We start from the raw sequence: 144,179 nt of genomic DNA on the forward strand, positions 1-144,179 counted from the left end.
TTAAAAGAACAGAAATTTATTATCTCGCAGTTATGAAGTCCAGAGGTCTGCAATTAAGGTGTCAGCAGAGCCATTTTTCTTCTGAAACCTGTAAGGAAGAATCTTTCTTGCCTCTTCCTAGCTTCTGGTGGTGGCCTTCAATTCTTGGTATTTTGGGGCTTGCAACTGCTTCATTCTAGCCTCTGCTTTCATCATCATATGACACTCTCCTTATGAATCTGTATATTCTCATGGCCATCTTCCCTTCTTATAAGGACAAAACTCTGATAATTAACCAAAGCCTTATCAGCATATGAGGATCATTTATTCAAGAGAAATGACTGAATATCAGAACAAACGGTGAAGTGTGTCATGTTTTAACTTGTAATATTCCCATCCCCCTTACTCAATTCCACAGTAGCCTTGAAAACCATCAGCTTCACAACTACAGTAGCCATGAAAACCAGAAGCCTAGCAGCCACTAGGTGGCAAAATGGGTTTGAAAGTCCCCAAAACTCTAATCCTGGAGAATTGCCATATTTAACATGGCTGGCCACTATTTGGAAATTCTAAGTCACAAATCTTATACACATTAACTAATTGAGAGCTCACTAGGTGTGAGTAGCAATTTCCCTGCAGCATTTGTTGTAATCAATTGGAAGAAATTAATTAACATTGCACCTGTCTGAGACAGGGATAACAACTGGGGAAAACACGAGACTGGCCAAAAAACTTAAGGAAGAAAGCAGAGGAGTGAGATACCCATAGGGTGCTCTGAAAACCTCCAACATATTCCTGCAAATTTAGAAGGCCGTGCATATGTACAGGGCTTTGTACATGCCCAGGAAATATCTCAGAAAGCACTTATCTCTCATCTCCAGCTGGTTATGAGGCTCTGCACAAACAGAAAGTAAAGACTAAGTCAGGCTTGTACATTGTCAGGGTGTGCACAAAGAACTTGACTGAGACTGGGAGACTTCCTAGTGCAAGGAACTAAGAAGATCTCTATATGATCTTCAGATGACATTTATGGTAATGAAGCAGAGGCTTCACTGGCCAAACAATACAAATGATATATATTTTAGTGAATTAGTTTAGTTTACAAAAGTCAAAAAACAAACAACAGCAGTGACAAAAACAACAAACAGCAATGATGATACATCCTGTGATATTTGACTACCATACTTGTCACATTATATTATTTAAAATTTCCAGTTTCAAAACAAAGAAAACATCCAGACATGTGAAGATAAAAGAAAAGATGCCTCATATATTGGAAAAAAAATTGTCAATAGACACTCTCCCAGAAGGAGCTCATGTGTTAGATTTACTAGACAAAGACTTAAAAGAACCAAATATAATTCTGGAGTTGAAAAGTACAATAACTGAAATAAAAAATTCACTGGAGGTACTCAGCTGCAGAAGGTACTCAGTGCTAGCAGAAGAATTAATTACCAAGCTTGAAGATTGGTCAATTGAAACTATCCAGTCAGAGGAAGAGAAAGAAAAAGAAGGAAGAAAAATGATTAAAACCTCTGAGATCTGTGGAAAACCATCAACCATACCAAAATTCACATAATATAATTCACAGAAAGTGAGGAGAGGGATAAAGGGGCAGAAGGAATATTTGAAGAAATAATGATTTAAAACTTCCCAAATTTTATTAAGAACATTAATTTATATATCCAAGGAGCTTAACAAACGAAGTATGATACATTTAAAGAGATACACCTATATTATTCATAATCAAACTCTTGAAAGACAAAGGCAAAGAGAGATTTTCAAAAGCAACACTAGAGAAATTACTCAGCATGTACAGGGAGTCATAAATGAGATTATCAGCTGATTTCATTTAAGAAACCAGAGAGGCCAGAATACAGTGAGATGACATATTCAATGTGCTGAAAGAAAAAAGATTATCAACAAATACCCAGTCTTTATAAGAAACAGAGCTGGGATAATTGGGTGTCCTCATATAGAAGAATATGTTTGGACCCAAACTTCATATCATATATGAGATTAATTAAAATTTAGTCATATGCCTAAAAGTAGGAACTAAAACTATAAAACTCTTTGAAGAAAATGGAGAAGTAAATGTTTGTGACATTGATTGCTTAATTGATTCTTAGAAATAACAGTGAAAGCACAAGCAGAAAAGAATTTGATGTCATCAAAATTAATAATATTTTTGCATCAAATGATACTTTTACGAAAATAAAGACAACCAGTATAATGGGAAAAATAAGTGTCATTTATCAGTTGTATAATATCAGAAATATTTATATTATCAGATCTGATATCTCTTATAATATTATATCAGATATATTTATGATATCAGATATATTTATCAGGTATGTATCAAACATCTGATAAAGAACTGATATCCAGTATACATCTAGAATTCTCACAATTCACAATCAGAAGACAGAACACCTGATTTTTAAAGTGGTCGAGGATTTGAAGAAATACTCAAGTGGCCAAGAAGCACTGGAAAAGATGCTCAACATCATTAGTTATCAGGAAAATGAAAAATCAAATCCATATAAGACACTCTTCCCACTAGGATGGTTAAAATTAAAAAGAAAAGACAAATACAAGTTTTGTCAAGGATGTGGAAAATTGGAACCATTGTACATTGGGAGCAAAATTGTAAAATGGTGCAACCACTTTAAAAACAGTTGGCACTTTCTTACGATGTTGAACGTAAATTTACAATATGACCCAAAATTCCACTGCCAGGTATATAAACAAGAGGATTTAAAACTTAAGTCTAAACAAAAACTTGTACACTAAGTATGTAGCAACATTATTCATAACACAGGCACACTTTGTCTATTAGAGCCTCACTTTATTGCACTTCACAGATACTGCATTTTTTAAAAATTGAAGGTTGTGGCAACCCTGCCTCAAGCAAGTCTATGGGTGCCATTTTTCCAACAGCGTTTGCTCACTTCATGTCTCTGTGTCACATTTTGGTAATTCTTGAAATAATCTCAAACTTAGCCATTGTAAATATATTTGTTATGGAGATCTGTGATCAGTGATCTTTAATGTTACTATTGTTACTGGGTTTTGTTTTGTTTTGTATTTTTAATTACACTATATACAATTTTTTAGACATAATGCTATTGCACACTTAAAATACTATAGCATTGTTTAAGCATAACTTTTTTTTTTTAATAGTTTTTATTTATTTATTTTTATTTTTGGTTGCGTTGAGTCTTCGTTTCTGTGCGAGGGCTTTCTCTAGTTGTGGCAAGTGGGGACCACTCTTAACTGCGGTGCGCGGGCCTCTCGCTATTGCGGCCTCTCTTGTTGCGGAGCACAGGCTCCAGACGCGCAGGCTCAGTAATTGTGGCTCATGGGCCTAGTTGCTCCGCAGCATGTGGGATCTTCCCAAACCAGGGCTTGAACCCGTGTCCCCTGCATTGGCAGGCAGATTCTCAGCCACTGCGCCACCAGGGAAGCCCTAAGCATAACTTTTAAATGCACTAGGAAACCAAAAAAGATGTGTGTGACTCACTTTATTGTGATATTTGCTTTATTGTGGTGGTCTGGAACTGAACCTGCAATGTCTCTGAGGTATGCCTGTGTCCAGCAGAAACAGTCCAAATACCCAACAACAGATGAATGGATAACCAAATTGTGTATATCAATAAATGGAAAAGTGTTCAGCAATAAAAAGGAATGAAGTACTGATAACTGCTATAACATGGACAAATTTTGAAAGCATTATAAGGAAAAGAATTCAGTTACAAAAAACTTACATATTGAGTAAAGATTTACATGAAATTAAATTGAAATTTATATGACGGGTCAAGAATAGGCAAATCCATAATAACAGAAAGCAGATCAGCTGTTGCCAGGGGCTAGAGGCAGAGGGCAATGAGGAGTGACTACAAAGATATACAGGATTTCTTTGTGGGGTTATCGAAATGTTCTGAAATTAGAGAGTGGGGATGGTTGCACAACTCTATCAATAAAGTAAAAATAACTGACTCATAAACTTTAAAGTTGAATTTTATGGCATGTGAGTTATATCTCAATCTGCTCTTTAAGTAAGAAAACTTATGAATGTCATAATGTATTATCATAAACAGAAATATATGAATATATATTTTTATAGAAAAATAACTAACACTAAGTCATTCAAATTTGTACATCTAACTTTGCATTTACATGTATATTTATATATTGAAAATTTGTATTCAATGAATAAGGGTCATTTTATCTTGTATATTTATTTATAGAGAGTTTGATTTCCTCTAGAAATTGCTATTTATTATAAAACTGTATTGGTTATATACATGACTAGCATAAAAAACTGTTCTTATATCTTTAAAATTCCTGTTATAACATTGACTTACAACATTATCCACTCAAAGGAAGTAGAAGAATGTTGAATTAAAATGAAGCTGAGTATTGAGAGCTTTGGAAAATGTCAAGTTGTTTTGAAGTAATAAGTCTTTCACTAATATTATTCTATTCACTACACTGCTATGGAGCTTAGTAAAGTCACTGATGCTTTCCAACTTAAAATAGGTACATAGGCATGTAGGTAGGTAGGTAGATAGATACATAGGGATTTGTCTCTTAGTTATGTAGTTTAAAGAAACTTTTTTCTATATATCTATACCTTTTCCCTATCACAGTCTCTACACACACACACACGTGTGTTTGTGTGTGTGTGTATATATATATATATATATATATATGTAAAATTGTTGAACCTATTATTTACAGAGACCTTTGTTTTATTAGTTCTACGTTCTGTGTGAACTCTAAAAGTAAAGAGGATATTGTATGTAAGAAAGCTTAATATTCATAAAAATCCAAGCATTTGTCAGATAAAACAAATCTGGACTTAGGTAAGCAAAGATTTTATTCAAAATTGCAATAGGGAGAGGACTCAGACCTCATGAACCGCAAGCATCTATAAATCAAAGAAAAAAGGGCTTCCTTTACTAGGGAGAGGAAAGCAGAACTAGCAAGAACATTGTGGGGAGTAGGGCAGCAAGGTGGGCTGACCAGGTAGAAAAACTAGGGCTTTTCTACAGGAAATGTGTCTCTCTAGTCGGCCAGATTTCAGAATGAACTGTTAAGGTGGGATGTTTTGTACCTTAGTGCTTGTTTAAACTTGAAGCAATCCAAAGTTAGGGACCTATGAAGCAGATAGAAGCCTGATTAAATTTCATCGAGCCAAATGAGAAGTAAGTAGGGCTGATTACAATCACTTGGTCACTCTCAATTATGTTCAGGAGTTAATTATGAAAGACAGGGAGACGTAGAAAAACAAGTTAGATATCAACTATTCCCTGTGAGGCAATCTTGAATTACAGTTATGTAATTGCACAAAAAAATGATCTACTTCTCCCTATAAATTCTGCAAAATATGATTTGGCTGTTTAGTCTTCCTACAGCTAATTTTATTAATAGGGTCTTCAGTGACCCTATTTCCAAATAAATTCACATTCTGGAGTACTGGGGGTTAGGTCTTAAATATGCATATATTTTTAAATTTTGGACATAATTTAACCCATTAAAGACATGTTTTATAACCTCTCAGTACCTCAGGTGTCTCATCTTTAAATGGGAATAATTATTATCAACATCATGGGGTTAAATGAATCATTCAAAGCAAAATTCTTGGATGAGCACTTGTCTTAGCTCTTATAATTGTTATTATCATCATCATATACACATACGCATGTATGACTTTTAACAGAAACATCCCCCTGGAAGGACAGAGATAGTGATGACTATAAATAATCTAACATTTTATTAAATATTAAACATATATATCATTGCAATCAATAATATATTCTCAATGTCATAATTTCGCATTGATTCAATATGCATATTTTCACTTATGTTAAAACTCTGCATATACAAAGTGAAATCCTGGTATTTAACAACCTAAAGAGAGAATAAGGATTTTGAATTCAAGTATATTACACATATGGATAGGAATTCTGAGAGCTTTGGAAAATGTCAAGTTGTTATGCATTGATTAAAAATTATTGACGCAGCTCTTGACAAAACAAGTATAGTAGCACATGTTAAAACTCATAAAATGTGTAATAAAACTAAGTAACTATTATATAAATGAAATCTGACTTCAATATTATTCAAGAACATTGTAAAAACAATACCTAGCATCACTGAATTTCAAATAATACATGTTTTCCAATTAATCACTGTTGTAATCCCTGGGTCTCTTGTTCCAGGCCTCACCTTTCCACCCATTTTGACAACTAACTTGCCTGCTATTCTGGGAAGAAGAGCCCCTACTCTCCATAAAGAGAACCCTTCCTAACGAAATGAATATATTGCCCCAGCACTCAATAAATGTTTACCCTAAGTGCTACTGTGTCTCAAACATTTCACTTTGGTTTTAGATCATATCATTATTCAATGCATTAAATCACTGTCCCCTACATTAAAGATGGCTATGATTCACACATGACTTAAAGCTGAAATATCAAGATATCCAAAAATAGAAACAATCATTCACTCACATTCCCAGGAAAAATAATTATGTATATGAAGATGGAATGTATAACCTGTATATTTTGAAAGGTTGCAATTGTAATTCAAATAATCATTTTACATGACTCAAATAAGTTTAAAAAATATGACGTTGCCAGATGAATTGTGTACAAAAAAATGTTTACCTGTTATAGATAGTATGTTTCATCAATATTTGGACAATTACTGACATTTGAGTCCAATTTAATCGGATGCCTTTCCTTAGTAGCACAGGAAAGGCTATTTTAACAAATGGATTTAGATAATAAGAACCAAGCCTATACTGAGGAATAAATCAATATTCCATTTACTTAACAGTTAAGTGTTGATGCATATGTCACAGTAAATATATACAGTCAAAATTATATGCAAAACATTTTAAGAGAAATATCTGGCTTGAAGTTCAGATACAAGTCTCCTGATTCATGAATCTTTCTCTTTTCTTTTTTCAGGATACTTGTTCTGAATTGCCTTTATCCATCTGAGTCATATGCCAAGCCACATATCACACTTAGCCCATGTTTAGGTTAATCTATAAATATATAAATAATGTATTTACGTGAAGTATATTATATTATCAGTTTCCCCATAGGTTTAACAAACTTTAAAGTCCAAAGCTCAAAAAGTTACTATAATATTTTATAGCCTGATTTTGTTTCCTTTTTTTGTTATTATAACCATAAACAAAATCACCAGGTGTAGGCTTAGAAATTTTTTCTGGTGTAACAAATTCCTTTTACCTGTTAAGTGGTTGCTGAGACATATATCTAGTGATCAGTATTTATATAATCTGGGAGAAGTCATCAAGCCCTCTATCATAATCAAAAATCAGAAGATAACTCAGAACATGTAATGTTGCCTAGTCATGAGATGATAATATATTTTTTTTCTTTTTAATTTGGTAAGATTGCACCAAGTCCACTAGGAATAAAGCAATAACCCTAGGAATATATGAAAATAAATATAGAATTATTAAATAATGTCAGTAATTTTATATTGTTTTAGATGTGATTATAGTAATAATTGCAAACTTTTTCACATTTTTGTCATGTTTATTTTGCAGATTAAAGTTTTAGAAAAATCATTAAAATATGTGGTTTAATATAATTTAATTTTAATGTAAATTAAGGAAATTATATACAGTTTATGTTGAAATTTTCAAACATTTTCTTCAGTATGTATTTGAATTTAATCAAAGAATCATTAAAATTAAACACCCCTGGATAATCCTTTCTATGTATCAAAATCATATATCATCAAAATTGTATGTGTCTTCTGAACCTCCCCTTAGTATTCCTCAAAAGGTCACGCAGATATTTGTCCTTGCTACTGTGATTAGAGTTAAATGGAAATGCAGAAACTTCATGGACTACTGGAGAGTGCAATCAAGCTAATGATTCCTGGATATTTCAAAAATAATAACAATCTCTCATTCAGACTAAAGGAGATACAGAAGATATAGAACTGCATGAGAAAGGAATTCTGATAAAATTTCATTTCAGTCTATATCAGATATATCCCTGAAATGATCCAAGGTTATTTCTGAAGAATTTGCTTTACACACGTTTTAACAATAGATCTAATTCTCACATGGGCTTGAAGTATTCAAAAACAATACCGACTCTCTCTCGAGAAATCTCATTAACCAGTGCCACCATAAAAAATAAGTGAGATTTGTGTGGGTTGTTCCTACTCCATTTCCTTTCAATTACCAGTTTGGCAAGTGTGAAAAACGGATGGGTTTTAGAGAATGACTCAAGATGATAGTAACTTAATCATGTGGAGACTCCAATGTTGACTGCTCTTTTAGAAGTTATTTCTCTTTTGGAGTAAAGAAATATCATCCCAAGAACTCAGTATCTATATAGCTAAAAAAGGCTTCCACAAAATGTTTCCATTTTATCCTCAAACAACTATAAGGATATTTTTGCAGAATATTACTTTATTAACCTATACTAAATTTAAGATAGTCTTTGGCATGAGGTAGATAGTAAAAATATGAATTACATTATTTAAAATGAGACTAACCATTCTATGGAACAGTTTTCTCAGTATAAGTTTGTCTATTTTAAAAATTCAGGTTACACTATTGATATATAGTATTATGGCATGATGTTCTCTAATTTCAGTATTTGTCATTTTTATATTTTAGCCTTTTGTATGTGGTTTCCTTTGTGATTATGTGTACATATTTTTTAAAATTTTTATTGGAGTATAGTTGATTTACAATGTTGTGTTAGTTTCAGGTGTACAGCAAAATCAATCAGTTATGCATATACATATATCCACTCTTTTTTAGATTCTTTTCCCATATAGGTCATTACAGAGTATTGAGTAGAGTTCCTTGTGCTATATAGTAGGTTCTTATTAGCTATCTATTTTATATATAATAGTGTGTATATGTCAATCCCAACCTCTCAATTTAACCCTTCTCCCCCTTCCCCCCTGGTAACCATGAGATTGTTTTCTACATCTGTAACTCTATTTCTGTTTTGTAAGTAAGTTCATTTGTACCATTTTTTTTAGATTCAACATGTAAGCAATATCTAGTATAGTGTCCTTCTTTGTCTGACTTACTTCACTCAGTATATATACACATATTTTTAAATATATTGTTAATTTTTTTATTAAAATAGATGATTCATTTATATATTCCTTCAAAATATATTTACTGATTACCCACTATGTGCCAGTCACTGTTTTTATTGCTGGGATTATGTGGACCTGACTTATGGAACTTAAATTTTTGTGATAACAGAATAAAATAAAGAGGAAAAATAAACAATACGATTTCATACAATGGTCAGTGCTGTGAAGAAAAACAAATCAGAATAGGTAGTGAGGGATGTATAGAGAAGGCCAGATGTTTCTGATAGAAATCACTAATATATTCTCTGAGGAGGTGACATTTAAACAAAAACTTAGTCTGTGATTATCTAGAGGGAAATCATTTCATGCTAGAAGGCAGCAGGTATAAAAGCTCTGGAGTGGGAGTAAGCTTGGCATTTCCACGGAAGAAATATAGGCAGTGTGGCTGTAGCTAATAGCATGTAGGAGAAATCTCAAGAGGTAGGTAAAGAAGATTCTAGCAATTACTTTGAGGGTCTTTGTAAAGGTATGTCTGCAAGTGTATGTGGTTCTGCAATATGTTAATCTAATGTGGCGTGAAGGCACTGGAGGATTTTGATCAAAAGAGTAATATGATCTACACAACATAACATCACACAAGTTGTTTTAGAGAACAGACTATGAGGAGGGTAAAGTGGTGCCAGTGATGTGAGTGATAACAAAGAACTGGAATGAAAGGTAAACAGACTGGTCCAGGTCAGGGATGCTGATGCCTTAGGATTGAGTTTGGTGTTGGAGATGGTCATAAGTTGTTAAGTTGGGGACATAGTTTTTAATAGAACTGACAGTACTAGCTGATGAGATGTGAGCTGTGAGGTGGAAAAAAAAAATCAAAGATGACTTCAGGGTTTAAGCTTGAGCATCAAAATGAATGAAGATGTAATGATTAAGAAGAGAGAAGCTAAAGAAAGATTTGTGAGTGGAAGTACCATGCATTCTATCTTGTATGTATTAATTTTATGATGCTTGTTAAACAGCCAAATTGAGACGTTATTCATTAGATAATTGTAAAAATATTCTAGAATTCAAGAGGATGTTAGCAGCTAGTTATATAGATTTGAAAGTCATTTGTACCTAGATGGTATTGAAAGCCATGGGACTGAATGAGATCACAGAGATTCGCAACAAGCAACCATGCCAACTCTTTCCTTTATTCATTAGATATTATTGCTTGTCCTTAATTAAATCTCCAATGCTTCATATTCTTGCCATCAAGTTCCTTTCTCTGTCATGCTTTTTGAAAAATTTATTTGGCTATCCATGGATGATACTGCTGTCTCTCAGGCTTTCCAAAAGGTGTTTGCATTTACTCACTTCTCATATGTCAGAAGTTTCTGCATGAAAATATGCTTTCATTTATCTGGGATAAATGTTCAAGAGGGTAACTCTCCTTTTGGTTTTAAAAGGAACTGCCAAACTCTTTTTCAGAGTGATGAACTATGTTACATTCCAATTATCAATGTATGAAAGATCCAGTTTCTCTGCTTTCTCACCAGCATTTAGTGATACCACTTTGTTTTACTTAGCTGTTCTGATTGGTATGTAGTGATATTTCATTGTGATTTTATTGACATTTCTCTAATGGCTAATAATGTTCAACATTTTTTATGTGCATGTCAGCTAAACATATATAGTACTCTTCCGTAAAATGCCTGTGTGTCTTCTGACCATATTCTGTTTAAATTGTTATTCATTTAACGTCCAGGTGTGAGAGTTCTTTATATATCCTAGATACTGGTCTTCTATGGTCTGAATATTTGTGCCTCCCTAAAATTCATGTGCTAAATCCTAATCCCCAAGGTGACAGTATTAGGATCTGGGACCTTTTGGAGGTGATTAGGTTATGAGGGCCTAATCGAAGGCATATTTTTAATACAAAATAGTCCTACTAGAGATTTTCCTCTTCTGGGACCTAGTCAATGCTAACAGCCTTTTTTGTTTATGTCACTTGGTAAATTAATCAGAGTACTATTCCCAAGTATTGAATATGATGGGTCCAGAATCCAAAGAGGTCTGCAAAAAATGTGCTTCCTCTTTATTGGGAAAAAGTTCAAATTATAATAATTTGGCCAATGCTATGAAGGAGTTAAGTAGCATGCCCCAAATCACTGTGCTCCTAAAAACCCCACTGATGTGGTAGTGTTTGAATCTTCCTAGGGGTCACATTTCACCCTCTGGTGTCATGTGTCTTACTGGGCCCTTCCATCATAGTTGACACGTCTTTCTTATCCAGACAGATTAATATTATATCATCAATTTAATGGACCAATTTAATATTTTGGAGGATGAACAGAAACTCGGCATTTGTCATTACAATAACTGGTAGCCCACAGACCAAGGATTCAACGTGGGGATTCTGCCAAGCACCCAATGTACTCATTTTAATAATATAGTTTTCACATTCCTTTCAACAAAGTGTTCCCTTCTCTACCATTTGCCAAAACAGTCCCAGTATGTCTACTCTATTTAGCACAGGTCGTCTCTTTCAAAGAACTTCCAAGTGCCATTTTCACTGTGAGTTAGCACTATCTCCTGGGATTTTTGCATGTGTGATGATAACTCTTTCATGGGAGAATTCACCCATATCAATAAATTCTTTCTTATCTAACCTAACGATCCACCACAACTCACCCAAAGGATCAAGTGTTATACACATCATCTCCCACATTCGGAGAGTATGCTGGCTAAGTCTTGCGGCTTCATCAGCGTGGAGCTTTTTCTTCTTTACTAGGTCCAGCAGTTCTTCCGTCTGTTTTAGTGTGACTTAATCACATTTACTGGTCAGGAAGGGAGGTGGAAGTAGATCTGGAGGGAGTGTGTGTTTTCTTGCAAGGCACAGGCATTTGTGGGAAAGGGGTTATTGTCTTTAACCCCACAGGAGTGGGTCACTTCTGTGAGAATATGGGGTTTAGACAGATCTTGTTTCAGAGTTTTTAAATGCATCAACCTAGATTTCTCAATTCCAAGTCTCATAGATTCGTGTCATTCCAACTAGAGTCAAGACCAACTAAGCCAAAACTGTCTTGTAGTAGCTGAGAATTTATCCTTCTCTGAAGCTATGCTGCTCCTGTAAACAAGCCTCATGCATGATACTCCAATATTTCTCTGCTCCAGAAAGTGAAGACTGTCTTTATAGGATGCTACAGTAGGTTTTTGACTTTCACACTTGTCCTTCAATTGGATAATATTGATGCTTGACCTTGTATTGTCTTTCTCCAATGCATTAACTTCACTCAGCATCAGGCATCTAACTCCATTGTCCACATAAATAGTGCAGCCACCAGAATGTATTTTCTTCCACTTTCTATTACTATCCTATTCAAGTTTACCATTTGTAAATTTTTTTAAACAATTTAAAAGCTCTGTGTTAGGAGCCTTTATTGGTTTACCCACTGCAATTAATGGGATCCACACTGCCATAGAGACTTTAGAATGGAGAGAAAAATGGGACTAGTATCAGTTTAAGCTACCCACAGGAAACTTGGCCAAACAAAATGGATGCCAAGGCAGCAATTCCATGGAGCAACTTGGCTAAACTCTCAACAGTTGAAAAGGCAGGTAAAGCTACCTTTTTGAGGAACATTAATTGTGGCAGAGATAACTAATACAGTAAGTCCACATTTTAAAAAGAGAATGAACTATTTTCTAGACTAACACATAAAGTAAGCAGTCACAGAGCTCATTGGAAGACAGACAAATCTTGATTAAAATCAACCAGATAAGGCTGTTCACCAAAAAGAATTTCAAGCTTTTGTGTGTACACATGACACAAAAGTTAAAGGAGCCATCAATCTTAGAATTAATATATTAGTACCTTAGAATGATTGATACTACTGGTATTTAACCCAAGGGGAAGATGAATCCAAAGTGGCTGAGAAGAAAGACAGTTGTTTTTTAATACCAGTTTAGTATTCAAGCCATTTATGTGCTGAACAGGAGCTACAAGTTGAAAAATCTTATGTCTTGCATTGTTTATATTTCAGAACATGGTGGGCATGGCAATTCCCAATTTAAGAACACATATGGATATTTTCATATATAGATAACTGGATAAATCAATCCTGCTTTAAAAAAAATCAGTTCATATTATGATCATCAATATAGAATAAACAAAGCAGTGCCTTTTGTAGACTGTGCTATTAAAGAAGCATATTCTTGTCTCTGTGTTACAAATGATAGAACATAAAATCAGACAGAACTTAACCCAATATTCAAAATGAACAATTTTTTAAAAACCTCAAATATTGAACTAAAAAAGGTACAGTATTTTTAGCCAATTGAAGCCAACCCCACGTTAAAAAAAGATAAATGGAACATTGAAAATAGAACAGTGCTATGCTAAGCTGTGAAAACTGAAGCACATGCCTGCCTTTTTTTAATGGCTTATTTTCATCTTTCTAGTGAATCACTAAACTTTTAACTGATTTAATATCTGATCTTAGAAGAGAGAAGGTAAAACTTCAGTTTTATGTAATTACATATTTTTTCATAATTTACAAATTATATCTGTAAATGTTATAAAACCATTCTATCTTCTCACTCAACTCTTCATGTTATATGCTACTTATTGAACACTTGATCTATAATGCCTTGGATTGTTTCAAACAGGTGATACTTACCTTTACAACTAAATCTTAAGCTTTTGAGAATGAAAATCTAATCATCATTTAATCATAAACCTACAACAAATAAATGTTTATTCAGCACATGCTCTGAGTCAGGCTCTGAATTGGTTGCTAGGGATACAAGCCTAGACAGAGATATGAACTCTGCCTTTATGGAGACCACATAAAGAAGACAGACATAAACAAAGAAATATAATACAATATAGTAAATATTATTGCAGAGCTGTGGTGGTGTGGAAAGGGAATCAGGTAAAGTAAGAAGAGATGTGACATTTTAGAGGGATCCTTAAGGATACATTGGGATGTATGCTTAAGACAATAAATGCCTTAAACTTTTTGTTTTCCTTTGTAATGCTCAACATAGAATTATTCATTAGTCCTCAAAAAACACATGCTAGTGGACAAAATATCTTTGTTATAAATTCGTGGGGAGGAGAAAGCCTCAGAACTTTCCACAGTTCTTGCCTATTTACCAACATCTCTATAACGTTACAAAGCTATAAGTCACTGATATTCATGTATATAACCATAGCCACTTATATATTTCCCTAAACGTATATTACCTTTTAGCTCTGCTTCTTAGATAGCAATAATGTATGGTTAAAATATAAAATGAATTAAAATACAAAAGGTAACTTTATGTTATTCTAAAAAGTTTCAAAAGATTTTTTTTAAATAAGAATTCATTTTGCTGAATACCCACAGAGTTTATAAAGATTTATGTCATCCAGAGAAGATAAACTTATTTTCTTTCTTCATAAAATGGATTTCTCATACATTTGTCAAATGCATTAACTATTTTATTTATAAAAACAAAACAACAATTGAACAAACAATGCCTACACAGCAAGTTAAAAATATAAGATTTGGAAATAGCTTTCAAGTGTTTTCCAGCTGTAATTACTTAACTTTTAAAAAGCTGACCTATTCTTATTTTATTATGTTGTTAATTTAAGACATTCAATAAAAGTTTTATCTCTGACTGATCATGCATACTTATATATTTATTATTCCTGAAAAAGTTTTAGTACTATCCATGATTATAGTTGTTCCATTCTCAAATAAATATTTGACTAAAATGCATAGTTGAAAATCTGATGCTATTATTTGGATTGTCATTTATTTATGCTAGCAAAATGAATGGTTTATTGACTCTTTTAGTAAAGATTAAACCATTTATATTCTAGTTGATTTTTAAAAAAGATTCTTGAAAAAGTGTTACATTATTGACTCAGAAGTATACTTCCAAAGGCATTAAAAAGTAGATGGTCAGCCATCAATATGTGTTACATATTTCTTCTTATTTTTATTTTATTTTTGTGAATACTTATATAGATGAATAATTAAAATAGCTTATGGTGCAGTTGATATTTTATCTACAGAACTTTACTGGTGTTATACATACTTCCATGTTATACTGAATATTTATAACTCTTTCCCATTAACTACCTAGTGAAGCTGGATTAGACTGGGCCATCACTGCAGAAAAGGATGGCACATATATACACACACACACACACAAAAACCCCAAAACAAAACAAAACAAACAAACAGAACATGGGGCCAGTGCAAGGGGGCAAGATGTTGGTAGAGCAAAGCAAAGATATTTCCTAATAGTTTAGAATACAAGAGCAAACAAAAGCAAGGAATATGGCCAGGTAACATAGTGGAGAGGCTTCATGGAGAAGCATTAGTTTTGGAGTCAGACACATGGAGTTTGAAACCTGAGCTATAAGATTCTGTGCAAAAAGATATGTAAATTCTTGATTTTTTTTAAAAACTATATATAATAATTACTATTGAATGCAATAATGGCTGAACTATACCTTGCACAGTGTTTGATGCAAACTAAGTCTTCAGTACATGTTATATTCATTTCTTCACAACTGATGGTGCTGTAATCTGCAACAGTTAAAAACAGTCTACATGATTAAAAAAAAAAGAAACAGGATTACTAAGAAGAAGAGAACACATATAAATAATATAGAACAGAGGTTTTCAAAATTTAGGAGTATAAAAATAAAAATAATTGTGATACTTAAGTGGCCCAAACCCAGAGATCTGGCTTCAGTTGGTCTAGAGCAGTGCATAGGCATCTGCATTTTTATTAGGCCAAGTGATTTTGTTGCATATTTGTGCAAGAAAATCAGTTAGATAAATACACAGGACGAGTAAATTTCAAGTTCTGTGGCCATTAAGTTTTTCCTTGAAAGATAAAGACTTCATCCTTATGTGAAGGAAGAGCTTATTGTGTACAACAATATAATATTTAACTTGGTATCAATATTTCTCAATCATATCAATGTCTCTCAAACTTGAATAATGGACTTATTTAAAAGAAACATACTGTGAGAGGCTCTCATCTTTGTCCAAGGTGACCAGATTTACCCTCCCATCTGAAACAACCAAAAAAAACAGACTATATATCTTTATCTATATCATCTATATAATCTGTATCTCTGTCTATCTATATCATCTATAAGAACATACACGATGGTTTTCAAGACCCCAGACACCAGTGGGTAATGTTTTCTGACAAGTGAAAAAGAAACAAGATACTTTCCTCACTAGCTGCCTTAAAGTTCCCAGGCCAAAGCAGGGAAGGGAAAGCAAGACAAGAGTCCAGGAGATCACATGAATTGACAAAACAGAGCTGAGAGTTCAGAGAGAAAAATGTGGCTGGAGATTACAACACAGATTACTGAGACAAGAGATCTTCATAAAGAGATAACTCTGCATATCTACAGTCTGAATACGGATCAACCCTAGTGTTTGAGAAAACTAAAGAATCCAAAAATATTAGAGAACAATGCCCAGTTTCTCACATAGGGCTGAGAAAGTGCTTATCCCACCAGCCAGACCACACAAACTTAATAATTTATATGATATTGGATAGAATACTCAGGAAAATCTAACCCCAGAAGTTGGGAGTAATATGCCCTAAACAGAGCAGTATTCCAGAGCAAGATCTTACAGTGATTACTGTCTTCCTAATTTCTCCCTAAAAATGTTTTGGATGACAGGTGAACTAGTCAACTCAAATCTCTTTAGTTAATTGTACCTCTGTACAAAATGTAGAAAAGTAGGAAAGACTGTATTTTTATACAACATATAACGTGCTTACAGATATTTAAATTGCACAGATATCAAAAAATGTCCTGATTAGGCTATGGAGAACACTAAATGGTCAGACAACTGTGTACTAGTTGATAGGACAAAAGGTTGTCATCTAAAACAGAATGCCAGGATGACTGGGGACATATATTGAGATATTTGTAAGAAAGGAATAGAGATTCTAGTTACTAAAAAATATTTGAAAGCTAAGAATGCAAACTGTAACTACCTGGTAGTGCACGGAAGGGGGAGTTTTTAAAGAAAATAAAATAAACAATTATAATAATAGTTTTGTCAAATTTCACAGAATATTTTAACCCTAAATCTGGCATAAGAGGCAACTTTAATGAGTATCAAGACTACAGTTGTATCTCTTGGAATACTGCTGCAGCGTTAGGGCCACTGGCCAATTAGCATAGGCTAATTGAAATCTCTTTGAGCACATCCAGTGTTTAAAGTAAGGACTTTGTGCACTCACTGACTAGTATCTTAATATGAGTTATATTAAGTTGTATACTTGATAAATTGTGAAAAATATGTATGTTGATATTGATGTTGATGACAAGTGGGATTATGCTAAGTATCTTGAACCAAATCATGAAAAAATTTTGACTAAAATACTAAAGAATTTGGAATAGTTCATTCAATTAATATAGAAAATTCTGGTTTTTAGAGTCAGAAGACAACATAAAAATGATGCTTAAAGAAGGTTAGATATCCTACCATAGCTAACATTGAGAAACTTGCATCATCAGTCCAGTGAAACTTACTTCTTTATTTTTCCTTTTAATCCACTAACTCTTTCCATAAAAGGAAAGAATTTACGTAGGATACGTGTTCTTCCTGCTGGATCCAAAATTTTTTAAACAGTGGGAAAGCAGTGCACTTTTTAGATGACCCTGATAATGGGCTCGTGTAGTGATTTATTCAGTGGATATGCATGCTGTGAATCCTTATTTTCTGGAGTAACAACAGGGAAACCAGGACTTCAGGTATCTTGTATGTCAAGAAGATTAAATATTTGCAAAGCTCAAAAATATCTACAGGGGCTTTGAGAAGTTTATATGCACGTGTGTGTGTGTGTGTGTATGTGTGTGTTTATTTTACTAAGAAACTTCAAACACACAGCAAGGTTCATAGACTTAAAATTGATTTTAAAAATCTATGTTATTTCGTGGATTGCCTACATACCTTATTGTGACTAACTTGCAACTGCTGAGCGAGCAGTATTTACCAAGGCAGATATGATTTTCTCAGTTGCAATATAATGTTGATCTCATTTGGACTGACTGCTAATCCATAAAACTCAGTATGCTGACTTTGTAAAGATTATTATTTCATATTACCAGTGAATTTTAAAATGTGCTAAAAGGCAATCTTTTGAAGGGTGCTGGTTTTGAAAATTTGGTGTGGCCTTAACTTACAGACAGTGCTGTATCCAAATGTCTTTAGGATCAAACCACATTTTCCATAAAATAATGGGTAATATTGTCGATTAAGTAACAATTCCAAAACGTTGCTTTAGTATTCTTAACTATGGTTCATTGAAAAACTTTGATAGAAGGCTCTTACAGCATATCAATCTACACATATTGATCAAGTCAGTCTCAGTTCTTTAACATTAAAATCTATGTGCAAAAATGGTTATAATATAAAAACACATTAGAAGTACTATCTCAAAAGAGCAACTCCTAAAGGGTCATATTAGGACCCTGTTGTATATTTGTTTGAATTATGATCTCAAAGTATTATAGAAGGTTATGTATGTGTCCCAAAATATTTTGGAAAAGTTTTCAAAAAAGGAAGATTTCAGAAATGAAAAAAAAAAGTAAAAGATTGAATTCAGGTTTGAGGGTTGAGTGGGATTTAGTGCTGGAGAAGAAAAAGAGAATTAAAAAAAAATAGAAGCAATATTCTCAGGAGTGGGAAATAGTAAGGCCTTTTGTAGTAAATATTGGTAAAACTGTCATAGCTAAAAGTGAGGTGAAATGGGAGCATGTATAGAAGTAGATATGGAATAGAAGACAAATAATAAATGACCAATATGTTCAAAGAGCAAATTATGCACTTTTAATATTAGTTATGGCTATTAAAAAGTATTTGATAATTTAAAGTGGAAAAATAAAATAATTAGCAGTAAAATAGACTGAAAAATGGACTGAAGGATGAGTAAAGGGCAGCTATTTATAACCCCAAACTTCCTTTTACCCAGAATTTCGACTTCACTTATCTTAGATTAATTTTATGAGATATATCCAGATATAGTACTGTTTGGGGGTTTTAGGAATTCTGAAGCTATTGTGTGTATTACAGAATTAAGCAGTTTTTTAAAAAATATATTATATTGTTGGGTTTCAGAATTCCCTTGTGTACCTGAGGGGAGGCAAGGAAGAATCTTGCTGTTTTGGAGTAGAATTAGAACTATCCTGTGAACCTATGACTTTTAGTTGACTGTATGAAATTGCCACTTTTCTAGTACAGTCTGCTAAAAGAACCTAGAAACAATGATATTCCACTAGTGATGAGTAGCCTTAGTACCCAGATCTTAATTTCTAAACATTTTTCATGAAAAGGAACAAGGGGACTTTGGTGAAATAGTTAATTTCAAAGTCAAAACAGGGAAAATATAAGGTAAACCAGCAATTTGTTTTGCAGGAAGTAAGGAAAATTATGTATATGTGCATGTTTGTGTGTATAATACGTGTATTTATATATATATTCTCATAGTCACTGATTATTAGCTCTTTAATTAAATGATTATTGAGTTGAAAAAGAGAAAAGGTAATCTGTCTATACAGTAAGGTTGGTTTACTCAGTGTATCATGTTAGGTTGGAATTTTGGAAGTGAGAAAATATTTTGGTCTTCTCACCACTTAGGCATTAGATTCTGGGTTATGTCTCTTAATACTTAGACAATATTTCATATTCCTCCAAATCTGCACTCAGCAGTATAAAAACTGACCAGTATGTATTTATGTCTATTGATCACAATCATCCTGTTAACACATCCCAAAGATTACATATTAATTCAAGTGATATGTAGCATTTTGTAATTTTTTTTGCCTCCTCTATTAAGGCCACTAGATGTGTGGAATATTGCAAGTAAAAAAAATTCATACTTAAATCCAGATAGTCCAATATATATAGATAGATGTTGAATAAACAACAACAACAAAAAATCACAGTTTCAAAAGAGAATAATCTGAAGGGCCTCCTAGCACAGAAGATAAAAGGGGCCATAACAAGCTAAATTATTCTGCCACTACTTTTATGGTTTTTAACTGTCCTTTCTTTTCTATTACGTGCATATTAGAAGTCAGCATATTCTATTGGGAGGAGAATTAATTGGAAGGATAAATGAGAAGATTTTTGCTCTTATATTCAGTATTGTTCCCTTACACTTGAACCAGACATTCTTTTTCTTCTATTCTACAGGTTATCCTATATGCCAATAAAATCTAAAATTCAAAAAGTCAAATGATCTTAATTTTTATTATTCCAGAAATCAAGGACTCAAAGCTATTGGGGCATGGGTCCTGTTACTTGAACATATTATTCTATCTTAGCTAAACCTAGCTAGCTAGCTAGCTAGCTAGCTAAATAAATAAATAAGGAAGGTCAGGTTGAAATAAGTGGAGGAACAGCAGGGGAATATGGAGAAATAAATCTAATCTCCCTATTGCATGACTAGGATACTGTAGACATGGACTAACTTGAGTCTCTCTGAAACCTGTAAGATCTAGTCTAGAGGTGGGAATTAATAAGACAGGGATAGGTTTTAGATAAATCATGTTATGATTCTCAAATGGTGTAAACTTTTTCTCTTTGCAGCCTTATGTCTCTTATTTCTTCAAACACAAATGGTTGTTTTCTAAGACTACTGGCTGTTATTATGTCCCTCTCAGGTTTGAAAAATTATTAGACTACGTGGAACTTCTGGCTATTCTAAATGGATGGGTTAGATTGTTTGTTTTTCAGTAAACCATTTTGATTGCACCATGAAAACCCGTATCAAAACAATTGAAATTGAACAATTTCCTGATTGAAAGATATGGTTTTAGAATATCAGGAGTATAACGGTGTCCATAAAAAGTATCCTAATCACTTTATCCTTCTTAAAAAGCCCTGCCCTCAAGGGAAACTAGTTTACAAAAGCTAATCTGATGAGATATTATCAGAGCCTAACTAAAGTAAAACACCCAACTCTAGTCCACTTTAACCATCCTGCCCTACCTAGAGGAGAACTATAAAACTGAGAAACACTTGTGAAATTCACAGTCCAGAGGCATAAACTCACTAATAGACTGAGACCTAATCATAGGTCTATAGAATGTTTTCTTTCCCCACACACCTCTCTACCACAGTACTAAATGTCTGCATAAAACAATCCCTTTAGCCCAGTATGTCATGTCCAGGTATCAAGAAAAATTACAAGGCATACTGAAAGGCAAAAAACACAATTTGAAGAGACGGAGCAAGCATCAGGACTGTACATGACAGGGATGTTGGAATTATCAAACCTGGAATTTGAAGCACCTATAGTTAATGTGCTAAGGGCTCTACTGGATAAGGTAGATAGCATGCAAGAACAGATGGGCATGTAAGCAAAGAGATGAAAATCCTAAGAAAGAACCAAAAAGAAATGCTGGAGATAAGCAACACTTTAATAGAAATGAAAATGCCTTTCATGGGCTCATCAGCATATTAGATACATCTGAGGAAAAAAAAAATCTCATCTATAGATATCTGATCTGTAGATTCCTCAATCATGAAAAACAAAGAGAACAAAGACTAAAAAAATAAAACAGTATCCAACAACTGTGGGACAACTACAAAAGGTATAACAAATACATAATGGGGATACTGGAGAAGAAAGAGAGAAAGGACCAGAAGAAATATTTGAAACAATTAATTTCCCCAAATTAATGTCAGACACCAAACCACAGATCAAGAAAGCTCAGAGAACACCAACCATACATGACAAATTTTAAAATGTTTTGAACTAAATGAAAATGAAAACAGCTTATCAAAACTTGCAGGAAGCAGTAAAAACAGCACCTAGAGGAAAATTTATAGCATTGAAAGCATATATTAAAAATGAAAGAAGATCTAAAATCAATCCTTTAAGCTTCCACCTTAGGCAGCTAGAAAAAAGAAGGGCAAATTTAATCCAAAGTAAGCAGAAAAAAATTAATAATTAAAATTAATGCATAAATCAATGAAATTAAAAACAGGAAATCAATAGAGAAAAATTAACAAAACCAAAAGCTGGTACTGTGAACATCAATAAAATCAATAAGACTCTAGCCAGGCTAACTAAGAAAAAGAGGAGAAAACACAAATTACTAATATCACAAATGAAAGAGGGAAAATCACTACAGAGCCTATGGACATTAAAAAGATAATAAAGGTGTATTATGAACAGCTCTTTGACCACAAATCTGATAACCTAGATGAAATGGACCAATTTGTTAAAAGACACAGTTTGCCAAAACTCATACAAGAAGAAAGAGACAATTTGAATAGGCCTATATCTATTAAAAATTGAACTAGTAATTAATAATCTTCCAAAACAGCACCAGGCCAAATAGGTTCATTGGCAAATTCTACCAACCACTTTAGGAAGAAATAATACTAATTCTCTATTATCTCTTCCAGAAGATAGAAGCAAAGGGAATACTTTGTAACTTATTCTATGAGGACAACATTACCCTAATACCAAAAGCAGACAAAAGTATTACAAGAAAAGTAAATATAAACCAACATCTCTCATGAACATAGATGCAAAATTTTTTCAACAAAATATTAGCAAATTGAATACAAGTATATGTAAAGAAAATTATACACCATAGCCATGTGAGATGTATCCCAGATATATAAGGTTGATTCAACATTTGAAAATTAATTAATGAAATCATCATATCAACAAGTTAAAAAAGAAAAATTACATAATCATATCGTTAGGTGCAGAAAGTTGTTTGACAATATCCAACACTTATTTATGAGAAAAATTTTCAGTAAACTAGGAATAGAGAGAAACTTTCTCAACTTGATAAAGGATATCTACAAAAAACATAGAGCTAACATCATACCTAACAGTGAGAAATTTGAAGCTTTCCCACTAAAATGAGGTACAAAGCAAGGATGTTCTTTCTAACCACCCCTTTTCAGCATCGGACTGGAAGTTCCAGCTAATGGAGTAAGACAAGAAAAGGAAATAAAAGATATACAGATTTGGAAAGAAGAAATCAAACTGTAGATGACATGATTATCTACTTAAAAAATCTGAAAGAATTGACAAAAAGTTCTGGAATTAGTAAGTGAGTATAGCAAGGTAATAGTTTTCAAGGTTGAAATACAAAAGTCAACCTCCTTTCTATGTGCCAGCAATGAACAAGTGGAATTTGAAATTAAACACAATACAATTTACATTAGCACCCTGAAAAATGAAATACTTATATTTAAACCTAATAAAATATGAACAAGATATATCTGAGGAAAGCTTTTAAACTCTGATGAACAAAATCAAATAATAAAAAATAGAGATATATTCCATGTTGATGGATAGGAGGTCCCCAAATTATCAAGATATCAGTTCTTCCTAATTTAATCTATAGATTTAATGCAATGAATCAATCCCAGTAAATTATCTTCTAGATATTTACAAACTGATTCTTAAATTTAATCCAACCAACACAATATGGAGGAGAATAACAAATTTGGAGGACTGACATTACCCAACATGAAGACTTTTAAGACTTACTACAAAGGTACAGTAATCAAGACAGTGTGACATTAATGAAAGAACAGACAAATAGATCAATAAACAAAATAGAGAGTCCAGAAATAGAACTACTTAATTATAGTTAACTGATTGTTGATAAAGGACCAAAGGCAATACGATGGAGAAAAGATAGTTCCTTCAGCAAATGCTGCTGGCACACTGACATATACGTGCAAAACAAAAAAAAATAATCTAGACACAGACTTTATATTCCTTACAAAAATTAACTCAAAATGGATTGCAGACCTAAAATTAAATGCAATACTTTAAAACTCCTAGACCTAGATGACCTTCGGTATGGTGATGATTTTAAGATACAACATCAAAGGCATGATTCATGAAAGAAGTAATGGTTAATCAGGATGTTATTAAAATTAAAAATTCCCCTCTGTGAAAAGCAATGTAAAGAGAATTAGAAGACAAGCCACAGACAGAGAAAATATTTGCTAAAGACATATCCAATAAAAAAATTGTTGTAAAAAGTATACAAAGAATTCTTTTTTTTTTAATAAATTGTTATTTATTTATTTATTTCTGGCTGTGTTGGGTCTTCGTTTTTTTTTCTGTGCGAGGGCTTTCTCTAGTTGCGGCAAGCGGGGGCCACTCTTCGTCGTGGTGCACAGGCCTCCCACCATTGCGGCTTCTCTTGTTGCGGAGCACAGGCTCCAGACGCTCAAGGCTCAGCAGTTGTGGCTCACGGGCCTAGTTGCTCCACGGCATGTGGGATCTTCCCAGACCAGGGCTCGAACCCATGTTCCCTGCATTGGCAGGCAGATTCTCAACCACTGAGCCACCAGGGAAGCCCTACAAAGAATTCTTAAAACTCAACAGCAAGAAAAAAATTTGATTAAAATTTGGCCAAAGACCTTGACAGACAAACAATGAAGATAAACATATGGTAAAAAAGCACATGAAAAGATACTCAACATCACACGTCATCAGGGAAATGCAAATTAAAACAACAAACAGGGGCTTCCCTGGTGGCGCAGTGGTTGAGAATCTGCCTGCCAGTGCAGGGGACACGGGTTCAAGCCCTGGTCTGGGAAGATCCCACATGCCACGGAGCAACTAGGCCCGTGAGCCACAATTACTGAGCCTGTGCTCCGCAACAAGAGAGGCCGCAATAATGAGAGGCCCGCACACCGCGATGAAGAGTGGCCCCCACTTGCCGCAACTAGAGAAAGCCCTCGCACAGAAACGAAGACCCAACACAGCCATAAATAAATAAATAAAATAAATAAATAAACCCAAAAAAAGTTAAAAAAAAAAAAAGATCCCGTGTGCTGCAACTAAGACCCAGTGCAGCCAAATAAATAGATAAATAAATATTAAAACAACAACAACAACAACAACAACAAACAGATACCACTACCCATCTATGAGAATGGCTAAAATCCCAAAGTCTGACAACACCAAATGCTGATGAGGGTGCAGAGCAACAGGAACTCCCATTCATGGCTGGTGTAGTACAGTCACTCTGGAAGACAGTTTGGCAGTTTCTTAAAAGCTAAACATACTTTTACCACCTGAGTCAGTGATTGCGCTCCTTGGCATTTATTCAAAGAAGTTAAACTTCTGTACATGCAAACACCTGTGCATGGATGTTTATAGAAGCTTTGTTCATAATTAGCCAAGCTTGTAAGCAACCAAGGTGCTCTTCAGTGGGTGAACAGATAAATGAACTGTGATATATAAAGATAATGGAATATTATTCAGCACTAAAAAGAAATGAACTGTCAAGCCATGAAAAAACAGGGAGGAACCTTAAATGTGTAATGCAAAGGGAAAGAAGCCAATCTGAAAAGGCTACATTCTGAATGATTCTAACCATATGACATTCTGGAAAAGGCAAAACTATGGAGACTGTAAAAAGATTAGGGATTGCCAGGGGTTAGGGAGGAGGAAGGAATGAATAGGCAGACCACAGAGGATTTTTAGGTGTGTGAAAATATTTTGTATGCTACCATAATGATGGGCATATACCATTATACATTTGTCCAAATCCATAGAATGTACAATACCAAATGTGAGCCATAAGGAAAACTATGGACTTTGGGGGATGATGATGAGACAGTGTAGGTTCATCAATTGTAACAAATTGATGTAACTCTAGTGGGGGATATAGAAAATGAGGGAGGACATCCATGTGTAGGGGCAAGAACTATATGAGAAATCTCTGTACATTCGCTCTCAGTTTTTCTGTGAACCTAAAAATTCTCTAATACAGTATTGCTTTTAAAAGTATCCTAATCCTTAAAAATCCATTTCATTATTCATTTCTGAAATATCTTTACTATTCTGTCATTTTTGTACTTACATAATTATGACAGGGTTCTTCAGGGCAAGACAGTTTAAATTGCTTTCAATTTATTAAGGCCAATTAATGAACATAGAAGGAAAGCAATTAATCATAATTAGTCTATTAGCAATTGTGACAAACAGTACAATTTATCTCAAAAAATATCAAATGGAGAAGAAAAAGGGAAAAGGGGGAAAAGAAAATAATCTAGGACTAATTAATGATGATCAGGATAACTTCTGTTAGTATAGTGTATTAGCTAGGATATAATTTCAGTACATAATAGAGAACAAAATTTGAAAGTGGCTTAGGCAGAATTGAAGTTTATTTTTTCGATTGTAATATCTTGGATTTAACCTGTAATAGCCTTGTTAGGGTTTGTAAGAGATATCTGCACCAAAATGCAATATAGTACCGTGTTTCCTTCTGTCTTGTTGCTGCTTTGGTTTTAGTGTCATGACCAATTTGCATTTTACAAAATGGAACTACGCTGACCATATTCCTAGAAACTGGATAAAAAATGATTGGAGAATAGGTGTTCCATTTCTTTGATGGAAACAGCATGGGATTATATATATTATCTCTACTCAAATCTCGGGTTGCCAAATTAAGTAAATAAAATTTCCGAATGCTCAGCTGAATTATATAAATAACAAATATGTTAGTATAAATATATCTCATGCATTACTGGAGCACATTCATATTAAAATATCGTGATTAAGTATATATATAACATTTATCCAAAATTCTTTTTTAAAATTGATTTTATTGAAGTATAGTTGATTTACAATGTTGTGTTAATTCCTACTGTACAGCAAAGCGATTTTGTTATACATATATATATACATTCTTTTTCATATTCTTTTCCATTATGGTTTACCACAGGATATTGAATATAGTCCCCTGCGCTATACAGTAGGACCTTGTTTATCCATTCTATATACAATAGTTTGCATCTGCTAATCCCAAACTCCCAATCCATCCCTCCCCGCCCCCGCCTTGGCAACCTATCCAAAATTCTTGCATTTTACCTGACCACTCTAATCACACTCCATCCCATTAATCAGAATTTAGTTAAAAATCATCTAGTTTTAAGGAAAACTAAGAAATATAAAGCTATTCCAGATGGTCTTGCAACCAGCTAAATACCAAGGGTTCTATAATTATAGATATTGGAAACACAACTACAGTCTCTACAATTACTATATTTTAGGGCTGATATGGCCAGTAGTAAATGCAGTCTTTCTGTAACTGACATGAAAGTATTAGTGCTAAATGAAAGAACCCACCTGAAAATACAACTATACTTATTGTGGGTTTTAAAATCCCACTTGCCTCAAAATTTATAGGCTTTTATTCCCTTGCTCTCCATGTAATCCAGATGTATGTCGTGAGGTCCTCCAGGCTGACAGCCAGCGATGTTGGGTATCACTTAATTCTAAGGGTTTATGGATATATCTACTCTGTTCATGATCACATCGGGCAAGTCTGAACACACATATCACATAAGGTATTTTAGTTTATCCTCATACTAACTAAAAATTTAGTTTGTGATTCAACTTTGGTAAATACTCTGTGAGGAACTACAGAGGCATCCACTCAAATAGAGATCATAATGTCAGTTTTAACCATGCCTATCAGAGGCTTAGTCATAGAGACATTTACGCTTAAGAACTAATTCTCTCCAAAGCCAGCCATGATAGCCCAGCTCCCTCTTAGGACTCCAAACTTTACTTTTCCATCTCCTTTTTCTCCTTCTGTGATAATCTTTGCTCCTCCTTTTTCTTATAGTTGTTATAGCTATCATTAATTTTATTATTTTTAAGGCATGTCTACTGATACAGAGTAAATGTTACATTTTAAAATTTGTATTATTGTTGGCTTCTGGCAACAAATATTTTTAATTCCAGTCCTGTCATATAATATATTTATTAATTTTCTCAGCTACTTGTATTAGTATGCATGCCTATTTTTAAGACAGGAATTTATTGTAAGAATATTGAATGGTACTTAGGGAAAAGTCCTGGATAACACCAAAATAAATCCTCCTTCTTATTAAGATTATTCTACTGATCACCACTCAAGTTATAGGTCATTTAATTGTCTATTAGGCATCCCTGTCTTTTCCATTTACCAAATTACTTGAAAGATACAATATACTTATTCATTGTTAAATTCATTGATAAGTAATACTTATATAAATTGATAGAACTGACAACTCTATATTTTCTACCTTCTTAAAACAAGGAAATGTATAACATGCTCCATGTTGCATGTTTTCTGTCTACAAAATGATTTGTTTTCATGATAAATATAAGAAGTTAAAATAAGAAGTATGATTTCTGTGCTTGCCTTATCTGCCAAAGCTGTATCAAGGTCAAGGTCTACATTAAGATTTGACCTCAAAATTCTGAGTCATGCCAAGATAACCATAGGAAAAAATTAAAAACATCGTCTTGAGGCAAATATGAATGCATTACTTCTGTTTTAAATAATGTCAGTCTTCAATTATATTTCAAATATTTGATTAATTTTGTTGTTTTTCATGTACATTAAAACATATATAGGACTGAGGTAGAAAGAAATTTTTACAGGCTTACATAAAGAATTGAATCATGTAACACTAATATTGAGAGTACTAATAAAGTTTTTATGGCAACATTTATGTGTCTCGTCAAATAAACTTCCCCCTGCCTTTAATACAATTAGGTAGTTATCAGGCACTAATGTTCATATTATTTTCTTATTCTGACAGCTAAATTCTTAAAACAATATTTAGTTCCATTTAATTTATTATAACTTAAGGAAGTTTATAATAAGTAAAAACATATACCTGTTCTTTACTTAAGATCAACTCAAATCAAAGAGGGATTTCAGTCAATGAGATGCAATGAGAGGTTATAGAAAAATTAACAGAGGAAGTACAGAATACCTTAATTAGGTAATTATGACCTAACTTGTATTTGGGAAATGCAACTATTAAGAGTAAATATTTTTAAGGGATACGCTAATTACTTTTACTCTATTCTACCCACTAGAAGCAAGTCACTATGCCCATAATGGTTACTTAGAGAAGGATAGAGGGGTCTGTGATTGGCATGGCTTGTGTAGGAGAACCTGTGAAGTGGCTGCCAAATTTCTTTTCCTTGACCTAGTGATAATTGCCTTATAATACTTGATTAAGCTATATGTTTCAATTGATTTTATTTTTCTGTGTTTTATCTTACAGTAAATATATTTTAAAAAGTTGTTTTAGAACTGAGTGCTGAAAAACATAAAAACTAAGTGGACTTCTCAGATTGTTTTGGGGGGTTTACGTTACAAATAGAAAACTGGGGAAACTTGATAAGTATTAAAAGCAGAATTTAGGAGTACAACTGGTGAAAATATCACACCAGGGAAAAATAAACTCTGGTGAAGTTCACAGAAAAAGTGATATAATGCATTAATATGCATAGTTTTCAAGTCCATGGACACATCATTGTATTCTTATACATAAAGTGAGCCAGAGGAAAAGTATGTGTCATGAATATGAAGATGCACCTGGCATAAGAACACTTTTATCATTAGCAGCATCTTCAGCTTGTAAAGAAAAAGCAACACTTCACGGATATGATTCATGGGAATTATTTGAGTGTTGACTTTTCTGAACATGCTGGAGGGGATGTGAGTGAGAGAATCTTGTTTCAAATATGTGTGTGTGTGTATATATATGTATATACATATATATATATATATATATATATTTATTTATAGATCAAAGCTAAGTCAAAAGCAACAGTATGAATTCCATGATTCCCATGGGGATATTCTTCTAGTTTTCTTTTGTAAGCCAATTAGTTTATGCTGAATCCAGACCCCAACCAGTTATATATGAATTTTCAAATAAATTTGCTCCCAGAAGCCTATACCTTATCACTAACAAGGTTTTGAATTCTGTTTTATGTTAGCTTCATGGCATTTGTAATCCATTTATTTGCTCTCAAGAATATTTAAACTGTTTCTACTGTTATTTCCTGTTAGAGCTTTAGTGATTTTCGAAGTTCAGCTTGAGCATGGCATGCCAAAGAAATGTTTTTATTCAGAAAATGTCTAAAAAGAAAGATGAAAATTGATGAGAAAATGTACAATGTGTCATAATTTCACCATATTTTAAGGGCATTAAAGTGAGAGATACAGTAGAGAGGGAATACATTTGACAATATGAAGAATATTTAATGGAAGACTAAGTTAAATAGATTGATAAAATGTCAGGACGTTGAGTTGTTGAAGAAGAAACTGAGAAAGCTTGTTAAGCAGTAAAACTGCTCCTAAGCAAATTTCTGTATTGGAGTGCAAAATTGATCAGTATTAAAATGAATGAATAAATAAAGTATGTTTCTCTTTCCTTATTCAGATATCACCGGATAACATAAGAAATGCCAATTAGATAACTAAGAAATTCTTAAAACTCAAGTGGAACATCTAATTTGCATATAAATAAAAGAGAAATATCACTTGCATCTAAGGTTATGTCAATCTGTGGGAGATTAATTCTTTCTCACCATAATTTATTTCCACTATTTATACAAGCCACTTTATCAGACCCAGATATTTCACACCTTCCAGTACAAGCCTTCAAAGTACACAGACAAGAACTATAGCAATAAATTTACTGCTTGAATACTCTCTTGTTTATATCTATTCAAGCCGGTCTGCACTGAAGCCTAGAAATGGTGGCTTTAGTTTGAAAGTTTTATTTGATTACTTTAATTGTAAATCTATGAAGGAGGATAAATTGAACTAAAAGTAATTTATGTTATTAACTTGAACACAGTCTAACCTTCAAATTTATTATTATATATCTTTTTATAGGAATCTGTGTCATAGTGTCATATAGTGGGCTGTCGAATTCAAGTGATGAAATTTAATATCTCAATGTGCCTATAAATCATTATATAAATTCAGAATAAGCAGACTGTATAAATTTCTTACTGCAGCTGTAACAAATTACCACAAACTGTTTGAAACAACACAAATGTATTCTCTTACAGTTCTGGAGGTCAGAGCTATTACTCCTGTAGAATCTAACAGAGAATCAGTCTCCATATCATTTCTAGCTTCTAGAGGCCACCTGCCTTCCTTGGCTTGTAGCTTCATCCTCCATCTTCAAAGCCAGCACTGTAGCATCTTCCAACATCTCTCTTTCTCTCTGCTTCTATTATTAAATAACCTTTTCACTGTCTTTTGTGCCCTTGCTTCCCTCTAACAAACACCCTTATGATTACACTGGGCCCACCCAGATAATCCAGGGTAATTTCCCCATTGAAGACCCTTACTTTAATAACACCTACAAAGTCCCATTTTCTATGTAAGATAACATATTCACAAGTTCTGGAGATTAGGATTTGGACATCTTATGGAAGCTATTATTCTGTCTACCACAAAGACTATACTTCAATGAGTATCCCTATAAAAGTTTACCAAATACTTAAATATTCCAGGTAACAAAATAGTTCATGCGATTAAACTGGGACTAGTTGGGCATTGCTCGTAATGATCTAGAGACCATGAACTTTTATATATATTTAGGTTGAAAGGCTTAGTAGAGTGGCTTTGAGTAATTTAGCTGTAAGCATCTGCTTCCATATCTTTGAAATTTTCATAAGAATATTAAGTGAAACACATGAACTGCCAATATTAAATAATTTTTGATTTAGGAAATGGCAGTTTCATATGGTTAAAAATAATATATCTTTGCACTTGTGTTGTGATAATTACATAAGAAAATATATAAAATAGGATTAGCAACATGCTTGAAAAATGGTATACATGCAATGTAACTACTACAATTTTATATAGAACTGACATATTTATTACATGCAGAAAGATTTCTAATTCTTGATCACAGAAGAGATGCTAAGAAGCCATACAAAAACATAGACTAGCTCATCTGGAGAGAAACAGGATACCAAATGAATCCTAGAGGGTGTAGTTGGTATGAAAATGACCCCAAAGAGAGGGCAAATGCATAGGGCAGTAGAGGGAGGAGGACATAGATGATTTGCAAATTTGTATTGCACTTTTTGAAAAGATTTCTCTTGTTTTAATTTTATTTTAAGATATAATTTTCATGAATCCAGGTAGTTGGAAAAATAGTTCTGAGATAATTATGACCATATGGACAATATGGTCCACTAAATAAACAGCTGGCACAGAAAATGTAACCTTCTGCTTTGCTTATAACCTTGCCAGAATCTTTGTAATATGCCATGGACTGAGGTTATTGTTGAAAACGTTTTCATGTTTTAAACTAAGATGGTAAGTAAAAGCTCATTAATGCTTTCTATAGGTCCAGAAAAGTTGTTTTCAGGTGTAAGCTCTAAAATCTGTGATACTTATTCAGTCTGGGCAGTGTAATATCTCCTAGTGAGTGTTTATATATATATATTTTCCCTCATATCTCCAGTAAGAAGTTGAATTAGTTTTATTATTTCTAATGGTACCTGTTCTTTAAAATATAGAATTCAGTTTCAGGTGGATATTGGTGGAGATTTGCAGTGAAGTTTCATTGGTAGTCATTTTCTTGGTCTGATATTGTTTAAGCACTTAAGCATTTACTGAAGCCCCTTTTCATCTAAAAGTCATGTTTACTAATATAAAAATATGATATGTTTATTGCTTTTATTTAGATGGAATTTAACAAATAGAGAGAGTTCAATCCTTTTAATTGGAAGGTTAAAATAGAGTAAGAAATGATAATAGTAATAATGCTAATGTATTGAGTACTTAACCTTGTTTCATTCAATGTTTCAAATTTCTACATAATTTACTTCATTTACTTTTTATTCCAACGTTATGAGGTGGGAGGTACTAATTTTCTCACTTTCCAGATAAAAATCGAGGCACAGAAAAATAAATTAATTTACCCACAATCATACAAGTTTCTAGCCTCAGTCTCCATTGGGATGGAAACATGAAGCTTTGGGAAAGCTAAGGAAGAAGTTAGAGTGAAGTCAGAAAATAGGTTGTCACTGATTGCATAAGGTATAATAAAGGAGAGTTGGATGATAAAAGAATAATCTCAGAAAAAATGGCAAACTCACAGGAGTTCTTCGCTTCTGTTTTTCCTCGACTCCACACTACTGTGAGAAAGCAAACCTGCATAAATGTACCTAGTCTTTTACACCAATATTTTTCTAGGATGGGCTGTTCCGAACTTCAAGATGGAGGTGTACATTCAGATGCTCAGATTTGGAACCACTTTCTCCAATTAGCCTATGAAGGGTGGCAGAATACGCCACCCAAAAATATGCCACTTTGGGATAAGGATTATTTTGAGACTAAAGGCACTTGAGAAATAGCAGATGCTAGAAGAACATTCTAATCTCCTCTTTTCTTCCTGAAAAGGGGAGATAAAAACTCCATGTGAAAGATGGAGAAAAGGAGAAAAGAAACTTTCTTTAACAGGGAGTCAGACTCGAGAGAAAATCAAGAGAACTTGTTAAAATAATTAATCTCTTCCTTTAGGCTCCACATAGTTTAGTTACATTTCTACAATTGTCTCTGTTTGTTCAACCTTTGCTTAAAAATATTTAGATTTTTGCCATTTCTTTCAGCCTTCATTAAGAGAGCTCTGCTGTCATGTAAAACTTAAATCGGTATGCTTTTCTCTTGTTAATCTGTTTTATGTCAGTTTAATTCTTGGTTCCAGCCCAACACCCGAAGAGGGAGGTAAAATTTTACCTCCCCTTCACCTCTCAATGCAAAGCAGACATTTCTATTAACCTGACCCACTATCTCTCTACTCTTTGTGACTAGTAAGTGGAATAAAGGATTGTTAGTTATTAAATCTCTAGAGTACAATATTTTTGGTATGCTAATATAAATTACTATTTTGGGAACTTTTGGAAAGGGTAACCTTTGTCAGAATTTTTTCTTTAATTCCTATAGTTTCATTCCTTTAACTGTTAACCTTGAAATTCTTAAGACAAAATAATGGAATATATGAACATATAGTTGTGTAGACACAATTCAACTAATTATACCCATTTTCCTCCTTGAAACTAGTATAGATGAAATGTAAATAGGTTGATAACAAATCCCATCAAAATAAGAAACAATTTATATTTAAGAAGTGGCTTTATAAAATATTTTATTCTAGTGACACAGATATGTAACTTCAGATCCAGACAAATCCCTGGTAAATACCAGAAATCATCCAGATGACATTTTAATACCAGTAGGAGTTGTGATCTATACTGATAGAAAATAAAGAGGGAATAGTGCTCAATCAAATCATTAAAAAAAAGGGTTGACACAGAATTATGTAAAGATGTAAAATCTAATGGAATGGTACCAAACTATTATTAGAGCCAAATAGGAAACTTAAAATTCTAACACTGGAAAATATAAAATGTGCCCAGATGATAAAGATTAAGTTATTTCAGTATGTGTGCATGTGTGGGGAGAGGCTTAGACATCTTTATCTCCCAGCTCAAACGTAAGACTTAAGTATTGATACAACTGGAACACAGGGATATGAACATTATCTGGCAAAAAAAGTAGCCTCACTAACCCGAGCTGTTAACCTCAAATCACTTGTATCAATTACAGTTTACCTAGAATGTTGTATTTATAGCCTTAAGGTTCAGGGTCTTTTAACCCTGGAGAGGTTTAGAATAAAATACAGAGATGATGGTGTAAATCATACACACATTAATAATGTATGTTTTTGGTTAGGGATGATATCTATACTTAGGATTAAAATATTATGATTAAGATAATTAGCTATAATTCTTAAAATTTAGTTTGGTAATTCTATTTACAATGTGTAACTGAGTGACAGATTTCACACTTCAGATTTTAATTTAAGAGTTCCATGATTATTTTACTGTCTGCAAACAACATTGAAATGTTGAAGACAGCTTGAGATGCAAAGTATTTATAATTTACTTTATTATATTTACTCTGGTGGATTAAATAATTATAATTAAAGTATCAATGATTGAGATTTTAAGAGAACATAGTGTTCATTTAAAAAAAATCCAAATGCCCTGGTTTTGTCAGAGTAAATTGTAGTAGTTTATTTACTACTTTAGAGAGTATCATGTAGTTTCTTCTTTCTCTCCCTCTGAAGTTAGATTCTCTTAGGCTAAGGTCTTTGATTAGTGTCCTTATAGAAGTCACTGAAACTATCTGAGCAACAAATGACATCACCTGCAAAATGAAACTCTTAAATCAGGTGACTTTTAAATGCTCTGGCACCAAGCATCAAAAACAAACATAAACGTGAAGACTATAAGCCAAAGAATCAGATCTGCTAAAGAACAATTTTTTTTTTAAAAAAAAAGGTAAAATCATATTCTTACACATAGCTGAGGAGAGATTTCTTCCTACAGAGACAAGAGCTAAATGACAAGAAGTTGTGAGATGCTGGGAGTCTTTGAGGTTCCCACCCAACCAGAGAGGAGAGACCTCACTGAGCACCTTGGTCATTCAATTGAGACCTCAAAAAGGCCACTCTTTACCTCATCTTTTTGGAGTTTGAAATTATTCCTTGGAAGTGTATTCTGAACATTTTAAAGATTGATTTAGACTACTCCTTTATCAGTTGGACTGTGATTGTTTCACTTTTCACTCAGTAAGATAGCTAAAATAATCAATTTCCTCAGACTTTAGAACATTTAAGTGCTTGTATCTGCAGCTGAAGATTGTCTAACTTTACCAAAAATTCTGTTTCCAAATGTGAATATTTGATTTTAGATGTGTACATTATGTGTTCTCTTCCTGAAAATTATCAGTTTAAACTTTTACAGATTTAGTGACATGATTCTAAACATCTAACCTGATTTTAAAATCATAGCTTAAAATCTCATAAGCTGAAATCGGTTTTTATTAAAAAAAAAAAATTGTAGGAAGTTTCTGCTAGGTATTGGAATGGCTTTATTTATTCATCTTTGAGAAGCTGAAGAGGACAATTAGCCTTCAGGTTAAACATACACGCACACATACACACATAAACATGTGCATAGTCATTAGCATTCAGATTTCATGGACCTAGTAGAAGTTCAAGTGTCAGTTTCTAAATGCTTAGCCAGGGCATTCCTTGGAGAGAGTTCTCATTAATTGCAACGTTTTTTGTTTGTTTGGTTGGTTTTTGTTTTTCCTGAAGAGTAATTTATGCATATTTACTAAAGAGAGTAGAGATAAAGGCTGGAGATTAATGATCTATCTTCATGCCTCCAATTCTTTCATCTCAAAATTCATGTTGCTTTAATATTTTTCAATTCCTTTTTTCATTACTATAGATTATGTTTAATATTCCACTTCTAATAGTTAAAATTAGTATTGTTTTATAATGATTAGTATTGTTTTTACCTAGTTTTTCAATATTTTAATTATGTTATAAGGATTTAATTATATGTTTAATATATTTGAAATACAAATATGTTCAGTTTAATTGTCTGAAACCTGAAGAATCAGGAGATGATTATCTCCACTTAGCTTTTCACAAGTATTCTCAGATGTATCTGACTAAGGCACTAGATTTAAGAGAAAACAATCCTCAGTATAAAATGCCCCTGTGGCTTTCTGTCCCTCAGCTCCGGGGTTATTTTTGACTTACTCATTTCAATCTACTGCAAATGCTTTCTCTGTGTAGCTTGCACCAGTCTGAAATACTGGAAATCTGGATTTCCATTTGTCATTGTTCCATTTGGATTCTCTAACTTGACTTCAGTCTGTACTCTTTGGCGCAACATACCTGCAGTTTTGTACAATTCTGTGCCTGGCCATTTTTTGTTTGTTTGGTCTTTTGTTTCCTTACAGTGAGTGGTACCTATATTAAGTTCCTATTGCTGTTGTAACAATTACCACAAATGTAGTAGCTTTAAACAACACAAATTCATTTTCTTACATTTTGGTGGACCAGAAGTTCAAAATTCGTTTCCCTGGACTACAATCAAAGTGTCAACATGTTGATTCCTTCTGGAGGCTCTGAGCAATAATTCATTCCATTTTAGCTGACTGTATTCTCTGACTTGTGGTCCCTGTCTCCTTCTTTATAGTGTTACTGAACCAAGTTTGTTTGCCTAATGCACAGCAGGCCAAATGCTGAGACATCAAGGTTTGCAGCAGAGAAAGATTTTATTCACAAGGCAGCCAAGACAGGAGAACAAGTCTCAAATCTGCCTCCCCAAAGAAAAGGGGCTCACCATATTTATGCAATAAAACTGAGGCATGGAGAGCACGGGGAAAGGTAATTGGCGACAAGAAAAAAGGTGATATAATCATTGTTATGCACCGAAGAAACTAAGCTACAGGATTCTTCATGGGATGCATGCTCAGAAAATAGCAGCTTTAGCATGCTCTGAGGGTGGAGTTTTTGGCCCTCTGATGTCAAGAGGTCATTGAGTGGCCACGGACATGCCCCGTTGGAGGGTTGGTGGTCTTTTTTTTAATTTATTTTTGGCCATGTTGGTGTTCGTTGCTGCACGCGGGCTTTCTCTAGTTGTGGTGCATGGCCTTCTCATTGCGGTGGCTTCTCTTGCTGCAGAGCACAGGCTCTAAGGCTCTAGGGCTCCTGGGCTTCGGTAGTTGTGGCACATGGGCTCAGTAGCTGTGGCACATGGGCTTAGTTGCTCCATGGCATGTGGGATCTTCCTGGACCAGGGTTCGAACCCGTGTCCCCTGCATTCGCAGGTGGGTTGTTAACCACTGTGCCACCAGGGAAGTCCCGGGTCAGTGATCTTAACCAGTCTTAATTGTCTCAAGCTCATACTCAACACAGCTGATTCTGAGTTCCTGGAAAACAACTCAGGCAGATGTTTTATTGTTTAGGCTAAGTGACACTTGTAGGACATGCAAGCTTTTGTAAAAATAAGGTGCACTTGATCAGTGAAGGCAGGTTACAGGTGTGATGGATCTAAATGATGATTACCCTTGGTTTCCATAGTTCATTAATCTCAGCTTCCAACATCTAATCACCTTCTTCTCTTCTGTACTTGAGTCTCCTTCTGGCTCCCTCTGGCTTTGCAAAGGACACTTGAGATCACATTTAGGGCTAACAGATAATCTAGGTTAGTACCGTACCCTATCTCAAGACCTTTAAAGTGTATTCTTTTTAAGTTTAAGAATGAGATAAAGATTACCACTATCATGATTACTTAACATGGTCCTGACCAATGCTTAAAGGTTGTGGCTAATACTGTAATACTTAAAGGTCCTGGCCAATGCTGCAAGGAAAGAAAAACAAAAATAGTAAGGGTTTTAGCATGAGGAAGAAAGAGATAATTTGTCATTATTTGAAGAGTATCTATAAAACCAGGTACAGAATCAATGTCTTTAAAATTAGAGTTCAAAAGGATAACACCTCCAAGATCAATTTAAAATTCAATACTATTTTACTTTATCATGAAAAACCCAGTGCAATATAATTTTTAAACATTAGATACTGTGGTGGCTTTGTATTCTGCCAGCCTACCAAAGTTGGAATACTATTTTGAAAAATTCCTCTTTAGGTTCAAAATATGGTCAGCTATGATAGAAATTAGCAGAGACTTGGAAGGTTGAAATAAAGCAGAAAACATTTTTTATGCTCTGACATTTGGTGTCAGTTTTGTATTTTTAAATTAAGGTGTGTACATTGTTTTCTGGACACAATGCTGTTGCATACGTAACAGGCCACAGTGTAGTGTAAACATAACTTTTATATGCACTGGGAAACCAAAAAATTCATATGACTTGCTTTATTTCTACATTTGCTTTATTGCGGTGGTCTAGAACCAAATCTGCACTATTTCCGAGGTATGCCTGTATACCCATTCTGTTTTATCCAATTAATTTTCTAATTCAATCCTATTAAATAAAAATTCCATTTGTATATGTACTTAGAAACTTTATAAACTTTTCCTAAAATATATGTGGAAGAATAAAAATTCAGAAATAGGTAGGTCAATTATAATATAAAATGTATAAGTAGTTAAATTTCTTTAACAGATATTAAGACATTTCACAAAACCATAGCAATGAAAGTATGTTATCATTTAAGGATCACGGTAAAGTTTTTATTGCAAAGTTGAAGTGGAAGTGATTTAGATACTATATCTGATCATATCCCATGAGGGTTGCTTAACTTGCATCTTCATAACAATTCTATAGTCAGATATATTGTAGTGATTGAGCCAACATAACATTGATAATCAGACCTAAAAATCAGTATTTGGGGTTTAATTCATTTTTATATGTAATAGTTTTCCAGATCTGTTGTAACAAACTACTGTCTACTTAGTAGCTTAAAAAGCCACAAATTTATTATCTTACAGTTCTATAAAAGTTGGATAAGTGTCTTAGTGGGCTAAAATTAAGGTTTTGGCATACCTACCTGGGTTCCTTTTTGGAGAATCCAGGGCCCTTGCCTTTCTAGATTCTAGAGATCACCCACATTTCTTCCTACATCTTCAATGGTATTGCATCCCTCTGGCCATTCTTCCGTGGTCACATCTCCCTGTGACTCTGAACTCAGCCAGAGAATGTTCTCCGAATTTAATAACCCATTTGCCTAGATTTAACTCCTTTGGATAATCCAAAATAATTTCGCAACCTCAGTGTTCATAACTTAATTTCATCTGCAATCCCTGCTGCCAGATGAGGTAACGTATTCTCAGGTTCCAGAGATTAGGATGTGGACATTTGAGGAAAGTGTTTTCTACTTATTACACACGTGGTCAATTAAAGTGACAAAGTGAAGAGGAAATATGAAAAGGAAAACCAATCTCAGAAGGTTCCCTACTGCAATGCAAGAACCCTCAGCGTTTTTAGATCTATGGATTTTCTCCCACTGGAGTGGTGCATGAAGCCTCTTGACTCTCCCAATATGGAATGTCAAGTGCTTCGCTAGAGCATCTGACCTTACTTTGACCAAAATTCTTGTACCAGATGACATCCAAAATTTTACTCTATGCTTTCTGGATTTATCACCATAGTAATATTTCCAAAAAGTTAGGGGCCTAATTGAGACTGATAATGAACAATTTAAATCAGTTCTATTCCAATTCATGTGATTTTGTTTTCTTTAGAAGCACCTTACTTCTTGCATATGGATAAAACAGATGGTCGCCTTTAAATAGAGCTGATATAAACTTAGATGATAAAAGTGTAATATTTTTTCAGAGAACCCAGCATATTCAGAGTATATCAATAAAGTGAGATCTGAAGAAAATAGAGAAAAAAATGAAGTTGATAATGGATAAGGTGTGAGTGTGTTAGAGGATGGAAAACCTGATTAAAAAAAGCAACGGAGAGAAGGTACTTGGATAAGCAAGTTAAGAGGTTGCAATTGAAAAGTTTGTTTTGAGTTTGTGATTTAAAAGATGACTCACTTTGGATGATGAAAAATTCAAGTTTGAGACTGGATATGGGTTGTGGAAGTAAAGTGGAAGGGAAGGATTGTGATGGATGGACCATTCACATGGATGTTTAAATAATACATGTTAATGAGAGGAGTTTTAATACAGTAGAGGAATGTGATACAGGAGTTTAAGCTGTTAAGGGATGATAAGGGGTTAACAGAAGGTAAATTAATGGTCCTCATATGAAGGCCATGGGAATGCAATAGATACAACACGATACTTGGAGAAGCCAGCATTTTTACCACGTGATAGAAAAATAATATTTTGAAAATGGTGTTTGGAAGCAAGGGTGATACCAATGCCATCTCCATACCCTAAGTTATAGGTAGCATGAAAGAAAAATAATACGGTCAAGTGATAAGAAAAATAACAACCATAGGTGATAGTAGTCTTTTAATAAAAACAAAGATTAATATTCAGAGGAACATTTGTTGACCATAAATTGAAGTTTTAAAGTACATTCTAGAAAAGTTGGTCAGTTGAGTGAAAGGAAACTGTTAAATACAGTTGCCCGTGGATATCGGTTGGGGTATTGGTTCCCAAATACCCTGCTTATACCAAAATCTGAGGACGCTCAAGTCACTTATATGAAATGGTGTAGTATGTGCATGTAACCTACACACATCCTCCTATATATTTTAAATAATCTCTAGATTACTTATACTAGCTAATACAATGTAAATGCTATGTAAATATTTGCCAGCATTTGGCAAATTCACGTTTTCTTTTTTGGAAGTTTCTGGAATTTAAAAAAATATATATTTTTGATCCAAGTTTGGTTGAATCGTCAGATACAGAACTTGCAAGTACATATACTGGTAATAGGGAATTTAAACTAAATACATACCATACCAGTATGCTATAGGCACCAAACAATCAGAACAGATGCTGACTGGAAATAACCAGCAGAACCATACTCATTTTTAGCAGCTGAGCATAGTGTTAGAGTTCTGTTCTGGAGATGATAGATAGAAAACTTGTGTTAAAAGCAGTGTCATAAATAAAAAGGGATGCCAGGCATGAACGTTGTGGTGGAGAAGGGAACACATAGGTTTGGGACTATGTAATTTGTATTAACTGTCATCGTACGGTGTTGATGGCTTCAATGATTGTTGCCATCTCTGTCAACAGTGTGCATATATTAGAGTCAGGTGGTTATTCACTCTTGAGAAGCGTCTGCCAGTAATTCTAAATAAAACACCCAGACAGCTTCTGGGAAAACTATTTCCATGGTCATAGAAAGGAAAATTTCAAAGGCTATTGATTGATGGAGAGGGATAGCTGCTTCCCTGATCAAATAGGTGGAAGATGATCTCATATGAAAAATCGGGTATTCTCTCCAACTGCACCTCTTTTGTGTGTGTGTGTGTGTGTGTATGTATGTGTGAGAGGGAGGGAGGGAGAGAGAGGTTAGGGGCATGAGTTGGATGGTTCTGTCTTTAGCTTTTGTGTTTATCAACATTGATTCTGTAATCTCATATCTTCCTTTTGCACTCCTGGAATCAACTATGAGGGCCTTCCGGTTATTTGCACTATTCTGTTCAGAAAATGATATTCACTGTAAAGGCCAAGTCCTCAGAAGACACTATTTTCAGAAAAGTGCTTCTGGATTCTTCTGTGTTTCTATTCTGTTTCCTGAAAAAACAGCAGGAATTTTCACTCTCAGGATGGTTCCTGTACTCTATATAATTGTACTGTTTTTAGGTAGCACATTTGAAGCATGCTTTCTGATAGAGAAGTACCCACTGAGAGCATAGCAAATGCATTTGACCTATTTTCTTGGATTTACTTCTGTTTCCTGGTCCTCACTGCTGGTGTCAGTACCTGCACTTGCTCTGAAGGCAAAGTGAGTCTAAGAAAAATGAAGCCAAGGATTGATTTACCACTCAGGGCAGTCCTTTACTGGATTCATTATTTACAACTGGTATATGCCAATATTAGGCATATATCATATGTTTGGTTAACAAAAAGGGGGAAAATATCCCTAAAAAATTTTAAAGTTTAGTCAATCTTACAGTCTGCTTTTTTCAGTTCTATGGCCAATAAGTTAATAAGTATTAGGGACTCCAGTACTGCTGGATGACTTCAGATAAATGGTTTCTTATCTGTGTAGGGCAATTGGCTCTAATCCTCAATCATTTTGCCCCTTCATATATTTCAATGATGTTTGTACATCTCCATTCTTCTGCTGATATAGGCACTTCCCTGTGTAACCATCTCTTGCTTCCTTCAAGAAAACTAAAGTTATTGGGCAGGACCTGCAACAGTTTCAATATTTTTGCACTAAAAATAAATTCTATAAACACACACTCACAACCGTACTTGCACCTGCATAGTTCTGAGAACTCTGTCTTATTTCAGCTCCTCCACTGGTTTTCCTAGTACAATCCATATCTATTCCATTTAAGACCTTTTTCAATACATTGGATCTATTGCTGTTTCACTGTTTAAGCCAATCTAGAAAGATGCTCAGGCCTTTTTGACAAGAAAAAGAACAAACTGTCCCCTATCTCTGCACCCTGCTATAGCTTCCCATGAAATAGAAGGTGCCATTTTATTATCTACCCTCACCTCTTAACATACTTCATTCTGAGCTCTTCCCTCATCTTCACAATGAAGTCACGATTATTCTCATGATTTGTCATTCCATTAGATACCTTCTCAACTTTTTCTTACAGGAAAATCTAGAAAGGGTTTTATGTTGTTCATCACAGCCTTTTTATTGAATTCTTTACTCCTTTTGATTCTTTCCAAACATATTTTACTGGTCCTAGTCCTGCTTTTTACACCTTTCTTCTAGATCATTTACCAGAACCTTATTTAGCACCATTCTTTGGTTGTCATCCTTTTCATTTTTCTCTCTAAAATCCTACCATCTCTCTTTTCTGTACAATTTCCCGAAGAAATTTATTTTCATTGCTTCATCTGATACTTGCATTTAAGTATTAACCAATCCCTACATCCAGCTTAGATTGACATACTTTGCAGGGAACATTTTTGGGTCATCACCATCTTTTCAGATGATCTCCATCTGAAATTTCTATATAAAATCTAATTATCTTTCTCTAAAGTTTTATTTTTTATTTTTATTTTATCATTTTGTTGCATGAAGGGGAACCCCTTCCAGGGCCCGAGAGTGGGCTCTTGTCTAACGCTTGGAATTGTCTGAGGAGACACACATGCTGACAAAGCAAGAGACTTTATTGGGAAGGAGTGCCTGGGTGAGCAGGAGAGCAGTAGGCTAAGGGAACCCAGGAGAACTGCTCTGCCAGGTGGCTCGCTGTCTCAGGTTTCATGGTAATGGGGTTAGTTTCCAAGTTGTCTCTGGCCAGTCATCTCGCTTGGCCTATTGTACGACTCAGGGTCCTTCCTCTTGGCGTGCGTGTCTCTCAGCCAAGATGGATTCCAGAGAGAAGGACTCTGGGAGGTTGGTCATCTCCTCTCTCTTTTGGCCCCTCCCAAATTCTTCCAGTTAGTTTTTGGAGGCAGCACCATGTTCCTTATCACATCTCCTGTTGTGAGACAACTCAGGCAAGTGGGCCTGGCCAAGCTGGATGGTTTCAGTCAACAGTTCCCTAACAATTTTATTATTTATTTTTTATTGTTTTGTACATATATCCACTTTAACACACTTTTAAAAATCACATTTAGTATTGCTCTCCTTCATTTCATTTCCAATAATACCTGTCAGACAAGGACCAGCAAACATACAAATCCCCAAGACAGTTTCCACAAATGTGCTTCAGACTCGTGGCCCATTTTCCTGAAGTATAGCCTCATCTGTATTTGCCAAAGGCGTTTTAGATTCTACATATGCCTGTACAAAATCTGTTCCTTCAATTCCAGTATTTATTTTTCATCCTCTGTCTTCATGATCTTTTAATATCCCAAGTCAGAAATTTATTATTTGCCTTTTTTAAAACCTTGAAGATATAGTCAATTAATGTTTTGCTTATTTTGCCTCTTTGTTACATAATAGATTAATCCTTTTGTCTTTGTCCTGACCGCTTTTGATGGATAATTTTATGTGTCATGGAATGCCAACTAACAAAACACCCCTCCGTAATGATTGCTTAACTTCCTAGCTTGTCTCTTTTCCTCCAGTTTTCCACCATTAGGTCAATTCATCTTGTTGCTGGCAAAGTCTCTGTCTTAAACACAACCTGACCAATACATTCCCAAGTGGGAACTTTCCAGTAGTTTTTCAATCCCTTTGTGATAAAATACATTCTTTTTAGTATGTTAGACTTGCCTTTATTACATCTCTAGTACCTTGCACATTCGTCTCTGCTACTACATACATAACCATTATGTAACATCATTTACATAATTTGCTTTACAAACACGTTACACTATGTGTTCCTTTTCTTATTTTGTCACATCTGTCTCGAATGTCCTGCCCTGCTCTTGCCTCACTCTACTACTTTCTTCTCTCTAGCCATAGGCATCCTAATTATACAAGCATTCCTTACTTGAGTTCTTACTGTGTATAGAAGCAAAATGAATCATGACAAGCAAGTATCATTAAATGACAACTTATTAAATTAGTCCATTCTAAGAAGTCTTTTTTTCAAGTCTGGATTCTGTTCCTTACTTTTAACATCAATCTGTTTGTGAATCGGTTTCTTGATGATTGCGGAATTTGTAAAAAGTATACAGCATATATCAATTGCAAAGTAAAATTGCAAATACAGCCAAAAAGTAGAATTTCAACAAGTATATGATAATGATCCTGGAGAAATGTTAAAAATCACAGTAAAAGAAAGAAAAAGAAGTTGGAGAAAATGACAGGTAGATGCAAGTAAGGAAAGAATAAAAAAGATTCTTTAGACAATTGAGGTATCTCTTGATTATTTTCGAAAACAATACTTCCCTTTATGATTCTGATGAAAAAGTCAAACATTAAATGTAAGACTTGATAACATGGTTTTACACTGTAATATTAAGAAAATGCAAACAGATAATAACCACTTGATTCAGACTCTGATGCAAGAATCAACACATATACAAATATAACATATTTTGTTAAATGCAGGATGAATTCAATTGTTTTTTTACAATAATTTTTAATTTTGCTGTTCACAATAAATGTTAAACTTTTTTTCACTACTTGCAATGAACTTTTGTTCCTCATTTTTGTTAGGTTAGTTTTGTCTTTTTCCTTAGGTATCAGTGAGGTTTGAAATATCCTCATGTTGGATTTCATGTATGTTCCTCAGTAAAAGTATTTTTTAGATAAGGTAATATTTCTGTGTCTATGTGTTTGCTTTCCCCCCAAACACACCCCATATGTGCAAGCTTTTGGAAGATAATTTAGTTTTACATATGATATCACTTATATGTGGAATCTAAAAAAATGGCACAAATGAACTTATTTACAAAACAGAAATAGAGTCATAGATGTAGAAAACAAACTTATGGTTACCAAGGGGGAAAGCGGGGGGGAAGGAGGGATAAACTGGGAGATTGGGATTGACATATACACACTACTATATATAAAATAGATAACCAATAAGAAACTATTGCATAGCACAGGGAACTCTACTCAATACTCTGTAATGACCTATATGGGAAAAGAATCTGAAAAAGAGTGCAGATATATATATATATATATATATATATATATATATATATATATATATATATATATATATATATATATAACTGATTCACTTTGCTGTACAGCAGAAACCAATAAAACATTGTAAAACAACTATACTTCAATAAAATTAATTTAAAAAGTAAAAAATAAAAATAACAAAAAAAAGTTTTTTTAAAAAAAGCACGTGTCAAATACAGAACCAGGGACCTAATAGGTATCCACATAATATCCATTGAGTGGAATTCAAGAAGGTCTACTCACAGAATAATCAAGTTCAATATTTGAAATTATTTTTTGGTAGAGAAGAAAGAGTCACAAAGAAAGCATTTTGTTTGCTCATCACTCAGGGCAAATAACTACATCAGAAAGAGAAACATAGTAAATGGTAAATACCAGGGAGAGAGAAGGAAGGAATGGAAACAAATGATGTTTTCAGCAAGAGAAAAAGACATACAAGAAGAGTCTTCAGCTGTTGGTGAGCATCATGTTTTGATAATGGAGGGATGTAATGGATGCTACTTATAGAAATCACATACGTTGCTGATTCAGACTAAGAATGCACATTCATAGAAATGTGTATGATTTCAGACTTAATGTGTTCACAAAATAGCTATACTTTTGGAAAAAAGTCCCCATGTAATAAAATGACTGTATTAAATATTTTGATTAAAAGGGCTGAAATTATTTCCCAAATGATGCTGTGGGAAATCAGGCAGCAATCAAATACTTTTTATTAACACATGGAAAAATATGTGGACATGTTTCAAACTTCATAATGAGAAAGGAGAAAAATTCACAAAATTTTAATAAAAATTCAAAATATCAACGTAATAGTGAAAAGTTCTTTATATATTAAACAGTATGTTATTAAAGCCTGTATTTAAAAATTAGGGAGCTGGAGTTTTTTTTTTTTTAAGGAGGATCATGAATGTAATAAATACCTCAATCATTTTATGGTAACATTTCTATTATAGTTATTGTATTTTTTATTATAAGCATGGAAATGCCTTGCTGACATATGATTTGAGAATTTAACAGTGGCAGATCAGTGAACCATATGTACAATAAAAATAATTATACTGGTAATGCTTCAAATTTCAGATAGTTACCTTGAGAGATAAGTATGGGTTCTGCTATATTTCCTTCAAATGTATATAATTAGAACAAAAACCTTAGATTTTACTGTGAGCCCCATACTCATAAAATGGGTAAAGAATCTATGTAAACAATTGAAGCCTTTATATGTGAATGCATTGGTAGTATGCATATAACATATTTGTTCTAGAGATGGTTTTCAAGAAAAATACTTCACATTTGGAGGCCCTGCTTTCAATATCCACATATATTTATGACTCTTTTCAGATAAAAAGATATTCTTGAGAAAACCATAAAGCATAAAATTTATGAAGTATGAAGTTTTAAAGATATTAACTTTTAAAAATGTTTTTCCGGTTAAGTAAGTTATCTCAGATTATGTTGAGAATAAATTGACTATAATACACCAGACAAAAAGGAAAGAAGGAAGGAAGGGGACTGGGAAGGGACCAGGGATAGATGAATGGAGGGATGTAGGGAGGAAGGGAGGGAAGGAGGGAGGGGGAGAAAGAGAGAGAGAGAGAGAGGAAGTGCATGAAAGCAGTGTAAATAAGAGGAAGAGAAGGTGGGAGAGAAAACCTAGGGTGGGAGGGAGGAAGAGGGAAGAAAGAGGAAAGAACAAATGAAAACAATTCTCAGGGCAGAGCCTCCAGTGCAGAGAATGGATGACTATACTATCCATAAATACTGATGAGTAGATTAGGATTCCCTCCTTGGGCGCAGAATTTGAGAGCTGAAATAAATATTTCAGATTTCCAGTTACCACTTCCTATGTCAGAAACACACTCAGACAATGTAGAAATGTCATGTGGTGCAGCTCCGTGGAAGGCTTTCATGTGAAGTTCAGAAATGAGGAATTTTCCTATTATCTGTTTACAGGTGCAGAAAGTTCAGACCTGTTCTATTATTCATGGATATTTCTTCTGCCAGTACTAAGTGAGGTAAGGGAAAGTAAGACCACAAGACTAAATAGTTCCATTTTCCATACTGTTGCCACTGCCCTTCCCCTCTCCCCTCCCACTCCTGATCTTCCTCCCTCCTCCCATTCTTCCCCGTTCCCCCTTTCCCCCTTTCCCCGTCCTCTCTCCTCTCCCCTATCTCACGCCTAACTAAGTAGAGTTTTAACCTTTTTGTGTGTGTGTTGCAAGCTTACGGATTTCTTTTCAGAATAATGTTTTTAAATGAATAAAAACCTAGATAGGGTTATAAAGGGAACCAATTCTGTTAACATGTGTTATTAAAAATCTGTTAAATGGAAATTCATGTGCTTCTGTATTAACCATTTAATAACTTGATATAATATCATGTTAATAAAACGCCATAATTTCAAATAAGTGATGAGCATAAACAATCGTTAGGGAAATATGCAAGTGAAATGTGATATGTAAATATCTGTGACATCTGTTTCTAAAAACGTCATAGATACTGCTCTTATAATGTGGTTCACAATCAAGATTCATAATTGAAATAAATGTTAAATTTCATTGAAAGGGCGATAAAAATAAAGATGCAATTTTTTCCCATTCAAATTCATGAAATCTCCACATTCTATCCAAGAATCCCTTGGATGTGGTTGGACCATGCTGGTAGTCAAAAGAGAAATAAATCTTTGCTCTGTTCTCTCTTTGGTTTTGAAATAGCCTTTGTGTAAAACTTACTGGTCTTGAGTAAAGTTATGTAACTTGGGGATTCAAAATTTAATTACCTTATAGATATTTACACATTTTATTTTGTTTTTATTGCTTCATATTTGGCTTTTATAGCCCAGATCTCTTCTCAAAGTACAAATAACTAAAACTACCTCATGACACTGAAAGTCTTTTTTCTTCATGCTTTAATAAACACACAGTCTAAATAAAACATTAATGTTCATATAGTCAAGCCAGAAAAAATATGAGATCTTAACGCTCATTCCTCCTTAAATTTGTAGTGAATGAAAGAAGTGATTCTCAATTACATAGAAAAACATCATGAGAAGCTAGATCTACCGTGCTTTTTAAATTGCCTTAGTCATTGTTCATAAATCAGAATACAGATATACATTCCAGACATCTGGTAACCTTTCCTTAATGCAATATTTCAGTTTCTATACTTAAAATAGAAGTAAGCAATTCATTTCCATTGTACGTTACATAGCTAACAGTTCATAGTATCTGACAACTTAAGAAGAATGGGAAAGAATAAAAATTACTAGATATATTTCACTGCCAGCATAAACAAATTCAATTAAACCGAGGCATTGAGCCTTCCTTGAGCAGTTGAAATCTCAAAATCTTAGAGAGATAATTTTTCTCCATGTTGTACTTGATCATTCTCGGTCATTGTTTATCTCCATCACTGAGGGAATTTATTGCACTACTGAACCTTGCCCTAGATTTATGGTTAAAAAAAGTTTAAAAGTCACATTTGTTAATGTCTAGGGTTGTAAGTATTGCAAGTCACTTAACCTCTCTATTCTTCAGTTAAATACTTAATGTAAGTCAGAGGGTCATATTCTCTTGATAACTAATTCAGATTTGTGGGGTGGCTGGGGGGAGATAATTTTAATCACATACTATACTTCTATCTGGTTTGTTATAGAATAAAATTAAACTTATACAATTCAGGATAAAGTCATATATTCCAGGTTTTCTTCATTGTTTTTGTTTTGTGTGTGTGTGTGTATGTTTCCGTCCCTTAACTTTATCATGGAGGGTGCACCTACATGATTGTTGTTGAAATGCCACAGCAAAGTGAGGGGAAAATGTCATCTGGTCTCTCGTCTTTGGTTGTTGTCCATCCACGTTAATATCCACTGAGTTGCCCTTCTTCCTACTTGGTCCTTCATGCAGTCATCAGCTCAGATGTTTGCATTCCTACGTTGTCTCCTCAATTCTTTTATTCCAGCATGCCCGGACACATGCTGCTTGTTCTAAGTCCTCTCCTTCTTCCTGGCTCTTAGTGCCATAATATCTTAACCTAAGGGAAAGATTATTTTGCTCCTTTTTCCTTGCACAACTATATGTGTCTGCCTTCGTTCCATCTGCTTATACATTATACATAACCACTGCATGCAACTCATACTGTTTGTACACTAGCCTGGACACTGTTTCTTCTCTGTGAGGTTTATTCTTTGTGAGGCTTTCTCATATCTTACTTGGAAAATGAGGCTGTCATAGCCTCGTTAAGCAGATTTCCTAAACAGCTAAACTATTATTTGTCCCGCCTCCAGCCTGTCCTTCAGGAGCTCAGTTTGAAGGTAGAGAAACAGCAGACCTCCTTTTGAGACCTACTCCAGAATCAATCTGTTCTGATAGCCTATCTGGCATCTTCGTCTCGTTAAGATATTTTTTTCTATTTAAAATCTCTTAGTAAGAAGAAGGGGTAAGAACTGTCTCAGTGTGTGTGTGTGTGTGTGTGTGTGTGTGTGTATTACATTCAATGCAATCTCATCTATCTCTATCTCTATCTTTATCTCCATCTCTATATCTTCCTCCAGATTCTTAATTTTCCTAATTCTTAACTGTGGAATACTAAAGGTCAAGAACTCACTTCTTTTATTCTCAAGTTACTTTGCTAAACCATGAAAACCAGAGTCTAGAAAGTCTAGTGGTTGGGGGTGGGAGTGGCATTGAGTGAAAAGAATTAATGAGAATGAAAAGCTTAGTAATAGAACTAAAGTTAATAGATCAAACTCTTACTTCATCAATAGGTCAGAGTGATCTGTAAACCCTAAAACTATGGACACACACAAAAAAACACAGGTGTACCACGCACAAATATAGTTACACTATTAATGGAATTCTATACTATTTTTTAACCATAAAAATGTCTAATCATTAACACTACATTGGAAATGCTTCTCAGTCTTAAAGTTTAAACCAAGTTTGTTAAATTCTAGTTCTTTATTCAGATGAAAACTGATTTATTTAATACTATGACATGAAATTTATCGATTTTATCTCCATAATTAATTAAATTATATTTTAAACACATATACAAAATTAGATCAATCCAATGACATTAAAAAGCTATTTCAAAGAACAAAGATGAGGTTTCCAAATCATTACATTCATAATTATTGCTAGTAATATTTGGTAACAGTGTCATTTTATTCAAATGTATGAGCAGTTAAATAAACGATGAAAACTTGATCGATTGGAAAAATGTAAAACTAAACAAAATATGTAAACATATTAAGTCAATAATAATATTATACTCATGTGAAGTAGTAAAAGCAAAAGGAAAAGCAGAGTAATTATATTCAGTGCAATCCCATTTTAATTGCAACTCAAAATTGTCTCCTTTATGACACTGTAACCTCATATCCTTAAATGGGGAGTGTCCCATAGTTACCATTTTATTACACTTTGGATGTATGTCAAGCAAATTTTCACATTATTGCTGACCACTTAAAAACCTCTATATAAAGTTTTTGTAAAATGCCTCATTATTTTAATGGAAATTGGAAAATGTCCTAGACTAGACATCTGCTCTTTAACTTGCATTCTGACAAGCTGATTCATTTCTAAGGGGAAAAAAATCAAAATATTTGAATTGTGATTCTACCTTTCCTTGCTATAAAATGGAACGTAATAGATAGTGTACTTCCTGCAAAGATTGTGCTCCACCCTTATTACAATATCCATGATTGTCTTGGCACCAAACCCCTTTCTCCATGGCTAGTTTACAATTATGGTCACATCTCTTTGTCAGAGTAATCAGACTGGAACATTTTTATGGAAGAGTACCCTCATGTCCTTGGGAGAATAAGCTTGGAGAGACAAGGAAAATTCATATACAGTAATTTAGATTCCAGAAACTATATATGATCCTGACATCACATTCTATGGGGAAAACATGTCATGGAGAATTACTTAAACTTTTTTTAACAATGACATATCATTATCCCTCATCATTAGCTATACTCCAGAATTGTTTTAAAAACTAAACAGTATATTTATAAAATGTCTAACACAGTACTATTATTTCCCTGATGAGTAGTATATATAACTTTCTTTCTTATCCATTGTCTTCTGTTGATTTAAATAACAAGTTGTCTCCTAGATGAGTTACAGTGGTTTGGAATGAGGAAGTTTTACTTTTAAAGGTCCAAAGGCAGACAAGAGAAACTAATATTTATGAGCAGTTTCTCTGCCTTTGGCATTATTCCTCATATCAAAGTGATCCAAAAAATTTGTTTTGATTTCCCTCTTGGCCCATCACCAATTCTGAACCTCCTCCAGTCTTTGGGAAGTAGAGGCCACATCTGCCTAGTTGCTCAATTTAAAACTTCAGAGTTATCTCTGATTCCTCTTTCTTCTTCAGAGGTTTCCCCTACCAACTAATTTATCAACAATAACTCACGAACCAATTCCATTTACCCTTCATCTCCACTGTAACAATGCAAAACAAATCATGAACTTCTTTCACCTGGACATATCACATCATATAACTACAGCTTTTTTAAAGTTAATTTTCATTTTTATATGTCAATTATACTTCAGTAAAGTGGTTTAAAAGTCTTTCAACATCTCTCATTGAAATTCAAACTCAATTGTCATAAATAATGAGACCTACAAGATCTGGGTCCTGTCTTCTTTTATGATTTTATTTCCTATCACTCTCCCCATTGTGATTAGGTGTGCACTCTGTTTTATGATGATGTCCAACTATCCTTATATTCATACCTTCTTGATTTTATGGTTTCCAGCCAAGGATACCTTCTCCCGAATCTTTTAATGTCTGGTCATTCAGATATTTGTATCTTAGTTTAAATGTATACGTACACTTTCATTACACAAATATTAATAGCAGCATTATTTGCAATTGTACAAATTTAAGTAGAATGTGTATAATCATAAGATGAAAAAACTGTACAGCAATAAAAATAAGTGAAAACACTGCTACTTGACATGACACAGATGAAACTCACCAACTTAATGGTTGAAGGAAGGTAGACACAAAATATTACATATTCTATTATTCCATTTATATAAAGCTCAAAACTTGTAAACATGCATTAGAATTTAATACTGGGTCTGTCAGAGAAGAGGCAGGACATAGTGATGGGAAAGGGGCATAAAGAGGCTTTTGTGTTATGCAGGTGATATTATATTTGTTGATCCTGTGTGGTGTTTACAATGATAGGTTCACTTTGAGATAATTCACTGAGCTCATTTATCATTAGTGTGATTTTTTCTGCATGAAGGTTACACTGCAACTTAAAAGGTTTATTAAAATGACTAGTGTTCAGGTAGTTAGCAAAGAAAATGAGGATGTCAAGCTTGATTAAGAATACACATGGTTTTGTAATTAGTTGATAGCTACAAAATCCATGTAAAGGATAATAGGAGAATATGTTTTCAGTGAAAGCCAGGATGGAATTGTGAATACTGAATTTTTAAATAGGGGTATAATTTAAGCCTATATTTAGTGAAGAACTATTGCAATTTTTATTCCATTTTGCTAGGTTAAGAATATTATCTTAAGCCATAAATTATTCCCTCCTAGAGAAAATTGTTACAGAATTCAGAAATGAGACTGATAAATTCATGATTATTTAAAAAGTCACTCATCATTCCTGGTTTCCATTTGCACAGGTGTCTCTGCTTCCTCTCTTCAGGCCAGGCAAACACCTAATTGCTGTCTGCACTGGAAGCCAGTCTCAAAAGAGCTTTCACCTACTGCTCTAAACTGGGGAAGCCCAGGCCCTGCATTCAATCAACAATCTGGCTTTTCCTATTGTCACCCATGGGAAGTTTCTCAGTCTTTCCATCACAGGGAATGAAATCTGGGATACCGCTATTTATGTTTTGATATAGATTTCTGTCCTCATCATACTCAACCTCTTATTTGAGACAGACTCTCATGATCATATCTTAGATGATATACTTCTAGATTCTTGGGGTTTTCCTCCCACCTAGTATCTACTTTACCTAGTATCTTAACGTGAAGCTCCATAGGATCCATTCCTGAGTTTTCCTTTCTTTTCTCTTTACACTTTGTGAGTCATCTCATCTAGTCTTGTGATTTTACATACAAATCTACACTGATCATCTCCCTGGCTTCTGGTCAGTACTTCCACACATACAATTATCATCATGAGCCGTAAATATCTTTAATTTAGCCTTGATGAAATTTGATTAACACATATGCCACACGTCAATAGCAGAAAACTTGACAGGACACAAATGCTTTTGAGAATTCAAAGCACTTAACAATTAGTGTTTTTTTGGATTGAAAAGGAAGCATATTAATGAATATTTACATACCAGTTACCATATAATTTAATTTAAATTCAATTTTTTGTCTGTCTTGACATCTAATATATATATATATATTTATAATCTCTTTAAGAAACAACAAGAAAAACTTTCCTATGATATCAAAAATGTTATTTGTTTGGTTTTTGTTTTGTGTTTGGTTCTAAGAACTGTTGGTTTATATTCCTGTAACAATAAATGTTAACTTAGACTTCACTTAGAGTTTTATCTATTTTCCCCATAGATGATCCATTTTATTCACCAACATCATGACAATAGCTCATTAACTATAACCTTAAGAATCCATTATTAATATACTCAACAAATTATATTAATAATTAATATCAGTAACATTGCTAAAGTATTTTACATTTTAAAAATCCCAAATAAAAGGCAGGGGCCTAACTCATTAAATTTTATACAAAAGGTCAAGCATATATGTATGTATGTTTCATGTATGTGTGTATGTCTATATATATATATATATATATTGATACATACACCTATAGGTGTGTGTGTGTATATCCAAGCATTGAATAATTTACTTAATATTTTTATCTAGATTTATCTTAGTCCTCTTAAAGTTAATTTATTAAAATGGAACTTCATACATTTTTCCCAAAACTGTTTCTTAGCAAATCTCTCTCATCCTAGTAAATTGCATTGGCATTTATCCAGTTAATTAAATAAGAAACCTAATAGTCACTCATAATTTTTCCATTTTTCACCTCCCCATTTATTCTATTAGTACTGTTAGCAATTCTTCTTGTCCTATCTCATTTTTATTTAATCCTGTCTTATTGCTGCAATTAAACTAATCAAAACCACAATACTCCTCCAACACTGCTTTTATTCGTGTTCCATCCAGCATTACCCATTAGCAGGAAATCATCTTAAAAATATTTATATTTGATAATGTCACTACCTCTTTTAAGTTGTATGATAGTTTTCACTGTGCTTTTTATAAATTCTAAACTACTTACGGTGGCCTACAAGTTTCTGTGTAATCTACATTCAACTGCTTTTCCAAAATCAACATTTACACCCTTCCAGTTGGTAAGCTCTTTCTTGTCAAAATGCTATAATTCTATACTCTGAGAACTTCTGAAAATGCTCTTCACAATTTGTGAACTCACTGTTCTGTCTTGGAAATGTTCTTTTACAATGTTCTGAGTGTATCTAACTTCTAATTTTATAGTTAGCAGTGCCTGTGTTGTTTTCTGACAGATTCTAGCCCTTTGAAAACTGCAGACCTATTTGATTAGGTCTTTCTTTTCTTTCTCTCCCAACGTCGTGCTTTTCCCTTCCTAGATATTATCAACTTAATTTTGTTTTTGTTTTGTTGTTTTTGCTTGTTTCTTTAGTTTTCTTTTAGTAATTTCTAAAATTTCAACTCTTACAGGGTAGGTAGCCTCTTCTGTTTTAATAGTCTATTACTAACACCTAGAGAAGTTACCAGGATATACTAGTGAAGTCAGCCAGAATATGTTACCCTAAAATATGCCTCTTTGACATTAAAAAATACTTTGAGCTGAATGCAATTAAGAAGCAGCAAATGCAAGAAATACTCTTTCTACCCTCCCCTTTTTTGCCTAAGGCAGGGTATAAATTTACCTTCTCCTGGAGACAGACTCCAATTAGCCCCAGAGATGGCACCAAGGAATTTGCAAACAAGCCTTACTCCATTAATTTCCTCCCATATTTGTACCTTCTCAGAGATGGCCACCCTTGGAAGCCTGCTTTCCCTTGTCCTGTTGTTTCTCTACAAATTTATTGTTCTTTGTTGAAGATGCTATATAAAATGGACTTATGAGTCCACTTTTCATTTACCTTTTTGTTTATGTTTCTTCTGCATGATGTGTACTGCACATGTTAATAAACTGTTTTTCTCTTGTTAATCTTTTTGCTAGAGTACCAGTTGAAAACCTAAGATGGGTAGAGGTAAAGTTTGACTCCTCTGCATAGTTATAATCATTTTCTATATCTGCTGTAAAAACAAAACAAAATAAAACAAAAAACTATGACAAAGTTAGTGGCTTAAAATAACACAAATGTATTACCTTATAGTTCTGGAGGTCAGAAGTGCAAAATGGGTCTGAAAAGGTAAAACCAAGGTGTCCACAGACAGAGCTGCATTTCCTCTAGGGGATCTGGGGAGAATCCACCTCTTAGACTTTTCCAGCTTTAAGAGGCTGCCCACATTGCTTGGTTCACGGCCCCATTCCTTCATCTACAAAGCCAGCAACATTGAACTGAATGTTCATCACAATACTGTCTCTCTGGTTCTTTCTCTTTTGCCTCCCTCTTCCTCTTATAAGGACCCTTGTTATCATATTAGGCTCAGCTGGATAATCCAGGATAATCTCCCCATTTCAGGGTCAGCTAATTAGCAACCTTAATTCATCTGCAACCTTAACTCTCCATTGTCATGTAACTTTACAAATTCATATGTATTGAGAAGTAGGACATGAATATATTGGGGAACCCATTATTTTGCCTTCCACAGTAGGTACTCATAAATTTGTTGTTTTGTTTTGTTTTCAATGGGTAGGTGAGTTAGGTGACATTGCATTACTCCCAAACATATATTCATAATTAATAAAATTTGATTTTTACTTACACATTTTTTATTGACAATATTCTGCCTCAAAATAAACAAACAAAAAAAACAAAACCAGAACTATCCTAACTATATAAAGCATCATAGTGCTGTGGAAAGCTTGGATCTTGGGAAAAAAGAGAACTGAAATTTCTGTCTCCAGAAATTATTCAAGTGATTTGTAAAATCATGGGCGACTCATATAATCTCTCTAATTCTATTTCTTAATATACGAAATAGGGATATTATCATTTTTTAATACTTCAATCTTATTTATGAGAAGTATTTCTGGGTGTAGGTGTCAATAAATAGTACTAGTAGTTGTTGATGATAATTTTGTGGTTATTATCATTACAGAATACCTGCCTGCAGAAATATTTTCAGTCGTTAGAATTACAGTAGTTAGGATTGTTAAAATGTCTCCACTCAAAGCAACTGTTTCCAGTCAGTGATTTGGCAAGTTGTGTCTGTGAAAAGTAGACTACAAGAAAGGTCACTGCAAAGATTATTCCAGTTCTCTAATACCCATTCTTTCCTCTCAAATGTTGGTTTCTTTTCCTTTAAACATCTGCTCTGAAATAATTTACCATCTCAGTTCTGTTTGACTTCCAGCATTTGTGACTCATTCTGCTTTTCTTAATCACTTCCAAAAGAGGAGTCATAATCTGCCTCAATTGCTTGAGGGAGAGGAAGTACAACACATTCTATTCCCTTTCATCACAATTTAAAACTGAGTGCCATATTATTCTGAAAGTGTATGAAATCATGTTTATAAGAATGATTTTCAAAGGACAAATTAAAAAGTTTATTTTTACATCTCCTCTGATAAGAATGTGTTATATCTATAAGTTTGTAAAGACTTCAGGGAGACAAATGTTCTGATAGTTTCTATTATCCAATCCATTCTTCTTTATTAGCCTTTTCATGTGGACTGTGAAACATCAGAAGTGCCATCAAAATTGATTTCCTGTATAGGCACGGGTATTTTCGCTGTAAATGAACATATGCATAGGTTTGTGTTTTCACTGCTTTTATATGTGAAGTTCATTTCACTTTATCTGTTCGACTTATTTGATATTTTGAGGGCTTTTTTTCTCAGTTATATTTTTTAAGTTTTTTTATATCTGAGTAATAAATGCATGCAGTTTTTTTTCTCTTATTTAAGTATAATTGACTTACAATATTATATTAGTTTCAGGTGTACAACATAGTGATTCAGTATTTTTAGAGATTATATTCCATACAAAATTATTATAAAATATTGGCTATAATCCCTGTGCTGTACATTACATCCTTGTAACTTATTTTATACCTAGTAGTTTGTACCCTGTACCTATTTTACCCATCCCCCCACCCCTATTCCCACTGGTAACCACTAATTTGTTCTCTGTATCTGTGAGTCTGTTTCTGTTTTGTTATATTCATTCTTTTGTTTTATTTTCTAGATTCCACATATAACTGAAAACATACAGTATATGTTTTTCTCTGTCTGACTTATTTACTGGCACAAAAACAGACACATAGATCAATGGATTGAAATAGAGAGCCGAGGAATAAGCCCATGCACACGTGGTCAATTAATCTACAACAAATGAGGCAAGAATATACAATAAGAAAAAGACAGTCTCTTCAATAAGTGGTGTTGGGAAAATTGGACAGCTACAAGTAAAAGAATGGAATTAGATCATTTTCTCACACCATATACAAAAATAAACTCAAAATGAATTAAAGTCCTAAATGTAAGACCTGAAACCATAGAACTCCCAGTAGAAAATAGGCAGTCCACTCTTTGGCATAGGTCTTAGCAATATACTTTTGGACAAGGCAAGGACAACAAAAGCAAAAATAAACAAACGGGACCTAATCAAACTTAAAAGCTTTTGCACAGTGAAGGAAACCATTGACAAAACAGGAAGGCAACTTACTGAATGGGAGAAGATATTTTCAAATGATATGTCTAAGGGGTTAATATCCAAAATATATGAAGAACCCATGCAAATCAATATCAAAAAAAAAAAACCCAATTAAAAAATGGGCAGAGGACCTGAATAGGCATTTTTCTAAAGAAGTTATACAGATGGCCAACAGGCACAAAAAAGATGCTCAATATCACTAGTCATTGGGGAAATGGAAATCAAATGCACAAAGTTTTAAAGTCACATAGTGCTGTGAGCTTATAAAAAAATCAATAGCAGAATTTCCTTGGCCTCTTTTTCTCTAAACACCATCTCACTTTTCCAGGGGCAGTACTTTTCATTGTTTCAACTGTTCTCATTCACTGTTGTATCTTCACTTACCATGTTATACATTGTCAGTTAGCTTCCTGTTATAGAAGATGGGGATTATAGCTTTCTTATATTTTTAGCCCTTCCCCAGCCTATAGTTACATCAACATTTTTGTTTGAAAAGAATATTATTTCTTTCAATATTATCACTCAGTAAATAGTACTTTATATTTTCCTTATTGTACAATATAGGCTGTTTAAAATTGCCTAAATTTCTTTCATTGTTTTATATTTTATGATAACATTGCTCACTTATGAACAATTGTTCAAAAAGTGCTCAATATAATTTTATATATAGTCAATCCTGTCAAGTAATATCATAAGTTTTATTTTTGTGTTCTTTTGTGAGGAGGGTTGTATTTGCTTTTCTTCTGTTTTATTATGTGTTTTAAAACATTGGAATATTACTCAGCCATAAAAAGTAACAAAATTCTGCCATTTGCAGAGATGTGGATGGACCTAGAGACTGTCACACAGAGTGAAGTAAGTCAGAAAGAGGAAAACAAATATTGTATATTAATGCATATATGTGGAATCTAGAAATGGTACAGATGAACCTATCTGCAAAGCAGAAATAGAGACACAGACAGAGAGAACAAATGTATGGACACCAAGGGGGGAAAGGGGGGTGGGATGAATTGGGAGATTGGGATTGACATATACACTACTATGTATAAAATAGATAACTAATGAGAACCTGCTGTATGGCACAGGGAACTCTACTCAATGCTCTGTGTTGACCTAAATGGGAAGGAAATCCAAAAAGGAGGGGATATATGCATACGTATAGCTGATTCACTTTACTGTACAACAGAAACTAACACAACATTGTAAAGCAACTATACTCCAATAAAAAATAAATTAAAAAATAAAGCAAATTCTTCCAAGTCTTTCAGATTGCTCTCTTCAGTCAACTTGAGTTTCTATTAGGATTCCTATACAACCCTTTGTCTCAACATTTCCCACTGCTGACAATGTTGAAATTTTCTTCATCCTTATAATTATATAGAATCCACAGCAAAGTATATAATAACTGAAATAAAGGATTAAGTCTATGATTTCTTACTTTTTTCTTACAAGTAACCATATGCAGTGTTTACAAATTTATTTAAGGAATTTTATATTTTGTATTTGAAATTGTTATTATTACCCATTATAAGTAAACCTAATTAGTAATACTGGTATCTTAATTTTACATCATGATAGATATTTTACAAACAACTTCCATAAGAATGATTTAATCTAGTCACTTTTTAACATCATTATATTTAGAATCATCATGTGACATTTGTTTTCAACTTACATAGTGCTATTACTATTCACTTCAATAGTAAAACCCCAAATCTGTATAAAGCCAGTTCTCTATTTATTCATTTCCTGAACCAACCTCGAGTTTTCACTTAGGACCAGCAGAGATGCCACAGTCTTTATTTCCTAAATTCTTTCACATTCCCTTTTTATGCAACTACAGTTTCACTTCTCTTTTCAAACCTTCAAAATTTCTTATCACCTCCTTGCTCCACAACCACTGACTTTGTTTCCTACTTCACTGAGATAATTGAAGCTATAGACGTGGTATTCCAATATTTTCCTCACCTACCCCTGAAACATTTTGAAAAACTAAGGTACCTGAAATTTTGTAACATGAATGGTTACATGAATGTAACTGTTGACATATTTAAAATATTAACATAATATATTTTAATGCTAGAAATTTAAAAGCTATTTTAATTCTATTTATTCGTGGGGAAATGCAACAGGGTAAGATTGGGGTGGGTAAAAGATATCCTCTTTTATTATAAACTAGTAGAGGGTAATTGTAAAAGAGGAATTGGAACAACAGATCCAGCATGATGCCTCCATCATAAGTGCATTTTAGGTACTTCAGTTTTAAGAAAACTAGGAGATTCTGAAAATATATTCCATCATATTATTCCTACTGCACACACCTGGTAAAGTCTTGATGTACTTTTAGAGATATCTATGTCCCAGAATATGGAGAATTCTTAGAGTTTCATGAATGAGTAGTTTCTTGACTCAACCTGTTCGGGAGGAGGAAATACAAAGGGCAGAATGCAAATAAAAGATGCTTTGATTGTTCATCTTTGGGAAAGTTTACCTGAAGTTGATGTAAGTCATCTTTGGAGAAATGTCTATTCAGTTTCTTTGCCCATTTTTTAACTGAGTTGTTTTTTGCTATTGAGTTGTAGGAGTTCCTTATATAGTTTGGATATTAATCCTTTATTGCACTGATATATCTTCATAAAATGTCAAAGCACCTTTCTAATAAAAAGTATCCAAGGGGAAGTACAGGTACCATAAAATGAATAGGAATACAATAGCATTGAGATGCTCAATAGCTAATAAAAGGTAGAAAACAGTAATGATGCATCAAAATCCAGACAGAATTTTCAATGATGATCTTTTTAAAAAAATTCCCATCTATCATAATATAAAGTTAATTGGTAATTTCTAAAATTGATGAATCAAAAGAAAACAGATTACACATAGTGTTTGAAAGTGTGTGCTGACATCCAGGGGATTTTTTCCTTTTATATTCTATATTGTATCCACTGACCCATAGATCCTAGGTCTGTTTGTTTTCTGGGTTTTACCTTTGTTTCATCCTCAGATTTCTTCCAAAGATAAGGTGCATCAGAAATATTTTGTTTTTTGTGGCTTTACATGTTTAAATATTTTTCCCCACACCATTTGAAAATTGTGATCATAAGGCAAGTGGCTTCTGTTTTTTAAATATTATTTTTAGCTCTATTTGACTAAACTCTGGTTATATAACAGTTTAATAAAATGATTACTACATATGCAATTAAAAATAATTTAAAATGTTTTCCAGTACTAAAAAATAGATATACTAAGAGAAATATTTGGGGGTTTTGACTGATATTAAGCTATGAGTCAACATAATTAGCTATCAAAAATTGATATAAGATACATTGTTTTAAATATAATTGCAAAAAAAAAATTTTCCTCTTATGCTTATTCAAGGAGGACTTAGCAGTCACGAAGGTTCACAACACAGAACTTGTTTAAGGACAGAACAAATAATTACTTTGAAGGAATGTCATAAAGGGGAATTGACCATAACAGTGCAGGTTTTTATTGCAAAAATATCACAAGTAAGATACAATCGTAAGGCTAAAACTTGAAATCAGGACTACTGGCTTTAGTTTTTTTAGTAAATTCTTTGTAACTATCTAACGTATAGTTCACATCACACAATATCACAAATCATATGAATCAGTGTACTGTTATAAGTATGCTCCATCATAGATAAATTAATTCTAGTTAAATAATATTCTGAACACATTATCTGAAAATTCTTATGATAACATGGTTACCAAGTCTGTGTGTGTGTGTGTGTGTGTGTATGTGTTAACAATTTCACTGTTTAAAATGGCCCTCAGTGGTAGTGCTGAAGTACCTAGTGTTCCTAAGTATAAGAAGACTATAATGTACCTTATAGAGAAAATAAATTTGGTTAGTTCTGGTTATACAAGTTTCATTCACACATAAGTTATAGTGGTATTAAATGTGAGTTTAATGTTAATCAACAGTATATAGTGAATAAATTGCCTTTTAACAGAAACACATACAAAGCAAGGTTGTATATTGATTGTTTCATGAAAATATTTTGACCAGAGGATCCTAGGAACCTAACCCTGTATTTATCGTAAAGCAATGTTTCAGTATTCACTAATTCAGTGTTACAACAACTTTATGGAAAATAACTGCCAAGAATAATGAAAATTGTGTGTGTATACACACGTAATATATCCATATATATGTACTTATGGGTATATATACATACATACATATATATGTATTGTGTGCATGTGTGAATTTTTTTAAGTCAGAGAAGCATGATAATATATATAAATTTTAAAGCAGTGTTCAAAGTTTGTTTCCAAAGATGACTGCAAGAATCTGTCATATTTTGCAAACTGGTTTGCAATGTGACTTTGTCACTTCTTCCATCAACAAATGAAGTCTACTCCTCTTCATCTTGAATATGACTTTAGGACCTGTTTATACCAAAAGAATGTACCAGAAATAGCCTTGACCACTTGGAAGGCAACAATTTAAGAGACCTTATGACTTCCATTTTTGCCCTCTTAAAATCCTAGCCACTGTATAAATGTTTAGACATACTGCTGAAGAGACTCTGGAGTTTGAAATACCGTGAAGGAAAAAGAACCCTGTAGGATAAAAAACCAGAAAAGAGAGCTCAGAATTTCATCCATGCCTACTGTGGGGACAGCTATGTCACTAAGGCCATATTAGATCTCACAATCCCAGCTGAGCTGCCCAAACCAATTCTATATAGAGCACAGAAAAGTTTTCTCTGCTGAGCCCTGCTCCAATTCTTTACCCAAGGAATAAGGATCATTAAAAAAAAAAAAAAAAAGAAGTTTTTTTAAGGCATTTCATTTTGGGATGGTTTGTTACGTATAATGGGTAACTGCTACAGGAAGAGATTGTCTGCTAAAATAGAATTCTTCAAAATGAATACATTCTTACCTAATAGATCTATGATCTATTATTTTTAGAGAAAACAAAATATACATGTGTATTTCAAAACATAATACTAAAATACCGTTCGAAAAAAAAAAACTTAATTGCTTATTTACTATTTTATGTTTAAAAAATCTTTATTTGGTTCAACTTTGTATATAACATTAATGGAAAAACACAATGAAGCCACTTCAGTATGAACATGGTGCTAACAGAAAAGTTTTATTAGTTATTCATTCTTTTAGAAAATTTGTCTCAAGCATTAATGCAAACCAGTAACTGCACTATGTGAAGACTGTACAATGTTAAACAAATCTTTCATCCTCCTTGAGTTTCTGGAGTTACAGAAAACATCCACTGCTAGGCTATATCATATTGCATACTGGCATAAGGAAAAGCTACATAATGTTTCCTAATGAATGCAGTGAACAAACTGGTCAGTCAAAATCAGACATTACAAATAATTGTAAAACCACATGTATTTACTATAGATAATTATTAAATAGCATGGAATCCCAACCCCACCCTTTTTTTTAATAAAGAGAGAAAAAATATGGAAAATCCAAAAAAACATAAAAAAACATAAAAAAACATAAAGTCATATATGCATGTATATATGAGAGTATAATTTGAGTTACAGAAAAAGATAGCACAGACACAATATTTAAAGAAATAGTTGCTAATAATTTTCCAAAACAGAAAACATCACACCACAGATTCAAGGGGCACTATAAACCTAGGAAAAGTAAATAAAAAGATGAACATACCAAGACACATCACGGTAAAACTGTCAAAAGCCAAAAAACAAAGTAAACAGAGAAAAAGAATTTCTTCAAATGAAGAAAAATAAGGTTGGTTGTCTCCTTGCATGGCCTTACAATAAACCTTTCTCTGCTCCAAACGCCAACATTTCAGTTTGTTTGGCCTCACTGTGCATTGGGCACACAAACTTGCCTTAACACCACTATATATAAATTAGATAACCAACAAGACCTACTTATAGCACAGGGAACTCTACTCAGTATTCTGTAATAACCTACAGGGGAAAAGAATCTGAAAAAGAATGAATATATATATGTATGTATAACTGAATCACTTTGCTGTACACCTAAAACTAACACAACATTGTAAATCAACTATACTCCAATAAAATAAAATAAAATAAAACACAGACATTTCCAGGTAAACATCACAAATATATTGTTGGAAGACATAGATTAAAGGTAATATTAGAAAGAGTTCTTCAGGCAGAATAACTCTCCCAGATGAAAACACAGAAACATAAGATGAAGGAAATATTACAGGAGAAAGTACATGTTCAAGTACCTTTAAAAGAATATTTACTGTAATATTCTGGGGTTTTAAATACATGAGAAAATAACACAAAAACCATGAAAGGAGAATGGAAGTTAATTTGAATGTTCCTGTATTTTCCTGAAAAGCATAAATGTGTTACTTTTAATAAGACTTTAATAAGTCTAGGATACATTTTTAAAAAATTTTTATTGGTGTATAGTTGCCTTACAGTGTTGTATTAGTTTCCACTGTACAGCAAAGTGAATCAGCTATACGTATACATGTATCAGCTCTTTTTTGGATTTCCTTCCCATTTGGGTCACCACAGAGCACTGAGCAGAGTTCCCTGTGCTATATGGTAGGTTTTCATTAGCCATTCATTTTATATACAGTATCAATAGTGCATATATTTCAATCGCAATCTCCCAATTCATCCCATCCCCCCTTTCCCCGTTGGTATCCATACATTTGTTCTCTACGTCTGTGTCTCTATTTCTGCTTTGCAAATAAGATCATCTATACCATTTTTCTAGATTCCACATATATGCATTAATATATGATATTTGTTTTTCTCTTTCTGACTTACTTCACTCTGTATGACAGTGTCTAGGTCCATCCATGTCTCTACAAATGACCCAATTTCATTCCTTTTTATGGCTGAGTAATATTCCATTGTATATATGTATCACATCATCTTTATCCATTCCTCTGTTGATGGATATTTAGGTTGCTTCCATGTCTTGGCTATTGTAAATAGTACTGCAATGAACATTGGGGTGAACTTTATAATCCCTAGCATTTTTATTTAATGAATTGTAAAAAGAATGTATAATTAACGAAAAAGGGAAATGGAGAATAAAAATACTTTATTAATTTAAATGAAAGTTGTAATTGAGAGAACAAAAAACAAAATACAGAGAAACAGATCAAAACAAATAAAAAGGAAAAAAAAAAAAACCCTAGAAAGTAACATGGTAGATATGAAGCTCAAACATTTTTAATCACACTTGAAAAAGAATGGATCATATAATGTAATTTAAAAAATACTGTCAGATTAGATGAAAACAAAATCCAACTGTATGCTACATGAAACAGATACTTTCAATACTGAAATAAGAAAAAAAGGAAAAATTTATGTTACAGAAACACAGAGCCAAAGAGGGATACTTCAAAATGATAAAATGGTCATTCAATGAAAAGATATAACAATTTTAGAATTATATTAACCTGATAATATGATATCAACATATATGAAACAAAAACTGAGAGAAATACAGGTTTCCCCCAATATCCAAAAGTAGAGCAATCCTCTAAAAACTTTCATAAGCCAAAATGGTGTAAAGTAAAGAAGCAATTACCTTTTTTTCATAAAAGCAAAAAATCCCCTTCAGATTTATTTTGGTTAATGAAAACAGGTACTAACGAAGGTCTTTTGTAAAAGCAAAGAAACGTAAACTGAACTTTTTAAATGAACGGGATACCTGTAAAACGAGAACTAGACAAATCCACATTCAGATAGGGAGCTTTTATCAGTACATCTCTCAATAAATCCAATAACAATTTGGCAAAGAAATTAGACAGTAAAAAACATCAATAATCCAATTGGTAAAATTTTGGAAGTCTTAAAAAAAACCTGATCAACCCCTTACAAATCTGAAAAAAAAAAAAAATGTGAAGCGGGTGTAGATTACCATTATCAAGATAGCAAAGGGAACATCATTATAAATACGTCACTAAAAGTTAAAAAGAAAATTGAGGGCTTCCCTGGTTGCGCAGTGGTTAAGAATCCACCTGCCAATACAGGGGACACAGGTTTGATCCCTGGTCTGGGAAGATCCCACATGCCGCGGAGCAACTAAGGCCGTGTGCCACACCTACTAAGCCTGCGCTCTAGAGCCCGTGAGCCACAACTACTGAGCCCACATGCCACAACTACTGAAGCCTGTGCTCCTAGAGCCCGTGTTCTGCAACAAGAGAAGCCACCGCAATGAGAAGCACGCACACCGCGACGAAGAGTAGCCCCCACTCACCACAACTAGAGAAAAGCCCGTGCACAGCAATGAAGACCCAACGCAGCCAAAAATAAAAATAAATAAGATAAATAAATTTAAAAAAAAAACAAAATTGACTGTAATCCTACTTAAAAAAGGAAACAACTCAAAGACAAGTCTTTTGAATGAATACAAAAATTTAAAACATATAAGTTATTCCATGGAATATATAAAATAAATAAAAATTACAACTGTGTTTTAAGACGCCATCATTTGCTTTCTGCCAAAACCTTTTAAGAACACAGATGAATATCACTGGCTAATATTTCGTGAGCATAGGTGCAGCAGTACTAAACAAATATTAATATTTTGAATCTAGGCAATGTACTAAAATGATAATGCATTATGCTCAATTTATGGTTGATTTTAGGAATGAAAGTTGGTTTAGCATCCAGAAATTTAAAACATTATTTTAATTCTCTGTATGAACAGGGTGGAAGATAAATGGTGTTTGATGCTGAAAGCATTTGATAAAACACACTATTATTTCACATTAAACTTCCCCCACCCCCCCAAAAAAAGGAACACAAAAACCCACCTTTAATTTGGTAAAGTATGTCTACAAAAAATTACAACAAATACCATACTTTTCAGTGAAATAAAAAGAACTTCCCTTTTAGTTCGGAAACTGGGTGTAACGCTCACTTCTGCCTAACACTTTATTACAGATCCAAGGCAGTGTGAGAAAATGAGCAAAAGTAATGAAACATGTAAAAATTGGAATGGAGATAATAAAGCTATAAGTCTTTATACATCTTGATTTTATGTACAGCCTATCTGAAAAGATTACAGATGAACTATAGGACCAATATATCAATTTAGCACATTGGTTAGATTATAGATCAATATACAAACACAAGTTATATTTTTATGTAATGATCATGATGACAGCATTAAAAACTATATCAAAAGTATCAAATACTCATAAATAAAGCTAATAACATGTCATATTCATATTACTTCAAGTTGTCAGTTCTCCCTGAAGCAATATATAGGTTTCATCTTTTCTTAATAAAAATCCCAACATTTTTTGTGAAAATGAAAGGCTGATTTTAACATATGTACAGAAATACAAGGAACCAATAATAGCCAAGCAAATTTGAAAAAGAAGAATTAAGTTGAAATATTTGTACTCCTATATGTCATGCTATATATATCAAAAGAAACAAGAGGGTGGTATAAACAGGCAAACAGGTAAATCACCATTGGAACAAAATAACCTCATTCAACCTCATTCATGTGGAATATTTATTACATGGGTGATAATGAAGTGCATAGGGAAGAGTATGATAGTTTCAGTAAATGATGATGAGGCAATAAAATAAACTTATGGGAAGAATTTTTATTCCTTAGCTCATACTATACTCAAAAATAAATCCAAGGTGGGAAATAGAACTAAATTCAAATGCTAAACCAGTAAAGGTTTTAGAAGAAAACATAATTAAAAATCTTCATGACCTTGATATAGGCAAAGATTTCTTTAAAAAGATACAAAAAGTGATCAACATGAAGAAAAAAGAAGGATAAACTATATGATATTAAAATGAAGATTTTTGTTTATCAAGGCATAGTATTAAGTGAATGGAAACCTAAGCAAATGAGTGGGAGAAGACGCTAGCTATATTTATTAACCAACAAAATATTGCATCAATGATACATGCATGCATATATGTATATACACGTATACAAACATACATGTGTGTATATACAAGCACACACATATAATCTAGAAATGTAATTTAAAATAAGATGAATAAATTATTAAAATAGGCACAAGTCACTTCACAAAATTACATATCCAAGTGACCAATTAATTCTTGGGAAAAGTTCATCAACTTAATTAATGATCAGAAAAACACAAAAAATTAAAAATTATAGTGATATATCACTGCATATCCACCAGAATAGGTAAGAGATATAAACACACACAATATCGAGTGTTGGCAAGGATATAAATGAACTAGAACACTCATATATTGTTGATTGGAATCTAAGTTGCTGCAAATGTTTTGAACTAATGCTGACGTTTTTTACTAAAGTTTTACATATGCATACCCTATCCCACTCTTAAGTATTCCACTTGAAGGTGCACATTCAAAAGAAATTGGTACATAGGCAGACATATCTCTGCAGCCATGCAAAGATTTATTGCAGGATAAATTAATCATCAAGAAGTGAAAACAATCTACATATGCATCAAATTAAAAATAATAAATAATCATATAATTATATAGTAGAATATTATTCATCACGAAATCCACATGGTGGTTACCTTTGGGGAGAAGAAAAGTAACTGGAAAGAATTAGAAGGTAGATTTCTGGTTATTGTTTCCCTTTTATTCCTTTATTTAGCCAGTGTTTACACAAATGCATTTTATTTGCAAGAATTCTACAAATGATGCTATGTACTTTTAATATGTATGTTACATGTATGGAAATATTTACTTAAAATTAATTTACTTGTAAAAATGTTTTCTGTGATGCAGATATTCAAAGCAATAAAATTTAACTGCAAATTTTGCTTCATAACTATGTATCCTTTTTTTATAACAATATTTATGTAATTCTCCTATATTGCCCACATTCTACGCGCCTCTCTTACAAACACATTTTATTATAGTCATTAATGATAATTTATGGCATGACTTATACAATTCTAAAAACTCTTTCCAAAGTTGGTTTACACCGTACAGAAATGGCTCCTCAACAATGCATTACTAATAAATTAATAAATGTCATTTAGATGTCTTTATTTGGAAAAGTAATTAACCAGGAATCAGAATAACTATCTCACTATCCCAGATGAGGCAGGAAATATATACTTTTAATTTCTCCTGTGCCTTCACGTGTATGATCTTGAATTTGGTGAAGCTGAAGCAGAGAAAATTAATGTCCCCACTATTTATAACAAAATGACATTCCTTTTGCTATTGCTATGGTAATTATTTCAAAGTTTAAGCATTATTTTATTTCAGGAATCCTTAAATATACCTCAGAAATAAATCTTACTTAATAAAATACTAATTCATATTTATAACAAGTATTTAAAGTGCAAGTATAGATATAAGACTTTTAAGAAAATGATGACATGATGGCAATTTTATCCTATAAATCTTAGAGCAAATAAATATCCAAATATTCAGGAAGAGAACATGATATAAATCAAAAGCAGGTAATACATTTTAATAGAAAAGTAAGCATCAAGTTTCATTCAGATTTATTTTGTGGTATTTTACAAGGCAAGTGGATTCTTAAATTTTTAAACATGAACTACTGTTGCTTTTAAATTTTGCATATTAAATATTTTACATAAATTAAAGCTGGCATAATTAAAGATATATTCTCTGATTTTTTTATGTCTCTAGAAATCACTTTTAGAAAAATTGTAAGCCAAAATATATTCTTATTTCATGTTACAGAATCATCAATTGCATAGTTTAGAAGGGAAAATTTTATATCAAAAAAATTTGAACTCCCAATAATAATAGAGAACAAAAAATATCCTGTTTTGCACCTGGCTGTTTAACAAAAAATTCCAATTATGGTGAGATCATATTCAAAGTCTGAAAATACCTATACTATTACATTATTAATATGATCCTGATTGGAATATAAATATATATCAATTAAAGAGCCAAGAAAGAAGATGTTATTGATTTATAAATCAAGATGCTCCTAAGTGATTGATCTCTATCAATTAACATAACTTCATTTTCCAAAATACGACATCTCAGAGAAGTATTAAAGAAAATTGAGAGATTATTATTTATCTCTGAATATGTCTTTCTCTGTGTATATGATTTTATGCATATGAGTTTCAAATAAATCAGCATAAAAGAAATATAAAAATTACTACCTCTTGATTACAGCAGTGGTTTCCAAACTTTTTGACTATATATATGTATATGTACACAAACACATATATACACACATATATTTGTATACATTTCTGTGTATATATATATATATATATACATGATAAAACACATGTAAAACATGCATAAACAAAAATGCACACACATAGGTATTTTTTTCATTGACATTTAAACAGAAAAAGATTATTTTATAAGGTGTTTCCCTTAATGAGAAAAACTAAACCGTTAATATCTATTTCAGTTAAAAAACCAGTTCAGGAGTGGCTGCTGATTGTGGATGCATTAGGGGGAGGATAAAAGCAGTAGCACGAATGGAAGTATTAACCTTGAATCGGAGAATCAGATATTTGCTATTGTACCTGAAGAGAAATGATAAAGGTAGATTTAGTTATCGATAAAGGATAGGAATTTGAAATACTGAAATAACTAATAATAGCAGTTCAGTTATCTGCTATCAGTGCATCAGTTGGAGTGAGGTTAGTGATGTGAGTAGAGAAGTGAAATTATGGGACTGTGAGATAGCAATTTATACAAATTTCTACACTTGGTTTCTAATTTATCTAATTGACTCTTCCCTTAAGTTTTTTTTTTTGCTTATGATAGCCAAAAATGACATTATTATATTGTTAACCACACGTTAAAACACATCCTCAACTACCTCTTCTTATTTTATTGCATGAAATGTTTTACAATAAAAACAAAATATCCTCATGTGTATTTTGTGCAGTTGTAATTTAAAGAATATAACTGCATACTCATAACTGTATAACTCATAATTATAGTCAGTGTTACAAGGTAAAAATAAATTGTGAAAGCTCTTTTTAGAGTATTCAAATTCAAATATCTTACACTAGTAACTTCAAAAAAGCCTGGCTAAGGATAAAAAGTTACAGCATTTCAAGAATGAAATATCTCCATTATTTTACAATTTTCCTGAATGAAAACTGACCTTTGTGATCATTAAATAAAAATGATCCATATTAGATCATTCATGTAGTATCTGAGTAGATAGTAACCCACATTTATATAAATTTATAAATCAAGTACAAATGCTTCCTATATCTTTCAATGAAAAAAAGCTGTACTAATAACTCTCAAACTGAGCAATGTAAAGAATAAGATATCTCAAATCCATGGAGAATTATTATCAAAAAAACTTTTAGTAAAAGAAACAAATCAAAAACAGAACTAAAAATTAGTGGGTTTATTTCTATAAAGAAACATTTTCCTTATATCTTTACCTTTCCATAAAGCTTTGATCACTTATTTTGGGTTCATAACAAATTCTAATCAAATAAGATAGGTAGATAGATGATAGATAGATAGATAGATAGATAGATAGAAAGAAAGAAAGAAAGAAAGAAAGAATAACCAACTGGCCCACGAGCTAAACCATGTTTGCTGCTTTTTTAAACAGTTTTATTGAGGCATAATTGATATTTTAAAAATTGCACATATTTTATGTATGCAGTTTGACGAGTTTGGGCAGATGCATATACCTGTGAAACCATCACCACAATCAAGCTTATACACATATCCATCACCTCTACAAGTTTCCTGTGCCTTTTGGATGTTTTGGTTTTTGTTTTGCTGTTTTGTAAGAACACATCAAATGTGATCTAGCCTTCTAACAAAATTTTAGGTGCACAATACAGTATTGTTAACATAGAACTATGTTGTACAACAGATTTCTAGAACTTATTCACCTTGCATAACTAAAATGTTATACCCTTTGAAGAACTCACCATTTTCACCTACCCCCCAGCCCCTGGCAATCACCATTCTCTGCCTTTATGATTTGGATGAATTTGACTATTTGTTCTTCTTGTGACTGGCATATTTCACTTAGCATGTCTTCAGGGTTCATCATGGTGTCATAAATGTCCGGATTTCCTTCTTTGTTAAGGTTTAATAATAGTCCATTGTATAAATATACCACATTTTCTTTATCCATTCATCTCTTGATGGACATTTGAGTTGTTTGCATATCTTGGCTATTTGTGAATAATGCTGCAGTGAACATGGAAGTGCAGATATTTCTTCAAGGTACTGAGTTCAGTTCCTTTGAATATATGCCCAGTAGCGAGATTGCTGGGTTATATGGTAGTCCAATCTTTTTTTTTGGGGGGAGGGGGTAATTTCCGTAACAGTTGTACCACTTCACATTCCCACCAACAGTGTACAAGGGTTCCAACTCCTTTATATCTTCACCAATACTTAGTGTCTTTATGTGAGATGATATCTCAATGTGATTTTGACTTGCATTTCTGTGATAATTAATGATGTTGAGCATCTTTTCATATACTTGTTGGCCATTTATATGTCTTCTTTGGAGAAATCAAGTCCTTTGCGCATTGTATAATCATAGTTTTGGGGTTTTGTGTTGCTGTGGTTGAGCTGTAGGAGGTTTTTATATATTTTGTGTATTAGCTCCTTATCAGATATATGTTCTGCAAATATTTCCTCTTATTCCTTGGATTGCCTTTTCACTTTTAAGATGTGGTAGAAATTAAACATCTTTAAGATGTAGCAATTAGATGTAGTTAGCTAGATTACACAAAAGGCCTCTATCAAAATAAAATTTGCATGAAGGACTAGTAACTTGTTATTGGTTTAAATACATAAGACCCAATTATTTCCAGGTCCAAAGCACATCCCATCCTTAGGTACAGTTGAAAAGACACAGATTCAGAGGGTTTGGATAACCTCCAACTGTTGTTCAAATAAGCAATAGAAATAGGGATTGAACAATAAATCATATATCTCCCTGACTATTGTGAAATTTTCTCAACACGTTAACTAATGTAATGAATAATTTCGAATTATGGCTTAAGGTCTGTGACAATGTGGCCTCAAGTTGAATAGTATTTCTGCTTCAAGAACATTCATGATAATGAAAAAGTCATAGAAAATAACTGTGCTTAGGGTATGGGGACTTTAGGAATCCAAATCACAATCGCAGAAACAATTTTTAAAAAATAAATTTCTTTAAGTCCCTTTTGATCCACAAGGAGAGGTGTAACTTCAAGCCTCATGTCATAGGTTCATTTTATATGGGCAAATTCTGAATTGTTTAAGATAAATAGTAATTAATAGGTAAGGGATTTTTAGCAGAAATCACATTTGTAAGGTAAAATGATTCATAAAACAAACTGATATATACTGGCTTGCTTAGATTTCAAATTCCTTTTGAATTTTCTAAACAGAGGACTGAACGTTCTTATTCAGTCCCATTTGGGGCATAAATCTTTCATTTAATTATATACAAAATCTGTGAGATGACCCTTCATATGGATATTAATTCTCACTTTGTCTTCATTTCTATTCCCCCAAAGAATTCCAGGCACTGAGTTAAGGAGAAATTCTAATATTAATAAACTGGATAAGAATTAAAGAATTATACTCCATTTTAGTGGGTAAAGATAAAAAAACTATGTTTTGAAATATATGTGGCTTAAATTAAAATTAAGTGAAAAATATTAAATTTTATTTTTTAAGAAGAACAAGTGAAAGGAAGAAATAAAAACCTTAGAAGGGTGCCTAATTACAAGAAATTTCATGTTTTCACTTAAAGACAAGAACAGATCAGAGTTAATGACCCCAAACCAAGATCAAACAACTCTGGGATAAGACTGAACCTGATTATAAAATAAATTGTTGAAAGAAGGTAATTAAGTAAGGAGAGAAAATTCTCAGACTTAGTCTGGAATAAATTGAGCTTAAAATTTATTTTTTTTGAGCTTATTACTTTCAAATGATTTGCTCAGCTAAAGCAGAGCACTTCTGTATGAATATAAATTGATCATTCTGAAAGGATGATAGTAATGATATTCTTTGTTATGTGTGTATTGGTATAGTTAGTATATAAATATTTATTATATTAAATTTATAATTAACCATAACTTAACTATTTCCTAAAATTGGTTATAAATTAAAGAATTTAATAAAACATTGTAGCATGGTAAATTGCAAAGAATAAAATTGAGAAGTAACACTATACTTTTTAAATAAATAGCTTTTGAATCATATTTCTTTTTCTGACTGCAGAGCAGAAAGATACTTTTCTTTATTTCTTTTTTGATTTATTTAATTTTTGTTTTGTTTTTGGTGACTAGACAGGGTTTCTAATGTCCTAGGGAAAATAAGAAGAATTAGTCATTTAAGACAATAAAAATAGCATGGCTTCTACTCAGAGAGGGTCCCCAAGTAACCATTCCTGCACAATACCATTTCTTCAAGGTAGCAAGAGTACTGTAATTGACTATTTGGGTATGGAATTATTATGTACTTGTAACAGTGCATGGCCTATTATCACGTGATATCTCCTGCTGCTTTATAATTAGTTCTGTGCGTTGTTTGGACAAGTGGCTGTGTACTTCACGGACTGTTCACCAGGTAGAACATAACGGCTCCTTGGGAGCCAATTATCTGGGCCTGTCAAGGCCAATTTCAGCAATTTTAGTTTGTGGATTACAAGCCAAAAAGCCGTAATTGTGACAAACATATGGAGTAGTTGATGTGCTAAAAAGTAATATACGCTTTGACAATACAAATTCTTCCCTATTTATGTTTATTTTTTATTATAACAAAGAATCATTGCTTAGAATTTTCTATGATTCTTAAATTGCTGGAGTGTTCAGCCAACAATGAGTAATAACTAACAATTCTTATTTTCAGGATAGATTCTTAATTTTTAATGAAAATAAAAGAGCAAAAGGAAGTGAGGCTTGATAGGTCCTTTTACAAAGGTAATAATAATACTTGGTATGATATATTAAAAGAGTTTCTGTAAGGATTGAATTGATCATAAAGCAACAAACACAAAAGTAAGTCATGTTTCATAATGTATTTTTGTTGTTTTGCTGTTTTTATTTCAGAACTAGCATTTTGCACAAGTTCAGGGACTTTCTATATGAATGGCAAGCGTACATTTTGCACAAGGTTGCGTTAGTTGATTCTACTGCAATTTTATATATAAAACAAGTATTTTTATCAGTCCCTTTCTTTAACAGCAAGGAACTGATCTATGAATGTTCCCTGTCTCCTTATATTGCAGATGGAGAGAGGATATAGTTGAAAACCAGACTCCACTCTATTCTTAATCAGAATATTTTAATGTGGATTAAGAGATGCTACAGGGGGGTAGGCAGCACCAAAAACTCCTTTATCAAAAATATCACTGCATTTGAAATTTCCAGTATTAGAATATTTTATGGAATAAAGCATTGTCTTATAATGTTGCTGATGAAGGCAAATACGCCAGGAAAGATAGTGCAAAGGAAATTTCTTAAAGATATTTGTTACATATTTTAAAAGAAAATGGGTTAGTCTAAACTGTTGAGTAATTAATATGTGAAGTCCAGCTTTATCACTGAAGTTAGAAATGAGAATTCTCTGTCCTTGTCAAAAATAAACCAGGCACCGACATGCCCCGATGTTATACACATTTACATATAGAATAGTAAAAATGTAGGTTTTGTTACATCACCCATTTGGTAAATTACTGAAAAAATTGTGCAAATTACTATACTCTAATATTTATCATCTTATCTAGCTAAGAAGATTCTTGGAATAATTTGTTTACTGTAAATTTCTGCATATAAGACACTGTATTTGTTCAACCATCTTCTACATAGCCAGACAGAATGGATGATTTTGACAAAGTCATATATTTTTCCATTTTTCTTTAAAATAAATATGTAAATAGTACCATGAATTTCATAAAATTCATTAGTGACCACCTAGCATTCATTTGGATGGGAATGAAGGAAAAATTCCAAAATTTTTTCTCAATTACTTCACTCTTGCATTCCCTAAATAATAATTAAAAAAAAAAAAACAGGATGTAGTAGTATTATATCTAGAATACAGTTTTTAATCTACTAAGGTTGCTATAAACAAAATAGAACAGTACAAGTATGGGTCAGTCCTATAAATTTTATTATGTTTGTAAAATTCTGTTTGGAATTAGATGAATACAAGTTATGAAAGCTTGCTCATTACTCTTTAAACAAGGCACATACACACACACACACACACACACACACACACACACACACACACCCATACACACGCACAGATGGAAAATTTAAATAGCTCTTTGTTAAAGATAACAGATTTGCTATTAATGACTATTGGTAACGTCTGTCAAACATTGGAGAAGGAGAAAATATTCTCACACAAACATTCATACATACCTTTGATGCCACCATCAAAACCCAGAGTTCACAATGTCATCACTGGAAAAGAAAGTGACATCCCAATATTTCTCATGAACAGACATGCAAAAATTATTAACAAAACCTTATCAACTTTAAATTTTTAAAAATCCAGACACTGCAAAATTCCCTTCGTGCCTCCCTGCTTCACATCAATCTTCATACTAGATAAGAGTCACGTTCTAATTTCTAGCACTACCAATTAGTTTTGACTATTCTTGAAATTCATATTAATAGAATTGTACAATAGGTACTATTTTGCATCCTTTACTCAGCACTGCTTTGTAAGGTCATCTGTGTTGTTGAATGTACCTGGATTTGTGAGCCCTCTAAAGCAGAGAACTCAGTTAAGCTGTGCCCAGAATTCCGACCTTTAGAACTGTGAGATAATAAATTTAGGCTATTTAAACTTCTGTTTGTGGTAATTTGTTATGCAACATAGAATACTAATATAATAATAACCTTCATTTTCTAATTTAAAATGTATTTAAAAGATGATTGACTCTATAAAAATGATCATTTATTGTTTTTTTTTTCCTTGCTAAAACATTTATTAGGTAGGGTGTTTTGAGCTCCAAGAAATAGAAATGTGATTCATATTAGATCAGGCAATAAGGAATCCCACTGGCTCACAGCACTGAAAGTACAGTGGTAGTTTGGAATTCATGTACAACTTCATCACGGTAGCTCTCTTGGCTCTATTTTCTTAGTCTGGATTCTTCCCCTTGTGGTTTTAGATGGCTGCAGTACCAGCCAGGGTTCCAAGAGTCCTGATTCATCTAAAGTGTTCTATCTTAATAGTAAGTATGCTTTCCGTCCTGAAGCCACTGATAAACCTCTTCTTCCTTTCACAGAATCAAATTTGCTTGGGCTCTTCCATCTCTGTATCAAAAGAGTAAAACAGATGGGATGACCATGATTGCTGAAGGCTGATTGGTACCCACTTCTGGAGCTGGTGGTTTTTTCCCCAGATATATTTATTGCTACACAATGGGGGAGGGTGAAATGAACTTTGGGGATTATACACAATGTCTCCTACAAATATTCCCTAACAGTGCCCCATATACTACAAAATAAAGTCCAAACACTTAGCATGCCATTCTTAACCATTCACACTATGACCCCTACTTGGTCCTTTAACTTCATCTTCCTCATCTCAACTCCTTTCTCTTATTTCTTCCACACAGTTCTCTTCCATTGCTCTCATACTAATTTACTATGCAGAGCACCAGTGTTGTCCTATTTTGAACAATACAGGTCCCCTCTGCCTTCTCTAGACACCATTTCCATGTCTGCTACCAAATTAACTCTTAAAAAAAATATGAATGGCTTTATTGAAATGCTTATAGAGAATGATTAGATAATCATTTACAAGAAGTCATTTTTAAAATGCTTTTCCACATTTGTTTAAAAAAAAAAGTCTGTATTTTCTTTTGCACTTACCTTCAAATCTAGATTTTAATTTTTATTTTTTAACTTTTAAATATTTATTTTAGAGTATATTTAGACTCAGAAATTTTGAGAAGATAGTACAAAGAGATTCTATATATTCCGAGTTTCTGCTATTATTATTTTTTATTGTGGCAAAAAATATAAAATGTACCATGTTAATAATTTTAAAGTATACAGTTTAGTAGTGTTAACAATATTCACATTGTTATACAGCAGATCTCTAGAACCTTTTCATCTTGCAAAACTGAAATTCCATAATCATTGAACAACTTTCCATTCCCTCTCTCCCCAGGCCCTGGCAACCATCCTACTTTCTGTGTCTGTGAGTTTGAGAACTTTAGATAGTATAAGTGGAATCATACAGTATTCATCTTTCAGGAACTGGCTTCTTTGACTTAGCCTAATACCCTCAAGGTTCATCCACACTGTTGCATAGGGCAGGATTTCCTTTTTTTAAAGGCTTAATAATATTCCATTGTATGTATACACCACATTTTCTTTATCCATTTATATGTGGATGGATGTTTAAAAGTTGTTTTCATATCTTGGCTTTTGTGCATGATGCTGCAATGAGCATGGGAGTGCAAATATATCTCTGAGATCCTAATTTCAATTCTTTTGGATATATATCCAGAAGTGGGATTGCTGGATCATTTGATAGTTCTATTTTTAATTCTTTGAGGAACCTCCATACTCTTTTCCATTGCAGATTCACCATTCCACATTCCTACCAGCGAAGTACTTAGATTCCAATTTCTCCACATCCTTACAAATACTTGCTATCCTTTTTGTTTCCTAAATAATCATTATCATAACAGATGTGAGATGATATCTCATTGTGCTTTGGACTTGTATTTCACTGATTGTTAGTGATGCTGAACATCTTTTAACATACCTGTTTTCCATTTGTTTGTCTTCTTGGGAGACATGCCAAAGTCCTTTGCCCATTTTAAATTGGATTATTATTACTATTACTCTTATTATCATTGTTGAGTTGTAGGAGTTTTTTCTCTATTTTGAATAAAAGCCCCTTATGAGATATATAATTTGAAAATATTTTCTTCCATTTCATAGGTTACTTTTTCAATCTGTTGATTGTTTCTTTGATGCTCAGAGCTTTAAGTTTGATGTAGTTCATTTGTCTATTCTTGCCTTTGTTGCCTGTGATTTTGGTGAATTTATGGGAGGAAAAAAAAAGGATTCACATATTTTTCCAATTTATACAAAGAGGTATAATGTTACTTGAAGGTATTTTATAATAAATTAAAGACACATGTTGTAAAGTCTAGCATCACCACAGGAAAAATAAGATCAAACAATGAAGAACAGCTAAGAAGTCAATTATGTACATATAGTGGAATACCAAATTATTTTTTTAAAGTTAATCCAAAAGGAGGCAGGAAAAAAGGAAAATATTTTAAAGAGAACATACTAAGATGATGAGTCTGAACTTAAATGCACCAAAAATTGAAGTTAATATAAATGATACAAATAACCCAAGTAAAAAACAGACTGTCAGACTGGATTGAAAAGGAAGCCTAAGCTACTATATGGTGTCTACAGAAATACAATTTAAATATACAGATTCAGATAGGTTAAAATAGGAAAAAAATATATCCTATGCAACACTAATACAAAGAAAGCCTTAATAATTATGTTAATATCAGACAAAGTAGAACTCAAAGAATAATAGCAGGGATAAAGAGGGACATTGCACTGTAATAAAAGATCAAGTTATCAAGAAGGCACTACAGTCCTAAATGTATATGCACCCAATTCCCAATTGCAATCTCAAAATACACAAAACAAAATCTGGTATAACTGAAAAAAGCAATAGATAAATGCTCAATTATAGTTGAAGATCTCTCCATTCTTCTCTCTGCTTTTATTAAAACAATTAGATAAGAAAATCAGTAAGCATATAGAATACTAGCACAAATTATCAATCAATTTAACCTAATTGACATTTTTAGAACATTCTGTTCAATAGCAAGGGAATACACAGCCCATTCAAATGCACATAAGACACAACAAGATAAAACATATTCTAACCAAGGAAACAAGTTTCCATGAATTTAAAATAACTTAGAACATAGAGTATATCTCTTCTGACCACAGTAAAATTAGAGACTAGATAAAAGCAAGATAGCTGGAAAATTTCCAAGTGTGTGGAAATTTATAACACAATTGTATATAACAACACATAGATCAAAAGAAAAATGACAGTTGGCAGATGGAATAATCATTATTCAGGACCTGTGGTAGTATTTCAACAGTTTTAATGTAGAGTAAATTTAAGGTATAATATCATCTTTTATAACAAAATTCTGAAAGAAGAAGTTAGGGATAATTTTTTAACTTATATGCAATGGTAGAATAAGGAATGCTAGAATAAAGTGTCACGAAAGTTTGAGACAGGAACAGATAACTCTTGGCTTAGAAATTCTAAGTCACACAGTATTTTCTAAGTCTTTGAGGTATAGTGCATTTGATTTTGAGTGAAAGCTAAAGTGTTTTAATATTGTAACTCTGTCTCTTCTTTATTTGAGGTTAGGTTTTTATTTGTACTTTTATAAGTTGAGATAGCTCTATATTTTAATTTTTTGTTAGAAAATTTGTGTAAAACTAAATTTATGACATTTAACATACAATGCCATGGGAAATATGTTTTGTATTTTTTAATTTCAGAAAATAAGTGAACATTCTTATATTTTTTTATTCTGTGAAGTTATATGATGTTAGTTATCACAAATTTAAAGTAATACAATTTTTATTTTGTAAACTTTTTCTTCTCTTATGACTAAGCAGATAGTTTTTTAGGGAAAATATATATCTATTGTAAAAATATTTTTTAAAAGGTATGTTCCATATTAGTTGATAACAGGAAGAATGTAATTTTTGTAAGTCATTAAAAAAAATACACACAACTGGTACTCAAGTACACTGACAACGATTGAACAATCACCTGGCATGTGCACCTTGACCCAGGTCATTTCTAACAACCTATCATCTGGCCCTTAAGATTTCTAGGTATCACTTCTGATGTTGAAATTTGGTAGTTTTTAATATTTTAAAACATATTATTGACTGATGATACTTATTCTAAATATGCATATGTGAATTAGAATTAATTCTAAAAGCTGATACAAAGTACCATTAAGCAGTATATGTTTATTACTTACGATCTTTAAAGTTTGATCATATTGAGCTGTTGTTATACAGCCATACAGTTTGCTAGTTATGTTATCTATTTAGAAGAATCACAACGTATCAATTGAACTCTATATGAGTAAATAAATTAGATTTTGAATTCGTGATATACTCATTAGTCTTTTTTTTTTTTCAGTTTTTTTTTTTTTTTAAACATCTTTATTGAAGTATAATTGCCTTATACTCATTAGTCTTTGATATTTTTTCGGTTTTATTAAACATACCTTACTCATTTTACTGACCAGGTTTCATTAATTTCACTAATATTTTTTCCTTTTTGTTTTTGAATGCTTATAAACAAATTTGGTATTAGAGTCTGTTAATTAACCAGGAAGACATATCAGGAACACCACTAGTAGATTTATGTCAGTGGTACTTGGTCTTTTCTATTGATTTAGGTTTACTTATTAAGAGCTATATTCCACTAGAGGATGTAGTCACTAAGAACAGTGACAAAGAAAATAGAGTAATTAAAATAATAAGAACTGAGATAATTAAACATTATTTGATATACAGTTCATTGTGGAAAAGTTTAGACTTTGGGATTCTTCCAAGTTTCCTTTAACACTTTTATAATATCATTTTAAAAATATCAGTCACTTGGTTGTCAGATATGTTAGCTCTGTGACTAATGAAAAATCTCAGAATATTGGGAAAGAGTGTGCAAATAAAATGTTCCATCCAATGGAAATAGAAGTTCTTGATTATTCTCAATGCAGAGATTTAATTAACTTTAAATTTGAAATAATTCTTATTTGAGTTGTTTTATACCATCCTCCAATTTGGTTCACACACACACTCAAACCCCTTAGAGATGTTAGCTGTAAAGAGGATGAGCTGAGATTATTCAAAGATATAAACATAATAATTCAAAAAGAAAAATGATAAAATAAAAATTATTTCCTCCAAAGTTTTGAAGTGTATCCTAGGGATATCAGAGAAGAGATGCTCAGCTCCTTTGTAGGCTGCAGTGGATTGTCATGACAGAACGGAGGCAATATTAATTACCTTGGAAGAGGAAATAACCAGCCTGAGCTAGTAATTAGTCTGTTGGGGAAAGTCTTGTCCTTGGCAAAGATGAAGCAGACTCACACTGTTTTGTCATACATTATACAATTTTCTTCAATATTATAAACATCTGTAACATATACTTCTGTCTCCAACTTGAAAAAAAAAAAATAAAAGATTTTCTAACCCTAAATTCTTGTCCTGCAACAACTTCCCCAAATTTAATTTATTTCCAAGTAATGTTATAAATAAATAATGAGAAACAATATACACACACACACATATATTTTAATCAATTCACAAAATGTCCAGTATACTGAACTCCTTTTGCAAAAAAAAATTCTTTTCTGCCTTTTTACAAAAGCAGACCTTAATGAGTACCATAATTTCAAAGTTTTAAATATAATCTTCAAAGTTTTGTTTTAAAATTGCAACATATTTTCTCCTTAGTAGGGGTGTCTGTGTGTGTATATCTACTTATGTATGATATGCTCTTCCCAAGAAATGAGGGAAGTGAAAGTAAGAATGGTCAAGACTATATAAGATGAGTTTTCTAAAGGTAAATTTTAAAATGATTTCTTCATTAAATGTCATAAAATGAGTCTCACTAAATGTGCTTAAGTTTACAAAGTGAACATGCTTCAGCATAAAATATGTAGTTTTATTAGATTAGTCAGAAATGCCATTGAGACCTGCACCAAATAAAATAAATTTTGATTCTCTGTATGGGATAAAAATTTATCCCTAAGAAAAATCAAGCAGCTTAGCTAATAATTACTAAGCATTTAGTCTTCTGAACATGTCCTAGAAATAATAAGACACTAAAATAACAATAATCCAGTCCCTATTCTGATGAAAGAATAGTAGAATATTTGTTTCTCTTAGGATCAGAGACAGTGAATACAAGTCTCAGAAAAATACAAAAGAATAAGAAACTTGCCAAGAGTTAAGATATTTGGAATTAAGGTGAAAATTATAAATTTCTATAGTATATTCAGTGGTGTCAGTAGTCTCACTAGTTCTAAAATTAATCAAAATAAATATGAATACATATTTATATTTAGCATAAGTAAATAGATTCAATATAAACATGAATACATGTGTATAGTGCAAATCTATAATGCACAAATAAATGAAATATTTAAATATTACAATATTAATTTTTTAAAAGTCTTTTTAAAGGGACTTAAATTTTACAAAAATAATTTTAGTAACAGTGACATGTTTGACTATAAATAAATTTGAAATTTATTTTTTCCTAAACATAGCATTAAGTGAAATATTACATACAGATTTATGGAGAATATTAGTAGGACACATGATAAAAGAGATATGGCTATATGAATACAAAGTTTCTATATTACAATTATAAAAATCACAATTAGCACAATAAAAATAAGCAAAGGATTGAAAAGAGTAAAATAGAAGCACAAAAGACAATAAACATATATAAAAAGTGTTAATCTTGCAAATGTTTAAATATGTTGTCTAATCTTTCACCCATCAGTTAGAAAGAAATTATTTAAGATATATTAACGCATGGTATTGACCAAGGAATAATAAAACTCATCCAATCATATGCATTTGATGGATATCTAATTTGAAAAAATCTGTCTTTTGAAAAATAAAGCACTGACCCTAATCTTAAATAAATTCAGAGGAGGACAAAACAGAAACACAGGGGATGGAACATGTTAGAAATAATAATATAAGGTCAGTGTCATACTGATACCAGCGGATGACAAGAGCATAAGAATAAAGATGAATTCAGAACATTATCTACAAAAGACATAAATACAAAAATTTTCGACAAAATATTAACAAAACAAATGATAATATATATCAAAAAGAATAATGCATCATGAAAAAGTAGGGTTCCTCTTAGGAATGAAAATTTGTGAAAACTTTAAAAAAACAAAATAGAAATCACATGTATAAGATAAAGGAAAAAAATCATATGAACATTTCAATCAAAAGAGAGAATGTATTTGGCACAATTCCACATCCCTCTGTGATAAAAACTCTCTGCTAAGTAGGAGACCAAGGGCAATAAGGAGATCATGGAGCACATCAAAAAGATTCTGGGGAAGAATGAGGAAACCCTCGAGAAAGCGGAGCAGGAGGAAGAACAGCTTTCTCACTCAGCCCACTTTGGCCCCCAAAAGTATTGCCTGTGGGAGTGCATCTGTGAGGTGGAGGGGCAGGTGCCCTGCCCAGGCCTGGTGCCATTGCCCAACGAAATGACAGGGAAGTACAAAGCCACTCTGAAAGCCAGTGCCCAAGACTGAGGCCACAGAAAACCCCAGTCCTATTCCCTGAGAGACTGAAAATCTCTTTGCAATAAAAGGGTCTCCTTTACACAAGTGTGTAAAAGCACATGGGGAGACGGGAGGAGTTGGGCTGCAGCCAAGCTGCCCAGTGAAAACCCTGTGCCATCAGGGCAATAAATGCTTCAGAATTTAAAAAAAAAAAAAAAAAAAAATTTTTTTTTCTCTAACCTGATAAAATGCATCTACAAAAATGCTACAGCTAATGGCACACATAATGGTGAGAGCCTAAATGCTTTTTTCCTAAATTCAGGAAAAAAAGAAAGTCTGCTTTTACCACTTATACTCAATATCATACTCAATATCACAGCCCATGAAACAAGATAAAAACATAAAAACATTAATAAATAAATAAATTCCATAAAGAAAGGAAATAATAAAATACTAGCAAAATAATAAAATTTAGTCGAGTAATAGAGGCAAGGTCAATGTACAAAAAGTATATTTTTGTACACCAGCAACAAACAATTGAAAAAATAAATTTAAAAAATAGAAATACAATAACATAAAAATGCTCAAGAATATACATAGCAAAATCAGTGTAATATCATTACAATAAAATTATAAAATATTGCTGAGGGAAATTAAAGAATATATAAATAAATGGAGAGCTACAAAATATTTATACATCAGAAAAGTCAATAGTTTGAAAGTTTATTATCCTTAAATTAACGTATAAATTCAACACAATCTCATTCAAAATCTTAAGCAGAATTTTTTTGGGGGGGTGGGCTGAAATCAACAAGCTGATTTTTAAATTTATATGGAAAAATCAAAACACTTAAAATAACAACAAAGTTAGAGACCTCAGCTTAAATGATGTTAAAACTAACTCTAAGGCTACAATAATTATGGTGTTACACTATTGGAACAGAGAGACATAGAGATAATGGATAGACTTGAGAAGCCAGAAATGGGCCCACACATATTAACCAAGTTGAATTTAAACATTTGATCCAACATAATTGAATGAAGAAAATATAGTCATATTAAAAAACAGTAAAGAAAATTTAGATATACTTACAAAAAAAAAAAAAAAGAACCTCAACTCCTACCACACACTATACAGGAATACTAATTATAAATGCAACATAGACCTAAAGATAAAAGCTAAAATTCTACTTTAAAAAAGCTTTGGAGAACATTTTTACAACATTTAAGGATTTAAATATTTACAGTGAACTCAAAAAGCTTTAAGTGTAAGAGGAAATTAATAAATTGGACTTACCAAAATTAAATCTTCTACTCTTCAAAATACTCTATTAAATGTAACATCACACCTAAAGGAACTAGAAAAAGAACAAACAAAGCCCAGAATTAATAGATGCTAGGAAATAATAAAGATCAGAGTGAAACTAAATGAAATAGAGACTAAAAAAAATAGAAAAGATCAATGAAACTAAGAGCTGGTTCTTTGAAAAGATAAACAAATTGGCAAACCCTTAGCTGGACTAACCATGAAAGAATGAGAAGGACTCAAATAAATAAAATCAGGGAAAAAAAGAGGAGAAATTACAACTGAAACCACAGAAATACAAAGGAACATATGAAACTAATCTGAATAATTATATATGAACAAATTGGACAACCTAGAAGAAGTAGATAAATTCCTAGAAATACAATCTTCCAAGACTGAGGCATGAAGAAATAGAAAATCTGAATAGACCAGCTACTAGTAAGGAGATTGAAACAGTAATCAAAAATCTCCCAACAAACAAAAGCAGGACCAGTCAGCTTCACTGGTGAATTCTACAAAACATTCAAAGAAGATTTAGTACCTATCCTTCTCAAACTCTTCCAAAAAAGTGAAGAGAAGGGAACCTTCCAAACACATTTTAAGAAGCTAGCATCACCCTACACCAAAACCAGACAAGGTCAACACCCTCCCCCCCAAAAAAAATTACAAGTCAATATTCTTGGTGAACACAGATGCAAAAATCCTCAACAAAATATTAGCAAATTGAATCCAACAATACATTAAAAGGATCATACACCATGATCAGTTTATTCCAGGATTGCAAGATAGTTCAACATTCATAACTCAACAAACATGATACATTGTATTAACAAAATGAAGGATAAAAATTATATGACCTTCTCAATAGGTGCAGAAAAAGCATTTGACAAAATTCAACATCCATTTATGATAAAACTCTCAAAAAAGTGAGTATTGGGGGAAAGTCCATCAACATAATAAAGACCATATATGACAAACCACAACTAACATACTCAATTGTGAAAAGCTGAAAGCCTTTCCTCTAAAATCAGGAACAAGACAAGGATGCCCACTCTTGCTACTTTTATTCAATACGGTATTGAAAGTCCTAGCCACAGAAATTAGGCAAGAAAAAGGAATAAAATCTTCCAAATTGCAAAAGAAGAAGTAAAACTTTCACTACTTGAAGATGACATAATGCTATACGTAAAGAATCCTAAAGACTCCACCAAAAAAGCATTAGAACTAATGAATGAATTCAGTAAAGTCAAAGATACAAAATCAATATATAGAAATCTGTTTCATTGCTATACACTAATAGTGAACTATCACAAAGAAAAATTAAGAAAACAGTCCCATTTACAATTGCACTGAAAACAATGAAATGCCCAGGAAGAAATTTAACTAAGGAGGTAAAATACCTGTACACTGAAAACTGTGAGACACTGATGAACAAAATTGAAGAAAACACAAATAAATGGAAAGATATTCCATGTTCATGAATTGGAAGAATTAATATTATTAAAATTTTTATACTATCCAAATCAATCTACAGATTCAATGTAATTCCTATCTAAATTCCAGTAGCGTGTTTCACTGAACAAGAACAAATAATTCTAAAATTTTTGTGGAATGCAAAAGATCCCAAATAGCCAAAACAATATTGAGAAAGAAGAACAAAGCTGAAGGTATCATGCTCCCTTATTTCAAAATATACTACAAAGCTACAGTAATCAAAACAGTATGGTGCTAGCACAAAAACAGAAACAAAGATCAACGGAACAGAATTGAAATCCCAGAAATAAATCCAGACATATAAGGACAATTAATTTATGACAAAGGAACAAAGAACATACAATGGAGAAAGGATAGTTTCCTCAGTTAATGGTGTTGGGAAAACTGGACAGTCACATGCAAAAGAATGAAACAACCCAACTGAAAAATGAGCATGAGATCTGAATAGACAGTTTTACAAAGAAGACATAGAGATGGTCAACTGGCACAAGGAAAGATGTTCAACATCACTAATTATTAGAGACATACAAATCAAAACTACGAGGAGATATCACCTCACATCTGTTAAAATGGCTGTTATCAAAAAGACAAGAAATAACAAATGTTGGAGAGGATGCAGAGGAAAGGGAATTCTCATACACTGTTGGTAGGACTGTAAATTGGTGCAGCCACTGTGGAAAACAGTATGGACATTCCTCAAAAAATTAAGAATAGAACTACCGTATGGCCTAGCTATTCCACTTCTGGGTATTTACCCAAAGAATATGAAAACACTAATTTGAAAAGATATATGGAGCACTATGTTCATTGCAGTATTATTTATAATAGCCAAGGTATGAAAACAACCTAAGTGTCCATTGACGGATGATTAAAGAAGATGTGGTATATACACAGTGGAATACTACTCAGCCATTAAAAAAAGAATTAAATCCTGCCATTTGCAACAATATCAATGGACCTTGAAGGTATTATGCTAAGTGAAATAAGTCACACAGAGATAGACAACTATCTTATGATTTAATTCATATGTGAAATAAATAAACAAAATAAAACAAAACAAACTCATAAATACAGAGATCAGATTAGTGGTTACCAGAGGGAAAGGGTTTGGCCAAATGGGTGAAGGGGGTCAACTGTATGGTGATGTATGGTAGCTAAACTTGTGGTGGTGATACTTTGTAGTATATACAGATGTTGAATTGTAATTCTGTACACCTGAAACACACAATTTAAAAAAGAAAAGTAAGGGACTCAGAAACATAGGTATAAAGCATATTAGGAGTGAGATAGGGTGCTAAAAATAAAAACACTGAAAGCATGCCTTAAGAGCAATTGATCCCATCTTCATCCCTAGATGCAGGATCCCAGAAGGTACAAAACTATATCAATTATCTAAAAAGAATAAGGATAACTACTGTGGGCATTAGAACTCTAGAACAAAGGCTCCAACATTCTGACACTGGTAGTCTACTCATCATTGTATAAAAACAGACAAGCAAAAACTATTAAACATTAAAAGAGAAACCACAGGCTGAAAGTGTGTGCACTACACACACATAGAAAATAAATTGCCCCCAAAATACATAAGAAAATCTCACAACTCAAGAAAATAAACAACTCTATGAAAAAAGTAGGCAGACGAACAGATCATTCACAAAAAAATTCTCAATAGCATTAGTCCATAGGGAAGCAAACATTAAAAGCAGAATGAGAGGGCAACCTTGTCTTGTTCCTGATCTTAGAGGAAATGGCTTCAATTTTTCACCATTGAGAACGATGATGGCTGTGGGTTTGTCATATATGGCCTTTATTATATTGAGGTAGGTTCCCTCTATGCCTACTTTCTGGAGAGTTTTTATCATAAATGGGTGTTGAATTTTGTCGAAAGCTTTTTCTGCATCTATTGAGATTATCAAGTGGTTTTTATCCTTCAATTTGTTAATATGGTGTATCACATTGATTGATTCGTGCATATTGAAGAATCCTTTCATTCCTGGGATAAATGCCACTTGCTCATGGTGTATGATCCTTTTAACGTGCTGTTGGATTCTGTTTGCTAGTATTTTGTTGAGGATTTTTGCATCTATGTTCATCAGTGATATTGGCCTGTAGTTTTCTTTCTTTGTGACATCTTTGTCTGGTTTTGGTATCGATAGAAACAGACGGAGAGATATACCATGTTCTTGGATTGGAAGAATCGACACTGTGAAAATGACTATGCTACCCAAAGCAATCTACAGATTCAATGCAATCCCTATCAAACTACCAATGGCATTTTTCACAGAACTAGAACAGAAAATTTCACAATTTGTATAGAAAAACAAAAGACCCCGAATATCCAAAGCAATCTTGAGAAAGAAAAACGGAGCTGGAGGAATCAGGCTCCCTGACTTCAGACTATACTAGAAAGCTACAGTAATCAAGATGGTATGGTACTGGCACAAAAATAGAAATATAGATCAGTGGAAGAGGATAGAAAGCCCAGAGATAAACCCACGCACATATGGTCACCTTATCTTTGATAAAGGAGGCAAGAATATACAATAGAGAAAAGACAGCCTCTTCAATAAGTGGTGCTGGGAAAACTGGGCAGCTACCTGTAAAAGAACGAAAGCAGAACACTTCCCAACACCATACACAAAAATAAACTCAAAATGGATTAAAGACCTAAATGTAAGTCCAGACACCATAAAACTCTTAGAGGAAAACATAGGCAGAACACTCTATGACATAAATCACAGCAAGATCCTTTTTGACCCACCTCCTAGAGAAATGGAAATAAAAACAAAAATGAACAAATGGGACCTAATGAAACTTAGAAGCTTTTGCACAGCAAAGGAAACCATAAACAAGATGAAAAGACAACCCTTAGAATGGGAGAAAAATTTGCAAACAAAGCAACTGACAAAGGATTAATCTCCAAAATTTACAAGCAGCTCATGCAGCTCAATATCAAAAAAACAAAAACCCAATCCAAAAATGGGCAGAAGACCTAAATAGACATTTCTCCAAAGAAGATATACAGATTGCCAACAAACACATGAAAGGATGCTCAACATTGCTAATCATTAGAGAAATGCATATCAAAACCACAATGAGGTATCACCTCACAGTGGTCAGATGGCCGTCATCAAAAAATCTACAAACAATAAATGCTGGAGAGGGTGTGGAGAAAAGGGAACCCTCTTGCACTGTTGTGGGAATGTAAATTGATACAGCCACTATGGAGAACAGTATGGAGGTTCCTTAGAAAACTAAAAATAGAACTACCATATAACCCAGCACTCCCACTACTGGGCATATACCCTGAGAAAACCATAATTCAAAAAGAGTCATGTACCACAATATTCATTGCAGCACTATTTACAATAGCCAGGACATGGAAGCAACCTAAGTGTCCATTGACAGATGAATGGATAAAGAAGATATGGCACATATATACAATGGAATATTAATCAGCCATAAAGAGAAACAAAATTGAGTTGTTTGTAGTGAGGTGGATGGGCCTAGAGTCTGTCATACAGAGTGAAGTAAGTCAGAAAGAGAAAAACAAAATATGCTAACACATATATATGGAATCTAAAAAAAAAAAAAAAAAGGTCTGAAGAACCTAGGGACAGGACAGTAATAAAGATGCAGATGTAGAGAATGGACTTGAGGACATGGACGGGGAAAGGGTAAGCTGGGACGAAGTGAGAGAGTGGCATGGACTTATATATATTACCAAATGTAAAATAGATAGCTAGTGGGAAGCAGCTGCATCACACAGGGAGATCAGCTCCGTGCTATGTGACCACCTAGAGGCGTGGGATAGGGAAGGTGGGAGGGAGATGCAAGAGGGAGGGGATATGGAGATATATGTATATGTATAGCTGATTCACTTTGTTATACAGCAGAAACTAACACAACATTGTAAAGCAATTATACTCCAAAAAAGGTGTTAAAAAAAAAAAAAGCACAATGAGATATATCACATATGTTCTAAAATGCCTAAAGTTTAAAGGTCTGAAATACCAAGAGTTGACTATGATGTGTACAACTATACTTTTGGTGCCCTATGTAAGGGAGAGTAAACAGTGCAACCAATTTGGAAAACAGCTTGGAAGTTATTTATAAAACTAAAATGTCCTTAATCTATAACATAGCAATTCCAAGTCCTAGATATTTACCAAACTCATGTATGAGTATTGATAGCAAATTTACTCATGGTAACTGTATACTGAAAATGACCAATATATCCACCTATGAATGCATGGGTAAGCAGGTTGGGACAATTCTTTCAAAAGGATACTGTTGGGCAATAAAAAGTTACCAATTACTAGTATACTAACTTTATGGGGGGGGATCTCAAGATCACCATAGTAAAAGTAGTGAGACACAGAAGAGTACATACTATATGATTCTATGCATTTGACTTTCTAGAACAGAAAACATAATCTGTAATGATAAAAGTCAAATCAGCTGTAGACTGGAGTAACCAGTTAGGGGGATTTGCTGCATAAGAGCCTGAGGGAACTTTCTGTGGTGATGGAATGTTCTCCGTCTTTATTGAGTGATGGTTACATGAGTGCATACATTTGCGAAAATGCCTCAAAATGTATATTAAAAATATGCACATTCATAACCATTTCATGATGTATGTAAATCAAGTCATTATGCTGTACACCTTAAACTTACACAGTGCTGTATGTCAATTATATCTTAATAGATCTGGAAAATAAAACAAACGACAACAACAAAAATACATTAAAAAATACCACATACAATTTTAACATCTTATGATCCTAAATGCCTTTTCAAACAACTCTTTTAAAAGATACCTGGAGATTACAACATTCTGTTACCTTGTTACAACATAATAAGTATAGACTATCATTAGGATAATTTTCTCAATGAGGATTGTGTATTTTTTAACCAGAGGTCACTTAAGTAAAACTTCAAAGTATCTGTTTTGTTTCGCAGACAATTACTGCCATAACTTTACAGTGAAACTACAAATTCCTTGAGGGTAAAGCTCAGTACTATTTGCTTCTTTGTATCCTTCATCTTGCCAAGGGCTCATTAGATGAATTAAAATACAAAAAAAAAAAAAAAAAAGCCTCACTTCTAAAAAGTGTTACATTAATAAGTGTGAAAAATGTCACCTCCGGAAAGCTTAAATTACTTACATCTCCCAGAACATATCATGCACTTGCACAATGCTTTGTTTGTATCCATGCTATTCTCCTTCTTGCAATGTCCTTTAATCTGCCTTTCTCTCTGCAGCTCCTGAACATGTCTCCTCCAAGGCCTGAAATATGACCTTTCCTTTCAGGTGCTTTCTGACTTGTCTAGGAAGAATGAATCCTTTCTTCCTCTTCAAGTGCTTTGTACATACTCCTCCTAGAGTATTGCCACTATAGAAAAGTGACGCTTACTTGTGATTGTGATTGTGTGTGTGTCAGTGAGAGAGAGAGAGGAGGGAAGGAAGGAGAGAGAGAAACATACACACAAATGAATAAATTAAACATACATACTTTAAATTATATCGCATAACACTGATAAAACACAAATAAAAGTATTAAAGCTGACTTTGTATATTGACTACTCCAAAGTCCTTCATAGTCTTTCTCTCTTAACTTCATCTACCATAGATATTGAACAAATAGACTTATTTCTTAGAATACCTTGTAGCTAGGGCTTGTCTTTTGGCCTAGTTCTGGCTAATAAGATGTAAACTGAAGTTGCTCTTAACTTCCAGGAAAGTTTACTAAAGGGAGAAACTTACTGTAAGGACTCCTTCAACCCTTCAACATTTATTGCTATACCTTGCACGTCTACTTTTCAAATGTAGATATAATAACTGAATTGACAGAAGTCATGTCATAGCCATGAGAACAGAAACACATGCCAGAGGAGTTAAGAAGGAAAACAGGAAGATGAGGTGTTAATAAAATCTTTGAGCAGTCAAAAGCCCTAAAAAGGCTTATATGCTGGACTTACAGAATGACTAACAAAAGCCTCTGTGGGTTAGAAGAATTTGAATGAGGTGTACTTTTGCTCACAGCTGAATGTACAACTTCCTGCTTAAGAATGTAGTCTGTGACTCAGCAATCTCAACACTGACAAAGAAAGAAATAAGAACAGGGTTTTGTGTGTTTTTTTATGTTCTTCTAATTTTTTGTGATAGACATATGATGAATATATAAAGAGAGAAACAACAGCAACAACAAAAAAATAAAAACACATTTAAAATGGTGATTAAAAATAGATTTTAAATAGCTTAGAATTTGAGGATGTCCACTAAAGATTTTAAAGAAGAGTCATTTGTCAAAAAAGAAAGAGTAATAATATGGGAAATGTATTTAAATTAAGCTATACATAAATCACTTATCTAAATATTATGCATTTGTAACAAAATCTATCAAAAAAATTTGCACCAGACAAGTTAAACAGGAGGAAAAACTTTACTCAAGACTATTGCAATAAGGGAGAGGGATTGAACTCAACTCCAATGAAACAGAAGAGACTAAAATTTTTAAGTGTTGGAGTCAGCTAGTGCAAATGTACGAGAGGATATTAGGAGTGAGGTTGGTCAATGCGATTAGAGCATGTGTGTTTGCTAATTGGCATAGAGACCTAGAGACTGGAACACTATTTTTCCCAATGATTACAGTGTAAAGGGATGGCTCCCAGTTCCTTGAGAAAGATATTCCTGGGTTGTAAAACTGGCAAGAGTTTGAGGGAAGATTTACATCTCAAAGGGACAGAGAAAGAATTTACAATTGCAAATTTTCAAAAGTATATAAGAAAAGGTGGTCAGGGGCCTAGAGTCAGTAAAAAAAACTGTAGTGTAAAGTTTAGTCAAGCTCAGAGGAATGTTGAGCTGTCTTGGCCAAACTCAACTCAATTTACAAGTTGAAGACAGCTCACAGTTTTGCCATCTGCTAATACATACCAGATGAAATGGGGAAGAGAGAAGAGTAAGGACTCTTTCACATTTAATCACGGCCAATGTATGCTTCTTACCAGAGATACAGTGTGCAGGTTACTGAAACAAATTTAGGTCTGCTCACCTGCAGTGCAGCAAAACCAATCTACTGACACCAGGTTGTGATGAAGGAAAGTACAGCTTTTATTTGCAGGGTGCCAAGCAAAGAGAACGAGCAGCTCATGCTCAAAAGACTCAAATTCCTTGATGGCTTTTAGGGAAGGGTTTTTAAAGGTAGCATTAGGGGTGAGGGTTGCAAGGTCATGACTTTCTTCTGATTGGTTGGTGGTGAGTTAACAGGGTGGTGTTTTAGTAATCTTAATCATCAACCTTCTGGTTTCAACCAGTCTGGGTTCTATGTGCTTGTGGTCAGCATGTAGTCACCGTCCTCCACCTGGGGGGTCTTAATTACTACAGAACAGCTCAAAGATAGGAGTCAGATTGTTATGTATATTCCTTGAGGAGGAACTAGGACTCTATTTTATCGCTGAACTATTTATTGTTCAAGCTATCCTGCTTAATTGCTTTTCCTTTGTTTCTGCATTTCATCACTTCTCTAATTAGTAACTGCTGGAGTCTGGTCTTTGGAACTCAGGGAGCGCCTAAGAGACTAAAGTCTTTTTCCTACAAACAAGAAACGGGGGGCAAAGAGGGATCTTGTCACCAGGAAGGCCTCACAGGGCTCAGTTTCACATGGATTTCAGCCTTGTCATTTGTTGTTTTGAGCAGATCTGGGGAATCAACTTGTGTTTTAACAGAAAGACATCTGAGTATCTTTCCTCTCACAATAGTTGGTAGCTAAATTTTCACTTTCAGGTCTTTGTTTTATATCATATGCTTGATATAAATACTCATACAGTTTAGGAAAAATATAGACCATGTAAGTATTGTGCTTCTGAAGAAGGGAAGGAAGGACAAGTGTGTACAAGCTGGAGGACCAGAGAAGGGAATCAAACACTAAATGATGTTGATGATGATGATGATTACACTAAAATTAAACTTTTTGTGCTTCCCTCTCCTAATGTAAATTGTTTCATCCTTGCATGACAAAGCGTTGAAATAGTTCCATTCTGAACCCTATGATGTTGGGCTGAATCATCAGACTTGACAGTTAGGTCTCTGTACCAGATCTACACTCATCTAAGTTCTCCAGATGTCCTGTCTTCTTGGTGCTACATTAGTCCTGAAGGTGGTAAAAATTTTACACTAAACTGATCTCAGTGTACTAATGCTTTTGTCCCTGGTAGCCATGGTTTATTATTTTGTTTCATTTGTTCGAAGTCAGAGAGGTAGTAGAAATCTTTTAGTTGCCAGGAATACAACCAAACTATTCATAACAAAATATTTAGAATTTTTTTAATGTTGATGATTATAAGGTTTATGAGCATGGACTGTTAAATCAGGCTCATAGGATTTTAATATGTGCCCAGCCACTTCATAGTTGAGTAACTGTGGATAATTACTTTAAACTCTCTGTGCATCAGTTTCACCTTTTGCAAATAGAAAAAATAGTAACACATGCCTTATCAAGACATGAAGATGTTGTATTAAATGAGCTTGAGACATAATATGCACTATTATTGTCAATATGATTTTTACAAATTCAGTATCCAATGACTAAGAACCCATCCTAGTGTGTAGGCAAGAGTATAACTCCCAAGGACAATCTGTCCTTTTTTTTTTCTTTCCCCAAGCAAAAGACGTATAACCCAGTGAAGCCTGCTTCACAAGTTTCTTATCATAAAGGGTGGAATTGTGCTGAACCAGCAGCTATTGGAGTATGGCCTGAATTGTAGGCTCAGCAAAAATATACAAGATATTCCTCTCTCCAGGAATCTCATTATTTTGAACACTGCGTGGGTAGAGAAATGCTTTTTTCATACAGGGTATATAGGAATAATGCAATAAAAATTAGAATAAATAGAAAGTACATAACCTTTACCTTCCTCTGTATTCTGAGTTTTACATGATCCCCCAAAGTGTGTTTTCAGGGTCAGAAGATATGATATGCTGTTTTGAATACCTTACATAATCCCTAATATAGTTCATTTTAAAGGTCACTTCTTTTCTAAAAATTATCATTCAAAGTGATTGGCTCATGGCTTCTCTTCTCTGTATTTCCTCAATGGCCAGCTCCTTAACCTCCTCTCATAAACAGCATGGCAGTTATCTGGCTATTACTCCCACCAGTTTGTGTATACAATTTTACAGGCGGTAGCATTGAGATCTTGCAAACAGTGACAGCCTGTATCTTAAGAATCCACTTGAGAACCTTTCCCCTAGAAGATTTCAAATAAATAGTGAGGTAAATGCAGTGAAGGGGGAAAAACTTCTCATGCATTGAATGCTATATTGGCAGCCTCTGTGTTCTAGATTTGCTTTCTGTTAGTATTTATTCATCATTAAACCATTAAATGGGAAACAAAGTTTCCTTAAATGATATAGCTATTACAAATGAACTATAATTGCAGTAACGGAGAATGTTTCATTACCTTCTAAACTTAGTGACCACGGCATAATTGTAAATATATTGATGTGCTATTGATTAAGTGATCTCTTTCCTATTATTGTGGTGCTCTCACGTGCCTAATGCAGATGAGTAAACTTTTAAGAGATATGTAACAAAACACACAAATCAAACCTGCTTCTTTTTGTGTTTAATTTTATCCATGTTAGTTTTGATTGGTTAAAAAGTAGTATTTTAAAAACTGTATACATTGACCTATTTGTTTTAGAATGGTAAACCTGGAATTCTTGTAAGTTCTATGTGTCTTCATTCAAATCCATAGTTATTTTTGTTTTGTTTTTTTAACATGTAATAAACCTTTATTTTAAAATTGTTTTAGATTTACAGGCAAGTTGGAAGAATATTGTAGAGAGTTCTTATATTCACATGGTCAGATTTCCTTACTACTGTGGGGCATTTGCCACAACTAATGAACCAATATTGATGTGTTATTGTTATCTAAAGTTCAACCTTTATTTGGATTTCCTTAGTTTCTACCTAATGTCATTTTGCTGTTCCAGAATATCATCCAGGGTACACATTATATTTAGTTGTCATGTTTCCTTAGGGTTCTTTAAAGGGTAAAGTTTTTCAGACTTCCCTTACTTTTTTTTTTTTTTTTTTTTTTTGCGGGATCTTAGTTCCCTGACAAGAGATGGGATCCATGCCCGCAGCAATGGAAGCGCAGAGTCTTAACCACTGAACTGCCAGGGAAATCCCAGACCTCCCTTGCATTTGATAACCTTGACCATTTTCAGGAGTACTTGTCAGGTATTTTGTAGAATGCCATTCACTTTGGGTTGATCTGATATTTTTCTATTGTTATACAGTGGCTATGGTTTGGGGATGAAGACCACAGAGGTTAAGTTCCATTCTCATTAATTCACATCAAGGGTATATGCTATGCTATCAACATAACATCACTGCTGGTGTTGACCTTTATTACATGGCTGGGATAGTGTTTGTCAGGTTACTCAATTGTAAAACTCTTTTAGAAGAAAGTAACTTTGCTTATCTGACACTTAACGGGTGGGGAGTTATGTTCCACCTCCTGGAAGGTTAGTAACTTCAGAAAATTTTCGGAATTCTTTTATGCTGGAAATTTGTCATTTGTTCCTTATTTATTTATTTGAATAAATTAGTCATTTATATCAGTATGGACTAAAGAATATTTATCTTATACTTTACGTTATAATTTAATACTATATAATTTTCTTTGTTGCTCAAATTGTTCCAGATTTAGAGCTCTCAGTTAGTTCTTGTGATTGTTATACCCCATTATTGTAATATATTTTGCTTTTATTTGTTTTGTTACCATTTCTTTACTTCTTTATTGCAAGATGCTCCAGGCCCATTTTTTACATTCCTTACCTTAACCAGAGAATCTGCTATTTCACCAAGGAGTCTATATTCCTTTTATTGAAAAATGTCATTAGAAGCCAAGATCTGGGGACTGACGTGCTGTTGTTACCAGGGTGTCAGTACTTCTAGGCCCTTTAGTGGACAGAGCTAGGAAATTTATTTGTATATGCTAATCTATCTCTCCATATATTTGTATGTATACTGAGCTAAATATGAGCTCATGCTGAGGTTTCTGAAATTTATACAGTAGGACATGCTTCATTCCAGCTGTTGCCCCTCGCTTATCTATAACCTCCCCTTCAAATAGTGAGAAATTTGGATTCTACCATCTGTCATCCATTCACTTATTTGTTCAATTCCAATATACCTGTTTAGTGGTTTTAGAATTGTTAACCCATATCCACATAGGAAAGAACTTACCACCTAGAGTTCAGTGTTTATGTATTTCATTTTGTGTTTAGTCTTAGTGTCTACAGTTAGTGCAGTATCATTTTTGCCCATCAGTTTCAATGTTTATGTCAGAATTTTGTAATACAGTTAGATTATTTTGCTATAGTCTATATTCCATGTTGGGGTCCCCTTCACTTGTTCATTATTTTTCTTAATTTGTACACATTAAGGTTCACTCTGTTCAAATATGCAGTTAGGTAGATAGATAATTGTTTTTTCATTGTTGTTTCACTCTGCTTTTGCTCTCTCAACTTAATTGCAGGTACGTGGAGATGATCAGGTTTTGGTGAGACAGCCATCTCTGAAGTTTCTTTTTTCCTGAGCAATTTCACTCAGTTGAAAGTATTAACTTTGCAGATACCTACTTAGGGACACCTTATTCAATTCAGATATAGTCCCAGTATAAATCTTGGTCACATTTATGGTTCATTCCAGCACTGAGTCATACTCATACAGCATTGCTCAAATGGCTTTTCACATTTATCTTTTACTTTGCGGGAGGAGATAGTTGCCTCTTCCAATCCTGTAAGTCCCCAAATTACTGGGCTTTTTTTTTTTTTTTTTCAAATTGCCGCCTTTTCTGTTTGTAAATCAGCAACTACTTTCTATCCTTGTCCCTTTTTTGTAGATACAGATAGCTCAGAATAACGCATATCTTTACTAATATTTTGTCTTTAACCTTCTTCATAGAGCTAAGATTTCATTAGGCACATGGACTACTTTCCAAGACATCGCAGAAGAGTTTATTCAATGTTTCTCTACCACCTAACTATTTAACCATTCTTCTAACCTTCTGTATCTGTTTCTTCAACATCCATCAGTCAAAAATAATAATATAATAATATTATATGGAATATAATATTCCATAATATAGTTTTTCAAAGTCCTAAGAAAGATTCCTTTGAAATAGTATATTTCAATAACTTCATATTTCAGTAGTTATTTCTGTGATCCCTCCCCCCAACTTACTATCATCATAAGAGGTGAATGCTATACAGAAGTGGGGAATGAAAAATTCAACTAACCTTCTTCCATGTAGGGCACATGATTCACAGTAGAAAGTTAAGACGCTCACCTTGAGAATGCATCAGAAGGAACAAAATTCTCAGGAAGAACTAGTTTCTCCTCAAAGCAAAAATTGGAAGGAAACACTAAGAGAAGATGTCTATGATAAGAGTGGGTGTTCCTATATAAACCTCAGTTCCAAATGGAAAGTGAGAGTCTGTGAAAGTATGAAGGGTTGAGAGATGGATTCTGATAAGAATTTGTACAGAGAAGCAAGAAAATAAGTAACCCCATAGTGCATAGTAATGGATAATCTGGCAGGCTTCATTCCTAACGGTAACTCAGGTAAATGACGTTATGATACACTTTGATCTAAATATCAAAGCAACACATTTATTTGCAATTTCTTGCTGCTGGTGTCACCACTGAGGGAAAGAAATGACTCCTCTGGACCCTCAGAAACTAAATACCCTGGAACAGTTTTTTGCCCTAAATAGAAATGTTGTGCCTTGCAGTGTTTGACACATGATTTTCTCAAAAAATATTTGTGACATGAATAAATCTAGGACACAATTCACATATAACATCAGTGACAATACATGGAAACATTACATGGAAACAAAGAAACATTGACCTTGCTGTTGGGAAAGATGGTTTCTGATCTCAGAGCTGTGGCTTCCCTATCTTCTGATCTACAATGTGGTACTAACTATATCCTACTGGAACTTTTCACAGTCTGAAAATGAGCATAAAGGATTAGATTGTTTCCAAGCTTCTTATTAGGAAAATTATGTAATTTTAATAATCCCCCCTATCAGTCGTACACAAGTGAATGACTTTTCTGCCATTTTGATATATGTTATGTTTAGGAAATAAAGTGACGCTGTAATGCAAACTTTGGCATCTTTTCCAACATTCAGTTTGCTGCTATGCATTCTACAGTCTATCATAGTACTTTATACCACCAGCAGCAATCACTTTGTGCTAGCAACCCCCCCACTGTTAGTCTGGCATGGAGCTACTCACCTATAGTGCTTCTAAGTATTGATTCAGTTTTCCTTTTTCAAAATGCTAGACAGTGTTTATGTGTAATCATCTGGCTTACCACCTGTGGCTACTCTATCCACTAGTATAGATACGGACAGTCACAAATCTCCCTCATTGTTTTATTTGAGCCTCTGAATCCCATAAATTCTTGGAACAAAAATTCTGGGTCTCTAAAATATTTAAATTGTGTTTCCTAATTATCTCAATGAATCATGCATCTGGTTGTGATTACTAAGCCTAGAAGGAAGCTGCCTGATTGGTGATTATATAGTGATTTTATATTTTTCCATTGATAATGTTAATTCCCTTTATATTTGATTATTGTACTGAATGAAAAATTGCTGGCACTTGCTTCTCATATTATGAAGGATACTTGGCAAATATTATAGACCCTAGACAGCTTATTTTGATTGTAAGTTTTATATAAAACAAATAGTTTTAAATGATACTTTTTCTGAACAAAATTGTTTTGTTCTTTGGCATTTTTCTTCTGTGTAATTTGGTGTATGTATAATTTTAGGTAATGTTGCTGAGAGAAGAGGAAAATAATTTGTGTCGGGTAAATACGTAGTTTAGAACTATGTCCCTTTTTTGCTAATATACTAATGTTATACTCTTTTTTCCCTCTTTCTTAGTTCCAAAATAATACCTTTCCTTGTTTTCTGGCATCTTCTCACTGACTTTTTAAGTAAATAATTATAACATTGTCTTAAAAATTAAATACTACATCTACTCATACTAAACAAGCATTTGTCATGTTCATTCATCTATTTGTTTCCTTTTTAAATACAAAATGTTCATGAAGCTTTTTAAGCTTAATTCACTCCCTTTTTTATTGTTCGTGTAGCATAAAAGCGCATACTTTCTTGTCCAGGTAGAAATTCAGGTATTAACACTTAATAGGTATGTGATCTTGACCAACGTACTGAAACTTCTCTGCCTGTCTTTCCTCTGTTCAATAAAGGTGATAATAATAGTAAACATCTAATAGGACTCACACAAGAATTAAAGAATATGAGGTTAGTAGTTTTTAAAAGTCTCTGGCATATAATTATCACATGAATGATTTACCAAGAGTTAACTTTCTCAAACTCAATTCTACACAATAGATGATAGGTAGGTAGATAGATAGATAGATAGAATTTTTTATTTTGTCTGTCATTCCAGTTAATAGGAAGTTCAGCTGAAGTTTTCAGTTTTGGAAATGGACACATAAAACAAATTCCCTTTAGAAAGTGACTATAAATATGTAAATGTATCAGTAGCAGGGTTGATGGGTATATCAGCTACAAGTTTTCTCTAAAAATTAAAATATTAATTATTTTTTTCAAGAGTATTATCAGATAGAAGTACACTGAAATGTGATAAGCTCTGTAAAATATTCAGTGACAAAAATATAAGAGCTCAACTCTATGAGACCAAATATTGTCACGTGTGTGGTTATGTCTTTCAGCAATACCAGGAACTGAGAATGATTTGTAGGCAGTGTATCTTTCCTTTTTGATTTCCTCTTGTTTCTGTCACTGTCTCTTTCCCTTTTTAAGCTCAATTCTTCTACCCAACTTTGAGACTAAATAATTTATGGCTTAGGCATGCCCCAGCTTCCAAATAAATGGTTTCAAAGGAAGTTTCCAGGACAGCCTGCATGGAAAACCCTTTAATGTTAATCTAAAACAAATTTCTGAGTCTACTCCAGACCTACTGAATTAGAATTTCTGTAGATGATGCCCAGAAATCTGTATCTTTATGAAGTACCACATATGCTTCTTAGGCATAGTGAATATTGAGAACAACTGTTCTATGGTTAAAAAAAATTTATGAAGAGAAACTAAAGTGCCTAAGCCCATGCTTTTGGATTTTGCATCACCACCCCTGTTGCTCATCTCTCCCTGATCTTGTGATCAATGTCTGATATATGCTCTTTAACTCTGTTTCAGACCTAGTTTCTAAATTATATCCCAGATTTGATAAGTAGAATTCTTTGTATAAGTTAATGATTGAATCTGACCCTCTTTTTGATTGTCTGCATTGTTTTGTTTTGTTTTGTTTCTACTTCTCTAATTGGGAAGGCAACTTGCTTTGTCAGTCTCCATCACTAGTAATGTTTTTGCTTCTATGCTTTTCTTTTTATGCAAGATTTCTCTGACATTATTTGGGTACTATATGTGGATTCCCTATCATTTACTATATTCCTTTGTTGGGGCATATAATGACCTAATTAAAAAAAATTCTATATCAAATTGTTTTTCTAACAACTTTCTATTTATCATCATATTACCCACCCCCTAACATAGCCTATTTGAATAGTGTATCTGGATTCTCAGCATTAACATCTGGTTCTCTCTGTTGGGCAGACACTAGATTGTCACATCCCAGAGTGCCATGTATGTATGATACCTTTACAAAAGTATATTCAAGTGACAAATAAAAAATTATTTCCATATAGAATGTTTGTATCTCCAGTTTGAAAACAATATTTTGTCTCACAATTAATATGGATATTGAGCAGTAAGAGACAAACAACATCTATAAGAATCATTTGTATCTGAACATTAATCTTCTCTTTTGGTCAGGGAGTAGGACAAAGAGGGAGAATGTCTTGTAACCCTTAGCTTTTTATCTATAAAAATGGACTGCTATTATGAAGAGACCTAGCTACAATTTTGAATGTAAGTCAAACTATTACATTAATAAGATGTTGTCAAATATTAAGATTATATGAGATTCTTTGTTGATGAGGGAGTAAGAGAGCTATAGCAACACCTTGCAGCCGATAATCGATTCTCCCACCGTTTCATCCGGCACACATGCACATATATTCTGGCTCTGCAACAGCTGTGCTCACATTATTTGCAATTTGTCAGAATCAGTGTGACCCTGAGATTTGTTTATTAATCATGAATACTTTCCATCTCTAGCCACTAATTGTAATTTTTCGTTTGTTTGGCTCTGCCTAAATTGATTGTATAAATTTGCTAAAGCAAGGATAAATCCACTGTTGGAGAAAATATAAATGATTAAAGAAAATTTTATCTCACATATGTAAATAAAAATGATTATATTAAATACCATTTATTAAGATTCTCTTCATTGCCAGATAAAGTAATTGGTGATTTTCTTATGTTATTTCAAATGGTCTTTACAACAACCTCATAAAAGAGATGTTCTTAACTTTATGTTATACATGAGAAAACTGAGCTTTATAAAGCTTAATTACATTGTCCCCAAATCATGTGACAAATTAAAATTCAATTTTCTATTACTCCAATATAACTACATTTTCTACTCTTCTCTGTTATTGTTTTCTACTCTCTGGTATTATTCTACTCTCTTTTGTTATTGTTAGAGTCTAAGGGGTAGATTATGAGAGCATTACAAACTAATTAAAATATCATAGTGTAGTAAGAAAACTGATTTCCTATGAAGACATATCCAAAAAGTTATCATTATAATAATCATAGTCATCTTTGGAGCCTATATAATTAAAATTAAATGCTTCTTCCTTTACTAAAAATATTTTTAGAACTCTTCTTTCAACAGTATATTCAGAAACCCTTTACTAGTTACCAAATAAAATTTGTCTCATAGCAGTTTGTTTTGACCCAATTCATTGCTTTGCTCATTTGATAACTGACTTTCTTTTCTATAATCTTACGTAGCTGTCAAAGACTTTGGACAAATCTGACTTGCCTTTCTGCAATGACTACAAATGAAATCCTCACAATAATAGCTTTCTTTTGAAGGATGGCTGAGACTCCTACTCTGCAGATATTCTTTTGGAAAAATAACTAAAGAAAAAATTTAGGTGATATCAGCTTCCTAAAGAAATAGTAGCAGATTGACTGTGGTCTTGTGGGACATAAGAAGTGACAAATCTCAGAAGTGTTTGGGGCCAAGAATTGGAGAATGAAGCAATGAAAGTTAATTGTAGGGAACCCCTTTGTGATTTTTTTTTTCAAATTTGTAAGATATAATTTATATACAGTACAATTTTTGCTTTTAAAATGACTAGTTCGATGAGTTCTGGCAAAAGTGTACAATCAGGTAACCACCAACAAAATCATGGTATAAAACATTTTCACGACATCTAAAAAAATTATGTGCCCATTTGTAGTCAATACCTGTTCTCACTCCATGCCCTGGCAACCACTGATTTTGACAGTTAAAATATACAGAGTGCTTTCTCTGAAGTGTCTTTCTTTTATATTTGTCTCAGGTATCTTGTTGTCTCTCTTGATCGTTCACTTTAAAAGTGAGAAAAAACCTTTCATGACCTATAGTGTATACCTATGCTTTCTTTGATGTTTTTGTTAACAAAGATCACTTATTAATATCTTGCCAGAAACTATTAAATGATTCTATTCTTAGAATTTCCTACCTAACACATTAAACCCAGTTAATTTTTCTTATTTGATACTCTTTGGGCTTCTTGGATCTGGTTGTCTTTTTCTTTCCCCTGGTTAAAAAAGTTTTCATCCACTATATTTTTTTAGTAAGCTTTCTTTTTTTCTCTTTTTTAATTGAATGTACAACATAATTATTTGGTATTTGTATGTATTACAAGATGACCACCAAATAAGTCTAATTAACATCTGTCATCATACATAGTTACAAAATTTTATTTTCTTCCTGAAATAAGAACTTTTAAGATTAGCAACTTTCAAATATGCAGTAAGCTTTTTGTTCCTTTTTGTCTCTCATCTCTCTTTTTTTTTTAAACATCTTTATTGTAGTATAATTGCTTTACAATGGTGTGTTAGTTTCTGCTTTATAACAAAGTGAATCAGCTATACGTATACATATATCCCCATATCTCCTCCCTCTTGCGTCTCCCTCCCACCCTCCCTATCCTACCCCTCTAGGTGGTCACAAAGCATCGAGCTGATCTCCCTATGTTATGTGGCTGCTTCCCACTAGCTGTCTGTTTTACATTTGGTAGTGTATATATGTCCATGCCACTCTCTTACTTCATCCCAGCTTACCCTTCCCCCTCCCCATGTCCTCAAGCCCATTCTCTACATCTGCGTCTTTATTCCTGTCCTGCCCCTAGGTTCTTCAGAACCATTTTTTTCCCTAGATTCCATATATATGTGTTAGCATACGGTATTTGTTTTTCTCTTTCTGACTTACTTCACTCTGTATGACAGACTCTAGGTCCATCTACCTCACTACAAATAACTCAATTTTGTTTCTTTTTATGGCTGAGTAATATTCCATTGTATATATGTGCCACATCTTCTTTATCCATTCATCTGTCGATGGACACTTAGGTTGCTTCCATGTCCTGGCTATTGTAAATAGTGTTGCAATGAACATTGTGGTACAAGACTTTTTGAATTATGGTTTTCTCAGGGTATATGCCCAGTAGTGGGATTGCTGGGTCATATGGTAGTTCTATTTTTAGTTTTTTAAGGAACCTCCATACTGTTCTCTATAGTGGCTGTATCAATTTACATTCCCACCAACAGTGCAAGAGGGTTCCCTTTTCTCCACACCCTCTCCAGCATTTATTGTTTGTAGATTTTTTGATGATCTCATCTCTTTCAGGAACCCTTATAGTTCATACATTAGGCTGCTTAATGATGACCCTTAAGTCCCTTAAACTAACTTTACTCTTTTTCATTTAAAAAATTCTTACTCCTCTGATTGAGTAAATTCCACTGCCCTGTCTTCGAGTTTGCTGATCCTTTCTTCTGCTTCTGTAGTTTTCCATTGAACCCCTTTATTGAGGTTTTCAGGTCAGTTATTGTGTCTTCAGCTCTATGATTTCTATTTGTCACTTTTTCATATTTCATATTTCTGTTGAAATTCTCACTTTTCATGCATTGCTCTCCTGACCTGAATGAGCATCTCTCTGACCATTATTTTGAACTCTCCATTGATAGGTCAATCACTTATCTCTATTTCATTAAGATCCATTTCTGGAGATATATCTTTTTCTTTTGTTTGGACATATTCCCCTATTCCTTCTTTTTTTTTTTTTTTTTTTTTTTTGACTCTCTGTGCATTAGATAAGACAGCGCCACTTCTCCCAGTCTTAACAGAGTGATCTCATGTAGGAGATGAACTTCATCAATCAGCCTGACTTCAGCTCCTCATTGCCTCTCAAACTTTTGTGAGTGTCCGAGCTGAAGATTTTGTTCTTATTTGCTCCCAGTAATTGAGGGAGTTTCAAGACAGATCAGGATCTCAAAGGGGAGGATTGCAGTCAGCACCTAGATGCAGGGTTTTAGAAGCTGGACCCTCAGGCTCCAGGTGGGAAAATATTTAATCAAATTCCTTACAGGGAGAATCCAAGAGATGGACATTTTTGCCTGTGCCCTTTACAGTGAGCTCTGGATGCATAACTATAGTGAGTGCTTACACACCCATGAAAAGCTGCTTCTTTATTTCCTATAGTCCTGTGGAACTAGTGAATGCAAGCCTGTTGGCTGTTAGAGCTAGGTGATTTAGGGGTCTGTCCATTAGATGGTAACTGTAACATTTGGGGCACTAGATGTGTGGACAAGCTCTTTCCAGGAAATTGCTGATGACTTGGTTTTGTTGCTGGAGTCAGCTGGAGGGAAAAGGTGGGGGAAGTGCCGATTAGCTCTTTGGGGCTCCCCGGAGATCACAGTCATCACCTGGTTGTGTGCTAATTAGAACTCAGACCTTCAAGTATCAGCTTGTAAAGTATGTAATCAAACCCCTTCTAAGGAAATACTAAGAGACGGATGTTTTTGCCTGATCCTTCTGCACTGGGCCCCAGGGGCACAGCTATATAGAGTACTCGTGCACCTATTAAGAAATATTTGTCTGCTGTAGCCCTGTGGGTCTTCTGAATGCAAATCATGTTGGCTTTCAGAGCTAGGCAGTTTGGGCACCCATCCCTTAGCTTGCAGCCGTAAAAACTGGGCACTAGGCTCCTCAGAGAGAAACTGAGAGCTGGTGGTTGCCTCCCAATTGTATGGCACTGTACCAAGGGTGGGGTTTATGGAGAGTGTACGTGTCTTAGCCTTTTCTACCTGATATAGGTGGCCATTTTCTCAGTTGCCCAAGTTATAGGATTCTCTCAGATTATAACTGGATTTATCTCAGAAGGAATTGCTCCATGTATAGTTCTGTATTTGGTGTGTCTGTGGAAGGAGCAAAGGACAGAGGCTTCTATGTCACCATCTTGGTTTGGATTGTCTCATCTACGGTTAATAATAATAAGAAATCATTATATAGAAATTTTAATAAAATTACCATGAAATCCCAAAACATACCTATTAAGTTAATTTATATTTCCAGTCCCAATAGCTTGGCGATCTTCCCACCCTTAAGTATTTTAAATAAATTGTGGAAATAATAAAGAACATTATTTTACATAGCTTTAGTATTTTCATTTTTGTTGATAGACTGTAAGTTCCATAAAGAACATAATTTCCATGTATTCCCCACTTAAACCACATAGAAGGCTAACAAATATTTGTTGAATGAATATGGGCCACATGTTAATTTATGGAGATTATTAAAATGTAATAATAGCTGAATATATTACTTAAATGTAATAAATTTTTGGTTTATTACATAAAGCTTAAAGGTGATTGAATGTTTAAAATTATATGCAGCACCTTTTTCTAATGATACTTGTAAATTAAGTAGAAAGCCTTCCTGTAATTATTTCAGGGCAAAATAATTTAAGGAGATTATGAGGATAGAAAAAATTAACCAAAATAAACTGATTATATATCTGTGTCAAGTATTCTAAATGAAAGCTATTAGAGTTTTTTAAGTCTTTTCTTTCCATTTACTTTAAGTTAGTGGAACCATCTACTTAGAAAACCTTCCTATTACTTCCCAGCAAACTTAGGAAAAAAGTTCAAACATTTTACTGTGAGAATTGAGGTTCTACGATATCTTCCCTACTTTATTGGCTTTATTTCCAACATTCTCCCGACCCTCCTACATCAACCTTGTGTAAACACACTTCAGTTTTCTATGCCTTGGATTTTCAAAATTATGTTTGCCTCAGGACCTTTGAATTTTTTTTTTTTTAAAACATCTTTATTGAAGTATAATTGCCTTACAATGGTTTGTTAGCTTCTGCTTTATAACAAAGTTAATCAGTTATACATATACAATATGTTCCCATATCTCTTCCCTCTTGCATCTCCCTCCCTCCCACCCTCCCCATCCCACCCGTCTAGGTGGTCACAAAGCACCGAGCTGATCTCCCTGTGCTATGCGGCTGCTTCCCACTAGCTATCTATTTTACATTTGGTAGTGTATATATAGGACCTTTGAATTTTTGTTCCATGTACCTAGAATCCTCTTTTCAAGAAAATTCTATGGAATGGGCCCCTTTTTTCCTCATTCAAGTGTCTTTTTATATGACAGTGTTCTTCTGGAATACTTCCTTGACCCATTCCAGGTAAAATTGGCACCGTGTCTCTCAAATTCATCCTCATTTACCTTGGTGTATTTTTTAAAATAAAATATCAGCACCTGAGGTTACATTATATATTTATTGCTTATTTGTTTAAGATTCCTTTTCCCATTAGAATGTAAGCATTTTAGGGTCAGGAAGTTAGACATTTCAGAGCTTTAACAGCAGCACTTACAAATATGCATATTACATGGGAAACAATTATTTGAAAAGTGATTAATGGAAATTTTTAATAATGTTGAGTTGCAATTATAATTAAAATATATTTGGTTTTGGTTTTGTATTCACCCTTTATGGATTTATTTGCATAGTAAATAAGTTATTAAAAGAAGGGAAAAATAGCAGTGCAAATATAAGTATATACACATATTTTATACTTGTTATTTTATATTTTATACTCACTATTTAAAAGTATAGTCTTAAGTAAGAAAGTTTACTACTTAGAGATATGTCCACATTTTTAGTAATGAAACGTTTTTTCCTTTTCCATTATAGTTTATTACAAGATATTGAATATAGTTCCATGTAGCACCTTGTGATTGAAACTTTAATTTAAAATAAAGCTATTTTAATATTTATACAATCTCTGATGATTTTTTTTACTTATGTATTAATCATATTTCAGTTTATTAAAATCTTTAACAAGATAATTTGTATCACAGGACTCATTTAACAAATGTGCATAGCCTGTAGAAAGTCCTTTGACCATTGCCAAGACAGAGTGAATTTGAAAGATGCTGTGTTATGGAATAAAGAAGAATAATTCTTGGTATCTCAGTGTGTAGAATAAGATAGGAAACATTTATTTGATGCCATATGGTCATTTGCTTTTACAGTTAAAATTTTTAAGCAGGTAACAGAGCATCAAACTGTGTGAGGCGAAAACTAATAGAATTGCAGAGAGAAATAGCTGGACCCATTATCACAGTTGAAGACTTCGAGACTCCTCTATCAAAAATCAACAGACCCAACAGGCAGAAAATCAGTAAGGACACACCGTCAGCTCTCCATATTCACAGATTCTGCAGCCAAGGATTCAATCAACCATGGATTTAAAATTCCAGAGAGTTCCAAAAAGCAAAATTTGAATTTGCATCTATTTCCATAAGACTTACATTGTATTAGGTATTATAAGTAATCTAGCGATTATTTAAAGTATACAGGAGGATGTATGTAGATTATATGCAAATATTAAGCCATTTTTTATAAGGGACTTGAATATCCATGGATTTTGGTATTTGCAGGAGGTCCTGGAGACAATATCAGGTGCAACTGTAGTTGAACTCAACAGCACCAGCAATCATGGAAAATTCCAAAATATATGGAGATTAAACCATACAGTTCTAAGTAACACATGGGTAAAGAGGAAACCTCAATAGATACTTTGAAATATTTTGAACTAAATGAGAATGAAAATATAACTTATCAAAATTTGTGGGATATAGTGAAAGCAGTACTTAGAGGGAAATTTATAGCATTGAATACATTTATGAGAAAAGAAGAAAGATCTAAAACCAAGAATCTAATTTTCTACCTTAGGAAATTAGAAAATGAAGAGCAAACTTAGTCCTAAGTAAACAGAAGAAAAGAAATAATAAGGGTAGAATAGAAATCTATGAAATTGAAAACAGGGAAATCAGGGAATTCCTTGGCAGTCTAGTGATTAGGACTTTGTGCTTTCACTGCCGAGGGCGCGGGTTCAATCCCTGGTTAGAGAGCTAAGATCCTGCAAGCTGCACGGCCTGGCAAAAAAAAAAAAAAAAATCAGCAAAACCAAGAGCTGTTTCTTTCAAAAGATCAATAAAATTGGTGAGTCACTAGCTAACTAAGAAAAAAAGAGAGAAGAAACAAATTACTAATGATCAGAAATAGAGGAGGGGACATCACTATAGATTCCATGGACGTTAAGAAAATAATAAAGGAATACTATGAACAGCTTTATGCCCACAAATTAGATAGCCTAGATAAAATGAGCCAATTCCTTGAAAGATACTATCTGCCAGAACTCACACAAGAAGAAACAATCTGAATTGGCCTATATCTATCAAAGCATAGGATCAACAATTAGTAACCTTCCAAAACAGAAAGCACCAGGCCCAGTTGTGCTTATAGGTAAATTCTACCAAATATTAAAGGAAGAAATTATACCAATTTTCTACAATTTATTTCAAAGAATAGAAGCAGAAGAAATACTTTCTAACTCATTCTCTGAGGCCAGCATTTAATACCAAAACCAGACAAAAACTTTACAAGAAAAGAAAATTACAGACCAACACGTCTCATGAACAGATGCACAAATCCTCTACAAAATATTAGCAAATTGAATCCAAAAATGTATAAAAACAATTATACACCATGACCAAGTGAGATTTAGCCCAGGTATGCAAGGCTGCTTCAACATTTGGAAATCAATTAATGTAATCCATTACATCAACAGGCTAAAAAATAAATTAGAAAATCACATGATTATCTCAGTACATACAGAAAAAGTTTTGACAAAATCTAATATTTATGATAAAAACTCTCGGTAAACTAGGAACAGAAGGGGACTTCCTCAAGATAAAACATATTTACAAAAAGCCTACATCTAACATCATACTTAATAGTGAGAGACTGAAAGCTTTTCCTCTAAGATCAGGTACAATGCAAGGATGTCCCATCTCACGACTTCATTTCAACATCATAATGGAATTTCTACCTAATGCAGTAAGACAAGAGAAGGGAATAAAAGTTATACAGATTAAAAAGGAAGAAATAATCTGTCTTTGTACTTGGATGACATGATTGTCTATGAAGAAACTCTGAAAGATTTGACCAAAAAAAAAAAAAAACCCCAAAAACTCACAACACCTTCTGGAATTAGTAGGTGATTAAAGCAAGCAAGTTCATGGGTTACAAAGTCAATATAAAAAGTCAATCACCTTTGCTATATAGCAGCAATTAATAAGTGGAATTAGAAATTAAAAACACAATACCATTTGCATTAGCACCCCTAAAATGAAATACTTAAGTATGTATCTAACAAAACATATACAAGTTTTATATGAGATAAGCCACAAAATCCAATACTGAAATTAAAGAAGACCTAAATATTGCCATTCTAGAAAATGTCCCTACTACTTGAGAAGTACTCCAGCAATTTGTTGATAAAAATGGACACATTGTAAACTCGTGTACAATATAATATCAAGTGCTATCATTCAACAACCAGATTCAACTAATATTAATTTACTATCTGCTATCTGCCAGGAATTGTGCTAGGTAATGGGAATAGAGCAGCAAAGCAAATACAACATTCCTGCTCTCCTCCAATAAATATTCCAGTGTTCATGGGAAAGACCAACTTGAAACAAATGATTGTATAAAGTCAAAATGTCTGCTAGTGTAAAGTTTTACAAAGAACAATACAAATGATCAATTATAAAAAATGTGAAAAGGGCAGCGCTATTTTATATGGGGTGGTGAAGCACCAGAGACACTGGAAACTTTGGATAGAGATCCATCCAAGAAGAGTGAGGAGAGTGCCTTGCGAATATCTGGAGAAAAGGGTAATGGAGAGGGAGTGAATAGTCCCTGAGGTAGGCGTGCGCTAGGCTCGTCTAATAATGGTGAGGCCAGTAAAATTGAACAGAATAAAGAAGATGGAGAGTGAGAAATGATGTAAAGATAGCCAGGGACTATATCATAAGTGACAGTATACACCATAGTAATTTCTTCGGGTTCTACTGCATGAATGAGGAGTAAAGTCAAAGTCTCCCTGCTGGGACTTGCAGTTTTAAAAAGATGTCTCTATTTGTTGTATGAAGAAAGAACTATAAGGAAACAAGTATAAATACAGAGAGACCACTTATGAGATAATTTGAATTTTCTGTGGAAGAGATTATGGGGTCAGAATATAGGTGCAGAAAGTGAAAAGAATTTGCTTTCATCATATATTCAAAAGAGTTGACGGATTTGTTAGTGGATTGGAATTGGTGTCTGACAGAGAGGAGTCAGAATGTAACTACCAAAGTCTTTGACCTGAGTAACTGAAAGAATGATTGTTTTGTAATTAGATGGGGGTATAGGGGAACAAGCAAAATCTGTGAAAGTGGTGGGCAAGAAACAAGAATTAGTACTTGGAAATATTAATTTTGTGATGCTTATTAGATATCCTGGTGGAAATGTTGAGTCGGCAATGTAAATATTCATGTTTTTAATTTATGGATTTTTTAATATATATTATTACTGCTGCTTTGGAGATAATTAATTTTTTCACTTAATGTAAAATAAGAATATCTTATTTAAACATGATCTTGACCATCCAGAATGCATATTTTCTTATCTTGAACATAAATTGCAGCGTATTTTATGGCTATTTTCCAGGTTGCCAGGATAATGCTTATGTACTACTTGAGATTCACCATGAGAAATACACTGAAGAAATGGACAATGTGATGCTTTTATCTAACCAAGGTAAAAAAAAAAAAAAAAATAGACTATTGCTGTTTCAGACACTCTGTGGTCAATATTAGCTGAAAAATATATTTTATCTCAAAAACTAAATAATATATATGTGTGTGGGATGTTTGTGTGTGTGTGTGTGTGTATGTGTGTGAATTTATTCTAAATAGAAAAACTTGAAAATAAATGTTTTTCAGGAATATATCAATGAATGGAATTGAGTTGGTTTTAGGAGTAGAAGGATGATTCCAATGTTCACCTTTTCATATATTACCTTTTCTACTTGACTAGGAATTAGAGTGAATCATATTCTTACAGGGATTATAGAAATTCATCTACCAAGTTCTTGGTGGAAGTTTTTAGTAAGTTGTGGGCATACAAGGGAAATTCGTCATTTCAGAAAAATAAGTGTGGCAGGAAAGAAGACATGGTAGTTGATTATTCATATAATATTACAGGTAGCATCTTAAGATTATGATAGTGACAATATCTGCTTTATAAATGAACCTAGTCCTGCTTTTATTACTTTTGGCCATAGCAACCTGAGATACAGACATTAGCAGTGACTTGAATGATCTCTCTGAAAAAAAGGTACTAATCAGTATCCTCTTTTTAAGAGAATAAGGAAAAGGTCTTAGAATGCTTCCAAGTCAAATGTAATTCCTTTATTTGGCTCTAATGCATCTATAGGAACAGGGATGTGGAGGAGTAGGGGTGGCATAAACCCTAAATAACCTCTGTGAAAACTTATGTCTTGGGGTGGGTCCAGACAATTATCATAGGAGAGGTCTTATAATTAATGGCATGTGCTGCTTGGGAGTGCTTCCAAGTCCCTATCTGTAAACTTTGTGTTTGTGAGTTAAGGTTGGTTGATGAACCACAAAACAAGTTTTTAGAATGTTTCCGTGTTATTTTCTCGTATAATTATCAGTATCATCATGGCAGTATCTAATTTAATGTTTTACATTGCAAATGTTCAGTATTTCAGAAACTTGCATTAGTAGATTTTCTGTTCACTCAACGGGGAAAATAGCCAAAATTTATTATACCGTTTTCAATTCTAAATGATATATAGGCATACTTTTCTATATCTGTGTCTTCTTTGATTATTGGGGATGACATTCCTACCATTGCTTTTGGCATTCAATAAGATGTAGGGAAATAAACCCTCAAATAATAATAAGCCCTTAATTTTTTTTTGTTCAAATGATGAAATTTTATTTTTACAGTTCAAATTATAATTGTTTGAATAGACTGTATATTATACATAATAAGCACCTACAAATGGCCTTCTAGATTACTAACATATTAATATGATTTGAAACCTTAAGTTATTATGAGGGCTGTGACTTGTATGTGATACTAAGAAAGACTCTAGAGCATATCTATGTTGAGCTTCAGTTAAAACTGCGCCCTTACCCAGAGAACGTTCCCACTACTAAGTGTCTTTTAGACCATTAGCATAGGCAGTGATTAATATGACACTGTAAATGATTAAGCAGGTGGCAAATATTAAGTAGCTTAGCAGGATTTAACTCAATTGTAGAAATACAAAACCCCAAATAGAGTTCCTTAATGACTTTTCAGTAATTGTGCTAAGTGACTAATACAGTATTAACTATCTTTCAAATTAAATTCAGGTGTGAAAACATACGAACATTTACTAGCTTTAAATATCTCCTTCGGATTTAGTGTTTGTTCCATTTATTATTATTTTTTTTTCTGCAAAGGAAATAATCATTATACCTCCTCATAACATTTTCTTGCTTTCAAAATTATAGAAGCAAAATGTAATATATCAAACTACAATGCTTCCTTCCTTCTTTACTTCCTTCCTCTATTCATCCCTCTTTTCCTTCCTGCCTTCTTTCTATTTCTGCCTTGTTCTTCCTTTAGTAAATTACAGCATTCTGGTGAATATGAAAATGTATCCCATTGCAGTTTTAATTTTTACTCCTTAGCTTGTAGTGAGTTAAACTATCTTTTTAGCATTTTCTACCCATTTTCCTCCTCTGTAAATTATTTGTTCATATCTTTGCCTTTGGTCACAATGAGATTTTTGTTGATTTTGTATGGATTTGTAAAAGGTCTTTCTCTACTTTGTATATTATCTTTGTTCAGTTTATGTAGCAAATGTCTTTCCCTAAATGTTGACTTATTACATTATTTGTTTTATAATGTCTTTTTCATACAAAAGTTTTAATTTTAATACAGTAAGATTTACTTTTTCTTTGTGTATAATATCTGTGCCATCTTGTTTCAGAAGATTTGTCTATCCTTGAGGTCTATAGGAAGGCCCTACATTAAAAATATGGGTTTATTGCATTTTATAGTTCTAGGGTTTTTCAGTAGAAGATTTCAGGGCTTCTAAGTCCACAGTATTTTTGTAATAAAAAGTCTTGGAATCTAAAATAAAAAAATCTTCATTATAAATTACTCTTGACTGTAAAGGAAAGTGTTAAGGCTTTTATTTTAGGGAAAAGCCATAGAGGTTTATAATTTGACACTATTATATGATTTTTCCTTTACATGTATAATACTGTAGAAGAAATATATGCCAGCTAAGCTATTTTTCCCGGCAAAGCATATGAACTTTGCTGAAACATTGCATTTTATTAGCAAACTCTCATCTTTGAAACAGAGGTTTTACCTAACATTCTGATAAACTATTATAGAGTTTGAAGTCAGCATTAGTCTCAAGGCTTAAAACATTTGCCAATTAATTAAATCCTACTTTGAATATTTTTTTCTTTCTAGATTAAACTAAGAACACATTAAGACAATTTAAAAATTCTCACTATCCTTTTTATTTGGAAAATACTGAAATAAATTGAATATTCACTGAAAACAATTTAATCTATTTAAACAACAAAAATGCAGAAGTAATCATATGTGAAATATTAATCATATGTGAAATATAAAAACTACACTCTTTAATATATCACTCTTATTTGCAGATAATTTCTGAAATAATATGTATATTAGTTTCTATAAACTAGAGTTCTAAGACAGAAAATAAAATAGGAAATTAAAAAATTCTCAATAAAATGTTCAGGAAGTAAGCATAGAAATACATCTTCCCATAAAATCAATTCATATATTTTTTTAGGTATACACCTAATACACACTGACTCTCAAGCCTAATAATGATATATGTATGTGGATGTATGAATTTCCATTGAGTTACTTAGAATAAAAGTATAAGAGCATTAGAAATGATTGCAAACTGAAAGGCTATTTTAACTTAACAGAAAAGTAATCTTGTTTTAATGGTTCAATAGTTTTTCCCCTGGTTAAAGATTTAGTCCTGAGAATAACCAATATACAAAGACTAGTGAAGGAAATGTCAATGTTTAAAACCTGAGTGAAATAATGTTTTACTACTTGATGTTGCACTACTAAATACGTCAGTTTAAATAATTGTTTATTTTAAAGTATCCACAGTAAATTTAATTGAAATTAAAGATATGAAACAAAAATATTGATTAATCTTAATCTTTGTTATTAGTAGTACTTACATGTGTATACATAAGAGCTTTTCATTAGTTTATAATTTATAACTTATTTGAATGTTCATACACTTCAAAATAATGAACATCTGTTAATTTACTATTCAGTACAGGCATACCTCGTTTTATTGTGCTCTGCTTTATTGAGCTTCACAGATATTGTGCTTTTTATAAACTGAAGGTTTGTAACAACTCTGAGTTTAGTAATTCAATGAATGTAATTTTTCCAACAGCATTTGCTCAGTTTGTAACTCTATGTCACATTTTAGTAATTTTGCCAAAATTTCAAACTTTTTCATTATGATTATATTTGTTATGGTGATGTGTCATCAGTGATCTTTGATGTTACTATTGTAATTGTTTGCAGGGGAGGTGCCACGAACCTCGCCCGTTTAAAATGATGACCTTAATTGATAAATGTATGTGTTTTGACTGCTCCACCAAGTGGCCATTCCCCACCTTTCTCCCTCTCCTTAGCCTCCCTATTATCTGAGACACAGCAGTATTGAAATTAGGCCAGTTAATACTCCTAAGATGACCTCTAAGTGTTCAAGTAAAAGGAAAAGTTGCAGGTCTCTCTCTTTAAATCAAAAGCTACAAATGATTAAGCTTAGTGAGGAAGGTAAGTCAAAAGCTGAGATAAGCTGAAAGCTAGAAATCTTGTACTAAATAGTTAGTCAAGTTGGGAATGCAAAGGAGAAGTTCTTGAAGGAAATTAAAAGTGCTAACCCAGCGAACCCACAAATGATAAGAAAGCAAAACAGCATTATTGCTGATATGGGGAAAGCTTTAGTGGTCTGGATAGAAGATCAAACCAGCCATAACACTCCCTTAAGTCAAAGCCTAACCCAAAGCAAGGAACTAACTCTTCAATTTCATGAAGGCTGAGAGAGATAAGGAAGCTGCGGAAGAAAAGTGTGACACTAGCAGAGTTTGGTTCATGAGGTTTAAGGAAAGAAGCTGTCTCCATAACATAAAAGTTCGAAGTGAAGCAGCAAGTGCTGATGTAGAAGCTGCAGCAAGTTATCCAAAAGATCTAGCTAAGATAATTAATGAAGGTGGCTACACTAAACAACAACAGACTTTCAACATAGATGAAACAGCTTTATATTGGAAGAAGATGCCATCTGGGACCTTTAATAGCTAGAGAGAAGATGTCAATGCCTGGCTTCAAAGCTTCAAAGCACAGGCTGACTCTGCTGTTAGGAGCTAAGGCAGCTGATGACTGTAAGTTGAAGACAATGCTCATTTACTGTTCTGAAAGTTCTAGGGCCCTTAAGAATTATGCTGTATCTCCTCTGCCTATGCTCTATAAATCGAATAATAAAGCCTGGATGACAGCACATCTGTTTACAACATGGTTAACTGAATATTTTAAGCCCACCGTGGAGACCTATGGCTCAGAAAAAAAAGATGACTTTCAAATTATTACTGCTCATTGACAATGCATCTCATCACCCAAGAGCTCTGATAGAGATGTTGAAGGAGATTAATGTTGTTTTCATGCCTGCTAACACAACATCCATTCTGTAGCCCATGGATCAAGGAGTAATTTCAAGTCTTATTATTTAAGCCAATCTCATAAGGCTATAGCTGCCACAGAAAGTGATTCCTCTGATGAATCTGGGCACAGTAAACTGAAAACCTTCTGAAAAGGATTCACCATTCTAGATGCCATTAAGAACATTCATGATTCATAAGAAGAGGTCAAAATATCAACATTAACAGGGTTTGTAAGAGGTTGATTCCAACCCTCATGGATGACATTGAGGAGTTCAAGACTTCAGTGGAGGAGGTAACTGTGGATGTGGTGGAAATATCAAGAGACCTAGAATTAGAAGTGGACCCTGAAGATGTGACTGAATTGCTGCCATCTCATGGTAAAATTTTAATGGATGAAGAGTTGCTTCTTATGAATGAGCAAATAAAGTAGTTTCCTGAGATGGAATCTACTCCTGGTGAAGATGCTGAGAAGATTGTAGAAATGACAACAAAGGATTGAGAATTTTACCTAAACTTAGTTGATAAAACAGCAGCAGGGCTTGAGAAGGTTGACTCCAATTTTGAAAGAAGCTCTGTTGTGGGTAAAATGCTATCAGACAACATTGCATGCTGCAGAGAAATGGTTTGTGAGTGAATGGATGGAGTGATCTTTATCGCTGTCTTATTTTAATAAGTTGCCTCAGCCACCCCGACCTTCAGCCACCATCCCCCTCATCAGTTGCCAACCATCATCATCAAGGCAAGACCCACCACCAGCAAAAAGACTATGGTCCCCTGAAGGCTCAGATGATGCCTAACATTTTTTAGCAATAAAACATTTTTTAAATTGAGGTATGTACATTGTTACTTTAGACATAATGCTATTGCACATTTAATAGACTACAGTATAGTATAAACATAACTTTAATATGCACTGAGAAACCAAAAAATTTGCGTGGCTTGCTTTATTTCAATATTTGCTTTGTTGTGGTGGTCTTGACTGAATTTGCAATATTGCTGAGGTATGCCTTAAAATAATTAGAATATTGCCAGTAACTTGTGGGTACCTATATAATCCTCCTCTAAGCTGCCAAGTGCATCTTCCCACCATGGTAAGCATTATCTCATTTTTGATGTTTATCATTCACCTTTTTGTTCTCAACTGTCTTATCACATACCTATGCACGCTTATACAATATATTTTTTGAATTAGAGATATGGAATATGAAAAAAATATATAATCTCAGAGTTGCTTTTACTTACCCAATATTTTTTCTTAAAGTCTAACCATGCTGTTGCATATTACAACAGACTTTTATTTTTACTACTGTATACAATTCAATTCTTTGAATATACTATAGTTCATTTATCCATATTCTGGAAATGGATGTTGTATGGCTTTTAAGGTTTTCTGTCAGAGAAGTGATGTTATGAAATTTCTCTCAATATCTCTTTTTTTTTTGATGAAGTCTATTTGTCTATTTGTTTCATTATTTTTAAATTGAACATTTTATTTTAAGATAATTGTAGATTCACATACTATTATAAGAAATAATGCAGAGAGATTCTGTGTACCCTTCACTTTGTTACTATTGTTTTATAGTCAATATTTATTTAATTTTAGGTTTACATCAATGTTAATAGTCAATCTGAATTAAGTGTAACTTCACTAGAAGATAGTAGGAGAAAATCTTGGGGTAGGCAAACATTTTTTCAATTTAATACAAAAGCACTTTTCCAAAAATGGAAAGCTTAATAAATTAGATTTCATTAAAATTAAGATGTTCTATTTTAAAATGTATTTTAACAAGTTAGAAAAGCTGAAATATTGAGAAAATATTTGTGATACATATATCCTATGTAGGACTTCTATATAGAACATATAGCTACCAATTAATTATATCAATTAAGTATAAAAAGACATGCATAGAATTTAAAAATGATAAAGTTACCTGGACATTTCAAAAGAAGTATCCAAACGGCAAAAAAAACATACAAAAACATGTCCAAATTACAAGTAATCAATTCAAATTTAAATGTAACCTGTAATGAGATACCACTAGTGCCCACTGGAAAGACTAAATTATTATTATTTTTAATTACCAGGTGCTTTCAAGGATGTAGAACAATTTTTAACTATATATTCTGTTAATTGAGTATAAAGGGAGATATCCACTTTGGAAGTTTCAACTATGGATCAACATACATGTGTCTTAGCAGAAATTCCTATTCTGGTTATATATGTAAGAGACGTGTAGAAATGTGCAAAATAAGACATGCGCAAAAAGTACATAAGGGCATTATTTGTAATTACTACTACCATCTAAATGTATATCAAAAGAAAAATGTATAAAATAGATATATTCATACAGTGATCTACTATATAGCAATAAAAACAAATTAGAGTTATGTCCAAAAATGGGGTGACTCTTAGAAACATAATATGGAATGAATATAGCAAACAGAAAAGTACTTGTGCTGTGATGCCATTCTTTTAATGATCAAAAAGAATCAAAATGAAATGACTATTAGTTATCAGGATAAGGTTTGCCTTTGTGGAAGAGAGAAGGGATAGTGATTGGAGAGGGTAGGAAGGGTCTTCTGGGTTGCTATTAGTTTTCTATTTCTTGATAGCTGTAGTTACAAAGATGTGATCATGTTGTGGTAATCCACTGAACTGTACAATTCTGAACTGAGCACATTTCTCTTTGTATGCCGTACTTCAAAAGCTAAGTATTGTTAGCAATATTTTAGAAATTTTCCTCATTCACACATGCAAGACTTTCACTGTAACTTATAATTTTCAACTTTAAAGGATATGACAATTTTCTTTTTTGAAGAAGCTGCAACAATTTATAATCACACTAACAATAAAAAAGTTATAATATCCATTACCATGATCTTTAACACTTGATATTGTCAGGACATCAATTTTTAAATATTGATTTTGTATCTTATTTTAATCCTGTTTGCATTTATCTGATTATTGATAAAGTTAAGAATGTCTTCATTCATTTACTTTACAATTTTCAACCCCTAATGCTCTAGATATTCAGAGCATTGTATTTATACAATACATTGTATTTATACTGTGCTATTTATAGCATGTACCTGGATTTATGTATGTGTCTACCTATGTATTTATTTATCTATATCTATAGTGTGAAGTGAAGTTTTTAAAGGGTACCTTATTTATTTTGTTATGGTATGGTATGGTATGGTATTGTATGTTATATTATGTTATGTCATGTTATGTTATGTTATTTATTTATTTTTTTGGCTACAGCATGCAGAATCCTAGTTCCCTGACCAGGGATCGAACCCAGGCCCTTGGCAGTGAGAGCACAGAGTCCTAACCACTAGACTGCCAAGGAATTGCTTAGGATACCTCATTTTAAATTTTAATGTGTGAATATTGATATTTTTTCTATGCTTCAAACTAGCGTTACTACCAGAAAAGTTACATTACTGGTTTTTGCATAAAAGTGGTCATCTCTGAGTCGTGTACAAATTGCACTAAATATGTTTGGAAGGTACTAGGAGATTCTAATATGGAGTAATAAGAATCTTTATAACATAAACAAGTTTCATAAAACAAATTATATATCACTTATATAATAAATTATATAACATTGGGAGAAACCAATCAAAACACTGCTAATGCAACTGCAGACTAATAAAATGTAAGGTTTACACAAAGCTCCCAGGACTATTTTATTTAGCATATAAGCCAAGTCAACCAAATTGTTAAGGAGCCTCACTTCCCTTTGTCTCTCTGGAGTGTGAGCTGAGCTGGCTCTGGACCAAAACAAGCTGATAATAAGGTGATTCCAAGAAAATTACAGGTCAGTATCACTGATGAACATAGACGCAAAAATCCTCAACAACAATATCCAACAATACAGTAAAAGGATCATCCACCATGATCAAGTGGGATTTATCCCAGGGATGCAAGGATTTTTCAATATCCGCAAATCAATCAGTGTGATACACCACATCAACAAATTGAAAAATAAAAACCATATGATCATCTCAATAGATGCAGAAAAATCTTTTGACAAAATTTAACACACATTTATGATAAAAATCTCTCCAGAAAGTAGGCACAGAGGGAATATACCTCAACATAATAAAGGCCATATACAAAAAACCTATAGCTAACATCATACTCAACAGTGAAAAGCTGAAACCAGTTCCTCTAAGATCGGGAACAAGACAAGGATGTCCACTGTCGCAACTTTTATTCAACATAGTTTTGGAAGTCCTAGCTATGGCAATCAGAGAAGAAAAAGAAATAAAAGGAATCCAAATTGGAAAAGAAGAAGTTAAACTGTCACTGTGGATGACATGATACTATATGTAGAAAATCCTGAAGATCCTACCAGAAAACTACTAGAGATCATCAGTGAATTTGGTAAAGTTACAGGTTACAAAATTAATGCACAGAAATCTCTTGGATTTCTATACACTAACAATGACAGATCAGAAAGAGAAATTCAAGAAACAATCCCATTTACCATCGCATCAAAAAGAATAAAATACCTAGGAATAAACCTACCTAAGGAGACCTGCACTCTGAAAACAATAAGACGCTGATGAAAGAAATCAAAGACGACACAAACAGATGAAAAGATATACCATGTTCTTGGATTGGAAGAATCAATATTTTCAAAATGAGTATACTACCCAAAACACTCTACAGATTCAGTGCAATCCCTATCAAATTACGAATGGCATTTTTCACAGAACTAGAACAAAAAAATCTTAAAATTAATATGGAGACACAAAAGACCCCTGATAGCCAAAGCAATCTTGAGAAAGAAAAATGGAGCTGGAGGAATCAACTCCCTGACTTCCGACTATACTACAAAGCTATAGTCATCAAAACAGTATGATACTGGCACAAAAATAGAAATATAGGTCAATGGAACAGGATAAAAAGCCCAGAAATAAACCCATACACCTATGGTCAATTAATCTATGACAAAAGAGTCATGATTATACAATGGAAGGAGGACTGTTTCTTCAATAAATGGTGCTGGGAAAAATGGACAGCTACAGGTTTAAAAAAAATGGAACTAGAAAATACTTTAACACCATACACAAAAGTAAACTCAAAATGGATTAAAGACCTAAATGTGAGACCAGACACTATAAAACTCTTAGAGGAAAACATAGGCAGAACACTCTCTGACTTAAATCGCAGCAGTATTTTTTTCAATCCATCTCCCAGAGTAATGGAAATAAAAACAAAAATAAACAAATGGGACCTAGTTAAACTCAAAAGCTTTTGCATAGCAAAGGAAACCATAAACAAAATGAAAAGAGAACCCACAGAATGGGAGAAAATATTTGCAAATGATGTGACCGAAAAGGGATTAGTCTCTAAAATTTAGAAACAGCTCATGTGGCTTAATATCATCAAAACAAACAACCCAATCCAAAAATGGGCAGAAGACCTAAATAGACATTTCTCCAAAGAAGACAGACAGATGGCCAAGAGGCACATGGAAAGATGTTCAACATTACTAATTATTAGAGAAATGGAAATCAAAACTACAATGAGATGTCACCTCACACTAGTCAGAATGGCTATCATCAAAAAGTCCACAAACAATAAATGCTGGAGAGAGTGTGGAGAGAAGGGAACCCTCCTACACTGTTTGTGGGAATGTAAATTGGTACAGCCACTATGGAGAACAGTATGGAGGTTCCTTAAAAAACTAAAAATAAAGCTACCATACGACCCTGCAATCCCACTCCTAGGCATATATCGATAGAAAACCATGGTCCGGAAGGATACATGCGCCCCAATGTTCATTGCATCACTGTTTACAATAGCCAAGTCACGGAAGCAACCTAAATGTACATCAACCGAGGAATGGATAAAGAAGTTGTGGTACATATATACAATTGAATATTGCTCAGCCATTAAAAAGAATGAAATAATGCCACTTGCAGCAACATGGATGGACCTAAAGATTGTCATACTGAGTGAAGTAAGTCAGACAAAGAGAAATATCGTATGATATCACTTATATGTGGAATCTAAAAAAAAAACAAAAAACTGATACAAGTGAACTTATTTACAAAACAGAAACAGACTCACAGACTTAGAGAACAAACTTACGGTCACCAGGGCGAAAGGTGGACGGGGAGAGATATTTAGGAAGTTTGGCATTGACATGTACACACTGCCATATTTAAAATGGATAACCAACAAGGACCTACTGTATAACACAGGGAACTCTGCTCAAGATTATGTAACAAGCTAAACGGGAAAAGAATTTGAAAAAGAATAAATACATGTATATGTGTTGATATAACTGAATAACTTTGCTGTACACCTGAAACTAACACAACATTGTTAATCAACTATACTCCAATATAAAATAAAAAAGTTTAAAAAAATAAAAATTTAAAAAAAAATAAAGTGATTCCAATCCTTTGGAAAGATATCCACAAACAAATATTACTAGACATCCCAGCAGGAAGTGAGCAGAAGGCAAAGCAGAGAAACCGATGAATCCCTTGTTGAAAAAAGTAAAGTATTAAGTCATGTCACCTAAGTCCTGTTTGTTTCCTACTTGCAGATACCTCAAACTCAGGCTTTTGGTGATCTTGATTTTCTGTTTCTCAGACTCATTCAATTGGCAACGAGATGTACTTAAGAGAGGATCGTGAGAAACTGATCCCTATCTCGATAAAAAGATGGCTTTGTATATTATTTCTGCTGCTGGATGTGCTAGAAATACTTAAGAATAAATTTACAAATGTAAACTCTGGAAGGTAGCTATTTTAATAAAGAAAGAGATGGAAAATGTTTCTTAGAAATCAACCCTTGGTACCCCATAAAAAAACTTTTTAAAATATTAGATAAAAAGCCAAATGTTTTGAGAAGAAATGTCATAAAATCAGGAAAAGTTTTGAAAAAAAAAAAAAGAATCAGAAAAAAAGGGACCAAAGAAAACAGTATGAACACTACAAGTACTATAAATAATTACAAGGGGATATTAATTATGGCATTAAAAATTAAGCAGCATTGGTCCAGTCCATATCTATCTAATGCAGCATATAATGATTGGTCTCTAGCAGCTTTGCTTCTTTATGTTTTTAGAGAAAGAACATAAGTAGAAGAAAATTGAGAAAAAGAAGATGTAAGTCCATGGCACATATTGGGCAGATTTACAAAATCTGAGAACTTTGTGCCGAGACCCAGGACAGACTCTCAGTGACTTTTCAGTTTATATATTTTTTAAAAAGTTGATAAGGCTATTTTTATCAGTACCAGCAGTGAAATATAAGAAATATAACCAGAAATAAAGGATTTATTCATATCCTTAAAGCAATAGCTGCCCATGAGAAATACACAAAATACCTTTCAATTTAGGTATTTGAAGCATGGAAGCATTAATTCTCAGTACATAATATGAATTGCATGGCAACTAGGTCTTGGAAAAAATATAAGAGTGTATCAAATTAGGTAATTAGATAATTAGATAATTTAGTACCAATATTAGATATGACGGAATGGAAATATAAACCTTAACCTTAGCTAGTATTCCAAATATCACAAGCAATACAAAATTTTCTAGTAGATTATTACCAGATTGGATCTGCAACACACAAAAGAAAAATTATGACTAAGCAGGAATGTAACATTGGTTTAATATTCAAAAATTAAAATATTTGAGCTGGATAGCCTTTTGACCTAGATAATGAGGCTATTCATACAATAGACAAACATCAAGATAAACAGAGAAATGGCCATGGGTGCAAATGAATTTGATTTATAAGCCATATAAAATTCACTTATGATTAATAATATTTGACAAATATATTGTAATGATTATGTAGACTGATGGAGATGCTACCTGGACCTGGTCTTAAGTTTACCTCTGAAAGTTAATAACTCAGTAACTTGTACTACATCAAGTTAAAAACCACACTGGGAAAAAAAGAGATTAATCATTCTTGATGGTGTGGCGATGGTGGTAAAATAACCTTACCACCTGATATACACATATTCATTAACTGTATGATGTCATAATTGTTAGTTTGTTTTAGTATTATTGGTAGAAATATTACAAACATTTGTTCAGATATCCATATTGATACCAACCCTCAATTATTTGATTTACAGTATATTCTGTTACATTTATTGTTAGAAATAGGCATGGATATGACAAAATTTAGACCTTCCAACTTTCAGGAACTTTATTTTGCAACTATATAATGAAGTATAGAAATAACTTAGCAATAATGCAGATCAGATCCCCAAAGTAAATTCTTTCCATTTTCTCTACTAGTTACAGACCATAAAGTACTGTCATGTAAATATGAGATAAACAGAAATTACTATTCACTTATCTTATCATATTCTTCTTCTTTATAGTAGCAGATCCTGCTGCCCACACAGCATTCTCAAAAACTAATGAAGAGCTTTCACGGCATTCCTATTTAAGTGTGTGGGAGTGGGGCTGTGCATGGAAGTCAAGCCAATAATTAAAAAAAAAAAAAAAAGAATTCTAGGAATTTGAAAGATAAATCAAAAAGAATAAGGATAAACTTTTAAAAATGACACTAAGACTACTTAGTGTTTTAGCTTCACTTCAGTGTTTCCCAAAGCTGATCAGTAGGACCAAGTTAGAAATTCATATTCTAGACACCTTCCTAATCCAAATATATTTTCAAACCATGAGGTCCTTTAGGAATAATAATCTCTGCATCCTTAATAAGTTTCCAAGTGACAATTTTGCATAACATAGTTTGAGAACTACGCTTCTTTCTTGACAATAGAAAGCTTCTATTTCTGTTTCTGAGAGGAATTTTTTAATGGTCAACAGCTGAAAGCAAATTATAAAATGGGTGTCAAAGCCTTTATCCCATTAGCAAGAGTCATTTTCAGCTCAACATTACTAAAGTTTGAATAAACATCACTATATGTTATGACTTGATTGCAAATAAATTTCTCATGATTGAGGGAAGAAGGAGGACTATCACTGACATTTGAATTTTGTGAAAAACAAAATCTAAATGTGGAGTGCATAGGTTTCTATATAATGCTACTGTTTTACTTGTGTTAGCAGTGAACCAGAAAATTAAGATATAGTGGTTGATGTGGAATAAAAATATTTCTATTACAATCAACCTGTCCAGGGTATGGTTTCAGATGGAGTTATCAAAATCCAGATGCAGATAGGAAAACTGAAAATGTTAAAAAAAAAAAGAAAGAAAGACAGTATATAGCAGGGTTATTCCAATTAATATCACTACATAATAAAGCACACAAAAATTAGTGACATAATCACAAGAAGAATATGATAAGATAAATGAATAGTAGTTTATGTTTATGTTATATTTACATGAAGGTACACAAAGCACACAAAAATTAATGACATAATCACAACTTATAGTCACAAATTAGTGACTTATAATCATTTTATTATCTGTCATAGTTTTGCATGTCAGGATTTCAGCAAGGATTCATCTTGATTTCGGGCTCAGAAACTCTCTTGTTATTCAGATGGTGGCAGGGGCTGAAATGGGAGGGGTTGGGTGGAATAGATGGGTACAGGCTGGGCATTTCACTCTCTTCATGTTATCTTAGTTGTTTTCCATAGATTCTCTCCTTTTTGCTGTTTTGGACTTCCTCAGAGTATAACCACCTTTTGTGAGTGAGATGACTTAACATCAAAGGTCAGCAAACTACAGCACAAATAGAATTGCCAGATAAAATAGAACAGTCAGTTAAATTTGAATTTCATATATACATGAATAACTTTTTGTGTATACATATGTTCTGGACAATATTTGGGACAAAATTACACTTTAAAGAAAAAGGTATTTGTTGTTTAACTGAAATTCAAATTTAACTGGGTGTCCTGTATTATTAGTTATGAAATCTCACAACCATGGGTCAAATCTGGATGGCCTTCTGTTTATGTAAACAAAGTTTAAGGGGAACACAGCCAAGCTGAATATTTAGGTATTGTCTGTGGACACTTTGGCGCTGCAACAACAGAACTGGGTAGTTACAGCAGAGAACACATCTGGCAAAAACTGAAATATTTACTATCTGACCCTTTATGGAGGAAGTCTGCCAGCCCCTGCCTGGTAAGGCAGCTTTCCAGTAAGAAAGGTCAAAGCTACATCCACTTTCATAAGCAAACCTTGGAAGTCTCATAGCTCACTTCTGGCATAGTCATAGGTTTCAAGATTCAAGGTGAGAAGAATTAAACTCCTTTTTCAAAAATGAAGGGAAAGTTTTCAGGAAAACATGTGAGACAGTACATAAACTTTTACAGCCATCTCGGAAAATACAAAACTGTCAATGAGATTGTGACTTGTTTTCTAAAGACAGCACTCTGAAAACAAATGAGGCAATTCACAAACAAGAAAAGTGATTTTTATTTTAAAGTTTTCCACTATATAAAATTAAGATGTATAGATTAGAGGTGTTTTCCCCAACAGTAAACTTCATTGAAAAGAAAAGCATATACAGTATTGCTTTTTTGTTTTGTTTTGTTTGTTTGTTTGAATTTTATTTTATTTTTTTATACAGCAGGTTCTTATCAGTTATGCATTTTATACATATTAGTGTATACACGTCAATCCCAATCTCCCAGTTTATCTCAACACCACTCCCCACCCAGCTTTCCCGCCTTTGTGTCCATACATTTGTTCTCTACATCTGTGTCTGTATTTCTGCCTTGCAAACCAGTTCATCTGTACCATTTTTCTACATTCCACATATATGCATTAATATACGATATTTGTTTTTCTCTTTATGACTTACTTCACTCTGATGACAGTCTCTAGATCCATCCACGTCTCTACAAATGACCCAATTTTTTTCCTTTTTATGGCTGAGTAATATTCCATTGTATATATGTACCACCACTTCTTTATCCATTTGTCTGTCGATGGGCATATAGGTTGCTTCCATGACCTGGCTATTGTAAATAGTGCTGCAATGAACATTGGGATGCATGTGTCTTTTTGAATTATGGTTTTCTCTGGGTATATGCCCAGTAGTGGGATTGCTGAGTCATATGGTAATTCTATTTTTAGTTTTTTAAGGAACCTCCATACTGTACTCCATAGTGGCTGTATCAATTTACATTCCCACCAACAGTGCAAGAGGGTTCCCTTTTCTCCACACCCTCTCCAGCATTTGCTGTTTGTAGATTTTCTGATGATGCCCATTCTAACTGGTGTGAGGTGATACCTCACTGTAGTTTTGATTTGCATTTCTCTAATAATTAGTGATGTTGAGCAGCTTTTCAGGTGCCTCTTGGCCATTTGTATGTCTTCTTTGGAGAAATATCAATTTACGTCTTCTGCCCATTTTTTGATTCGGTTGTTTGGTTTTTTATTATTGAGCTGCATGAGCTGTTTATATATATTGGAGATTAAACCTTTGTCTGTTGACTCATTTGCAAATATTTTTTCCCATTCTGAGGGTTGTCTTTTTGTCTTGTTTATAGTTTCCTTTACTGTGCAAAAGTTTCATTAGGTCCCATTTGTTTATTTTTGTTTTTATTTCCACTACTCTAGGAGGTGGGTCAAAAAAGTTCTTGCTGTGATTTATATCAAACAGTGTTCTTCCTATGTTTTCCTCTAAGAGTTTTACAGTGTCTGGCCTTACATTTAGGTCTTTAATCCATTTTGAGTTTATTTTTGTGTATGTTGTTAAGGAGTTTTCTAATTTTATTCTTTTACATGTAGCTGTCCAGTTTTCCCAGTACCACTTATTGAAGAGGCTGTCTTTTCTACATTGTATATTCTTGCCTCCTGTATCAAAGATAAGCTGACCATATGTGTGTGGGTTTATCTCTGGGTTTTCTATCCTGTTCCATTGATCTATATTTCTGTTTTTGTGCCAGTACCATATTGTCTTGAGTATGGTAGCTTTGTAGTATAGTCTGCAGTCAGGGAGTCTGATTCCTCCAGCTCCATTTTTCTCCCTGAAGATTGCTTAGGCTATTCAGGGTCTTTTGTGTATCCATACAAATTTTAAGATTTTTTGTTCTAGTTCTGTAAAAAATGTCATTGGTAATTTGATAGGGATTGCATTGAATCTGTAGATTGCTTTGGGTAGTATAGTCATTTTCACAATATTGATTCTTCCAATCCAAGAACATGGTATATCTCTCCATCTGGTTGTGTCATCTTTGATTTCTTTAATCAGTGTCTTATAGTTTTCTGAGTACAGGTCGTTTACCTCCTTAGGTAGGTTTATTCCTAGGTATTTTATTCTTTTTCTTGCAATGGTGAATGAGATTGTTTCCTTAATTTCTCTTTCTGATCTTTCATTGTTAGTGTATGGGAATGCAAGAGATTTCTGTGCATTAATTTTGTATCCTGCAACTTTACCAAATTCATTAATTAGCTCTAGTAGTTTTCTGGTGGCATCTTTAGGATTTTCTATGTATAGTATCATGTCATCTGCAAACAGTGACTGTTTTACTTCTTCTTTTCCAGTCTGCATTCCCTTTATTTCTTTTTCTTCTCTGATTGCTGTAACTAGGACTTCCAAAACTATGTTGAATAGTGGTGGTGAGAGTGTACATGCTTGTCTTGTTCCTGATCTTAGAGGAAATGCTTTCAGTTTTTCACCATTGAGAATGATGTTTGCTGTGGGTTTGTCATATATGGCCTTTATTTTGTTGAGGTAGTTTCCCTCTATGCCCACTTTCTGGAGAGTTTTTATCATAAATGTGTGTTAAATTTTGTCAAAAGCTTTTTCTGCATCTATTGAGATGATCCTATGGTATTTATTCCTTAATTTGTTAATATGGTGTATCACATTGATTGATTTGCATATATTGAAGAATCCTTACATCCCTGAGATAAATCCCACTTGATCATGGGGTATGATCCTTTTAATGTGTTGTTGGATTCTGTTTGCTAGTGTTTTGTTGAGGATTTTTGCATCTATATTCATCAGTGATATTGGTCTATAATTTTCTACTTTTGTAATATCTTTGTCTGGTTTTGGTATCAGCATGGTGGTGGCCTTGTAGAATGCATTTGGGAGTGGTCCTTCCTCTGCAATTTTTTGGAAGAGTTTGAGAAGCATGGGTGTTAGCTCTTCTCTAAATGTGTGATAGAATTCACCTGTGAAGCCATCTGGTCCTGGACTTTTGTTTGTTGGTAGATTTTTAATCACAGTTTAAATTTCATTATCTGTGATAGATCTGTTCGTATTTTCTGTTTCTTCCTGGTTCAGTCTTGGAAGATTATACCTTTCTAAGAATTCGTCCATTTCTTCCAGGTTGTCCATTTATTGGCACAGAGTTGCTTGTAGTAGTCGCTTACGATGCTTTGCATTTCTGCAGTGTCTGTTGTAATTTCTCCTTTTTCATTTCTAATTTTATTGACTTGAGTCCTCTCCCTCTTTTGCTTGATGAGTCTGGCTAATGGTTTGTCAATTTTGTTTATCTTCTCAAAGAACCAGCTTTTAGTTTTATTGATCTTTGCTTTTGTTTTCTTTGTTTCTATTTCATTTATTTCTGCTCTGATCTTTATGATTTCTTTCCTTCTACTAATTTTGGGATTTGTTCTTCTTTCTCTAGTTCCTTTGGGTGTAAGTTTAGATTGTTTATTTGAGATTTTTATTGTTTCTTGAGGTAGGATTGTATTGCTATAAACTTCCCTCGTAGAACTGCTTTTGCTGCATCCCATAGGTTTTGGATCATCGTGTTTTCATTGTCATTTGTCTCTAGGTACTTTTTGATTTCCTCTTTGATTTCTTCAATGATCTCTTGGTTATTTAGTAATGTATTTTTTAGCCCTCATGTGTTTATGTTTTTTATGCTTTTTTCCCTGTAATTTATTTCTAATCTCATAGCATTCTGGTCGGAAAAATTGCTTGATATGATTTCAGTTTTCTTAAATTTACCGAGGCTTGATATGTGACCCAAGATGTGATCTATTCTGGAGAATGTTCCGTGTGCACTTAAGAAGGAAGCGTAATCTGCTGTTTTCGGATGGAATGTCCTATAAATATCAATTAAATCTATCTGGCCTATTGTGTCATTTAAAGCTTCTGTTTCCTTATTAATTTTCTGTCTGGATGATCTGTCCATTGCTGTAAGTGAGGTGTTAAAGTCTCCCACTATTATTGTGTTACTGTTGATTTCCTCTTTTATAGCTGTTAGCATTTGCCTTATGTATTGAGGTGCTCCTATGTTGGGTGCATATATATTTATAATTGTTATATCTTGTTCTTGGGTTGATCCCTTGATCATTATGTAGTGTCCTTCCTTGTCTCTTGTAACATTCTTTAAAGTCTATTTTATGTGATGTGAATATTGCTACTTCAGCTTTCTTTTGATTTCCATTTGCATGGAATATCTTTTTCCATCCCCTCACTTTCAGTCTGTATGTGTCCCTAGGTCTGAAGTGGGTCTCTTGTAGACAGCATGTATATAGGTCTTGTTTATGTATCCATTCAGTGAGCCTGTGTCTTTTGATTGGAACATTTAATCCATTCACGTTTAAGGTAATAATTGATATGTATATTCCTATGACCATTTTCTTAATTGTTTTGGGTTAGTTTTTGTAGGTCCCTTTCTTCTCTTGTGTTTCCCACTTAGAGAAGTTCCTTTAGTGTTTGTTGTCAGGCTGGTTTGGTGGTGCTGAATTCTCTTAGCTTTTGCTTGTCTGTAAAGCTTTTGATTTCTCCACTGAATCTGAATGAGATCCTTGCTGGGTAGAGTAATCTTGGTTGTAGGTTCTTCCCTTTCATCACTTTAAATATATCATGCCACTCCCTTCTGGGCTTGTAGAGTTTCTGCTGAGAAATAAGCTGTTAACCTTTTGAGAGTTCCCTTGTATGTTATTTGTCGTTTTCCCCTTGTTGCTTATAATAATTTTTCTTTGGCTTTAATTTTTGTCAATTTGATTACTATGTGTCTTGGCGTGTTTCTCCTTGGGTTTATCCTGCCTGGGACTCTCTGCACCACCAGGACTTGGGTGGCTATTTCTTTTCCCATGTTAGGGAAATTTTCGACTATAATCTCTTCAAATATTTTCTCGGGTCCTTTCTCTTTCTCTTTTCCTTCTGGGACCCCTAAAATGCGAATGTTGGTGTGTTTAATGTTGTCCCAGACGTCTCTTAGGCTGTCTTCATTTCTTTTCATTGTTTTTACTTTTTTCTGTTCCGTGGCAGTGAATTCCCCCATTCTGTCTTCCAGGTCACTTATCCGTTCTTCTGCCTCAATTATTCTGCTATTGAATCCTTCTAGTGTATTTTTCAATTCAGTTATTGTATTGTTCATCTCTGTTTGTTTGTCCTTTAATTCTTCTCGGTCTTTGTTAGACATTTCTTGCATCGTCTTGATCTTTACCTCCATTCTTTTTCCGAGGTCCTGGATCATTTTCACTGTCATTATTCTGAATTCTTTTTCTGGAAAGTTGCCTATCTCCACTTCATTTAGTTGTTTTTCTGGGGTTTTATCTTGTTCCTTCATCTGTTACATAGTCCTCTGCCTTTTCATTTTGTCTATCTTTCTGTGAATGTGGTTTTCGTTCCACAAGCTGCAGGATTGTAGTTCTTCTTGTTTCTGCTTTCTGCCCTGTGTTGGATGAGGCTATCTAAGAGGCTTGTGCAAGCTTCCTGATGGGAGGGACTGGTGGTGGGTAGAGCTGGGTGTTGCTCTGGTGGGCAGAGCTCAGTAAAACTTTAATCCACTTGTTTGCTGATAGGTGGGGCTGAGTTCCCTCCCTGTTGGTTGTTTGGCCTGAGGCAACCCAGCACTCGAGTTTACAGGCTTTCTGGTGGGGCTAATGGCAGACTCAGGAGGGCTCACGCCAAGGAGTACTTCCTAGAACTTCTGCTGCCAGTGTCCTTGTCACCACGGTGAGCCACAGCCATCCCCCACCTCTGCAGGAGACCCTCCAACACTAGCAGGTAGGACTGGTTCAGTCTTCTATGGGGTCACTGCTCCTTCCCCCTGGGTCCTGATCCACACACTACCTTGTGTGTGCCATCCAAGAGTGGAGTCTCTTTTTCCTCCAGTCCTGTCAAAGTCCTGTAATCAAATCCCAGTAGCCTTGAAAGTCTGATTCTCTGGGAATTCCTCCTCCTGTTGCTGGACCCCCAGGTTGGGAAGCCTAATGTGGGGCTCAGAACCTTCCCTCCAGTGTGTGGACTTCTGTGGTATAAGTTTTCTCCAGTTTGTGAGTCAGCCACCCAGCGGTTATGGGATTTGATTTTATTGTGTTTGTGCCCCTCCTTTGTCTTTGGATGTGGGGTATCTGTTTTGGTGAGTCCCAGCGTCTTCCTGTTGATGATTGTTCAGCAGTTATTTGTGATTCTGGTGCTCTCTCAAGAGGGTGTGAGCACATGTGTTTCTACTCCACCATCTTGAACCAATCTCTCAGTATTGCTTTTTAAATAGAGCCTCAACTTAAATTTACTTTTAATTTGTGTTTCCAATGTATACCAAACAGGTTAAAATTCTTCTTAAAGTTAAATTTCTAATACAGAAAATGTCAAAATATATATAAGATCATACAAAAAGTAAAACTAGCCTAGTCAACTAATTAAATGGACAGCTGTCCTTTGAGTGTCAATTTTGCATTCCCAGGCAATGTTGCTTGAAGAGTAGAGATGGGAGAGACACATCACAATCTTAGTAAAATTGTCAACTTTTTGTTAATACATGTTTTCTGATACTTCTAATTTGCCCGATTAAGGAATATTAATCATATTGTAATGTACCAAATAACTTATTCTGGACTTAATTCAGAATGTGTAAAATAAACTTTAAAAGGTACTTTTTTCTTTCCCTTATATATTTTTCTAAAATATTATGTTTATAAATTGACCTTCCTTAAATCAGTTTTAGGTCTTAATAAACTAACAATACGTGGATTTGCAGAAAGTACTAAAAAGCAGATAAGAAAATTTAGTTGGTTTATAACATCAATGAAAATGATAACTCTAAACATTTAAAATCAGATAATTTTGTTTCCATATCAATATTTAATGCTTTGATTTAACCCACATGCTTCTTTACTGTTTGTAATTTTTATTTAAACTCTGAACACTGTGTATCTAAGATAAATATTCACATGAAGTATATAAAATAATCTCATTTTAGTATTGTTTACTAAATAAATGCACCAAAAACAAGTTAAGAACTGTCATACCACTGAAATAATACAGAATTTGCTGCATGTATTTCTGGATCATGTGATTAATAGCAAAAATTCTAAATAATTCATGCTCAATTTTAAATATGAAGCCTATCTGCAGAACACATAATGCAAATTATTTACCAAACCAAAAACACAAAATAAAAAGTGTTGTAAAAATTAGTAATGAATATAGTAAGGAAAACAATTTGGGTGATATAATTTGTAACTGGTAGTAATATTGATTAACAATAGAGAAAAAGAAAATGCTAAAATTCAGATATATGTAATTAACATTTTGATTCCTCAAAGTAACTAACCAAATAATTATATGGAAAATGATTTATTATCTTCAAATAAAGCATATTCATCTGTATTGTGTGCTGTCATTATGATTCATGCATCACAATTGATTCACACATCCATATTTAGGATGGAATACTGCAAGACTGTAGTAAAGATTTTAGTGTCAATATCAATTACTCAACAAGTGCATATTAGTAACATATCTTTTAGTAATGTCATTGAACTTCCAACCCGGAGTTATTTTCTAAATATCTAAACTTTTAAGTTATATATATATTTATTTTTACTTAATTCTAGGAAATACAGAAGTTTATAATCACAATTTTCTTCTTTTTTTCTATTTTAGGCCATTTAGAAATAAGTGCCACACATATTCATAAGATAATCTTACTGGTCTTAGATTATGTGATAATAATAGCTAACTACCATTTATTCTGTACTGGTAACATGTTCATCAATTTATGTGTCCTTAGAATATCTGTACAATATGGATAATATTACAAAAGTCATTTCTATAGGAAGAGAAACTAAGTCTTTTCCAGTGTGACACAGTTAGCAAGTGATAAGTCTATTATTTGAATTCTTGCAATTTGGCTCCAAATCCTTGACTTCTCATTACCTCTTAGCATTTATCAAATATTGAGTTAGTATTAAGAACACAAACAATAAAAACTAAGTCCTTGACCTCACAAACTTTCTTCACAGTCTAGTGTTAGAAGTAACAGTAGTGTATAAATGATATGATAAATAGAATAATGAACAAAATTATATGAGATTGCAAAGAGGAAAAGCATCAGTATCACTCCAATAGGTAGTAAGAAATGTTACCATAGACAGAAGAAATGACATGTACAAAGTCATAGAAGTATTAATTCTGATTGACCTTACACCTTTCCCCATTTGCATCGTAATTAGTTGAGTATACCTTCTAGCAATCTGAGGTCATGTTTGTTGTAGCATGTGTAAAGCAATATTTTAATTATGCATTTCCCTGTCATTTTCAACCACTAAATTGTTAAATTCCAGAAACCAGGTTCTATATCTTAGTTTTCATTTAAATTCTAGCTTATAATTTAGTGCTTGGCTGTAGTAGAGGTGCTCAAGAAATGCTTGTGGAGTAAGTGGAAGAATTAACAATGGAGACTGACACATTTAAGATGCTTAATTGGTATAATTACTATATTAAAATTTAATACTTAATACTCAATTTTTTTTTATAAATTTATTTATTTTTGGCTACATTGGGTCTTCATTGCTGTGCGAGGGCTTTCTCTAGTTGCGACGAGCGGAGGCTACTCTTCGTTGCGGTGCATGGGCTTCTCATTGTGGTGGCTGCTCTTGTTGCGGAGCATGGGCTCTAGGCATGCGGGCTTCAGTAGTTGTGGCATGTGGGCTCAGTTGTAGTGGCTCATGGGCTCTATAAATTTATTTATTTATTTTTATTTTTGGCTGCGTTGGGTCTTCGTTGCTGCATGTGGGCTTTCTCTGGTTGCGACGAGCAAGGGCTACTCTTCGTTGTGGTGCTTGGGCTTCTCATTTCAGTGGCTTCTCTTGTCACAGAGCATGGGCTTTAGGTGCACAGGCTTAGGTAGTTGTGGCATGCGGGCTCAGCATTTGTGGCTCGCGGGCTCTAGAGCACAGCCTCAGTAGTTGTGATACATGGGCTTAGTTGCTCTGCAGTATGTGGGATCTTCCCAGACCAGGGATCGAACCCATGTCCCCTGAATTGGCAGGCGGATTCTTAACCACTGTGCCACCAGGGAAATCCCAATACTCAATTATTAAGGTAAGAGATATGAGAAGGAGAGAGAAACAGTTACATAATTAGGATTCAATTATATCAGTCAGATATACAGTATCTTGATAGCACACAAAATTATAAAGTGCTTTTCTAAATTTGACAAGAAGGAAATGAAGGTAGAATCACCATTATATTGCATTCCAACTCTATACAGGGTAGAGTTTCTTAACTTTCCTTGGTCTATAAATCCACTTTTCAAACTGTTGATTCATTCTCAGTAATATTTTAAAATATATAAAATGCATAAGATTACAAAGGAAACAAATTATGTTGCAATATAGTTATATTTGTCAAATAAACGTGTTATATTTTATTATAAATTCATCCTTATTAATGTATTAAATAACAAGATCTTGTAGCTGGCCTAATAATTATTATAATTTTAAAATACTAATGAGTGTAAATGATATTTTGAGATATCTACAAATACTTTCCCCTTCATCATGGAAAGAAAAAAACACAAAGCAAACAAACAAAAGAAACAGTAAAAAGAAGAGAAAAACTCTTGCTTATATATCATCTAGGAAACTTGGTTTTACCAAAACTCCATGACCTTGTCAATACTGCTTATCAGCTAGCAGCAGTAATTAAGTTATGTGGGAAAAATGTGTTCCAGAAGATTGCAAAAGTGACCCCAATTCTTCATCAGTCCCCTTGCCATATGGCTTTGAAGTCCCCTCCCACTCTAATAATTGCTTTGAGCATGTGACTTGCTTTGCCAAGGGGTTTTTAGCAATGTGATACAAATAAAGGCTTATAAAACACATGTACAATTGAACTTGCTCTTGCAGCTCTGCCATTGTCATAAGAACATTCCCAGGTTAGCCTGCTAGCAGATGAGATATGTGGGCTAGCAATAACTTGCTTCAATAGTCCCAACTAAGGCCATCCTAAATCAGCAGACAGCTGGCCAAATCCCTATGTGTAAACTTAACCAGCCAAGGTCAGCAAAGCTGTTTTGCTGACTTCTAGATGACCTCAGAAGTGTGAGTTATAAACACTATGGCCATATGCCAGCATCGTTTTGCACACTTTCATTTAAGGTTGTCTCTCAAATTGAGAGATAGAATAAAATAGTTGCTTTAAAAAATATATATGTATATATATACGTGTATATATATATATATATATATATATATATATATATATACATACACACACGAGAACTTTCACATCTATTTTTCATGAAATCTTATTTTGCATATAGTGATTAACAATTAGTGAAGTCAATTCTGCACAATGTAAGAATTTAAAAATGCACATTTCCTAATAAATTATAAAATCACTTTCACAATGAAATGTATTTTAGGATTCGTATGAGATTATGATGAACAAGGACAATTTGTTTGAACATCTGCCATGAACTTGATTAATCCCTATGTTGACTAAAAAAAAAAAAAAAAATTCACAACATGAAAGCTGTGAGTAAAGTTTTATTTGGGGCAAAATGAGGACTATAGCCTGGGAGACAGCATCTCTGATAGCACTGAGGTACTGGCTCCACAGAGGCAGGGGAAGAGATCAGTAAAAAATACGATTTTAGTGAAGGGGGGTTTGTACAGTCAAGACTAGCAGAGGCTTTCTGCTTGTCATGAGGAGCAGATGTCACCATTAATGATTTTAGTGCTTTTCTAGATATAAAAAAGATGCAAGAATTTGGGCTCATAAAATCTTCTCCTGAAAATATCTAACTACCTGAAGTCGTGTTCTGCCAGTTTTTCCCAGAGCACAGAGTGCCTCATTCCTGTTCTCCACCCTGAACTCCTTTCAGGCTGTGTTGAAGGTTAGCAGTTACAGTGGCTAGAGACTTAATCCTTATAGAGGCAGATGGCAATTGCTAATTTTTAGTTGGCACCTACTTTGAGGAAAGTATTGGTATAAGACCGTACATTGAAAAATAGTGTATAGCAAAAAAAAAGTGAGTAGTAAAAAGCCACTCATTTTCAAGAAGTTAAATATTTACAAAAGTTACAAATAACATGTAAAAACCATGTGAGTCTAACTTACATTTACTCACCTATTACACTACTCACTAAGAAATAATTTCCCTTTATGTCCACAATTTACAATTATGCCTAACTAATAAATTACTTAAATGCACTGCAAATGTCTTACTTGATATTTAATTAACAACATCAAAAGCAGATTTCTACATATTTTAATTTAGTCCAACATTTTAATTTCATTTTAGAAAGAAAGCCATTTAGCTATAGCAAATAAAATACAGTGCATGCTAAGTCAAGTGTGTTCTACATTTTCTAACAAGTTTGTTTTTCATCACCACACCTGGGCACTCTGCAAAAAGGAAACATGATTAAAATAGAATTGTACCCAGTGGCTCAAAGAGAAGAAGCCAATCTGTCAAAAATGGAATAAAAATTCAAAAGAATAAATTGAAGTTAAGAAAGGATAAAAAATAAAAAAAGTTGGTATTTTGTAAAACAAACCCATGAGAATACCAAATAGTTGGAATGCTAAGCTATTTCATCTATGAAAGAACTCTGGAGAAAAACAATGGCTAAACTTTTCTCCTAGTCAGAGAGAACAACTAAAATAGTTTTAATATTAAACATAGCTAAATTACTAAAACAGTATTTTTTTTCATTCTTTTAAGCAAGTATTGCTCATCAAAGTCTAGATTCATTTAGCTTTATTATGAAGATAAAATTGAAACTACAATGAGGCATTTGAATAAATCAGCAACCAAGTTCCTCTTAATCTGGTTTCATTCATTCCATAATTCCATAAATATTTATTGAGCACCTACTGTTTTCCAGGCACTGCTCTGGTTGCTGCGGACAGGACAGTCAATAAAAGTGACAACATGTTTACCACATGAGACTCATTATTTAGTGAGAAGATTTAGAAAATAGTATAATAAGCAGAATAAGAAACAAATATTTTGTAGTTAAGAATAAATACCCTAGAAAAAGTAAACAAGACTGAAGGCATAGAATGTAGAGGATTATAATTTTATTAGAGATCATTAGGAATGACCAGTGTGATGACGTAAAATTTGAGTTGAGACTAAGGGATATAAAAGAGGAAGTAGTGCCATACTTGGGTGTTATGGGTTGAATTGTGTCCCCCACAAAGATATGTAGAAACTCTAACCCCCTGGTACCTGTGAATGTGACCTTATTTAGAAATAAGGTCTTTGCAGATATGACCAAATGAAGATGAAGTCATTAGGACGGGCCTTAATCTAATATGACTGGTATCCTTTTGAGAAGAGAAGGCAGAGACACAGGAAGTAAGAGTGTCATGCCTTGTGACAACAAAGGCAGATATTGAAGTGCTGCAGCTCCAAGCCAAGGAACTCCAAGGATTGCTGACAAACTACCAGAAGCTAGGAAAAGGCAAGGAAGGATGCTTCTCTACAGGTTTCAGGGAGAGCCTGGACTTGCTGACACTGTGATTTTGGACTTCTAACCTCCAGAACTGTGAGACAATACATTTCTGTTGTGATTAAGCCATCCAGTTTGTGGTACTTTGCTACACTGGCCCCCAGAAACTAATATATTGGGAGAAGATAATTACAGATTAAAGAAACAAGTGTGAAGGACAAGTTATAAATATTCCAGCATAAAGAAGATGAGTGAGGCTAAGGTGGCAAAGGATAAAAAGAGGTGATGAATGGAGATCACTAATTCAATCAATTTCTCTAGTAATCAAAAAGTTACCCTGTAATTAAAAAATAATCAATTTAGGAAAAAATAAAACTGTACTTTAAGAAAGCCATAAGCCTGTTTCTAAATTTGAATGTTTCAATTATGAAATGTGATAATGAAAGAGAATAACTAGAAATCTTTTTTAAAACCAAAAAAAAAAAAAAGAAAATGATTAAAAGACATTACAAAATATTTTTCAGTGAAATGAAATAAATAAACAAAAACATTAGAGATGACAAAATAATTATAATACCTTTTATTAATGAAAATTATAAAATGAAAAAAAACCCAAAACACTATCCACTTGAGGTAGGCATAGTGCTTAACAATACTCAGTTTTCCTTAGTTTCCTGGGCACATGGTAAATCTACATTCATCCAAGGCTTAAGCAAGTGACCTAAGCAAGGTAAAATAAAATCAATCATTACAACTTTTTATCTAAACCATGGGATGAAATTTGTCTCTTTCTTTTCCTAGAAGAGCTCTAGGAAAAAAATAAACTCCCATTGACTTTCATGTATTTCTTAACTTCATTTCCTGCTTTACTTTCCTCATTAGCACTTATACTTACATGTTTTATGTTTTTACTTCTCTGTTCACTAAAATGTAAGTGCATGAGGGGAGGAATTTTATTCATTTTGTCATTGTTGTACCATCTATTGCCAGAAGAAATTCTCCACTAGTGCTAGTAAGAGAGTCTCAACAAATGTGTATTAAAAAGAATGCATGATATAGCCTGTATTGTGTGTGTGCATGTACTAGCATGTATATGAGGGGATAAATCTATATTAATGTTAAAAATGTGCAGGAAATAATAGTATTTCCCTTAGATATTATATATCCTTGGATATTGTTACTCACAGACATCATTATACCCATTCCCTTCTTCCAGGGGGGAAATGAATCTACAAAAGATTGCATTAAAATTGCATTCATTATGAGAACTTATGTTACTACCTTATTGCAAAAGTTGTTAGTCATAATATTTTGGAAATTTCTCTGGAATTAGATTAAATGAAACATTCCAAAATTTTTATGTGTACAGGTTAGGAAGTGTCATTGCATATGCTGTTAGGAGTGGTGACACTGATGGGTTAATAGGAATCATAAGGATAAATGAATATTGAATATTTATAGGCTATAAAGCTCTTCATTTCTATCTTTCTATGCACTCCTTATACTAGAACTCCATTAACAGCTTAGAATTATTTTTCAATCTTTTGCAATTTATTTTCTTGTCAGTAAATAGCTATTCTTCTACAATTTCCTGTTACTCTTTTTGTAATGGACTGGTAAAGTTTGAAAAACATGAAGCTCTAGGGAAATCATTGATGAGAAGGATTTTTATTAAGAATAAGAAATTCCAGTAGCAATCTTTAAATGGATTTAAAAGATTATTATTTTTGTAACAGTAATTCAAAATAATATAGGCAAATGAATGTTTTACCAAAATTTTATTAATTATTTGGACAATATACTTTCCTGTATACTTTTGTTTCTTGAATATACTTTAACTATCTCTTGAAGTTTCTGAACTGTATCTTATACTTTATAAAAATTAAAAATTGATTTAGAAAATTTAAATTATTAAATTTATCGTACATCTTAGTATTACTTAAAAGCTGGAAGGGGAGATGTTATATGATCTCTGTGTTGAGAAAAAACTCAGATTTGCAAACATGAGAAAGATCTTAAAGGAGTACTCAAAATAGATTCTATGGTAAAGTATTCAGCTAAACCTAATTATCTCCTAAGGGCCCCAGCTTCAAATATCATCACATTGAAGATTAGGGTCTCAACATAAGAATTTGGGGGAGACATAAACATTCTGTTCAAAGCATTAGATCAGCTCGATTTTTCCCCCACACTGTTGAGTTGGTTGTGTTATTAATTTATTACGTTTGATTATTTTGTCACTGTTTTCATTCTGTTCTGGGGTGTCCAATATTCTGGTGGATTTTTTTTTTTTCCACTGCGTTCAGAAAAGTTCACTCTGTATGGGTTTTGGAAAATAAATAAAGTCAGTATCCATCATCTAGTTACCATACTTCATCACTCTAAGAAAAACCCTGGATGGCCTCTTCACAGTCAACAACTCTTCACGTTCAGACCCCTGGCATCCATGGATGTGTTTTCTGACCATACAATATTGACTTCTGTAATATCATGCAAATAGAATTATTCACTGTGTAGCGT

This window comes from Balaenoptera ricei, chromosome 18, assembly GCF_028023285.1.
Source record: "Balaenoptera ricei isolate mBalRic1 chromosome 18, mBalRic1.hap2, whole genome shotgun sequence".
Classification (NCBI taxonomy): Eukaryota; Metazoa; Chordata; class Mammalia; order Artiodactyla; family Balaenopteridae; genus Balaenoptera; species Balaenoptera ricei.